Here is a 144,179-nt window from a genome sequence, read left to right as displayed (position 1 = left end):
TTTATTTGCTGTACAATATTTTCTTTATTTTAATTATTTTATTTAATATTTCCCCTGTTACATTTAAAACAATTTTTACATTAAAAAAAACTTTTGAATTCCAGATTGTATAGAACTTATCCCCACCTCCAGCCCCCATTAAGAAACCACATGTGAAGTTCTATAAAGCATTTCCATAAAAGTCATGTTGTGAAAAAAATAGATCTCTCACCTCCAAAAACAATCCCTCAATAAGAGAGAGAGAGAGAGAGAGAGAGAGAGAGAGAGAGAGAGAGAGAGAGAGAGAGAGAGAGAGAGAGAGAGAAAGAGAGAGAGAGATGGGTAGGAATGAGGGAGAAGAAAAGAGAGAAAGGGAGAGGGAAGGAGGGTGGGAGGGAGGAATAAAGGTAAAGGGAGAGAGAGGGAGAAAATGCTTCAATATGTATTCAGGCAAAATCAGTTCCTTCTCTGGACATGGCTGGTATTTTTCATCATACTTCCTTCAGATCAGTCATATATATATATATATATATATATATATATATATATATATATCTCATTGTATTGCTGAGGATAGTAAAGGCATTTATAGTTGATTATCCCAGAATTCATTTTCCTTGAGTTCATGGAGAACTTTTCAGGTCTTTCTAAGAGCATCCTGCTCATCATTTCCCAAGAACAATAATATTCCATCATAATAACTTACCACCATTTATTCAACTATTCCCCAGTTGATGAGCATCCCCTCAATTTCCAATTTTTTTGCCCTGATCTGAGGGCATCTTTTAGCTGGACATTCTACAAATCATTTTCTATGATTAGTGTGTTTTTCAACCTTCACCATAAGGAGATTCATTAGATGATCTGGGTGCTGTATTTTTTTGGTCACAAGTTATATATCTTTTTGATTTTGGGAAAAGTTTTCCCACTAGAGAAAATGTTTGAGCAAATTAGTATGAGATAACTCTTGGGAACAGTACCAACCTTAGGGAAGATGGCTTGGACATGATTGCCTAATTGGCTCAACATATGAGGGATTTGGTCATTTACACATGTTGCTGAGTTGTCTTCAACTCATCATGAGTCTATCTGGGTTTTCTTGGCAAAAATGTTGGAATGATTTTCCATTTCCTTCTCTAGCTCATTTTACATGAAGAAACTGAGACTAACAGAATTAAGTGACTTGTCCAAAGTCATCCAGTTAGTAGCGTCTGAGGCTGGATTTGAACTCAGGAAGATGAACCTAACTCAGACCTGAGCCTCTAACTGTACCACCTAAATGCCCTTCCAAGCAAGTTAGTTATTTCCAATTCAGGAGCAGATTTGTGGTGGATTTGATTGCTTGTTAGATAATGGTTTATAAATGGCCAAGATATTCAAGAGATTTAAGTTTACTGTCCTTTTTTATTCATAGGAAAACAATATGAGGCTAGCTCGTGCAATATCACTTTTCATTGCTCCAAGAAGAGGTAGTTTTCTTTTCTGTGTTATCTGTGGTCAACCTAGTTACAGAGTAATGCTAATGGAGTTAAAGGGGCCCAACCTTCTATGTCCCTATGACTGCAGCCAGAGTTTTTAACTTTATCTCATTTACTTAGAGTTTGAAGCTGCTATTGAGGGCCTAGCCCAAGTGTGGATGGCACCCATGTCCATAGCTGACCCCTTCTTTTTACCTCTTTTAGTATCCAGCTTTTATTTGACACAAATTCACTCACACTCTCCATAATCCAGAGCTGCTCTGATCCCATTGCTCCTACCATTTGTGAGAAAGTAAATCCAATAATCTCACTTCTGCTACCACTTATGAAGCCATAGACTTGAGTAGGAAGGAACCAATGACCCTCAATCTCCCTAAAGGAAAAAAAATCTCTTTTTTTCCCTTTCATTTTAGTCAATCCAATTTTTGACTAGATATTAGTTGACTGGCTAATTAGTTGGATGGTCAGTTAAAAACTATTATCAAGACAGGAAAATATAATGACCAGTGTTGGAGGGGATGTGGGAAAACTGGGACAACAATACATTGTTAGTGGAATTGTGAACAGATCCAATCATTCTGGAGAGCAATTTGGAACTATGCTCAAGGAGTTATCAAACTGTGCATACCCTTTGATCCAGCAGCGTCTATATCTCAAAGAGATCTTAAAGGAGGGAAAGGGACCCACACGCGCAAAAATGTGTTTGTGGCAGCCCTTTTTGTAGTGGTGAGAAACTGGAAACTGAGTGGATGCCCATTAGCTGGAGAATGGCTGAATAAATTGTGGTATATGAATGTTATGGAATATTATTGTTCTGTAAGAAACAATCAGGAGGATGAATTCAGAGAAGCATGGAGACACTTACGTGAATTCATAAGAAGTGGAATGAACAGAACCAGGAGATCCCTTGTACATGGCAACAACAAGATTATGGGATGATCAATTCTGATGGACAATGAGATGATTCAGACCAGTTCCAATGATCTTGTGATGAAGAGAGCCATCTGCACTCAGGGAGAGAGGACCGTGGGAAATGAATGGTTCATAACATAGCATTTTCATTTTTTTTGTTGTTATTTGCTTGAATTTTGTTTTCATTCTCATTTTTTTCTTATTGATTTGAGGATAATGGTATAAATATATATATATGCATATATTGGATTTAACATATATTTCTACCATGTTTAACATATATTGGACTACTTACCATCTAAGGGAGGGAATAGGGGAAGGGGAGGAATTGGAACACAAGGTTTTGCAAGGGTTAATGTTGACAAAATATCCATGCATATGTTTTGAAAATAAAAACCTTAATTAAAAAAACCCCTAGGATTATATATATATATATATATATATATATATATATATTCTGAGTGCATTCATTCCTGATTTGGGGGAGGTAGGGGATGTTGTCTCCTGTTCTTAGTTTCATAGTTAATACTCATCTTGGAAAATTTTTTAACTTGTTTTGACTATAAAGAACAATTTTCCCACCCTTGTTGGGATAGAGAGGATATCCAAATGGAGATAGTAGGAGAAATCATTTCTTAGTAGGGGTAAGAAAGGGGGCATTCCAGTGGATTCAGCTCCAGAGTCTGATAGAACAGGTAAATCTGGGACAGAGAGAGGAAGGGCAAAAGAAGGACTACTGTGGATTCCTTTCTGCTTTAATCTATCCTCTCATAATGGATCCACTCACATCACATAGGATTCCCTCATACCAGATCCCAAGGGAGATAAGAAGACAGAGTTCTTGTTAAGCACTCTGAACCTTTCCTGTTGCTGAAGAAGTAGCTCCAAGACTGTCCTCTGACAGTGATGTAGCATCATCTCATGTAAGTTTCTTGACTTTCATTTTGGAAACACTTAGCACAGTGCCTGATACATATTAGGTGCTTAATAAATGCTTCTTGATAGATCAAAGGACTTCTTCTGCGATCCAGAATGATAAACACAAAGAGAAAGAACTTTCTTTCCCATATCTTCAAAATGCTAAGCATTCCATCCTAATTAGGAACTTTACATTTATAAGAGCTCCTAGGGTTTGTGTCAGAGCTGTAATTAATAGGAGAAGTTGGAGCTCTGCTCCAGGGTACAGATACATTGAGAAGAGAGGGTGGCTCACTTGAATTCCAATAGCAATTTGGACCTTCAAGATCATCAGACTGTCTTTTGCACTACCACCTCTCACTGTCCCTCTCCCCTATTGTTTTGCTTCAGGTAGTTCCAGTTATGGCTCGGGCCTGTGCAAGAGTATAGACAAATCACATCAGATTATGCTCTAAGTGACTTTGTGGATATTTAATTTAGAAATGCAGATCTCCAGAGAGCACTGGTAGATCAGTAATTCTGCATAAAGCCATTAAGTATATATGTACTTATTAAGTGTCTGATATATGTCAGGCATTGTGCTGAGCACTGAGAATACAGAAAAGATAAAAGATAGTATTGGTTCCCATTCTCATTGGGAAGACTGCATTAAAAAATGTGCACAAATAATACACATACAGGATAAATTTGAGATTGTATTAAGGAGGGTTGGGAAAGTGTTTTTGTAGAAGGAGGGATTTTAGATGAGACTTGAAAAAAGTTAGAGAAGTCAGAAGATGGAGGTGAGGAGGCAAATAATTCCAGACATGGTGGATAACAGATGAAAATGCCCAGAATCAGGAGATGGACTGTCTTGCTAGAGAAATAGCAAGGAAGCCAATGTCAGTGGGTCACAGCATATATAGAATAAGGAGTAATAAGACTGGAAAGATTTAAGAATTTCAGATTATATTTGGGTTTTAAAACCAAATAGTGGATTTTGGATTTGGTCCTAGTGGTAATATTAAGAAAAAAATCTGTTTATCTGCACCTAGAAAGAGGATTATAGGGACTGAATGTGGATCAAAACATAGCATTTTCATCTTTTTGTTGTTCTTTGTTTTTTCCTTTTTGATCTGATATTTCTTAAGCGGCATAATTATTATTATTATTATTTTTGCTGAGGAAATTGGGGTTAAGTGACTTGCCCAGGGTCACACAGCTAGGAAGTGTTAAGTGTCCAAGACCAAGTTTGAACTCAGGTCCTCCTGACTTCAGGGCTGTTGCTCTAACCACTGCACCACCTAGCTGTTCCTCTTATGCAGTATTATAAATGTGGAAATATGTATAGAAGAATTGCATATTTTAACATATATTGAATTACTTGATGTCTGGGGGAAGGGAGGGAAAAAATTTGGAACACAAACTTTTTCAAGGGTGAATGTTGAAAAGTATCTTTGAATGTATTTTGAAAATAAAAAGCTACTATTTAAAAAAAATAAAAAGAAATAATTCTTGGGGCAGCTAGTTGGTGTAATGGATAGAGCACCAACTCTGAAGTCAGGAGGACCTGAGTTCAAATTTAGCCTCAGATACTTAACACTTCCTGGCTGTGTGATCCTGGGCAAGTCACAGCACAGCCTCAATTGCCTCAGGAAAAAAAAAATTCTGGAATTTATTGAATAATGATTTGGTTTGACCTATATCTTAGGAATATAAACAGGAATTTCTCTAGAAATCTATATACAATGTTCTTCTTAGAAAATTCTCCTTATTCTATAGATCTCAGCTTTTTAGACTGTGGGTCATGACCCCATATGGGATCTCAAAACTGAATGTGGGGAATCATGAAATTATGATTTTTCATCAATACATGTTTGGTTTGTATATCTATTTTAATCTACCTATGTACTGGGGTCATATAAAAATTTCTCAGGTGAAAAAGTTTAAGAAGCCCTGGTATAGATAATGGAAACTTGGAAACTCAAAGAGTTCCTGAAGTATTGCAAAGTAGACAAAAGAAAGCTAGTAGTCAATTATTTTCAGCTGTATGAGCAATGCCTGACTTTGGTGAGGCAGAAAATGCAAAATCAGCATGGATGATAGGATCATAGAATGACACATTTTAAACTGGAAGGAAGTTGAGCCAGCAAGCCCAGTGGAAGAAATCAGTTGTATTTGAAGAAATCATCATAAATCCTTTATTTCTTGGGGAAAAGAACAGGAAATATTTCAGGGCAAGTAGTTCTGGGCCTGACATTTTGGTGGTTGTGAAAGGAAAAGGAGACATGATAAATGGGCATCAGATACCTTGGGAAAATCTCCACTCTTGTCAACCACAAATCTGATCCTTTCTGCCTTTCACCTGTAAAAGGTAGGGACTAGGCTAAAATAGTTTGCAATAGTTGCAGTTTGGCAAAATTTATGTATCCCTTTTCAGAATTATTATTTTTAAACATGAAAAGTAAATTGAGGACCATTAGGTATATAGCGCCCTAAATCTGGAGTCAGGAAGACCTGAATTCAAATCCAGCCTCAAAAACTTCCCATTTGCCTCAGTTTCCTCATTTGTAAAATAAAGTGGAGGAAATGGCAAACTATTCTAGTATCTTTACCAAGAAAACCCCAAATGAGCTTAGGAAGAATTGAACGTGACTGAAACAACTCAACAAAAAACAATAAAGTACATTGAAGAAAAGGTTATTTTTAACTTAGAAGCTAGTGCAAATAAATATAATTTTTTTTTCAATCAAGTTCAGCTACTCCTTTAATCTTTCCAGAGATCCATTGGAAGTCCTTGGATCCCAGGTTAAAAACCCTTCAACTAGATCATCTTGATTCTACAGGTCTTTTCTGACTCTGTGACAAAGAGAATATCCTGAAAGTGGAGGCTTCCTGTTCTGGTGTCTGAAATTGCAGTTGGAGTTGGGACATTGTAGCCTGAACTACTCATTTCAGCAGACAGCTCTATGTCCAACCTTGGAAGACAATCATATAGTGATAGATGGGATTGTATAAGAATTAAATTCTGATGGAAAATTGGTAGATGCCCATCAATTGGGGAATGACTGTAGTATATGAAAGTAATGGATTATTACTCTTCTGTAAAAATTATGAACAAGCTGATTTTAGAAAGACCTAGAAAGATTTACATGAACTAATGCTGAGCAAAATAAGCATAACCAAGAATACATTGTATATAGTAACAGCAAGATTGTGTAATGATCAACTATGAAAGACTTGGTTCTTTTCAGAGGTTCAGTGATCCAAGGCAATCCCAATAATGCATCCAGAGAGAGAGCTGTGGAGAATGAATGTAAATCAGCACATGTTTTGTTCACTTTTTCTTCTGTTTTTTTCACCCTCCCATGGTTTTTCCATCTTGTTCTGATTTTTCTCTCCCAACATGATTCATAAAGAAATGTATTTTTAAAAAATAATATATATGCAAAACAAGAAAAAACAATAAAAAGGATTAAATTCTGAGCCATGCTGCAAATGATAAATGATTAAAAGATATGATCTGTGCGAAAGGGCTATAAATTCTTGCATATCCTTTGATCTAACAATACCATTATTAGGCATGAATACCAAAAGAGATTTTTAGAAAGGGGAAGAACAAGTATAAAAATATGTATAGCAGCTCTCTTCTCAGGGTAAAGAATTGGAAATTGAGACGATGCCCATCAAATGGGGAATGGCTGAATAAATTGTGATGTGTGACTGTTAACAGAATATTGTTGTTCTATGGGAAGTAGTGAGCAGAATGTTCTTGGAAAAAACCTGGAAAATCTTTCATGAACTCAAATAAAGTGAAATGTACTGCATACAAAGTAATAGCAACATTCTTGGATGACCAACTGTAAATGACTTTGCTATTCTCAGCAGTGCAGTGATACATGACTCCTCTGAAGGACTTATGATGAAAAATCCTATTCATACCCAGAGAAGAAACTGATTGTGTCTGAATACAGATTGAATCATTCTCTCTCTCTCTCTTAGTCTCTCTGTCTCTCTTTTGTTCTCTCTCTCCCTTACTCTCTCTATTGTGCGCTCTCTCTCTCTCTCTCTCTCTCTCTCTCTCTCTCTCTCTCTCTCTCTCTCTCTCTCTCTCTATCTCTCTCACTGTCTCTCTCTGTCTCTGTCTCTCAACTATTTTTTCTGAGGATTTTTTTTATTATGGTGGAGACATGTTTTCTTTCATGACTTGTATGGAAATGTATTGCAAAACTTCATGTGTGATTTTTAAAAAAAATTTATTATTTTTTAAAATTTTATAATTATAATTTTTGGACAGTATATATGCATGAGTAATTTTTTTTTAAATTTTTTATTTTATTTTATAATTATAACATTTTTTGACAGTACATATGCATGGGTAATTTTTTACAACATTATCCCTTGCACTTACTTCTATTCAGATTTTTTCCCTTCCTCCCCCAACCCCCTCCCCCAGATGGCAAGCAGTCTTATATATGTTAAATATATTACAGTATAATTTAGATACAATATATGTGTGTAGAACCGAATTTTTTGTTGCACAGGAAGAATTGGATTCAGAAGGTAAAAATAACAGTTTACATTCATTTCCCAGTGTTCCTTTTCTGGATGTAGCTGGTTCTGTCCATCATTAATCAATTGGAATTGGATTAGTTCTTCTCTATGTTGAAGAAATCCACTTCCATCAGCATACATCTTCATACAGTTTCATTGTTGAAGTGTATAATGATCTTCTGGTTCTGCTCGTTTCACTCAGCATCAGTTGATGTAAGTCTCTCCAAGCCTCTCTGTATTTCTCCTGTTGGTCATTTCTTATAGAACAATAATATTCCATAACATTCATATACCATAGTTTACCCAACCATTCTCCAATTGATGGACATCCATTCATCTTCCAGCTTCTAGCCACTATGAAAAGGGCTGCCACAAACATTTTGGCACATACAAGACCCTTTCCTGTTAGGATTACTAAGTGAGAACTGAGGTTGTCTGGACAGTGACAAGGTGAGAATTCAGGTTTTCTGGACAATTACAAGGTGAGAACTCAGGTTGACTTGATAGAGGGGGCAAGCTCATTGGCTGGGGTGGTTCTTCCCAGAAGCCCTTGCATTATCCCACGCCCATTCTCTGGGAGAATAAAAGAGAGCTCTCAGAGAAAGAAGAAGACTTTCTGCATTACATCAGGCCTGACGGGGCTCTCTGCAGGAAGGGAAGTCACTTCTAAGGACAAGAGTTAACAGCAACTGCCTGGAGACAACGGTTCATTACAGGAAGAAGAATCTGTCTTAAAGATTTGAGTAGACACAGCAGATCTCTTCCCAGAGAGCGATCCGGCAGCTTCTAGAGACGACAGCTCGATACAATTGGCGTCCACACGTGGGGCAAGGACTTTTGCTTATCCTGACAAGAGGAGCTAGACCAGACCTTCGCAATTTGGCGCCCGAACAGGGACAGACACAGTCCTGATTCCAGTAAAAAAGCCTCCCATCCAGATCTCAGTCTCTCTGACCCAGAACCGTGAGTAAAGAGGAAACTTTGTTAAAGATTAAGTGAGTGTGCTACTAGATAAATAAGGAACTTAACTTGTTAAGGGCTAAACCAGGAATCTCTTATAGCTGAAATGGGGCAGATGTTAGCTATATTCAATCCCTGGACCTCAGCCGACTCATCCCCAGCCCCAGAAGCAACCTCAGCTCCACCCCCATTCAGGAGTGGTACTATAGAGAGTATAATCAACATAATTGAGGAGCAGAGTTTACTTGTAACCTGGGTACAGATTGCTAAACTCTTGGCTGCATTAAGACGCACATCCCCTTGGTTCTTAGAGGAAGAAAAGATAGATGTAGATAAATGGAAGCTAGTGGGATATGAAATGAAAGAATTTCAAGCAAAAAATGGGCCTCGTTCAATTTCTGCAGAAGTATTTTATATCTACAACATAGTTCAATTAGCCTTAAACTATCAAGCAAGTTGTAGGAGAAGGAAAAGTTCTAAAAATGAACAGAGGAGGAAGTGTGAGGAAAAAAGGAAAGATCAAGATCTTTCCCTAGAACAAGAGGATTTAAATGAGGAATTATGGTATGATTCTCTTGAAGAAGCTTCAACCCTGCCTAGAGAACAGATTATTGACAGGCCCGCATCAACCCCACCTTCAGAGATGGAGGAAGAAAGAGGGGAAGAGGCAGAAACACAAACAGAATTGCCTGTGAAGAAGCCTAAGCCTATGACAAGATTAGAAAAAGCATTGGTTAAAGCTAAGAGAGAAGGACAGGATATAAGTGATTTTATACATGCATATCCTGTGATTGAAAATACTGACTCTGTAGGTAAAAAAAGGAGAAGATATGCACCTTTAGATTTGAATAAAATTAAGGATTTGAAAAAAGGTTGTACCCTTTATGGGGCTACATCAGCTTATGTCAAAATGTTACTAGATGGTTTGTCTTATGAAGTCCTAACCCCGAATGATTGGAAATCCATAGCAAGGACATGTCTGGAACCTGGAGAAAATTTATTATGGCTTGCGGAATTTCATGAATTATGTAAAATTCAAGTCAGATGCAATTTGGAAATAGGAGTTAACACACAATTCACTTTTGAGCACTTGGCTGGTGAAGGTCGGTATGGAGAGAATTCAGAACAGACTGATTATACCATGACAATATATGAACAAATTGCAAAGGCTGCAATAAAAGCTTGGGGTGTCCTTCCTGGACAGAAAGATCGTGGAGAGGCTTTCACTAAAATACAGCAAGGTCCCAATGAACCTTTTGCAGATTTTGTGGGACGTTTGCAAACTGCTGTCAAAAGAACTATTGGAGAAAATTCAGCTACAGAAATAATGACCAGACATCTGGCTAAGGAAAATGCCAATGAAATTTGCAAAAGAATTATATGGGGATTAGACAAAGATGCTCCTTTAGAGGAGATCATAAGACGCTGTGCTACAGTGGGAACAAATGCTTTTTACACCCGGACAATGATGAATGTGGAAAGACGGGGTCCCTCCTGGCAAGGGCCTTCTAGAGAAACTCGGCGATGTTTTCAATGTGGAAAAATTGGGCATCTAAGAGCTCAGTGTAGATATGGAGATACAGTGAGAAGACAGGGTGAGAGAAGACCTAAAACTCCATGTCCAAAATGTCACAAGGGCCTCCACTGGGCCTCCGAATGTAGATTGACCCAGGGAAATGACAGATGGGGCCCAGCTTCAGCCCCCCAAGTGGGGCATGATGGCAGCCGAGGTTACATCCAGAGAATTTTAAGACATGATCAATCAGCCAAAAGGCAATCAGATGGAAGAAAGGGATTGAAATTAGGAAAAATAGAGTTGTGTGCAGTAGAGACTACCGAGATACTCCCTGGAGAAGTGAAATCTGTTCCTGTTGAGCCTATGGATCCTTTGCCTCCAGGCACAGTAGGCTTGACCATTTCACCTTCTGAGAGTGCCTACAAAACAGTGTCCATCCATACACTGATGTGGGAGACTGGAGAACGTGTATCTAATATCCCAGTCACTAACACAGGCAGACAACGTGTGATTTATCAACCAGGAGAAGTAGTAGCATCAGGCTTATTGTTACGGACCCCTAATAAGCAACCTAGTGATAGTCGCCTAGATTTTGACTCCAATGAACAAAATCCAGGAATATATTGGACAGCAGCTGTGACAGCTGACCGACCTATGCTTACTATTTATATAAATGGAATACCATTTGAAGGATTGGTAGACACGGGTGCAGATCGTACAGTTATTAGAGGTGCCAATTGGCCCGGTCACTGGCCAAAGATTAAAGCAGACACCTATATGTCTGGGGTGGGAGGATCAATAGCAGCAGAAGTTAGTGCTAGGCCTTTGAGATGGGTATTTGAAGGAGAAACAGGAGCTTTTACTCCTTTTGTGGTTGAAAAAATCCCCATCAATCTGTGGGGAAGAGACATTTTACAGCAGATAGGATTACAAATAAGCACTTCGGCTTTTTAGGCAGGGCTGCTGTTGAAGGCCTACCTGCACTTTCACCAGTTCCTATTCAGTGGAAGACTGATTCACCAGTGTGGGTAGAACAGTGGCCCTTAAGAAGTGATAAAATTCAGGCCTTATTAGACATAGTGCAAGAACAACTTGACCAAGGACACTTGCGGCCTTCTCTAAGTCCTTGGAATTCCCCAGTATTTGTGGTGAAAAAGAAATCTGGAAAATGGAGGATGATAACTGATCTAAGAAGAGTAAATGAACAGATGGAAACTATGGGAACTCTTCAGCCTGGACTTCCATCTCCTACTCAGTTGCCAAGAGAATGGCCTCTATGGGTTATAGACATTAAGGATTGTTTCTATTCTATTCCTCTAGATAAGGAGGATATGAAAAGATTTGCTTTTTCAGTGCCTAGTGTTAATTTGGCTGAGCCTTATAAAAGATATGAATGGACAGTTTTGCCACAGGGAATGAAAAACAGCCCTACTATGTGCCAAATGTATGTTGCAGCTGCTCTTGCTCCAGTAAGAAAAGCCTTTCCAAAAGTAATATTGTTACATTATATGGATGATATTTTGGGATGTGCACCTGAGGAACAAATGTTAGAGGCATGTCTACAAAGGACCATGGAAACATTAAAGTACTACAAACTGCATATAGCTACAGAAAAAATTCAAAGACATGCTCCTTTTCAATATTTAGGATATGAAGTATATCCTAAAACACTCACAGTACAAAAGCTTTCTTTAAGAACAGAGAAGTTGAACACCTTAAATGACTTTCAAAAATTAATAGGAGATATCCAATGGATGCGTCCAGTGTTAGGCTTAACTACCAATCAACTACAACCTCTCTATGACATTTTAAGGGGAGACAGTGCTTTAAATTCACCACGCCAGCTTACAAAAGAAGCACAAGAGGCTTTGAGAGAAGTTGAACTGGCTTTATCCAATGTGGTTGAAAGAGTCACTCAAAAACCCTTGGAAATATCAGTTTTTGCTACAAAAGAGGCACCCACAGCAGTCCTTCATCAAGGAGACAGAGTGATTGAGTGGGTGAACCTCCCAGCACAACCAGAACAAAGCCTTACACCTTACCCAGTGCTTGTGGCTAGGATTTTATTAAAGGCTATTAAGAGAGTAACACAATTATCTGGGATAAGTCCTGAAAAAATATACACATTCTATACTAACGCACAGATTAATGTATGCTGTGAGACCATCCCAGAATGGCAAATTTTATTGGCCACCGCTCCAAATTTTGCACATGGATCTCCATTAAAGATTACCCGGCTACTACATAATTGGCGATGGATTTTTGAAGAAAAGGTTTCTAAGGTTCCTCTTAAAGGACCAACAATCTTTACAGATGCCTCCAAAGAAAATATTTGTGCCATATACTCTCATGATTTAACCATAAAGAGAGTAATCAGGACTCCTTTTCAATCCACTCAACAGAATGAATTATTTGCTATCATGCTAGCTCTCACTTATTACCCAGGAGACGTAAATATAATTACTGATTCAGCCTATTCAGTAGGTGTAGTACAAAGAATTGCCACAGCCCAAATAAAATTTGCAGCCTCTAATATTTATCAGCTCTTTAAGGAACTTCAAGAGCAAGTGAGAAAACATCCAGGCAAGATTTATATCTTGCATGTCCACTCACATAGTGGACTTCCAGGTCCCATTTTTGATGGAAATTCAAAGGCAGATAGCCTTCTAACCATGTTAGCCAGTAGTCCTTTATTTCAGGAAGCACAAGAATCTCATTCTAAATATCATCAGGCTGCTCGAGCTTTACGTTTACAATTTGGAATCACAAGAGAGGAAGCTAGGAGCATAGTAAAAAGCTGTACAGCTTGTCTTCCTTTCCACGCTCCTACACTCCCTCCAGGGAAGAATCCTCGTGGTTTGAGACCCAATGAAATCTGGCAAATGGATGTGACCCATTATAAATCTTTTGGTCGTCTATCTTTTATTCATGTCGTGGTAGACACCTTTTCAGGATTCACATTTGCAATGCCAGCAGCAAAAGAGACAGCCCGAGTGGTCACTGAATTCCTTATACAAGCTTTTGCAATTATGGGTGTGCCACAAGCAATAAAAACAGACAATGGACCTGCATATACGTCCAAACATTTTACACACTTTTGTGCACAGTATAAGATTTTACATACCACGGGCATACCCTTTAATCCTCAAGGGCAGGCAATAGTAGAGAGAAGAAACAGAGATATTAAGACACTCCTCCAAAAACAAAAGAAAGGGGGAGCCACAGGTAGCCCTAGGGAACTTCTAAATTTAGTTCTCTATACCATTAATTTTCTAATTTTTGACAAAGATGCACTGGCTCCAGCAGACAGGTTTTATAACCCACCAGAAGGGCAGTGTCCAGTGAGAGCATCTCCACTGTCCTTAGATAATCGCCAGGTGATGTGGAGAGATCCAGAAAGTGGTGAATGGAAGGGACCAGATAGGTTAACTGCCTGGGGGAGAGGGTTTGCTTGTATTTCTTCAGCAGGAGAAGGAATCAGATGGGTGCCAACGAGTCATATTCGCCTTGTCCATCAGAGAGAGACAGAAAAAGAGAAAGACCTCAAAATAAAGGAGAAGATCTAAGAAACATCTGACACTGAAAGAGCATGGATAATAAGAAGACTGTTAAAGAACTTTAAAACCAGCAGGAATCATTGGACTTCCTCACACAAGATGAGACTAATGGACAATGGACTTATGGACATTTATAAATTTTCAATTTATGATTATGTTATATGCTTCTAGCATGTGTTATGTTACTATGTTACTATATGCTTATGTAATTTATGTAATTATCTGTAATACTTCCCATATTGATGGATTTATGTTTCAAGGTCATTTATGTAATTATCTGTAATACTTCCCATATTGATGGATTTATGTTTCAAGGTCATGACTGTCCTATGTTCTAAATCAAAAGAAAGGGGGAGATGTTAGGATTACTAAGTGAGAACTGAGGTTGTCTGGACAGTGACAAGGTGAGAATTCAGGTTTTCTGGACAATTACAAGGTGAGAACTCAGGTTGACTTGATAGAGGGGGCAAGCTCATTGGCTGGGGTGGTTCTTCCCAGAAGCCCTTGCATTATCCCACGCCCATTCTCTGGGAGAATAAAAGAGAGCTCTCAGAGAAAGAAGAAGACTTTCTGCATTACATCAGGCCTGACGGGGCTCTCTGCAGGAAGGGAAGTCACTTCTAAGGACAAGAGTTAACAGCAACTGCCTGGAGACAACGGTTCATTACAGGAAGAAGAATCTGTCTTAAAGATTTGAGTAGACACAGCAGATCTCTTCCCAGAGAGCGATCCGGCAGCTTCTAGAGACGACAGCTCGATACAATTGGCGTCCACACGTGGGGCAAGGACTTTTGCTTATCCTGACAAGAGGAGCTAGACCAGACCTTCGCACTTTCCCTTCTCTAGTAGTTCCTTGGGGTATAAGCATGAGTAATTTTTTTATAACATTATCCCTTGTATTCATTTTTCCAACTTTTCCCCTCCCTCCCTCTACTCCCTCCCCTAGATGACAGGCAATCCCATACATTTTACATGTGTTACAGTATAACCTAGATACAATATATGTGTGTAAATCCAATTTTCTTGTTGCATGTTAAGTATTAGATTCCGAAGGTATAAGTAACCTGGGTAGATAGACAGTAGTTCTAACAATTTACATTCACTTCCCAGTGTTCCTTCTCTGGGTGTAGTTGTTTCTGTCCATCATTGATCAGCTGGAAGTGAGTTGGATCTTCTTTATGCTGAAGATATCCACTTCCATCAGAATACATCCTCATACAGTATTGTTGTTGAAGTATATAGTGATCTTCTGGTTCTGTTAATTTCACTCAGCATCAATTCATGTAAGTCTCTCCAAACCTCTCTATATTTGTCCTGCTGGTCATTTCTTACAGAGCAATAATATTCCATAACCTTCATATACCATAATTTACCCAACCATTCTCCAATTGATGGGCATCCATTCATCTTCCAGTTTCTGGCCACTACAAAAAGGGCTGCTACAAACATTTTGGCAAACACAGGTCCCTTTCCCCTCTTTGGTATTTCTTTGGGATATAATCCCAATAACAGCAATGCTGGGTCAAAGGGTATGCACAGTTTGACAACTTTTTGGGCATAGTTCTAAATTGCTCTCCAGAATGGCTGGATTCTTTCACAACTCCACCAACAATGTATCAGTGTCCCAGTTTTCCCACATCCCTTCCAACATTCATCATTATTTGTTCCTGTCATCTTAGCCAATCTGACAGGTGTGTAGTGGTATCTCAGAGTTGTCTTAATTTGCATTTCTCTCATCAGTAGTGATTTGGACATGTGTGATTTCCTAATGAGAATGGGGTTTAGGGTAAGGGAGAGAATCAGGAACTAAATTTTTTTTTAAAAGGAAAAATTATCTTAAATGTAACTGGGGAAAACATTAAATAAATAAAGGTTTAAAAAAAGAATTAAATTCTGAGTCTTAGACCTTGGGATCTTCTTTTTCAAGGAAAGTTTGGCATCAATGACTAGTGGCCAGGGGAGAGGGAGAGGGGAAGGGAGAAACATTCCTTTGCCTTTCTAGGTGCTCCAAATGTTTCCTCCTTTCCCTTTCTTTCTCTAGTTCTGCATCTTTGCATCTTCCTTCTCCCAGGATGCCCCTCCCTAGCCAGGAACATCTTCTATTTCCCCCCTCCCTCCCCCCGCCTGGAAGTTTCAGTTCTCCTTTCCCTCCTGTGCCCCTGGCATTGGGGCTGTGCCGTTTTGGACTCCTCCTTCTTTCCTTCTGTCTCCATGAAAGAGCCTTTACCTAGCCAGTCATGGGAAGATGGTCCTGGGACTCTGACTCAGCCTTTCACCCGCCCTTCCTTTCCCCTCCCTCTCCTAGCACTCTTCTCCCCAGAGACCAACTGAACAGGGAAGTCCTTAATGGCTCTGGAAGGATGGATGAAATTTCTTTTTAGTGAGACAGACGCTGAGCCCCAAGTGTCCACACCCCTTCCTTTCATGGATTAGAGCTCCCTTTGGGTGTGTCTAAGGCCTTTTCCAGCATCACTTTTAACTCATGTAATTTCAGCATTGTTAGCGGTGGCTTTTGTCATTTGCTCACCATCACCTCTTGTCCCCTGGTTTTTGACTTTCTTTAGACTTCCTCCTCATTTTCTTGACTACTCCAAATATAAACTTGGGGTTTCTAGGCCCCCATATCTTTCAAACTGTCCTGCTTTCCATTATTCTTACCTCCTTTTTCATTTGCCCTCATTTGTACACATAGTAGATAGAGTTCCAACTGTTTGTAAAACTCAAAGACCCCAACTTCTAGCATAAGAACTCACTATTTGACAAAAAATTCTGGAAACAGTGGAAAATAGTATGGCAGAAACTAGAGTCCCTTTCAGCAGAAAAACTATGATCCAATGATCCTTCTGCCCCTTTAATCTTCTCCTCTTTTTAATTCTCTATTTTCTCACATACTCTATCTGTGCTAAATCTTCTTTCCAGACAATCCTTTCCAGAAAGATGACCCAGATCAGTGAGGACATTCCAGCCTGGATCATTTTACCCACCCACTCACCCACAGCCTCTTAAAAATGTAGAACATCATGATCTATCAGGTCATTTGTGAAATATCAGATTCATAAGGGTGGGGCTGAGGACCAAGACTAGTAGATTATCATCATCCAATCACCCTTAAATGGAAATAAAATTACACTTATCAAGGACCCAGCTTTGCAGTGGTCTGTAGGTTCCTAGACTTTTCAAGCATGATTTGATAGGAACAAGATTTCACTCTTATAGGGAACTTACAGGTGGAAGTTGCTTCTCCACCTGTAGGTTAGAATAACATCTTTTCTGTTGCAGCTTTTTTGCAACTAAAATCTTAGAGAGAGGGGTAGAGGGCTGAGAGGGTAAGTCACCTGCTCAGGGTCACATAGCCAGCTGCATCTCATATGAGATTTGAACCATGGTGCTCTTGATTATAGGGGTGACTGTCTAATAACTATACCATGCTGCCTCTTTCAAGCCTGAAGACTTTTTTTTAATGTCAAATGCATTCTATAGATGCCTCTTAACTTTATTGATTATAGTTATGCTATATTAGTGTCTCCTCAATAAAAATATTATTTATGTATCATAAGAATCTATTATGAATTCAGTATCACTTTTAAATTATTTTCTCTTCTATTAATCACAAGATTTGAATTGTGAAGTATCATTTTACTGAGAAAATCCAGAAACAATTTTTTTTCTTATTAGGAAGAAATGAAGCATTGAAACCACAATTACAATAGCTAGAATTTATAGAATTTTAAGATTTTAGATATTTTGTGTTTTTTTATTTGATCCTCACAATAATTTTGGGAAATAGATGCTGTTATTGCCCTCAATAACAGAAATGCGTTAAATGTGTTAAATGACTTGCTCAGGGTCACAAAGTTAATAAATGTCTGAGGCTGAATTCAAATTCAGCTCTTCCTGATTCTAAGTCCAGGGCTCTATGCACTGGAAACAAATTCCATTATCCATGGTGTGTCTTTTGTCGGAGTTAAGTAAAGATTAAAACATCAATATTTGGTGCATATATTGATTGGAGATCCCTTGCAACATCTACTCCAAGGCAACCAGAAGTTGGGAACCATTGGTCATTAGAATAGTTTCTATCTACCTGATGGTTGGACGAAACTCTAGATATGTCAAACTAAGTACCTCATGAATTCAACATGCCCTATGGGACAGCTATCTTCCCCAAGTCATGGGAATGTCATGCTTATTGGGATCATCATTACCCTCAAGTCATGGCCCATCTGGCTTTCACCATATGCCAACAGGATCTTTGCCTTGGATTTAGGAATCTATATGACCAAAGTCAGTTCCTTCCATAGTTATCATAATTTCTTTCTGCTACCACTATCAATTACTAGAGATCTTTTTGTATCTAAGGTTCTTCATTGTCCACTGAGCTCTTTACAATGACAGTATTTAAGCTTAGAGATTCCTGTATATAACTTGTTTTATAGATATAGAAACTGAGGCATGAAAGATGAAGTTCATACCAACAAGTAAGCAATAGAACTTGGATTTGAAAGCCGTTATTCTGATTTTTACCTCCAGAGCCCTTTCCTCAGTACCACAATACCTATTCTGACTCATAAGATTATATTTTTAGGGTGGCAAGGGAACTTAGAGACCAACAAGTTGAATTCCACTCATTTTACAGATGAGAAAACTGAGGCATAAAGAGGTTACATAGCTTGCCCATGTTCACAGAGGCTAATAAGAATCTGAGAAGGGATTTGAAATCAGAAGTTCCTAGTTTAAATCCAGTGCTTAATCCACTGTGATATAATACTGCTTGACTTGTTGCTTTCTTACATTCACTTGCTAAGAAAGGTAAAATGACCCTAAACTTAATAGAAATAAGTTATATTTCCTTCAAAGTGGGTAGTTAGGTGATATAGTGCAAAGAGTACTCATCAGGGATTCAAGAAGATTTGAGTTCAAATCTAACTTCAGACACTTACTATTTGTGCAACCCTGGACAAGTCCCTTAACCTTTTTTGACTCAGTTTCCTTATCTGTAAAATGAGCTGCAGAAGGTAATGGCAAAACCACTCTAGTATCTTTGCCAAGAAAGCACAAATTAGGTCACAAAGAATCAGACATGGCTAAAATGAATGAACAACAACAAAAAAGTGAGGCAGTGAAAATAATAAGCCTAGGACTTTGATGCCCAGACTGATGTGATTCTATAGTAGGGATTTTGGAGGATAAGAACCAGCTCCATCCTGGATACATGGGACAGGTCATATATACCTTGTTGTCTTCTACTGAATGGACCAATTTGGTCTTTTAGCTTCAAGTGTTCATTTGTTTCCTCAAATCTGCCAACTTGGTTCTGGAAGAATCTCCTGAGAGAAGGGTTGGATCTTTCCCATGGAACTGGTAGGTTCCAAGTTCCTCAGAGGAAGGGCAGGACAGATATGGACAGGTAGTAAAACTATTATAAAAGAAGGTGGGATCCCCACAGGAGGCAAAGAGAAAACTTCTATCTATCTGCCTACTATCTTGGTTTATAGGGGGAAATGTTTTTGCCTAGCTCATCCTGGAGTATGAGAGAAGGTGATTAGGAATGTTTTCCAACACAAACCCTGACCAAACCTTTTGCTGACACTCTCGTTAGAGAGATGATAGAACCGGCCGGGTTAGTTCTGACAGCCTGACTCACTCTCTCCCCTCTAGCTAGCTCCCCACCTCTCTCCCTACCCCCACCAGCTAAGTGTGGTTTGGGGAGGCTTAGCAAGGATGGGTGTGAGAATGTGGTACAGGAATGCTGGAATGTGGGCTTCCTGCCACCCTCTGGGGTGTGCGAGGTTCAGGAGACACATGGATGTGGACACATGTGAGATCCACATATGTAAAGCAAGGCAAAGCAACAAACATTTATTGAAGAGCTTTTTATGTGCTAAGAACTACGCTAAGTGCTGTGGATGAAAATATCAGCAAAAGAAAGATAGCCCTGCCCTCAAAAAGCTTCCTTCCTTCCCTCTCTCTCTCCCTTCCTTCCTTCCTTCCTTCCTTCCTTCCTTCCTTCCTTCCTTCCTTCCTTCCTTCCTTCCTTCCTTCCTTCCTTCCTTCCTTCCTTCCTTCCTTCCTTCCTTCCTTCCTTCCTTCCTCCTTTTCTTTCCTCCTTTTCTTTCTTTTGTCCTTTCTTTCCTCCTTCTCTCTTCTTCTTCTTTCTTTCTTTCTTTCTTTCTTTCTTTCTTTCTTTCTTTCTTCTTTCTTTTCTTTCTTTCTTTCTTTCTTTCTTCTTTCTTTAAGAGCTTTTTATGTGCTAAAGAACTACGCTAAGTGCTCTGCGGATGAAAATATCACGCAAAAGAAAGATAGCCCGTGCCCTCAAAAGCTATCCTTCCTTCCCTCTCTTTCTCCTTCCTTCCTCCTCTCTCTCTCTCTCCTTCCTTCCTTCCTTCCTTCCTTCCTTCTTCCTTCCTTCCTTCCTTCCTTCCTTCCTTCCTTCCTTCCTTCTTCCTTCCTCTTCCTTCCTTCCTTCCTTCTTCTTCCTTATCCTTCTCTTTCTTTCTTTTCTTTCTTTCTTTCTTCTTTCTTTTCTTTCTTTCTTTCTTTCTTTCTTCTTTCTTTCTTCTCTTTTTCTTTCTTTCTTTCTTTCTTTCTTTCTTTCTTTTCTTTCTTTCTTTCTTTCTTTCTTTCTTTCTTCTTCTTTCTTCTTTTCTTTCTTCTTTTCTTTCTTTCTTTCTTTCTTTCTTTCTTTCTTTCTTTCTTTCTTTCTTTTCTTTCTTTCTTTCTTTTCTTTCTTTCTTTCTTTCTTTCTTTCTTTCTTTCTTTCTTTCTTTCTTTCTTTCTTTCTTTCTTTCTTTCTTTTCTTCCTTCCTTCCCTCTTTTCTTCTTTTCTTCCATCTCTCTGTCTGTCTGTCTTTCCATCTGTTTGTCTCTCTTATATATCTATTACTAAGAACAAGAAGGAGAAGAGTCATCTCTTCCTAGTCAACCTGTAGATAATGAACCCCCCTAGTTTTAGCTGGGCTGACAGCCCCTCCTGGGCCTGTATTCCAAGTGTTGCTATCTTGGGCAGTACTATTAGGAATCATTTCCATAGCCTTTGTGAACTCAGTTGGCCTTCACATTATGACCGATGATAGAGGAAAAATAATCATGTTAGCCTGCATTTACATAGTGGATCATGGTTCAAAAGAGTTTTACATATGTTATCTCAGAAGGATGAGGTGTTGCCTAGCACCATGATGATGCCAACTGAAGTGTGAACTCCAGTACCCAGAAACATTTTTCTCAAAGCCAAAATAAATACGAGAGCAAACTTGGTTTGGCTCAGACTGGTTTTTAAATTAAGTCTATTTTCTGATGCAGTGAAGGTGAAAGAGAGAAGTCCTGAAAGCAGACAAATTGGGAAATAGGAGAATAGGCTGAGAGATTTCTTCCAGAGATGTCTTCACACGGGTCAGACAGCCCCCATCCCTCATTGTCTGGGTGATGTCACACAAGTCTCTTCCTTTTTCCAGGCATCACTTTACTAAGAGAGAGACCGCAAGTCTGGTGAGAAATGGTACAATCTAACTACAGCCATAGGTTAAAAAAACAAGCTTATGTGTGAGCACAGCTACCTGGAAAGACTGAATCAGACACTTCCAAGATCAGAGCTATCTTCTTTTACCTTTGCTCACAGTCTTCCTTCCTTCTCCAGGGAGCTCTTGTATCTCTTCATCCAGATAAACTCTGTTTCATAATAACTAGACACAAACAGCACCCACAGCTTCTCATTGAGTCAGTGCTACTTGATAGTCTGCCCAATGCTCCCTGCCCACTGGGTATGAGGGCTAAGAATGGTATTTTGTGCAGGGCTTCTGGGTTTCTTTATTCTAGGGAGCTTGAGAACTGGGACCCAGACGTTCTCTCACCACCCTCACTCAAGTGAGGAATGATGGGAAGGGAGTGACCATTTTAGGCTCTATAGAAAAAGAAATGAACACTTCTAAGTACTTCTGGCCATTGTTACCTATTCTTCACTTTATCATCCTGAATATTGGATAGGCAATCATTCTTTTCCAGGGTTCCAGGGAAGGTAGATCACATTGGCCTTTCTAGCCCTTATTCCAATGCCTAGAAACCATCAGAATCAGAAAATTCTCCTTCTAGATGAAGACTTGCTGCATTTCAGTCTGGGGACTGTTAAGTTTTTTGAGGATTAAGGATCCAATAATATGTGTACTACATGATTCACAATTATGTAGTAATAATAATAAAAACTAGCATTGATATAGTGTTTTGGAATTTGTAGTATGATCTTATTTGACCCTCACAATAGTCCTGAGAAATCTGAGGCTGAGAGAAATTAAGTGTCTTGTCCAGAATTACATAACTACTTAGGGTCGGAGGCATGACTAGAACTCAGACCTTCTATCCTACATTCTATCCATTATACCCCCTAGATGTTTCCCAGGACCTGACATGCAGCCCTCCACATATGGGAACACAATAAATGTTTGTTGAATTGTTCTTAGAGGAATTCACTCGTTTATATACAAAGATACCCAAGAGAAAGACCCTGTTATCACAGAGTTTGCAATCTGAAGAGGGTGGGAATAAAATAAGAAAAGTACATAAATGTAACCTATTTATCATTTTGACTTTGAGTTTTGGCATGATGGTTCTGGGCAAAATTTCAAGTCTTTCACCGTAATTCTGAACATCAGTCTCTGAGCCATTTTTTCTTCTCCAAAAAGAGTCCTTAACTCATCAAAAATACTTAGACTAACAAGACATTAACATACAGGGTTTTATTTATGGAAAAAGATTTTAAAAAACCAACTTGTACCTAAGCAAATAAACAGTCAAGAAACTCCCCTTTCTCTCAACATTCTTTCACATCCTTTCCTTTCCCATCATTCTTCTCTATACTTCTATTATACCTCTATACATTTACCTTTCTATATACACCTCCAGTTCAGGTTCTCATATCATCTCACCTAAATGACTTGGTTTCCCTACTTCCACTTAGTCACTTCACCTATCTAGCTTCCAAACTGCTGCCAAAATAATTATCTTAAGCATAGATCTGACCATGCCATTCTCCAGCTCAAAAAGTCTTTAGTGGTTCCCCATTAGTCCTGTGATAAAATATAAACTCTTCAATGTGTTTCATCTCTTCTACAATCTGGATCCTATCTACATTTTATGGTATTCTCCTTTAAGACCTCTACCTTCTATCTATAAGACACTTCTAGCTGCTCTCCTAACCTGGCATTTGAGCTCTCATCTTGGTGCCTTTACACAGAATATACTCAATCTAGGAATGCTCTTTTCTTCTTATTCTACCTTTTAGAATCCTTAGCTTCCTTCAATTCCCAGCTCATAACTTCCCAATAGGAAGCCTTTTCTGAGTCTTCCCAATGTCAGTAATTTTTCTCTCCTTTTATTTATTTATGAATCTTGTATCTCCTGGAAAGAATATAAGCTCTTTGAGAACAAAAGCATAATCATGCATTTAATTTTCAACTTTTCAAAGTTTTTTCTGCATATATTAACTTGATTGATTTTTAGAAAGAATTCTCTGAGGTAAGAAGGGAAGATATGGTTATTCCCATTTTATGGATTAAAAGACATGAGCAGGGATGCTTAATTTTTAGTCTTTGTACTTTCAGTAACTAGTACAATGATTTGTAAGAAGTGTGTAGTAATTATCAATTAAATTTAATTAAAAAGTGGGGTAGAAGAAGCTCAGAGTAATCATTCCAGTCTTAAAGCTCCACCAGGCAGACAGCTTAGAGGAAAAAGCAGGATGTGACGATGGGCACTCAAGAGCCATGTTTAACTTATTACTAATGAATTGAAGAACTGGGAACACAATAAATAGCTAGAGTTATCTCTTAGTTGTGCACTTATTCTTTACCAGTGAGTGCATTCTCTTCATTAAGTTTTTGGTTTGTAGAATACATGTGAGGATCTGGGTTTCCCAGGACATGTAGCTATAAACAAAGGCTGGAAGATAGCCATCCATACTCACCAGCCTAGAGAACAGCACTTTAGTGTTATGTCAACCTCACCTAGAAGTTGGCATTTTATTACCTAGAGAATCAGACATTTGGACACATGCAATAAATAACAAAATGATTTTGTTCAATTAACTTGACCATGAAACTCTTTTTATGATTGACTAAAGATGAATGAATTTTGTAAGCATATGAGTACTGTAAGGAAGCATGTTGTCCTTCCTATACATAAGACGCTACTGACCCACCATCAATTATTAGGGGTTGTGCTTCTCGAGAAGCAGTGATGGGAGGAGTTGAGTCATTCATATTTTCATCTGGACTAATAGCATACATTTCAAAAGTGTCTGGCTATGCTTGGGTTTAGCCCATAGTTGTAGAAGAGTTTTTCTTTGGATATACAGCTATCATATGGGGGTTACTTTGACCTCATTAGCACCATGACCTAAGGTAATCAGATATAGACATGATAAAATGTTTATATCTATCACCTCATCAATCAGAATTCTAAGTGGATTTTCTTCATACCTAATATAAAATAGTAACTGGTGCTCATTATTATGCCCCACCATTTGAATTCTGAAGAGTTCAAAGGTATCAAATGATAAAATTAACATCCCTTTAGTATAAAGACTATTTTATTATAATTCTTTGAAATTAGTGATCCATGTACATGGGAGAGACTTGGGTTCCAGTTCCAACTCTACTATAAACTTTCCTTGTGACCTTCAATGTGTCATTTAATTTCTCTGTCTTAGTTTCCTAATCAATGAACTGGGAATAATATCTTGCCATCTTACCTCAGAAGCAATTAAGTTAACATAAGTTAAATACTTAAAAATGTAATACCTCATGATTCTTTTATCCTCTTCCCTTTAGGACAGGGGTGCCTTTCTTCTGCCAAGAGCCATTTGGATATTTATGACATCATTTGAGGACCATACAAATCATCAACTTACAGAACTCAAGCAGTGGGAGGGTGTTGTACCTAGCTTTCAGCTCATGTCACCTGAGTAAAGGATTTTGTGGCTAAATTAGGCCTGTGGACTAGACATTTCTCACCCATTTTAGGGGATTCAGATTATAATGATCCTGGGACAAGTTATTATCCTGTTATTAATCTTTTATATTTAATATTCTACAGAATATTATATAAGTGAATAAAATTACTGATTGTTCTAATAGTTTAATAAAATCATTAAGATGTAAGGTCATCCTCTGTAGACTTAATGGTAGCATCCTTGGTACAACTACCTGAGCATCTAGGACAAGAGATCTCCCCAGTGAGTCTCTATATTTTAAAACTTTTTTGTCCATGCAGTTTGGAAACTATGACTATCTGGTGTGGAGACATCTATTTGCAATGTTGTTCTTGAGTTTTTATGGGGCCACTATTAAGTCTAGGTGATTGTAGGCAACATTTGAGTCAGCCATCATGATTTGATTCTATTATAGTTTATTGGTGTGTTTTCCAGGATATTTTAAGGTCTATATTTTATAGTATAGGATTTTGTTATCAGGTTTCTGATATATAATTCAAGTTGCCAAGTCATTTATTACTAAGTATTTGATAGGATAGGTGCTAAATTTTTTTTGGCCTACAGTTACATATTGCATAGTTTCTATTGATTTTTAAGGATAATTCTTCTTAATTTCAGATGGCAATGACTTGTCATGAATTATTCTGTTTCCATAAATAACTCCATATAACTCAGCCATTTTTTCAATGCTTCTTTGTTGAAACATTTTTGACTGAGTTCAAAGAGGTGCTGCCCATGGAAAGCCTTTTCTATTCCACTTTTGGATCTTAGCTGTTATAGTAAATTACTTTTGATTATATTCAATGAATATAGTGACAAGTACATGTTATCACCCTTTCCTATTATCTGGTAAAGTAATATTTTGTTATTCCAAAGTAATTTCTTTTAAGGTCTTTATCATGTGCTATAAGAATATCTATCAATTTTCTTCCCTATCTCACCCCACCTTTATCAAAGGCAGTGTTTATCTTTCTATAACTGTTTTTGGGGGTTGGGGCCAGTCTTTCACTAGTATTATATGGATTTTCATTATTATACTTTCCAGATTTATAACAGTTGATTTTGTGGTCCATTTTATCTTCCAGATCTCTTATAATATAATTCAAAAGTTACATTAAGAATAATTTTTTTGTAAAGTGTTAATTTCTTTGTTGAATTAAGAACTCTTAAAGCATTCAGTCAAAGCTCTCTGTTTTTATATATTTGCTCAATATGTTTTTCTTGGAAATAATAATATATATGTCTACATATGTATATATGTGTATATGCATGCATGTATATACATATATAGATATTGCCTTTATCCATTGTTCAATGTGACCTCCAAATTCAAGAGGGAAGTTTTCATTCTCTTTTTAATGTGAATTTTAAAAATCATTATTAACTTGGTATACATAAAGCACTCACAGAAATTTCTTTATACAAAGAACAAAAAAAGTATGTGGCACTTTGAATTTTATTATATTCAGAGTATTTTTTAAAATTATATATAAAATTTAACATGCTAGTTTCAATATTTCCCTACTTGTCTGTGTCCTCTTCTGAATTTTTAAAATTGTTCTCTTATGTACATTTTTAGTGTTTCATTTTCAATCTTTAATTTATTTCTTTTCTTTTTTATTTTGGGAGGGTACCGCTATTATCACCCACAATTGTATCCAAAATTTCTCCCTCCACCACAAATAAGAGCTATATTTTTTTCTTTGTAGAGAGTAAGTACAGTCAAACATAACAAATGTACAGATTGCCCATGTCTTAAAATGTGTGCTTCTCATCCATCACATTTCTTCCTAGAGGTGGAAAACAAACTTTATGACCAATCTTAATGGAATGATTACAGTTCTTACATCTTTTATAGTTGCTTACATTTATGTGGAAGTCATATAAATTGTTCTGATTCTGTTCACTTCCCTCTGCAATCAGTTCACCTAAATTATTAAAGATTTAGATAATTTGTCCCTAATATTCTATTACATTCATATACCATAATTTATTCAACCACTCATTAATGAATAAGCATTTATTTTATTTCCAGTTATTTGCTAAATTTAAAAATATTGCTATGATTACTTTTGTCCACATATGCCCTTTACCTACTTTTTGGACTATCTTCATAATAGGCTTCCTAACAGCCATTTTTATTATATTGGCATAGACCAACCATGAGAAATTAATATTTTTATATTACTAAATCTGTCTTTATTACTGTGAGAGCTTCACCTCTTATGGTTTTGCTATTTCTCCCCTTAAAGTCAATTAATTTTACTTTAAATGCTTAGTTATGACATGCTATGCAAATGAAGTATTGAAATTATTTCATGATTTATAACATAGTTTCCTGCTTATCTTTTTAAACCATGTCCATTTTATTGCTGTTTTGTCTGAGATCATGCTAGCTATGCTTTTTACAATTTACCTGAGGCATAATACAACATGCTTTAACCCATTAGTTTGACTCCATGCAAATCTTTGTTTCATGGGTAATTCTTCTAATCAGTATGTTATTGGCTCTACTTTCTAATCTATTATGCTACTCACCAACCATTTTATAGGTGAGCTCTTCCCATTTATGTTCTCAACTATAGTGGTTAATTGTATATTTCCTACATAATACTTTCATACTTCTTTTTTTTTCTCATGTCACTCTCTTTGTAAAAAGAAAGGAGATGGGGAAAAAAATAGAAGGAATCTGATAAAAACTACCAAAATAGTATTTGAGTGATCTTCACTCTATTCTTCTGCACTTATTTTATTCCCTAAGACGAGACCCTATTTTCTGGATCTTATATTCTGGATCTTTCTTTTTCTTTTTAAAAATTCCCTCTTGGTGATTAGCCCTCCAAAATTATTTATTTTGCTCATGACCATTCCCTCTCTAACTTTGCACTTCTTAAATTCCATGCTTCCTAAATCCTGTTCCTCTCTATTTCCTTGTTGTTTAATGTATTTTTCCATCAAACCTGTGTGTTTATATGTGTTTAAGTGTCATGCATTTGTGTTGGTTTGTGTGTGTGTTTATTCAATTTTTCTTTATCTGATTCAGATTAGTTGTTTTTATTAAATGTTTCTTCTATATTTTATAGTCTTCATCATGTAAACCCCACTTTTACAAAATAATGTCTTCTCTATTATTCTTTTGTCCTTCTTCCCTTTTCTTTCTTCTCTTTAAACCATCAAAATAGAATAAAATCATACCCAGTAGCTCTGTAAGTTAATTATATTTGTTACCTTTGAAAACAATGGGATTCTGAAAGAATACTTAGCTCTTCATCCTCTGTTGAATTATATCACTTCATCAATTTCCTCATCTGCAATATGACAGGGTTGCAACATATGGCTTTCCAGTTCCCAGTAGCTCTAGATTTATAATGATATTAATCTTATTCTTGTCAATTATAACATGATAGACAGCTCCTGGAATGATGGAAGAGGGAAGAATCCCTTCTAGGAGAATCCAAGTCTTAGGGATGACAAAAGGTCATGGGGAAGGAGGAACAGTGGAAGATTTCTTTATATTATTATTATCTTGGTCTTTCTTGCAGATAGGGATTGGAGCTATGATTTCACTGGTATAAGAAAACTCCTGGACAAGAAAATTCTTTTTGTTAGTGGAAATTGTTAATCTTCTTTACAATCTGGAATTGTAGAGATTGGTCCCTTTTAAGATTAAGAAATCTCTTAAAAAAATTTCCCCAGGGAAGTTTTCATTTAATGTGCTTCCTCGGATCACACATTAATCAGCTCAGTTTGGGAAAGGTCCTATGTCATAGTGGTCCATATTAAGCTAGTCTGTTGCCTTTGGGCCTGGATATAAGTTTTTTTTTTTTTTTAAGTAAGATGGAATAAAGTAGGACAGTCTCTTAGAATCTCTGTACTTACTATATCAATTTTCCTGCCTCAGCTTCTACATGTTGGTCTTCTAAAGTACCAAGAGCCTTTGCTTTTCCTTCCCTTTCTTCCCCAGTCAATTACCCAACTTTCCTCCCTCATTACTGACAAGAAAATCCTTCCTTTGCCCCATATAAGCTGAAATGCTCAAAGATTCAGGAGGCTGATCTCACCTCAGAGCTTTAATAAATGAAGGATAAAATCCAGAATCAGATTTCTACTTGGGGGACACCAGGAGACTAGGGTGAAAAACTGTGTGTTCATGTCAGACTCTAATCAGAAGGCATGGAATAAATGAAAGAGAGATAGCTTTATGAACTATCTCTGAATAGAACTCAACACTTCCGCCATTCATGTTCATTCACCTAGTCAAGAGTTATTAAGCCATGTGAATTTTTTTTTTTTTTTTTGCCATTTCATGTTTAATCAGGTCTTCTTGATAATGTTCTTGTGATGATGACTTGATAATGGGGATAGTGATGGTGATGATGATGATGGCCATGGTGATAAAGATGATAATTCTACAGAGCTGATGAAGATGATGGTAAATTATATTTATGTTAGATGGTGATACAGTACACAATAGAGGAACATTTCTCTCATAAACAGAAGAAACATTTTGTATTAAATATAGTTTCTTGTAATCCTTTTCACTTGCATGTTAACTTAACTTGTTTGAAGCATAGCCTCTTGTAGCCTTGTAAATTTGCTTGTCAAAAATTCAGTAGGTTTTTTCTTTACTTCTAACTTTTATAAAATGTTCTTCCACTGTCCTTGACAAAGATCATAATATAACAGGTTCTCTCAAGATCATTCTCAGGTTATTTACTAGTATCTGAACTGAGCAGATTGCCATTCTAAGATAATTGATATTCTTCAATGTCACTGACTGTTTATTATCCTGGAGTTATTTAGGAGAATCTACTTCCTCTGTTCCCCACTGCTCTCATCTCAAGACAACATCTGAGATCACTAAGATCAAAGACAAATCATTATTGTGGAAAAGACTGTCTATAAGCTAGGCATATATAACCTGGGCAATTAGCACTCTTGAATCTTCAAGAATGAGTACTTTAATTATAAATAGAATTTTTCTGGTTTATATAAACAAGAACAAGCCAGAAAATTAAATGCACTGAAGAGTCATCTTCTTAGAATTCTGGGCATTATATATGGAAAATGTTCATGAAGTTACTAAAATTCTTCCTTTCTTGAGAATCATGCCCTTTGATTTGGAGGTACTTGCTGAGAACACTTCAGCAGCTTTCAAGCTCTCTTCTCTTGCTATTCATCTGAACTCTCCTGAAATAGTCCATATCCATTAATAAATTCTACTAACTATATGTGAGCTGTGTGTTAGATTTTGCTTTCAGTTACTAATGATATCACTGGCAAGATTTACCATCTGTTGTTATTTAGTTGTTGCTTACTGCTAAATATTGGGCAATGAGCAGGAGAACCCTGTCCCCTCTACACTCTTGGAAGCAGCTCCATGACCCTAAAACAGATGCTGTAGAATTGATAATTATGACAGGTGATAGGGTTGATAGAGATGCAGAATATGATGATAATAGTGATGGTGATAGTGAAGGAGGTACAGACGGTACTAATGATAAATAATGATGATAATGATAAGAGCGAATGTGTCTTAAGCCATGGATCATTTTGGCAGTGTAATGAAGCATCTCAAAATAATGCTTTTGAATACAGAAAATGAAAAAAAACCACCATAAGATTAGAAAGGAAAGGAAATATATTGAAAATAAAGTCATCAAAATATAACTTCTTTTAAAAATAAAATCAAATTCATGGATCTGACATAAGAAGTCCTACTTTAGAGCATCAGTCTCCAAAACAAGTACCAGGGTCCCTTGTGGGGTCATTAAATAATGCCAAGACATATGTGCTCAATGTACCAAGTATGGAAAGATGGGTCAAATCCCATCCTTCTTCGTAATAGTCAGTTGTGAAGCTCATTTTTAATGCAACTATACTTATCTTTCATCCATTATCCTCCAACACTTCCTTACTCTGCCTTCTTTTATTCATATACAAATGTAAGCAAATGTAGCAACTATAATAAAGCATTCAACAAATAGATTTTAAGCTTTAGTAGCTTAAACATAGGCAGCTAGTGAACACCAGACTTGGACTCATCTTCATGAGTTCAAATCCAGCCTCAGACACTTATTAGAGATGGGCAAGTAATTAACCTTATTTGCATTTGTTTCTCTTCTATTAAATGAACTGGAGAAGTAAATAAATAACAAAGCACTCCAGTTTCTTTATCAAAAAAAGCTCCCTCCAAAACAAAACAATATAGCAAATGGAGTCACAAAGACTTAGATAAAACTGAATATGTTAACAATAACAGTTTAAAACTGGACTCAGAATTTAGGGATACTCTGTATATTACACTGAATGATGGTAATTATTAGTGTATGAACCCAAGAAGGAAAAAAAAAACAAACAAAAAACCTTTCAGAAACCAGAAGGAATCCTTTTGAATTATTGAGTAGGACTTAGTTCCATTTTGAGTCCATGTTTCCCAATTGTTAAAACCATAGCCCCAACCCCTCAGGGAAACTGGGTTTGAGAACTTAAAGTGATCCAGAAATCCCAAAGCTCCTTTTGCATACCTTAAAAGATCCTTGTCTCCTTCCCTCCTGCATAACATTAGATTCAGAAATCTCATGTAAGACTACTATCTCCCTGTCCCTGTTTTTGATATGTCCCCTTAAGAAATAGTTGCAAATATGTCAGATAAGGAAGCAGGCTAACCTGTTTGCAGGTTTCTTTAGACTCTATAAGAGGCCCTATATCCTTTTCTTCAGGGCCACGCTCTTTGGATGTGAATTCCATGTGGCCAAAGTTGACTTTAATAAATTCTCTGATTAAAAATTAATATTTCTCAACTTGTCTCTATATCTTGGCACAACCCCGTGTTAAATATTTCCTGAGGTCAGCAGGAAAAATAGATAGAAGCAGCTAGTAGCATTTGAAGAGGATGTGGAGTGATAGAGAAGTTGGATTTATTCATCCTACTTGGAAATACACTTCCATAGCACAGGCTTTAGATTCTGGCTTCATTTATCCATCAAAATATATTTATTAAGCACTTACTATCTATAAAATACAAATGAGAAATGTGTACAAAGGAGACAATCATATAAATTATGTGAGAAGTCAGGGGAGGAGCTCATTGGCAAAAATGCCTCTCAAGTTCCACCTTTCCGTGGCTATTTATGACCATTTATCATCTAGCCTCTTTTGCTTTTCCCTTCTAAGCTTACCTTCTCTATCTATCGACAAGCAAATCAATATTACTTTTACTATTGTGGAGGGCATGCTAACCTCTTGCTCCATGGCTCCCCCTGATTTAGAGCTCTAAACTGTCTAGGTTTGCTTTCATCACCTCAATTCATTGCTCATACACACCCATATTAGTTACATCCCTGTGGTGGTCCCTATCTCATTTTTCCCTGTCCTTCCATTTTACTAACAATAATTCCTCATTCAACTATAAATAAAGTGTCTTTCGGGTTAGACTTGTATCCTTCTTTCAGAAATTATTTGTACAGATCCTGAATTTATTTATATGTGTACATATTGTCTTCCTCATCAGAATATAAATCCTTGAGGGCATGGATTGTTTCACCTTTGTTTTTGTATTCATGATCCAAACCACAGGGACCATTGCCTATGGTTGTTCAATCACTTGTATCCCATTCTTCATGATTTCATTTGGGATTTTCTCTGCAAAAATAGAGGAATGTTTGCAATTTCCTCCTCCAGTTACTTTACATATGGAGAAACTGAGAGGGTTACACAGTTGGTAAGTATCTAAGACTAGATAGGAACTCAGAAAAGTCCAGGTCCAGCACTCTATCCACTACACATGGTAGATGATTAATAAATAATTGCTTAATTGAATTTTAATCATATTTTATTTGAAAAAAATATGGAGAAGGAAAAGACACACAGTGTAATTTATAGATAAACATACCTTGAAAATGCAATTTTGAGAAGGGTGAAAAGCTGGGAGCAATGCAGTCCCCGTCCCATAATATATTACTATTTGCATCTCAGAACCTCAGTATTGGAAGGAGTCAACATAATCCAACCCAGACCAGAATAAGAATCTTTCTTTTCCCCTATATAGGGGAATGGCAAGCCTAACAAGTGACTTTCTAGCTTTTGTTTGAAAATCTAGTGACTCATGAGGCAACTTGTTTGACTACTGTAGAGCTCTAATTCTTAAGTAGTTTGTCTTTATATCACACCAAACCCTGCCTCTTTTCACCTTCTTTGTTCTCTCTGTGTCCAAGGAGCACTAGTCTGATTCATCTTCTTTTTATAAAAATTTATTTTTTGAAAAAACAGTAAAAGTAAAGAAAAACAGAAAAGTAATACAAAGCAAAATGAAGCTAAACAAAAGAGAACATTATCATGCATCCAACAGAACATTAGGGAGGATTTAAATATATATATAACAACAAGATACCAAATCAAGAAAGTGTATATATTAGTAGAAGAAATTACATTCATGAATGTTCATTTTTTCTTTATTTCCTTGTAAAAGTGTTCTTTTGTTCTCTACTGCACATCTTATTTTATTCTTTCCCCCTTTGTATCTCCCACTCCCAAGCAAGCTACAGTTAAGATACATTTATGTATTCATAGGTAGATATAGATATAGATATATACATGCATATACTCTCACATACACACTCCACATACATACATGTCTTTCCTATCCCTGTTGACTCTTTAATTAAATTCTGCTCCATAACTTGCCTTATAATTACTTAACCTCCCCTCCACCCAACCAAAGATCCCTCCCTTGCCTTACTCCCTCATCCTTCGCTTTGCCTTTGCTTCTCCACTTATTTCTTTATAGATTTGGGAGGATGTTATACCCTTCTTGGTATAAATGTGGTGTTGCCAATTCAACCCATTCTTGATGTGAGTAGGTTTTCAGAACTATGAGCTCTTCTCCTTCTTTTTCTGTACCTCATCTGTATAGCATAATTGCCATTTTTTCCTTAACTCTGCCAATCTTTCCTTTGAGCTCCCTGTTGTTGATGTGAATCTTAAACATAGAGTATACATTTTCCCATGTAAAAAAAAAAACACCTTTGTCCATGTTCTTTCTTAAAATTGAGCTTTTATATTGGTTCTTATATGTTAAATTTTTCTGTTAAGTTCAGGTTTGGTTGATAGAAAGTCCTGAAAATCTACAAATCTGTTGAAGGTCCATTTTTTCCTCATTCAAAATTATAAATAATTTTGCTAGATATTATATTTTTGGCTGCAGACTTAGTTCTTTTGATTGTCTGTAGATATGATTCCAGGACCTGTGGTTCTGCTGCTGACAAGTCTTATACAATTCTAATTGTAGCTCCAGTATATTTTGATGAGGAGTAAACTGAGGTTCTAAACCGAGATGGGTCAGTTCCTTTTCTCTCTCTCCTTCCTTCCCCAAAGTAACTAAGGGTGGGGTCGGCAGCAAATGAATTTGCTACTTAATGCTGTATGGAAACAAAGTCTTTATTGTTAGTAAAGGGATAGACAGGCTTTTGGCCTTCAGGAAGACCAGATCTGCCTGCAAAAGGGGACGTCAGTAGACGGGCATTGGCTGGTATACACCAAATGCAAAGATTTCATTTTTCAGCCTTCCTTATATACATCAAAACAATGTTTGCACAGAGATGTTATCAAGAGGTTCCGGAGATATTTGTCAATAATACAAGAATTCTCTGTTGTTGTAAATAAGACAGGAATTTTCTTATTATTGTAAATAAGACAAAAATTCTCTATTGTTATCTCCTTCAGTCTCTCCCCAGAAAGGAATTTCAGATCATTAGAATGGGGGGGCTGAAAACCGAAACTAGCCCAAAGGAAGTTGGAGATCAAACAAGGAATATCAAAGGGGGCTACCGCCCCCAACAATACTGTATCTATTTCTTCACAATCTCATCAATATTGAATTTTTATTTTTTAAACTATTTTTGCTAATTAATACATATAAATAACTATCTACAGAGTTGTTTTGCTTTTCATTGCACTGATTAACTTTGCAATTTGTAATACAAAATGGAACTCTGAGATCCCTCAAAATTTGGATCCTCCTAGCTGCCCTTTCCCCCCCCAACATAATATTAATTTGTAGTTTTTCCAAGTTAATACACAGCAGACAGAAACATGTTTCTACTGAAGTCTGACACCACAACTCTGCACTGTCAATTCTTTTGATTCATTTATCAATTAACATTAGGGTCTTCAGTTCCCTCCCCAACCTCCCTCTCCCTCCCTCCCTCTCTCTCTCTCTCTCTCTCTCTCTCTCTCTCTCTCTCTCTCTCTCTCTCTCTCTCTCTCTCTCTCTCTCCATACTATGCTCCTATTAATCTTACCAAAGTTTGAATTTGGCTTTTTTGACTGTCACATCTATAATATAAGAGTCTTGGACTACATAGCTTTCTACCTCTAAATTTTTTATTCTGCCAGATTAATTTATCTTATAACTGTCTTACAGAGGTGATGTAGTAGATAGAGTGCTGTACTTGGGAGTCAGAAAGACCTTCACATCTAGCCTTAAGCACTTATTAACTGTGTGATCCTAGTCATATTAGTTAACTTCTTTCTGCCTCAGTTTTCTCAATTATAAAATGAGTTTAATAATAGCACCTATTTCACAGGGTTTTTGTAAGAAGTAAATGACAATATTTGTAAAGTGCTTAGTACAGTACCTGGCACATTATGGGTGCTTAATAAATGCTTATTTTCTTATTCTCCTAATCTTAGACTCACTTATCTTTCCAGGTCCAGTTCCAGTTCTGATTCTCATGTTCTACCTGTAATCTCATTCCCTGTTCCTTTCTCTACACATCCTGTTACTTACTACTTCTCTAGTCATTACAAGGAATTTCATTCTGTTGATTGACCCATGACAAAATAAGATTTTATAAAATGAGGTGATTGGACTAGATAGCTTCTGAGGTCCCTTGTAGTAGCTACCTTTTTTGCTTCACTGGAAATATAGGAACCAGATTATGGAGGTCCTTCAAAGCTAAATTTAAACTAAATTTGTCTCCCTGTTGCTATTTGAAAAAAATCCCACTATATATGTTAGGTATTTTCACTGTTTGTCCCTCATGCCTGGAATAGTGGATCTCCTTCTCTCCATTCATTTTTATTTCCTGGGCTTCCTTCAAGTTCTAAAATCTCATCATCGATAAGAAACTTTTCCTGATACCCCTGTGATTATAATGGCTTCCCTCTGAGATAATTTCCGATTTGTCCTGTATATATCTTGTTTCTGCATAATTATGTACAAATCAAATCCCCATTACATTGTGTGTCCCTTATGAAAGCAATAGTTGTCCTTTGCCTTTCTTTGTAACCCCCACATGGTGCCTGATTAATAAATTAATCATTAATTATATTAAAGTAAAGTTTTAAAAATTACAGATAAATGTTTATTTACTGACTAATTAGAAATTCTTCAGCCAGATGGAGTGGCAAGTGGGAGAGAGAGAAGTTGGTAGTGATGGCACAGAGGACTGTAGATAAATGAGATAAATTGGGAGATAAATTGTTTCCAGAAAGGAAACACCTCTTTCAGAGGTGGAGAGAGATAAGGCTCAGGGAGAGAGGTACTCTAAGGTCAAGATCTTGGAGATAGGGCCTTTAGGTTTTGAGGGTGGAAGTTACATACTATAGATAGGTATCCTGAATATGGACCCAAATGAGGGATAAAGTAGTGCTGAATGATGTTGATAGAGGATTACAAATCATCAGGAACACAGTCTTTTTTAAATGTAGAAAAAAGATCTCTGGCACACTCTGGGGAGGAAGCATCCTATTGTGTGCTCCTCCTCCCTGGTCTCCAGGAAATAGTCCTAATAGGCTCACCTTAGTTAAAGCTCATTTCTCTAGGCAGTGGGGAACTACTGAAAGGTTTGATCCAAGAAATAGTATGATCAGAGCTATGCTTTTGAAATTAATGATACCAATATGAAAAAATGGGGAAGCAGAGGAGTCCAGAGACAGAGAACAATTAGTCATTTAAACAGTTCCTTTGAGGGATAATTAGAACTTAATCTAATGTGATTTTTGTGGGGATGGAAAAGAACCAATCCAATTTATTCATGCATTCAACAATGTACAGACTTTATAATGGAGATGGTGGAGGATGGACGGTGAAGAGCTCTTCACTCCTCAATTTAAGATCCTCAATTTAAGGAGGGTGTCCAAGGCAGTCATTTCTTTACTGTGTATCTTTTTCCCACAGAGTATTGTCCTTCCTCACCTCCTTTTTTTTGTTTCCTTTTAATGTGCTATTTTCTCTCCTTAGATATGAGCTCTGTGAGAGCAAGGACTGGTTTTTGCCTTTCTTTGGACCTGCAGGATTTAGCATAGTGCCTGACATATATAATAGACACTTAAATGCTTAGTGGCTGACTTATGGAATCTTAGAATTCTTTGACCCAGTCCACCAATCATTGTATAAATGAGGAAACCAAGTTTAGAATGGTTAGAAAGATTTGCCCAGATCTACCAGCTAGAGACAGACTGGGTGTAGAACCTAGATCCTGCTTTTTCTACTCCTCAATGATGTCTCTTTGTGTTCCTTATGGGAAGGAATTGTAGTCAGAGTTTGATGACTGAGTGAAGTGGGAGGTCAAAGGAGAGGAAGGAATCAAAGACTGGTTCAGAGTCCTGGAGCTGGAGAGGCTTCTTATCCCTGTGGAGGGTTTTCCTTCCAGGACCTGTCTCCCTCACACCTCACTCTTAGAACATTTCCCCCTTCTCCCCTCTTGGATCCATGAAGTATACCAATGGTGTCCAAACCCTTCCCACACTCTGCCCTAAAGAAACCTGAGTTTCCATCAGTTAAAAGTTTTCTGCCATACAATTGGCCAGCAAGTAACCATATTCCTATGCTAAGCTTCCCTGAAGATATGTGTGCTTGACTTCACAGTATTCATCACTTAGCATACGCAGCCTGCAGCCTGTGTACCTTGTCTCAACTAGAATGAAAACTTCCACAGGTTACAGATAATGCTTTATGCATTTTTGTATCCACCAGTGCCTTCCTTCAAGAAACGTTGGTTGAATTCACAAAATAAATTGATCAGGGGGATCAAACACGTATATTAAATTCAACCATTCCTTGGGAAGCTAGATGGTACAGTGGTTAGAGTACTGGTCCTGGAATCAGGAGAACCTGAATTAAAATCTGACCCTAGACACTTGACACTTGCTCCTTGTATGGCCCTGAGAAAGTCATATTGCCTAGCATTTTCCCCCACCCTCCACTCTGCCATTCGTTCCCATCTGCCTTGGAATTCCTATGGGAATCTCTGACTTAGAACAGGAAGTGAAGATTTAGTATTTTCTGCAAAGAGAAAAGGATCCAAGGGAATGGACTGAAAGTCTAATTGCCTCTACAACTCTTGGAAATAGTCCCATAAATCTAAAATAGATTCTATAGAGTTAGAATGGGTAAAGCCATTGCAGACTTCATGGATTTTTTCAAGCATTTATATGCTTCAAGATATTTCCAATGCCAGATTGGCTGCAGGATCAATAGTGGTAAAACTCTGAGGATGAATTTTGTTTCCAGAACCTATTTGCTGATATCCCACCTTCCACCCAAATTTAAAGCCTTTCATTCCTTTGGGCAGGATTTGCCCTATCTACCAGTACCTGCCTACCTACCTACTGGAAAGCAGTAACCTTGAGCAGAATGATACCATAGTTCCTTTGTTGAAGTCACATAAATTCATTCCCTTTCAAATAATCCACTTCTCCAAAAAAAAGTTCAAAGAAACTCCAGCAGTTTATTGATTTCCTATTTTTTTTAAAAAAGCAAATACACAGAGCGCCATACAGGGAAACCACAAGATCCTAATGCAAGAAATTCACATGGTTTAGTTTGGGAACAGGATATTGCCACAGTCAGCTGTGTTCAGGAGCAGGAGAACAAAAGCTGCCTCAAAATTTTCTATAGAATATATAGAGACACCTCAAGTCACCTATGTCCCTTCTTCATCTCACAACACACAACAAAAGTAGGAAGTATGTTGCTGGCCTATCAAGTCTTTAAGAGGAAAGTGGAAGTGTGTACAATCTCTCTGCTTCCCCAGTGCAAACCCCAAGCTTGGAAACAGTCCTCCAAGCAGGCTACAATTTAAATTTCCAAGGGCTGTCAGGATGAAAGTCAGGCAGAAGATAAGAGATTTGGGGAAGGAAAGTTAGCCAAGGTCTCTATCAAAAATAATATTTTTGCTACAAAATACCAAATAAAGACCCAGAATGGAAGGGCTATGTACCTTCCTTCCCAGAAAGTGATTTTGGGGAATTTCTGGATTCATATAATTTAGAACTGGGCCATTCCTGCCATTTGCTTCCCTATTGTATTCCATTTTAAAGAAGAGGAAAGTCAATTCCATGGAAGGAAAATGACCCAGTCTACTGTGAATCCTTCCCCACGTATGTCCTCAACCAAAGCAGCAGCCATCACACAGACAGACCTCTGGTTGGCACTTTTTCTGCTACCCCCAGCTCCTTAGAGGACAAATAACTCAGGAAAACTATTTTGACCTTGACCCATTGTCCATTGTAAATAATGTACCACAGGAAAAGCTGTCTCTTTTCTGTATTACACCAGGCACTATTAAACAGGACAAAGGGAGAGGGAGCCAGGAACCAGACTATTTCCTCTGTTCAGGAAAAGCTAAAAGAACCTTTGTGGTAACTATCTTTTTCAGGACAATGATAAGAAAATGGAAACTCCAAGAATACAGCCAAGGGATGGATATGTCTGACTTAGGTTTATTCAAAATTGTTCCTATATTTCTAAATATCTGTGTCTATGTTTTTAGGGTGTGTATGTGTGTATATGTATGTATGTATATTTTATCCCATCAGACTGGGAGCTTCCAGAGGGCAGGAACCATGTCTTTGCTTTCCTCTAGATCTTCCTACCACCTGAAATATGTGTGAGTTTAGTGACTTGGCTGTTGAGCAAATGAGATACTAACACAGTGTCTGGCACACAGCAGGTGCTGTGTAAATACTTAGTACTGTTCTCTTGCTCTTTTTTCCTATACCTTTTGGGCACACCTAATCGGAACCATAGTCCTCTAGACCAGAGTGGAATATACTGTGGCTAAAGGGAGCTGCTGAAATTCCACTTGAGTCTTTGGGAGTAATGGATGAGCCTCCCTTTTCCACTTGCATCATATGACAGAATGAGTCATAACTCATTCAACTAAATATGGATTATAAGATCATAGATTTGGAGTTGAAAGAGATATGAGAGGTCATCTAAAATAAACCCTTTCATTTTACAGATAAGGAAACTAAGAGCCAGATAAGGTAGATAATCTGACCAAGATCATAGGTCTAGTGAGTGAAAAAGCTAGGATTTCAGCTTAGCTCCTGATTCTAAATCCAATTCTCTTCTTACTATAGTACTCTGCCTTTAAAGTAGTTTACAATTCAACCAAAACCATTTATCCATCTTGCAAGGCTATGACAGAGAAATATAGAATATGGAATGGACTTCGGAGTTTGAGTTCACCCCTCCCTTTTGAAGTGGGAAGCTTCTGCTTGAAGACCACCAGTGAGGAAGAAGTCACTACTTGCCAAGGCAGTCCTTTTCCACTTTTGGACGGGACACAGAGAAAGTGTTTGGAAAAGGTAATACAGATATCCATCCTTGGCAGGAGAAGAGGGTGAGCTGGCTTTCAGACTGAGATGCCAGTCTGTATGAAAGCTCATTGCTAACTAAAAGAAAGGAGGTCAATGAAATGACCTCTGAATGGAGCTGATTCTTATTACCCTGGATGTGCTGTTCCCTTCTCCTAATGTGGCCAAGATCCTTTTCTCCTTCCTGGAATCCCATCTCAGGGGTTCCTAAATCTGGGAGTGAGTTCATTCATTTGAAACCATCATCCCATCATTCCCACAGCTCGACTTGTCTGGATGGCTGCAGCTTCCGTTGAGAGCCACCCCCACCTGTTTCCACCCATTCCACTTGGAAAGATACATCCCAACAAGACCCTCAAATCCAGGCTGAACTGCTGTCACCTGATTAGCATCTTGTGTGACTTTTGAGCAGTATTTTCCCCATCTACATCTTGCAGCACATAGATTGAAAACTTCCCAAAGGCAGAGACCATATCCATTGGCCTTGCTCTCTGTACGACACTCAACCTAGCCCCAGCCCTACCCATGTGATGATGGTAATAGCTATCTCTTCAGCTCCCATTACCCCCTGCACTGATATCAGACAACATGAACCAAAACAATTTCCCCTAATGCTTGTTAAGAGTCCCACAGCCTGCAGAAACCTGGCCCTTGTAAAACAAAAAAGAATAAAACAGAAGAGAATAATACAGAAGGCATGGAGGTGTCAGTTATAGATAATTTCAGGAAATAGTTCATTGTCTGGTCTTTCCATAATAAAGGCTGAAGTCAAACTCCTTCCATTCAATGCATCCTCTCAAGGTGGTGAGTTGAGCGGCTTCCCTCAGTCATCTGGGACCAAGTCAAGTGATGGACTGTCGGGCCAGACATGGAGCTCTGATCTGGGCCTCCTCCTCCATGGTTCGCTTTAGAGGCCTGTAGAGTTGATTATCATGGAGGCAGGGAAAAGTGGAACCAATTTTCTGCCCAATATTAATGCATTTTAGAAGCTAACACAAAAGTATTATATTTCATATCTGTCTGTAAGTGAGACAGAAAAGTATCTTTTTCGCCATCTTTTACACACAGTTGTAAAAATGGGTACCTATCTTCTCTTTCTGCTCACACTTTCAGGCACACATACATACATATACATAAACATGCATGCACACACACACATACAATCATACATTACATATATATTTATATTTATATATATATACCATCTTTTTGAGAAGGAATTATTGACATCAGATAAAAGTCCCTTTAACTCAGGAAAGCTCCCTCCCACTTCTACCCCATCCCACCCCCCCCAAATCCCTTGACTATAACCCCAAGGTGGGAAAAAAAGGTTGTTTAAAAATATCTCCATTGTCCACGGTTTTCAGATTTTGTTCTCAAAGAGTTTTAACTTTTCCAAATACTGCAAAGGGTGGACAGACCAACCCATCCGGCAAGACTTAAGAGTCTTCTTGGTTGGGTCACTGCATTTCTGGAAGATAAAGAAAAGTCCACAAATAAGCTTTTATAAAGTTATAATTCCCTCCTCCTCCCCTCCAAAACTGACCTTTTTCCTTCCTGATCACCATAGCACATCCTAATAGTGCCATACTTTGGATTCCTTACTTTTTTATTTTAACATACATGTTTACTAGATGATGCACACATGGTTGTTCTCATCTAATACTTTGCTGTTCCCTACATACTCTATGCTCCAGTAACGTTTTCTATTCCTACAGAACATTATACTTGCTAACTCCAGTCATTTTCACCAACTGTCTCCCAATCTGGAGGAACTCCCAACCTGCCTGGAAGTCTCTTCCCACTCATCTCTGCTTCCTGGCTTCTTCAAGATCTAATTTAAGTTTTATCATCTACAGGAAATTTTTCCTGATCCCATTAATGCTAATGCTTTCCCTCTGTGATTAGCTTGTTTTTCATGCTAGGGTGCTTGTTGCCTCCTCATTAAATTGTGAACTCTTAAGAGCAAACTGTTTTTTGACCTTCCTTATATTCTTACCATGCCTGGCACATAGTAGACACTTAAATCCTTTTTTGACTTATTGGCTCACACATGCTCTCTCTCTGTCTCTCTCTCTCTCCTCTCTCTCTCTCTCTCTCTCTCTCTCTCTCTCTCTCTCTCTCTCTCTCTCTCTCTCTCTCTCTCGTCTCTCTCTCTCTCTCTCTCTCTCTCTCTCTTCTCTCTCTCTCATCTCTCTCTCTCTCTCTCTCTCCTCTCTCTCGTCTCTCTCTCTCCTCTCTCTCTCTCTCTCTCTCCTCTCTCTCTCTCTCTCTCTCTCTCTCTCTCTCTCTCTCTCTCGTCTCTCTCCCTCTCTCTCTCTCGTCTCTCTCTCTCTCTCTCTTTCTCTCTCTCTCCTCTCTCTCTCTCTCTCTCTCTCTCTCTCTCTCTCTCTCTCACACACACACACACACACACACACACACACACACCTATCTCTCTCTCCCTCCTTCTCTCCCTTCTCCCTCTCTCTTTCCCTTCCTCCCTTTTTTACTCCCTCTCTGTCTCTGTCTTTGCCTCTCTCTGTCTGTCTCTGTCTCTTTTTCTGTCCCACACACACACACACACACACACACACACTCTCTTTCACTGTCCCTTGTGTGTTTCTTTGCCTCTCCAGCAAGAGAGCAAGTAAGCTTCTTGAGGACAGGGCATGTGTCACATATCTCCTTGGCATCTTCTCTTTTCTGTAGGACAATTCTGGGCATGTTGTGAACACTGGAATATGTCGATCTGAACCTAATTGTATTCTCAATCCCTCTCCTCCTACTTCTGTGTTGAAACTAACTAAGAGCAAGGAGTATCTGAAATCTCACTGAATCCAGAGCAAGATCAATTTGGATATAAGTAGTGCTTGATACAGCAACATCCCCGCTTCTGTCTGTCAGTTCACATCCTTCCCCATCTGTTAGGTTCTTACTAAGTGCTAATGAGATATTAGGTTTTTACTAAGTGCTAAGTCAGTACTTAACAATTTTCTAGTTCCGGCCTTTCCTGGGAGTTTGACTTGTGAATTCGCTGGGGAAGAGCTTGCATGCTTAGGAGGAGCACAATAGCACATTAACACCCATCTTCCAGTCTCAGCTTGACAGTCACCTCATCTGGACAGCCTTTCCTGGTCAGCCCAACTTGTTGTGGGCTTTTTGGTTCCTGAACATTCTCAGCCTCCAGCTCTCAATCTCCAAATACTCAATGCCCTTTATTGAGTAAAGTCTCATTTTCTAATTGTTATTATGCATTTTTCCCTATATGTTTTATGTGCCTTCCTAGACTATATAGTTTTTAAAATGTAGGCTGGGTTTTATTTCTTGTGTCTTTATTCCTTTCTCCACTTTCTATTCACAAGCCACTAACCCCCGTATGGTGCTCAATTCAACCTGTAGATTGACTGTCAGGCCATCTCAGTGCAGGATATCCTTGAAGCCCCACATCTGGCCAGATGTACTGGATGGAATAAGCCCACTAATTTGAGCCTGATCTGAATTTCCCAGCATATACGGTGGACTCTAAAGAAATCTTCTCCAAGTATCCCACAACCTTGGTGCCATTAAAGACATGCCATATACAAGAAAGTAGATAATTATGGATAAGAGAATAAGTTGGCAATGCCAACTTATGGCATTTGGCACTGCCAGGAATTACTGTCTCTTCTTATTCTTTAATCTGAAGACAGATAGTTCAATGTCCCACTGGATGATGCAACTAGGTTCTCCTAGACCTCAGTGCTGTGCTATATGAGAATCAAAGGGGAAATTGTGGGACCTTGACATAGATATAGCATCCTTTTAACACTTCAGTGTCCTAAAGAAACAAGAGTAATGTCTACAATAATCTGGAGGAAGGTCTCTCTTACCCTAATATCAGAGAATTCTCACCTGCAAGTTGAACATATGATGATGTCCTTTCCTTAGAACCGGGAGCTGAAGTTTCTTAGGACATTGGTCCCAGTTAAGGATCCCAGCATGTTCCTATCGAAACCTTGCTGCAGGGAGAGAAATAATCAATAATGTAAAACATGATGAAACAAAGAGTGGATTATCAGTGACTTTCTGCTAGCATAATAAGCTAGAGGTCTCACTTTTCTCAGGGAGCTCAGTCTCAGTGTATATATACATATACATATGTGGATGGATAATATGTATATATGGATATAGTATATATACTATATATATATATATATATATATATACACAGAAAGGAGGATGTGTATACATTCATATGTGTGTGTGTATATATATATGTATATATGTACAGAAAAGGAGAGTAAGGGGGAAGAAGAAGAAGAAAAAGAAGAGAATAAGAAGAAGAGAAAGAGAGAGAGAGAGAGAGAGAGAGAGAGAGAGAGAGAGAGAGAGAGAGAGAATTAATCAGGGTTTTTCATGCATATATGTGCCAGGGATGACAGATATACATAAATGTACTTTTATACATATACATTGATGAAGATAGGTTTACATTCACATGGGCATACTAAAACATAGCACCAAGACAAGGCTAGGGCCTTAGGCTAGCAAATTTATATTCTTTTTTTTTTTTTTTTTTTTTTAACAATAGAAGTAAACAGCCTGTGTGCTCTAAGTGTCCAAATTATCAGAGACGGATATAGAGGCAGAAGTAAACTCACGTTTTTCCTGAATTTGGGCTCTCTTTGAGAAACTTGGAGTCAGATAGGCCTGTATTCCAATCCTACTTCTGACATTTACTGGGTAGGATATCATGGCAAATACATTTAAAACTGAGAGGGACTTTAGAAAGCATTTCATCCAGACTCCCTCATTTTATAGATGAAGTACTGAAGCCCAGATTGGTTAAGTGACTTGTTCAGGTCACACATAATAAGCAACAGAGGCAGGACTGGAATGCAGACCTTGAATCTAGTGCTCTTTCCATTTTTACCGCATTGCCTTTTAAGTCACTTTTAACCTCTCTGAATCTCAACTTCCTCATCGGTATAATGAGAATAATAATGTGTGTGTGTGTGTGTGTGTGTGTGTGTGTGTGTGTGTGTGTGTGTGTGTGCAGGGAAATGTAACAAGGAGTGATTGAGAAAATAAAGGTAAGGTGTCTTGCAAATTTTAATGTTCTGTATAAATTCCACTTGTATTATTTTCCTTTCATGCTTTCAGTTGCCTCTGACCTAGCATGCATCATACATAATATTCACTTTCAATTATCCACATAATGTAAGGGAGGTGACTGCATAAAAACCAATACAATTGTACTTTAAAATCCAATTTTATTTTTTAATGTATTGCATTTTTTCTTTCTTCAATAAATTTGTTCCAATATCTTCTGAAAACACTTAGCCTATTCCTGCCTTTCAGAGATAGACTTATGATGGTAGTTGTGAGAGGGACTGTATACCAAAGCATTCTGGGTGAAAGGGAAAAAGGCAAGATTGGAAATGTACAGATGATTTCTTGATCCCAAGTATTTATTACTTTGCATTTATTTTGGTTAATTTCTTCCCATTATTTTTGCCTATTGTAACCCTTCTGAATTATTTTATCCTATATCAGCTATCTATCCAATGACAGTTGTCTTTATTGGAGTTGTTGGCTCCACATGAACTTAAAGTCTCAAGGACAGATCTATGCAGTATATAACTTAAGCCCTATTAATCCATGGACTCATTAATCCTCACTTTGACTACCCAGGGCATCATGAATAAGTTTGTGTATATCTTTAATCTGTTTATCCTCCATCTTTTTCACCAAAATATCACAAGAGACTTTGTTAAATAGCTTGCTGAGATCTCGATAGGCTATGGCTATAGCCAATACTAGTGGGGTATTCCATGTAAGGTGATTAGCACAGAGGGGATTAATGACCTTGCCCTTACCTGTCTGAGGACACCCTGGAGCTCCTTGTTTGACCACATGTCAGAGAGAAGGAGTCGGGCAGCTTCTGCGGCTTTTGGTGAACTGTTGGGCAGAGGAAAAAAAAGGTAAATCATGAGGAGACAAGCATTGAGTCATGGGATGCAGCAGCATTCATCCTTCCTCCCTTCCTTTGCCTCAAATAGTCCCAAAACGCATAAACAGCCAAGCTCCTGGGTTTGAGAAACCTGGAGAGTTTCTTAGATCTACAGGAAGAATAAGCCTTAGCAACAAGAGTCACTGGGACATTATCTGCTTCTCGAATGAGAGTAAATTTAATTGAATCCCTATATGCCGAAATCTAGTCCTTTGGCTCCCATACACATCTACCCTCAGGTGGTGGAAGCATTTTCCTCACTCCTGACATTAGTGTTCCATGTTGCCTCAGCAGGCCCCTTTCCATTTCCTAAGCTTGAGAGCCCCAAAGAACCAAACATTTCCCCCACTCTCTTTCTCTGGGTCAGACAGTGGGTTATAGGAAAAAAAAAATCCCTGGAATTGACATCAGGAGAGACCCAGGTTTGTATGATGACGCATTAAGACTTATAGACTGTGTCCGTGGGCAAGGCATTTAACTGTCCTGAGCTTCAAAGTTCTGATCCTTACAATAGTCATACAAAGTAATGCCTTTAGTTTCTACCTCCTGGGCTGCTGGGAGGATCAGATAAGAATATATAAAAGGCTTTGCAAACCTTATAGTGTTGTGTAAATGTCAGACATCATTCTGGGAGTTTCTTACCAACTGCTCTTACAGCGGTTAATGGTCTTATTTCTCTGAATACCCAAACTCCAAACTGGATCTAGCCCTTAGGGGGTAATCCATGACTTTCATGGAATTTTTTCTTCCTGTTTTTTATCCTACCTGTATGATTGATCCTTCCCAGTCTCTTTTCCTGGATTTTTATCTAAGTCACGCCAATTAACTGTGGGAATCTCTCAAGGGTCTGTTCTTGTCCCTCTTCTTTGTTTTTTTTTCTTCTCTATATTAATTTTCTTAGTGATCTCATCATTTGCCATAGATTCAATAATCTCTTCAACATGGATGATTTTCATTTCTATCTATCCAGTCCTAACTTCTCTGCTGACCTCCAGTGGCCTACTGGATATCCTGACCTGCATTCCCCATTGATATTTTAGCTCAACATATCCCAAACTAAACTCATTATCTTCCATTTCACTCTAAACTCTCTCCTCTTTCTAACTTCCCTGTTACTATAGTGAACACCATCTTCTTCTCAGTCATTCAGGTTGATAATTGAGTTGTTATTCTAGACTTTTCTGTTTCTCTTTCTGCCTCTCCTTCTCTCTCTCTCTGTCTCTGTTTGTCCCAGTGTGTGTGTCTCCTTCTGACTTTGTTTCTGTTTGTGTGTCTCTTTCCCTTTTCTCTATCTGTCTGTCTGTCTCTCTGTTTTTCTCTGTATATGTTCCTATCTGTGTATTTCTCTCTCTTTCTCTTTCTCAAGTTTCTTTGTCTCTGTCTCTCTGTCTCAGTCTCTTTCTCTCTCTGTCTCTCTGTCTCTCTCTCTCTCTCTCTCTCTCTCTCTCTCTCTCTCTCTCTCTCTCTCACACACACACACACACACACACACACACACACACACACACACTATATGTCCAGTCTGCTGCCAATCTATCTTCACAACATCCCATATATGTCCCCATCCTTCTTCAGACACAGATGCCACCTGAGTGGAGCCCCTTGTCACCTCACTCCTGAGCTGCTGCCATTGTTTTCTGGTGGGTCTCCCTGCCTCAAGTCTCTCCCCACTCCAACCACCAAAGCCATTCTCCTAAAGCAAAATTCTTACATAATCGCTCCTCTCCTCCACAAACCCTATGATCTCCAGGATCAAATCTAGAATCCTCTGCTTGGTTTTCAAGGTCCTTCACAACCTGGCTCCTTTTTACCTTTCTGATCTTCCCCTTTACTTCCCTCTGAGTATGTGGAGATCCAGTGACAGTAGCCTGTTGACTCTTCCTCAAACAAGAAGTGCTATCCCCTTATCCTGGGCATTTTCACAGGCTACCTCTCATGCCTGAGATGCTCTCCTCTTAATCTCTCCCTTCTGGCTTCCCTGAGGTCACAATTCAAATCTTTCCTTCTGCAAGAGGCCCTTCCCCATCCCGTTTAATGCTAGTAATAGAATGAGAGAATATTTATTAAAACACTTAGTACAGTGCCTGGCACATAGCCAGCACTGCATAAATGCTGAAATAAAGTTCTATCCTTATACATCTGCCTAAGTCATTATAGACTCCTGAGATTTTGGGCCCCAGAAACTGATGGAATCTATGATTATTAGCAGGATTTTGGGAAAGCCCTATGTCTTCCCTCTGGGATTACCTTTATTTGTTTCTATAGAGTTATTTGCTTGTTGTGTTGTGTTCCCCTATTAGCCTTCAAGCTTCTAAAGGGCAGGGACCATATAACTTTTCTTTATATCCTCAGTGTTTAGCACAGCATCTGATACATAGTAGGAGCTTGCTGACTTCACTTTTTTGAACCTTGATTTGGGCTTTAGTTCTATATGTCCTCCTCTCCTGTAGGGATGGCCTCTAGAATGTAGAAGCAGAACAGCCAAACACGGGCTATCCTTTATCCATGAAAAAAAAGAGCAGTCTTTACTTTTCTCTCATCCCAACCTCCTTATGAAAAAAATGTTTTCTAAAACTAGCTAACATTTATATAGAATTCCAAGGTTTGCAAAATGTTTTACAAATATTATCTTATTTGATCCTCACAACCACTCTGGGAGATAGATGCTGCTATTATCCTCATTTTGCAGATGAGGATCCTGAGTTAGACTTGCCCAGGGTCTGAGGTCAGATTTCAACTCAGTTCTTCCAGGCCCCCTCAACCATAGAGCTGTCTTCTATTAGTCTATGTTCATTCTTGAATTGCTTTATGAAATCTAAACCAGATTTATTTCTCTTTAGTGGTAAGATCCCATGGGGAGAGAGAAGTGGAACCCCAGTGTCTTCTCTGCTACCCCTGTTTGATGAGTCTACTACTCTCCTTTAGTGAAAGGCATAAGATCTCCACATGTAGTGTGCTCTGCTCCTCACTCCTTGAGACCGACTCACCCCTCTTTCTGCCCATACCCTTCTTACCCACTCCGGCACATGTTGACCACATTATTCAGCATACTGCTGGTGAAGTGCTGCTTTGCCATATGGGGCAATGAGGTCATCAGGTTCCTCATGGTATAGCAAGCAGATGACATGATGTCCCCTGAATTGCTGGTGTTGCCCGTCTGGCTAGAGAGTAGACGAGTCATCTCTGGGAATATTTGGTTCCCTTTAAGAGAAAGAGGTGCAAAGACAGGTTCAGGATACCATAAAATCAGTAAGTGGTACAATGAGGTCTTTAACTTTAACATCATGGTTTTCCATCATTTGGCTATCAGGAAGCATGGAGCTTCCAATGCAAGATGTTAATTTGGTGCTGAAAGACCTGTCATTGAATTCCAGCTGTGTCACTTAAAACTTGTGTGACTTTGGGTAAGTTATTCAACCTGTATGAGCTTAGTATTCTCATTTATGGAATGAGAAGATTGGACTAGAAAGCCTTTGTGATTCCTTCCAACTCCCACTGGACTCCATTGGAACCCATCAAACCCTATATCTGTCATTAAAGCCCTGTATCACCCCAGCCAGACTTCTCAGCTCTTCTATACTAACTTCCAGCTTGGACTCACTCACTGCTCTGGCTGATTTTTTCCTCATCACCACATTCTGAGGACTTTTCTCTTAGTCTCATATTCCTTTTATCATTTCATTTCACAATCTACACACACATAGGTAGTATTTAATAAATGATTGCTAACATGAATTTCTATCCCCAAACATTTGCCTAAGCCAATGTAGATTCCTGAGATTCCTGTCCCTGGATATCTTTACTTATTAGCAGAATTTTGGGAGAATCCTATGCTAAAAAGAGATTAGGGAGATTCTGTAGGAGGGAAGTAAATTGTAAACAACCTCTTACCCATCACTCTGTGCAGCACAGGATGTCGAGACATGTTACTCAGGAGGGAGGCTCCAGACCTGACCACATCGGAGTTGCTTGATTGAAGAAGGCGGGCAATTTGAGGCAATCCTTTTTCCTTCAGCCCAATCAACTGGCTCATGCCACTGGACATCTAGGAAAGAAATGTAAACCAATCACTGGTCTTGTGGTTTACAGGAAAGATAACACTGCTCTTAATTATCTGTGTTACCAAGTACTAAATCACTTTAAAGAATCATGACTTCATGAGAATGGGTCTTTTCTCCAACCACAAATATATTTTTAAATTTTATTATTATAGCTTTTTATTTACAAGATATATACATGGGTAATTTTTCAACTTTGACCCATGCAAACCTTCTGTTCCAACTTTTTCCCTCTTTACCCCATCCCCTCCCCTAGATGGCAGGTACTCCAATACATGTTAAATAAGTTAAAGTATATGTTAAATCTAATATATGTATACAAATTTATGCTGTTATCTTCCTGCACAAGAAAAATTAGATTTAGAAAGACAGAAAAAAATCTGAGAAGGAAAACAAAAATGCAAGCAAACAGAACAGAAAGAGTGGAAATGCTACGTTGTGGTCCACACTCATTTCCCATAGTTCTCTCTCTGGGTGTAGCTGATTCTCTTCTTTACTGAACAATTGGAACTGGTTTGAACCATCTCATTGTCCAACCACAAATAGATCATAATCCCTCAATGTCTCAAATTATCTTCATGATTTCCTATGACTGAAAGCTTTCAGCACCTGGTGGTCAACTTTTTGGATTCTTAGACCTTAGCTAGGTTGGTTCTCCAACAACAGACACATCTATCACTAGACTCAAATTCACAACTTTTCCAGCTTGATCTTTTGCTTTAATGGTATAGCTTTTAAGAACCTAAGACCAAACTGTGATGGACTTGGCTCTTTTTAACAATGTGGTGATTCAAGGCAATTCTAATAGATGTGGGATGGAAAATGCCATCTGCATCCAGAGAGAGAACTGTGGAGACTGAATGTGGATAGAGACAGAGACAGAGAAGAGAAAAAGAGCTGAGATAAAGAAGAGTGAGAGAGGAAACTGAAAGAGTAATAGGAGAGAGACAGCAATAAAGAGCAGAGGGAGGTAGTGGAAAGAGAAACACACACACAGACAGAGAAACAGAGACAGAGAGGGGGGAAGGAGGAGAGGGAGATGGGGATAAAAAGGAGAGGAGAGAGGGAGAAAGAAGTGAGGAATAGAGTGAGAGAGACAGAGGTAGAGAATGATAGAGGGGGAAGGTAGAAGGAGAGGGAGAGAGAAAAAGAAACAAAAAGAAAGGGGGTAAGGAGAAAGAGGGTGAGAGGAGGAAAAGGAGACAGAGAAAGAGATAAGTAGAAGAGATGGTGGTGGAAACAGGGAAGTTGGAAATAGATATTCTCACCAGTCCTTTGCTAGCAGTGAGGTTCTGCAGGGCACCAGCACAAGCTTCCAGGGTGGCATCTTTCTTACTCTTGCCCATGAGGTTCAGATAAGTACGAATGGCATCAGAGTGATAGAGCCAGTTACTTCCCTTTGGTTTGGTTTCCTCCTCAGGCAAAGGTAGGTCACAGTTGTTATTCTAAAAGACAAATGACAGATCATTAAGAAGACTCAATTAATGAGCCTTGAGCTGGATCTTTCCAAGTGGTCTGAATATATTTTCCACCCACTTATCCCTGCCCCCTATAATAGGTTACCATGGTAAGAGAGAGAGAGAGAGAAAGAGAGAGAATGAAAGTTGACCTTGCAGACAGAAATAGCCCCACTGGGCTACCTCCTCAAAGTTTGGGGGATTCTGATATGTCCCTGGGATTTTAAAAATTCTGCTCAAGTGGAGCAAATCCAACTTTCAAACCCTCATAAAATTAAACACATCCATGTATACTCTGATAAAAGGCACTGAGATCAATTAATGTGTTTTGAAAGCATAATTTGTCACTAGCCATTTGGTGCAAGTCTTCAATCCAGGGAATGAAGGCATAGGCTGCTCTCTGGCCCCTACTTCTGAGGATTATTCTACTTCCCAAGTAGATCATATTAAACTCAGGTCTCCCTTGAGTGGCAGGGCATACGAGCTGACTTAGGGTCCAGAGCTATAAATAGGTGATTGCTATACTTGATCCTCACAAGTTTTCTCTATAATTCTATGTATTTTATTTTATGTATTAAAAAGACTCTGAGAAAGGTTCTATAGGTTTCACCAGATTGTTCATGATGATTAAGGGGAAAACTGGGAATCAGTAGTAGGGTAGTGAAATAACAACCCCAAAGTATTCATTGTAAGATTCTCAAAGCAATGCAGGAAAACAAAAACAAAAAACATCTGAAGCAAGTGATCTGTCAGATGGGCATTATCCCCCGGAACTCTCATTGAGTGCCATTTCAGCTCCATGGAAGTGTCCCAGACAAGTACTGGCACTTGATCTCCCACTTTTCCTATTATCTAAGTACATCCCTTAGAGTTTATTCCACCTGGCTCTCCTGGGCTGCCAGGGGCAGGTGGAGAAGTTCCTTACCATCATCTTGTCATTCCTGTTGCTGAAACAGCCTGTGGAGGACTTGTCAGTAAAGGTATTGCGGGCGTTATACTCCAGCTGGCTATAACGGGTAGGCACCTCAGCATCCAGACGGTAAGACAGATTATGCAGGATACACATGCAGTTCTCCACAGACTAAAAGTAAAAAAGAGCACAGAAGCCTGATTTCCCTGCCCAGGCTGGGAAGACTTCATGCTTCCACCCAAAGGAGTAGTCATCCAGTTCAGGAGAGGATCAGAATAAAAGAATGGGTGCTCCAGGCAGGATTGGTGAGCCATCACAACCATTCTCTATCCCTGCACCAGCTCTGGGTAATACCAATAATCTCCAAGCTCCAAAAAAAACAAAGGCTGGGTCTTCTGGTTTTGGAATGCATAACAGCTTACATTTGTATAATACTTTATAGTTTTTATAATACCTCCTCAAAAACCTTGAGAGGCAAATAGCACATGTGAACACCATTTTCTCTATTTACAGATGAGCAAACCAGAATTCAGAAAAGTGAAGAAATTTGTTCTTTGTCACATGGTTGGAAAATTGAAAATTATATGTTTATAATAACACAGGTTTATAACTTTAGAGTTGTAAGGGATCATGGAGGTCACTTAATCCAATGCTCTTGTTTTGCAGATAAGGAAACTGAGGCTCAGAAAGGCTGTCACTTGCTTAAAACCACAAAGGGAGCAGGTATCAAAGTTAAGATTTGAAACTATGTCCTCAAGAACCCAATGCTCTTTCCACAGTCAATTATATTTACTTGATTGAGGGTAGGAGGAAAGTGGAGGGATAATGGCAGGAAATTTACCTAAATCATGCCTGGACCAGGCTAATGTTAGAACTGGGCTATACTATTGAGTTTGGGATTTTATATTTTAAGAGAATATGTCTCAAAGAAAAGAAACAATGTGGAAAATTGAAATGTGGTTGTAAATAACTACAAGAATGTCTTTCCTCATAAAGCTGGGTCTTCATTGTCTACTTTGATAGCCTACTTTGGGCAGAACTTGCTCTCTGTGTAGTCACTGCTGTTCAGAAATCCCAAAAGTTCATTTCTTCACGTTACCAGTGTACAATATTTTTCATATAATCTAAGTGACTCCCAAAGGTAAAGTGCTCTAGGTTTTATTTCTGTGTGCCAAAATGCCATTGAGATGGAAAGAACCATCAGAATCTATTGGCCCAGACTTGGCCGTCACTTTCTACAGGTTTACATATTCTCTGGGCCATCACTCTTTACTAGTCTTCAGAACCACACAGTCTTATCTAAGTATCTTTATTAGCCTAGTTCACAATCCTAAAAGGTCCTGAACTAGCTTTATGATTGACTTGGATTTAGAGATGGGAACTGTTCAAACAGAGGCAACAGAACTGACTCTCCCATTCTTGGATTAACTGGCTTGATTCTGATGAGGAGAAGGAAAAGGACAACCTCTGGGAAGGAGAGGGGTTAAAGACTGGAGTCTAAAGGAACTCTTACCTTGTCATCACAGCGACTGGCTGCCACACAGTTCTGGACATAGGATATAAGGGAATCAATCAGCCCTGGGTAATTACGCATAGTCTGGCGTCCAGCATCAGCTGAGCTCAGGTTCCTGAAAGAAAGGAGGAGCATTAAGGAGAGGAATAAAAGGGGAGAGAATGCAGACCAAAATTGAGAAAAGAAAGAATTCATTCAGAAGTATATTTATAAGTAATATTAAGTTCCAACTCTATGTAAGGTCATGGAGGTCACTTAATCCAAAGGTACTTACATTCTATGGAGGGTATACAATGTACATATTGTCAAGTATATTTACAATACAGTCAAAATAAATAAGAAATTATTTTAATTGAGAAAGTGTCACAACTGTAGGGATTAGGAAAGGCCCTTTAGGAAAGGACACCTTAACTAAGCCTTGAAGCCAAGAAATAGAGAAACAAGGACAAAACCAGGCAGGGACATCCTCATGTTTTAATCTTAGATGCAGGAGATGGAATATTTATGTATAGGCAGAGGGAAGAACTGGCTTGTGCCAATTTTCTTTTTCTTTTCTTTTTTTCCTCTGAGGCAATAGGAGTTAAGTGACTTGCCCAGGGTCACACAGCTAGGAAGTATTAAGGGTCTGAGACCACATTTGAGCTCAGGTCCTCCTGACATCAGGGTGGGTGTTCTATCCACTGCGCCACCTAGATGTCTCTTTGTGCCAACTTTTAAGAGCCAATTATGAAATTTTCAACATAAGCATTTATGTCTTGGAAGCAGCAAATGCCTCAAATCAGGGCTTGATTTATTATTTTGTTGATCATTGAGGATTAAGAAGTGATGGATAAAATGTTAATAATGCAGATTAAACTTAAAAGTTGTTATATATACTTTGTTTTTGGAGAATTAATTGTTAAACATTTCTAGCATGTCCCTGTGTACAAGGAACAGAAAATAGCCTGCGTGGCTGGAGCACAGAAAGAATAAAGTGGAGTAATATGAAACAGCAGGAAAGCGACTGGAACCAGGCTGTTAAAAGTTTTAAATACATAACAGAGGAGTTTGTATTTATTTATCCTAGAGGCAATAGAGAGTTATTGATTTATTATTTCATTTATTCATTTAAAAAGCAATTATTAAGTGTCTACTGTGTGCCAAGTGCTTGGAATATGAAGACACCAAAAGTCCCTGCCCTCACAGAGCTTAGATTCTCCTGAATCTCCTGAGAAAACAATAACAGGTACACACAAATATAAATACAATGTCATAAATGTTTGTTGAGCAGGAGACTGACATGGTCAGACCTGCTTTAGGATTCTTAGTTTGGCAGCTGTATGGAGAACGGATTGGAGAAGGAAGGACTGGAAGCAGGAATACCAATTAGGGGATCGTTGCTGTAGTCCAGGGAAAACTTAGGGTAGTGATTGTGTGAATGGAAAATGGGAGAGGGTGAATAGGTAGAAAATCAGTGGAGACCAATGGAGAGGGAATAAACAGAGGGAATAAGAGAATGAAAGCAGGATGAAGAATGAGGGGAAGGAGTGGACTAGAGGAAAGAGAATAGGGAAATATAGAAGGAGAAGAAAAAAAAGGGTAAAGAAAAAGAAAGAAAAGAATAAACAAGATGGCTAAATGCCATTCTATCTTGAAAGAGGCTGAGATGTGGCCCCATTTGAACCCTGTTTCAATGCCATCTTCTCTGACCCACTTTCTGCCCACTCACTCTTCATGCCCATGATTTTACAACCTTACCACCACGCTTACTATGGTTGGAACTCCACACAAACCCCTGGCAATACATTTGCCCCCCAAGTAGGTACCACAGAGGTTTAGAAGTCCCTTGCCTCTCAATGTTTCTCATGTTGGGGGTACGTCCCTCTGCTGCAGAAGGATACAGATTAAGTGGCTGTTGGCCAGGGACCTGATCCATCTCCCCACCCAATCAAGCTGGCAAATATGTTTTCCCAGCTGCCATATCAGGCAGGTTCCCAAGCAATCTGGGCCCATCTGCCTAAGGTGGGTGGAGCTGCTCTTCTCCCCCTCCAGCAGCTCCATAAAAGCCTTAATTACATGGCTTTTTCATCTCCAAACCTCACTGTGCCTCAGCAGGCTATGGGGCAGGTGGTCTATTGGAAAGATTATAAGAAGCAGCAACAAGTTTAGACAAAGAATCACATCCCAAGAAACTCTCTCTCTCTGGACTTCCCAAGAAACCTGCAAGTTTCCTCAGTGGAAATTATTTACAATTATGTGATGCTAGTAGAACTAGGTGGCTCAATGTATAAAGTGCTGGACCTGGAGGCAGAAGACCTAAGTTCAAGTCCAGTCTTAGACACTTACTAGTTGTGTGATGCTGGACAAATCGCTTAACACCATTTACCTCTGTTTCCTCATCTGCAAAATGAGGTGGAGAAATAAATAGCAAACTACTTTGTATCTTTGTCAAGAAAACCCCAAATGGAGTCATAAAGAGTCAAATATGACCGAAATGCCTGAACAAACAGCAACTAAAAATATTCATTTCCTTTGACTTTATTGATCTTTATTATTCAGCAAATATAGAAGGAGAGATAAAAAGCAGAAAAGCCCTGAATATATAAAAATATTCATAGCAATACTTTTTGTAGTAGCAAAAAACCCAAAGCCAAATAACATACTAGAAGTAGAGTGGGTGTCTGTGGATTGGAAAAATGGGTGAAAAAATGTAGTATATCCATGTGAAGGAATCTTATTGTTTCATAAGAAGTAATAAATATGAAGAATTCAGAAAGACACGGAAAGACTTGTACAAATTGATACTGAATCAAAGTAGTGAAATCAATGGATTGATGTACATAATGAATATAATGATATTTTTTAAAATCTCTAAAAGGAATCAGAATGCTTATGAAATGCAATGATCAGTATTGGTTCCAGAGGACAGATGATGAAATGTATTTCCCTCCTTTCAATAGAGAAATCTCAATAGAGAGAAGAGGTACTATGGGTGCAGAATGTTGCATACAGTATTTGGTGAAGTCTCTGCATTTGGTTAATTTTGCAAAACAGGTACGTTTTATTTTAGAGGGAAGATTCTGTGGAAGAACAGACTTCTGCAGAGTGACTATGGAAGAAACAAAGGGTAACCACAAATCTTTTTTTTTCTTTAATAAGAAAGCTTCCTAGTAGAAAAGATTTAAACCATTGAAGCAAGGTATAAGTGTTAAAGGGGGTCTGGCCTTTTCTGAATACCATTGAATGGCACAGGATTTGCTGTTATATAATGATCACACCCAGATTCCAGTACCCAACAGCTCTTGCTGAAACTGCATTCTACCATAGCCACACCCTGTTTTGGAACTTAGAACACTTTGGGCATAGATGAAGTCTTAGTGCCAATCTATATGACACAGTGGCCTAAGGCTGAACATGACTCATTACCAGAAGTCTTTGTGTGGGGAGATTCTCTTCAAACAGCACAAGGAGAGAATTTGGGTGAATAAAAGAGGAAAAACAAAAGAAAAACAAAAATTAAATTAGATTACTACAGATATATCCATTTGGTTCCTAAGTATTGGTGTTGTACATGGAAACATACATGTGCATACACATGCTGCACATGCAATATAGATACTAAATGACGAATATAAGTGAAGATGTAAGAACGAATAAATTTAAATGGATATGCTACATAAGTAAGAAACAGTATAAATGAACATATAAGAAAGGATGAATGTGGAATGTGATGAATACATAATAAATGTACAAAATGTTAAAAAATAAATGAATATGCAATATGTGTAAGAAATCATGAAAATAAATGAATATGTAATGCATGTAAGAAACAATGAATATAAATGAATATGTATGTAATACATAAAAAATGACTATAAATGAACATGTTATATATGTTAGAATGATGAGAATAAAGAATTTGGTATTAAAAAAGAGTGTCAGAAGATTCCCATGAATTGATGCCGAGGGAAATTATCAGAATATACACATACACACACACAAACTCTCTTTCTCCTCTCTCTCTCTCTCTCTCTTCTCTCTCTCTCTCTGTAACTGTGTATGTATGAATATATATGAATATATATTCCATATTCATGGAGGATTATATACACAATGATTACAACATTGTAAATGGAAGGAAATGAAATCAGCCACTACCTGTAGAGTCTTATAGTGGTTACTTGTAGTGACCAAAGTTTGGTCCCAAAGAAGAGATGAGACATTGCAGCCCCTATCTTCCTCTGCAGATGTGTGTATTCTATATATTGCCAGACAAATATCATATATAGGTTGGTTTAAAATCTGTTTTTCTTTTTTTCTTAAATTTGGTTATATTTAGATGATGTAAAAATAGATAGTATCAATAAAAATAAATTTATAAAGATTTCTCTGACTCAGAAGGATATGGGACTAGAAGGACCCCATCAACTGAGGAGTTAAAACCTGAGTTGTTCTATTTTGTGCCAAGTACAGGTAGACAGGAAGAACCAATTCACCTCAAACAGCCGGTGGCATTGAAGAAAACTTCTGGGGTCCACTGTTTCTCTGGACATGTTGCTATTGCCATCACACCATCCAGAGAAGGGGATTATAACCCGATCGGTCAGAACAGGGAGGGCTTCGGTAATAAGTTCTTGCTTCAGCTCATCAGTGGAAGACAGGTTCCAGAGCAGCCCTAAAGAAAAAGGGTCTCCTTTTAGCCACAGCCCCTTGCTGCCAAGCTTTAAGAAGTCTTCCTGCCTATCCCTAATCTGTTCTGATGCCTGTTCTATAATACACTCTCTATAAATACTGAAAAGTAGTCATCTAATCTTTGATACTTGTAGTGATGAGGAACTCACTACTTCACAAAATATCCCCATTTCACTTACAGATCATTTTAATTATAAGCAAAGTTCTCATTTAAACACATTAACTCAGCAATTCCCAACCAAATGAGCAGCGATCTTGCCAAAGAACTTATTATCTCATTGGTTGTTGGGTATATAGCTTTCCATCTTAATTTGACTACAATTTCTTGGAGGATATTGTCTTATGTTTTAAGCTTCCTTATCTTGAACAGCATGGAAAGCAGTGTTGCACGGTGGATAAAGTCTGGGACTTTGAGTCAGGAAACCTGAATTCAAACTCAGCCCTGTATTAGCTATGTGACCATGACTAAGTCACAACCTCTCAGAACTTCCTTTTCCTCATCTGTAAAATGGTCATTAAAATTTCCTTTCAGAACTGGTATGAGGAAAGCACTCTGAAAGCTTTAATATAAATGTAAGTTAGTGTTAGCTCAAGTCTGAACACATAGTAGGAGCTCAAAAGATAGGCTGAGTGATTATTTTGTCCACATATTTTGGCACTTTATTATATCCAATCTGATATTGTTCTTTAATTAAGGCTGGTCTCCAGGTGGATTCTAAGTGCCTCAGAGGCAAAGACACTTCTTTTACTACTGTTGTCATTAAGTAATATTAATAGAGAAATAAAATAATATGATTAATAACATAATAATGGCTCTTATTGTTTGTTTACACTTTTAATGTTTGGGAAGTGCTATTCTTACAGCAAGCCTGAGAGGTCAATTTTTACCTGCCTCCCTAATAAAGCAAATTTTATTATCCTAATTTTACAAATGAGAAAACCAAGACTTATGGGTTCCACAAGTTCTGTGAATGTAATAAGATTCTACCAATAATTATTGAATTGAATTGCTCCCATCAGACATACTTTTTCACATCTGCCTGTCTAATCTTTTGCTCAGGTGTCTTCTATACACCTAAAAAAACCTCCTGCTTCTACAACCTATCTACAGCCTTACATCTTGGAGACACAAATCAAACTTTTCCTTAGGACCTAAGCTGAGTGTAGTCCATCAACCACTAATCCAAACACAAGTAAAGCTCATATTGAGATAAAATCTGGTTTTTTTAAAAAAAATTTCTATTCATTGCTCCTCAGTATGCCTCTTGGGCCAACCCTAATCTCTTTTCCACATCACAATCTCTTAATTCATGTCTCCCTTAAGTCTTTTTTCCTTTAAAAGCATCCTTAGTGCCCTCAATACATCTTTACACTGCATAGTTTCGAGGTCCTTCACATCAAGCATGCCCTTCCCCAAATGGATGTTCTTCACCATATTAAAGCCTTTTGAACACCATTTGTTGATGGAAGGGGGTCCATTCCTCTTCGTCATGCTTAACAGTAAGCTCATCTCTACTTTTGAGAGAATTCAAAGAATAATTCCTAAATGTTTATACCACTTCTATAAAAGGGAAGTCCACTTTGCTAAGATGACTGTCAGATATGGCACCCAATAAATCTATTTCCCTTTCTTCTGAAATACCTATAAGTTCCTGATATCTTTGATATATTTGATTCCCAGGCTTGGATCATGTGTAGAAGAAAAGGAATAGCAGCTAATTCCTGGGCAACTTTGTAAATTAGTTGTCCTTTCTTGGTTTCAGATCCTTTCTTTAAGAACATTAGACCCCTTTAGTTTTGGAATTCTATGATTCTCATATTTCTGAGCCCCAAAATCCATTACTTTGTTCTCTTGCTATATCACAGTAGCCAAACTAATAACACAGGGTCCCCCAAGATACAGAAACTGTGGACTCCACCCAAACTAGTTTGCATGACCCTACAAACTAATCCCTGGTTGCCCAAGAAGTTTACTGTCCCTAAATTTCTATTCCCTTAGCTTTCCCCCTGGAGGTAGGGAGGAGGAAGAGAGAGAGGTTGGGAAAGGGAAAAGAACTCACCAGTGAGCTGCTTCTGTATCTCAGTGCTCCCAGTCCTCCTCAGAAGGTTCACAGCCTCAGGGATCCCATTCTGTCTCCTGGTCTCAAGCTTGTTAGTGGAGCTTCTGAAGACCAGGTTGCGGAGGGCTCCAGCTGCAGCTTGCTGGACATTTTGATTGGGGCTCCGGAGAAGAGACACCAGTTTGCAAATTCCTCCCAACTGGTACACCTAGAGTAGCAGGGAAACCACCAATACAGAGAGTCACAGATTCATCTCAAGGTTAGATTTGACACACCTGGGAATTAGGTAGAGTGCTGAACCAGACTATTAACTACTATTAGAACACCCTGTCCTTTTTACAGTTGGGGAAACTAAGATACTGGGGAACTGAACCTATGAATTCCCCGGTGAACCACACAATGTTTCCTTCTTGGTGTTTTAAATCAAGGCTACCACACTTAGAACTCCCCTTCCTCTCCCAACCCCAACTTAGATTCCTCTTACCTTTCATACCTTTCACTTCACCTAGTAGACAAGATTCAAAGTAGATTTTTTTTCAGACCAAAGTATCCTCTTGGTACTAAATTCTTTAAATTAATTATATGCACAATTCTCAAAACTAACTATGCATGGCTTTATAGAGCAATGCTAGACATGGTCTCCCTAGGACCATCCTAATTCAATGATTCCAAGGTCAGAGGTGAGGAGCTCTTGCTTCTCATTACTACCAGGAGAAATGGAATCTATCCTGATTTTTTTTAGGTGACTTGTATAGTCCAGAGAATAGAGATTAGAAAGGGCATGGAGTGGGGTGGAGGGGAGGAGCACAGATTCAGGGGAAAATATAGACTTGCCTAAGAGATTTCCTAGATTCATAACCAGTACCAAAAGGCCTCTTCCATGACTGCATCTACACTGCGTTCTAGAGCATAATTTAGATCCATATCAAAAAGTCAACTTTCCTACAACAATAAGAATTTTTGTTTTAGCTGTGGACACCAACAAAATCATCTAAATTGGAAAAGTCCTAGAATCGATTTCGTTCATTTAACAAGCACAATACCAAGCATTGTGTAAAGTATTGGGGATACAAGAATAATTATGAAACAGTACCTCTCTGCCCTCCTTTTTCAAAGACAATCAAATATAGAATTTGGATTCAGGTTTCTTGGAAGAGAATTCTCCTGATTTTCTGAATCAACAAGGATTGCTTTTAATGTAATAGGAACCATCTGGGTTACCTGTGAACTTGACTGAAACACCATGATGAAGTGGGAAGAGTGTTGAATGGAGCTGGCGGGTGCACAGTTCTGTCACTACCTATGTGTGTCACCTTGGACAAATCACTAATGGAATTACAAAACATTTGGTCTCAAAAGGACAAAAAGAGATCATCTACTCTAACTCCCTCATTTTCCTATAAAAAATAAATCCTAGAGGCAAGTTAAAGGCTTGCCTAAAAAACACAATTAGTAAATAGCAGAGTTGAGGTTTGAACCTGTCTTTAAAAGCTCCATTTCCTGCCTGCCATACTTCCAATCACTAGATGTCACTAAGCTTCATAGTATTAAGTTATAATAATAGATAATAATAATAACTATCATTTATATAGAGTTTGAAGGTTTACAAAGGCTTTATATATGGTATCTCATTTGATTGGGGTTACTAGGGACAACCAGTAAAACAAAAGCAGGAAAGTTAAGTAAGAATATTTGGAATTATAGGGAGTTGGTGAGTGATAGGGATGGAGGGGGGGGGGGGGAAAGGCAGAAAAAAAGGAATGAAAAAAGGAGAAGTTTAAATGTGGATGATCATGCAGCCTAGACCATTTATAGATCATACCAAGTACTCCAGCCTACTCCAAAGGGCTGGGCAGGATGAGCAAGAGCCAGCGGAAAGAAAACCTCCACTCAACTTCAAACATAGAACCTGATCCGCATCTAGGTCTTGTTCTTGCAGATTCAAGGAGAAAGTATGCAGTTGGTTACCTGTTGTTTGGCAGATTCATCCTGGAAGCAGGTATGCTGGATATAATAGGCTCCAATAGCCTGATACTTCTCATCCTGAGAGCTCAGGAACTGCACAGCCTTGGGAATAGTCAAGCCACTGCACTCTATGTCTTCACTGCAGATCCTGAGCAAGAGAAGGAGTAGGACATGGGTTACACTGGGCTGGCACAGGACATCCTGCCTCAGGTGTTGCAGGCCTGGAGGACAGCTCTGATATTGCTTCCAGATTCCCATCAGTACCACAGAGAGTCAAGATGGAAGCAGCCAGAGCTGTGGAAATACACCCTTTGTTGATCGGTCATGTCTGATTCTTCATGAATTCATTTGGGGTTTTCTTGGCAAAGATACTGGAGGGGTTTGTCATTTCCTTTTCCAGCTATAGATGAAGCAACTGAGGCATACAGGGTTAAGTGACTTGTCCCTAGGATCACACCGCTTCTAAGTGTCTAAAGCAAGATTTGCACTTAAAAAGATGAAACTTCCTGATCCCAGGCCCTGTATTTTATTTCACTTCACCATATAAGTGTCCCTCCCTCATGGAAACAGTTCCTCTAATATGAATCTGCCTTTGATGGGAATGCACCCATTGACTGGAATGTCCCCACCCAAGAAGACATAGCTGATCCACCCTCTTCTAGGAAAAGATGACATTAATTTAGAGCTATTTAAGATAATGATTATAATGAAACTCAGGTCTTGGCTTTGTTCTCTATATGCAAAAGTTAGATTCCATTTAATTTAATAAACATTTATTAAGCACCTTCTACATTCAATTGGCTGAGGACACAAAGATGAGAGCATGACTTCACGGAGCTTCATTGCTTTCCACACTCACAGCCCTCCCACAATCTGACTCTAATGTAGCTCTCTTTCCTTGTCCCCAACTATTCCACTACACCAACCTTCCTCCCTCTATCTTAAAGAGCTGCATAATGCTGCTTATTCCATTGTATCCAATTAGCATATCTATCTAATGCTAGATATTATTATCATTGGAACTAGTAAGTGCATAATAAATATTTGCTGATTGAGTGATTGACTTATTGAATGTTGAGAGTGCCAACTTAACTATATAGTGATATTCTGATTGTGAGAACAGTAGTTAAGCTTAGAGGAATCTGGACCAAATAAAAAAATAATCAGCAAGTATTTATTAAGCCCCACGCTTTGTGCTAAGCACTGGGGATACATATACTAAGAATGAAACAATTCCTATTCAAAAAGACTTCAGAGAGATCCTATCTCAGGGCCAGAGAGGTGCATTCCTCCACTGTTGGGTCATTCTAGAAAAATTCTGCCTGGTTCCAGTTTCTGCATCACTCTCTGCCTCCTCAGGACTTGTGCACATTTGCCTGCCTCACTGCCCTTTGTATTGTCTTCATCCATTTGTGTGGATCCCAAGGAAACACATTCCTCCAATATGAATCATTTTGTGCAACAACCTCCACAAAAACATATTCTCTTCAGAACTTCAGCGGATCTGCGATCTTATTCATCTAAGCATTCTCTCTATCCACCAGTCCAAAACATTAAAAACCCAGGGAAATCTATCACTCATCATTCTCTAATTAATAGCAATTAACAGTTTTACTTTTCACTTGTTGGCTCCTGTTCTTCTTTTTTTTTTCCTATGCCTATATCCTATGTCCGAGTCCTAGGTGAATGTTCTCGCTCTTGCTCTCTGTTCCTGAGTCTCTGTCTCCTTCTCTGTGAGTCTCTCTGTGTCTGTCTGTCTATCTGTCTGTCTGTCTCTTTGTCTCCCTTTCTCTCTATCTCTCTCTCTTCCCCTCCCTCCCTCTCATCCTCTCTCCCTTCCTTCTTCCCCCTCTCCCTCTCTCTGTTTCTGACTCTGTCTCTGTGTGTCTCTCTCTGTCTCTGTGTGTGTGTGTCTATCTGTGTCTGCCTGTCTGTCTGTCTCTGTCTCCTCTCTGTGTGCATCTTTATTTTTCTGTATCTGTCCCTCCCTCTCTTTTCCTCCCTTTTTGTCCCTCTCCCTCTCTTTTTCCCTCCCTCCTCCCTCTCACCTTCCCTTTCTCCCTCCCTCCATCCTTCCCTGCCTCTCTCCCTCCATCCCTGTCTCTCTGTGTCTCTATCTCTCTATGTCTCTGTCCTGTCTCTGTCTCTGTCTCTCTCTCTCCCCTTCATTCAGATTTTCAGACTGAGAGTTCCTAAGATCTGAGACTATATTGTTCACATCAAATTAAGAATTCATAAGGTGCTTAGAATATGTACCTCCAAGGACTGGGATCTTTCTGAAGACCGATATCTGTCCCATTGGACTAAAAGTTTCCTAAGGACAAGAACTGTATCCCTCTATCAGTCTGGGAGCTTCCAAGAACATCATGTCTTCTGCTCCTTTAACCATCCCTATCAGTGCCCAGTATAAAATGTTGCATGTTGAAAAAGCACAGGATACCTCAGAGTCTAACTCACTAGGACTTACTTGGAACTAGCCCTTGAGTGGCCAAAGGAGAGGTCCTTATTGCAGGAGATAGGTGGAATGTAGACAGGATCTTGTTTGGATGTGCAGGAAGGAGGGCGCACTGGACACTTCTTGACAGGCTTCTGACCGCTGCAGGTACTGTAAAAGCTGTAGCGATTCTGGGTGGTCTTGTGGCTCTTGTTGGTGGTGTAGCCCTTGCGCAGAGTACCCCGGGGGTCACAGTACAGGTCCGGCTCACTCCGACTGGCCTTGATGTTCTGCATGAAGCATATGTCACTGCCAGGACCAATGGTGTTACAGTTGCCTCGGTTGTACTGACGGTTCCAGTTCTCCATCTGGCTGTAGGAGCTGAAACGTCTATTATCTGTGTCTCTCTTGAGGGTCCCATTGTAGATCTGATCAGAGAAAGAGAGAAAAACCAGCAGGTTCAATTTCCATTGCCCAAAAACACCCAGAATGAAATTATAAAGTATAATCAGCTAGCTCTTCATCATACCCCATGATCTGATTGATTATTTACCAGAATGAGTCCATCAGTCAATAAACATTTATTAAGAACTGACTCTGTGCCAGGAACTGTATTAAATGGTGGGATAATAAGAATAGGTCACAGGGACAAAGAAATCAGTCATGTAGGAACATACATTGAGAGCTGGAAGAAATTTGAGAGGTCATTGCATTTCACAGATGAGGAAACTGAAGTCCAGAGGGTCACAAAAATAATTAATGGCAAAACCAGGATGAACTCAAGATCTCCAATTTGAAATCCAGTGCCTCTTCCTTGTACCATTTAGCCCGCTTGGACCACAATTTCTTTACATGTCAAAAAGAGAGCTAGATGATCTCTAAGGGATTTCCAAATCTTAGAATTCTCATGGTTAATCCCAATCTGTCTTCCCTTAATATATGCCAAGTATTAGACCACCTCTCCTTAAAATAATCCATTTCTATTTCAGGAGCACTTTAACGTTTACAAAGCCCTTTTAGTATAGCAAACCTATAATTCAGTATTATCATTCATTTATAATATCATATCATGTTATCATTATCAACTTGACCAGTAAGGTATCTAGAGCCTGGGGAAGTAATCTGGGATTTGCCCAGAATCACAGAGCTATTGCTGGGTTGGAGATGAGATTCAAACCTGGGTCTCCTATTATTCCTGGTTTTAGGAATGGAAGCTTACTTTATGCCATCCTTTATGTCAAATAGAATTAAGAAAATAAAATTGTTACAAATTGATTCTATGATATATGACAAGGAAGAATAAAAAGGATTTAGGGATTATCTATTTATCTGCATCCCCATCATTAGAACTGACAATTGAAGGTTGTCATAGGTGATAATGCTATAGAGTTTAAAAGTTGGCAAAGTGCTTTACTTCTCATTTGATTGTCTTATCAACTGTGAGGTAAGTAGTACAAATTATTGCTATCCCCATTTCTGAGGGAAGACAGGGAAAGTGACTTTCCTATAGCAAACAGCTAGGGGAAAAGAAAGAATTGGTCCTTTTTCTGGGTCAAAAGGAGATCTATCCAACTTCCTGTTGCCAAAGAGGCATTTATCTTGCTTCCTGATTGTAGAGATTAGATTGTAGAGATTAGATGGATGGGGACAAGAGCATTTGGTGCCACTAATCACCCAACAACTTAAAAGAATATCTCTGATTCCAAGATAAGGCATCAGAAGGGATTTCCCAGTCTACTAGCTAAAATTTAACCCCATCCTATACCTAGGGGATCTCACCCATAATAATGATAATACATCAATACCTCGAGGAAAAATGTGAATACTTCCTCCTCAGTATAGGTACCTCATCATTAATATGAGTATTTCTTGTTAATACGGATCTTCTTTCTATTGATATTAATGGAAAATTCTCAGTGTTTTAGGGCATGGCCTTCATGAGTTATGATACTCCCCATCCCCAATTTTTCCACCTGTCTCCCTGCCAAACATCTCTTCTTTCATGACCAACTTTCTACTGCTGGGCCTTTCTGAGCTTTGCTAGGCTGATCATTGTCAAGTCCAGAATAGAAACCTTTCTATTCTCTTTTGGGTAGGACCTGATAGAATTTGTGCTCCAGTGTCATAAACACAGGGTTCCCACCTTGTAGTAATGGTATATAATAACAATAGCAACTATAACCTTAGCAATTCATAACAGTGGTGGCTAGATTTATACATTGATAGCTCACCACTCACCATAAACTAATCCTACTACAAATAGAAACCTCAAAATATTCTTGAGAATTTAACAAAGAAACTGCATAAGACCCAAAGCATTATCATTGACAAAGCTGTTATCCACAATTACCAAATTTAACATTGTCCCATAAACATTTTAAAGCAGAATTATAACAGATGCTGCCATAGTGAGTGTTTCTATTTCAAAAATACAGAGATCTGCTGGGGCATTGTGGTATAATGGAGGGAGCTATCTGTCCTTGAAGCCAGGAGGAAAGGAGTCTTGCATACTGAATGATGCTGAACCACTCCCTCGAACTCTCAGTGAAATCATGCTCAAGTTGCATTAGCTCTCTCTCTCCCCATCCATCTATTCTTCTATCCATCTATCTATCTATTTGAATTAATACATCAACCATGAAATTAGGAAGAGATGACATTTTAATCTGATTCAGGTTATAATTGGGGGTGCTATGGGCCACAAACAATTCTCTGGTCTTATCTTTGACACCTGGTTGGGATAACTCTTTAATGTTAGAGATTACAGAGAGAGTTCTGCCATGCCTTGTGAATGAAGTTTCCTCACCAGAAGTTCCCTCTACTAAATTGGTTTTGCCTCTACAAAATAAATCACAAGTTCAGTCTGTGATTCCTGTCCCTAGTGGATGTTGAAATATTATGGAAATAAAATGAGGTACATGGTAAATCCCAGTCGAGCAACCCTTGTTCATAAATGAGGTTAGCTTTCAGTATTGGTTTCTATGTGGTAAGAGTTGAAAGGTGAAAATGGGAGGGATGACATTAATGTTCTTTTTTTTTCATTAATCTTCTAACATTACCTATACATGTAAGCTGGGAACAAATTAAACAACTTTTTGCAAATTATTTTAATCCTTTTAAGCCACTCGCAACACTGATGAGTTTACATTCCTATTGTCCTGTCCACTACTAGAATTACACCGAGGCTGCTTGTAGAGCCTCTGGAGAAAGCTCACTGATATTTTACTTTATAAAGTTTACCACATGGTTTATACAGCATTCCCCTCACAACAATCCTATGAAATAGGAAGCAGAGGAATTTTTCTATTCATTGGGGGAGGCAGAGACCAATTAGATAATGGAAAATGATATCCCCCAGGATTTAGGAGGAACCAGTAATCAAGATCCAGGAACGGAAAGGAACTAGTCACAGCTCTACCAGTCTTCTTGAGGAGGGTCCCTAAGGACCTGTATTCTCCTTACTTTAGCTCTTCTATAAGGAAAATAAGAACCTCAATACTACTATGACCAAACTGCCCCAGAGAAGACCAGGCATTTAGGCTTCCAGTTGATCATTGCCAGGAGAGGTAGTGATTTGCCCAGGGCCACATAGCTAATAAGAGTTTGAAGATGGACTTGAACTCAGGTCCTCCTGACTCTAGCAACAGTCCTTTACTCATTGGGCTACTTAGTTGCTCCATGTTTTGAATATTTAAAAATAAACATTTAATTTTTTTCCCTGTTCCTCTTATCAAAAGTTGTTCTTCAGTGTTTCTTTGGTGGGGAGAGGTAAAGTTGTTGAAGGGAAGGATTCCTCTTATACAATGGATTCTGATCCCCAGTACTGGCCTCAGCTCATTGTTCAATTCCACCAATATTAATTGTCATATTATATTATATTATATTATATTATATTATATTATATTATATTATATTATATTATATTATATTATATTATATTATATTATATTATATTATATTATATATATTATATTATAATTATATTATGTGACTAGACAATGGACATGCTCAAGGTTTCTTCTTCATGGTGGTGAAATTCCAGGTTACATCAGCATCCTTCCATCTTGACTTTAGTAGACAGACTAATTCTGGTCAAGCCAAGTCAAAACATAGTAATTAATATTAATTAATGGAGCTGTACATAAATGACATTTGGTTCTGCTCTTCCCTTCATCTTCTCTTCTCTTTCCTAAACCCAAAGATTTAATTCCTGATTGGTCAATCCAGGATTTGTTCTTCTATGGGCTCCCATTTAGAGACAAGGTTCTCCTCAGTTCTCTCTACCAAATTCTTTTCCTTCTGAGATATTAAAATGCCTGGTATACAGTAGGCATTTAATAAATGTGTCTTGATTGATTTCAAAATGAGAATAAAGAGGAAAGCTAATGCATGGAATCTCAAATTTATGGATGTGTTAGGATAAACCAAACAGAATAAACAATCTGGAAAGTGGGTCCTGAGGTCAAGAATTTCTCAATGAAGCAAAAAACCAGTACCCAATAAACCATTCCCATCACTATCCGTACATTTAGCTGCCAAGATTAATTGATCCTATCTCCCCAATAACTCCTCTCTTCTTCATTTATACACCTGCCCTGCTCAGTTCATGTCTTTAAGACCTTCTCTGGCCAATAAAAATTTGAAGTGTTTCTTAATCACTCTACCTGATTCCAGTATCCCCTCATCTCCAAACTAGGGCTTATAGAATCATTTTTATGGGTTTGACCTCTGCTCAAAAATTTTCAATGGCTCCCTATTGATTCTAATATTTAATACAAAAAATATTTTTAAAAAGATGGTCTGGTACCAGGCCATCTTTCTAGATTTATTTCATATTTTCCTTTCTTCCTATACTCTATGTTCTGATCAAACTGATCTACTTCTATTCTTCAAATCAAGGATCCCATCTGCCATCTCTGTCTTTGCTTCCTCCCATTCCTGAAATACACTCACACTCCCAACCCCTCAGCATCCTTCAAGGTTAGTTCAGATGTCACTTTGGTGGGAAATCTTTCCTGATTGCTAGTCATCAGTGCTCTCTCTCCCTTAGAATTATATTACCTTGATTTCTCTATTAACATGTTGCATTCCCTAGTAAATATTAGCTTTATGAGGACAAGGACTATTTGTCATTGTATCCCTAATACCTACTATGGCACTTAATTAGTGTTTGTTGATGGATTGATTTGCACAAAAGTGAGCCTACATTTGGTTCATCATGGCAGAATCAATCCATCCAAAATAATTTAAGTGGATCCTACTTATACTGATTCTCAAAGTCTAACAAAGATTTAGCAGAGAATAATTCTCTCAAGCCTCCTTCTCTTGGTGAAGCCCCTAGAAATCAGACCCATTGAATTGATGTTATTCCCATCACTATAACCCACCCCAACCCTGGCATCTGGAAGGAACAAAGGGGCTTTGTTTTCAGAGTCCTGGTAAGATTTATAATAATTCTGCTAAGAAAGTTAAGGTGAATAGTTGAGAAAAAGAGGTAATAGTGAAATGGGTCTTCCTTCAGAAAGAGGAGGAGCTTCTCATACCACTGAAAAGGATTAAAAAAATGGGAGTAGTATAGTGTGGTTATGGCTGTGATATTCTACTCCTTCCTATTTAAATGACATATAGCTTTATTTAAAGGGCATGAAAAAATGCAAGGCAGAGGAAGACAGATAATCTACAGCTTAGTCATTGGACTCCCACTGTGAAGGACACTCACCGACAGAAGGCAACCACAGCTTTTCCTTGTTTGGGCATCCTGGTTGCAATGAGGTGGGCTTGTAGGGGGTGTGAATGAGGCAATTCAAGCATTCCTTACTCTCAATGACACAGATGACAGTTGTGGGAAGCTTGCTATGAGAAATAATCCACTTATCTCAGAGAACAAAGGACAATGAGACACAGAACATATTCCATTTTAACACCCAGGAGCCAAGTTCCACGAGGAGGAGCCCTACAAAGCTGGAGGCTTTGGGAACGGAACTGTCCACCACTTTTTTTCCCATGAGCTTTTAAGACTTCTCTGGATCGGATCTGCTCTGACTTGCTCTCAGACTGAAGGAACAACATCCTGCCTGAGAAAACTTCTCCACGCAGGTGGTGACTTAGGATTCACCTTTCTGAAGATGAGCTGGGGCCAAGTCCAGCAGCCCAGAACTCGCCCTTCCATCCAGCATATGTGCTGGAGTTAGGCAATCACCAGGTAATTCCCCCTTCCAGACCAAGTCATCTGTGGCTCCCTCATACATTCTCTTCTCCTTTGATCTCCTATGGGAGAGTCTTATCTCTGACTATCTGCTTAGAGAAACAGAAGACCAAAGCTGTGGCTTCAATTCACAGGTATCAGCAGCCTGGAGGATTGGAGGATGGATTCCAAAACCAGATACTGAGTCCAAAATTCAGAAGCCACAAACTATTAACCTTGTGATTTATGTACAGTCTTTCCTCTCTCTCTCTCTCTCTCTGTCTCTCTGTCTGTCTGTCTGTCTCTCTCTCTCTGTCTCTCTCTTTCTCTCTTTCTGTCTCTCTCTGTCTCTGTCTCTCTCTGTCTCTCTGTCTCTCTGTCTCTCTGTCTCTCTCTCTCTCTCTCTCTCTCTCTCTCTCTCTCTCTCTCATAATACAATTCATGCTGACTCTGGAATCATAGGGTCTGCATTCAAATTCTTGCCTCTGTTTTAACTTAGGCAAGCACTTAGCTTCCCTAGCCCTCAGTTTCCTCATCTGGAAAATGAGATGGTTGCACTAGTGGATGGCCAATGTCCTTTCCAGCTCTAAATCTCTCAGACACAGGGCTGGTGCCCAGGTTGAATATATTCAAGCAATCCCCAACCTCTCACCATTATGTCACTGGAGATAATAAAGGAGAAAAAAACCGGCCAGAGAAGTAAAGATAGATCTTGGGAATTTCCTGAATTTTGAAAGGTGAGTGGAAGTGTAATCAAATCTGGAAAGGACCCAGGGTGATAGCAAATAGAAACTATGGCTTCTAGTCCTAGCTCTACCACTAACTGTAACTCTGTAGATCAATTCACTTCTCGGCTTCAGTTCCCTCATTTATAAAATGAGACAGTTGGACTAGCATTCTAGGACTCTAAGTGACTCCTCTGCAAATGTTAAAAAAAATATGCAATTAATCTTCCTCCTCCAGGTCTGTGAGAGTCATACCAGCCAGCAGTCACACCCAACCTTCTCCATTCCTTTCCTGGGAGCAGGTGGCTGGAAGGAAAGCCAACAGCTCCTGAACTGCATGTTAAAAGTCTTTAATAGAACTGCAACAGGGAATCCCATTGTTTTCAGTCAATGGCACCTGGGGAGTATCATTGCTGACAACTCACTGAGAACTCCATGTGCTCATTATCTCTGAGCAAGCCTCTCATTACAATTATGCTCTTCTGAATGGTAAGAGAAATAGCTAAATGTCCTTCTAGGTCACAGCATGTGTGGATTACATACAAGGAATTTGGGCAATTAGAATATAAACTCTTTGAGATTAGGGATCGTCTCCTTACCAAATACTTGCCAATTGATTGGGTACCATTCTGGTGGCCTGCAGGACAGAGGACATGGGTGATTAGGAATGGAAAGGTAGAAAACCAGCTGTGGGATTTTACTTCCACCTAATGCAGCATGATTCCTAGTAACATTACCAAAGATGTCACCAATCCCCAAGAAGGTAAGCTGAGCTATTTAAAACATCATGGACACTGGTCATCCAGTAGAATGTAAGCTTTTTGAGAGTAGGGACCACTTTGTTTTTTTGCCTCCCTAGCATATTATATAGTGACTTACACATTAATTGAATTATGTTGACTTATAGGAACTGATCATCCATCCTTGAGAGCAGGAGTTCACCCAAGCTATAAATTGGGATTAAAAATCATAAATTTAAAAAGAAAAATTCTCCTTTTCTTTAACCTCAAATCTCTTAACATTTAAGCGTAGAGGGATCCAGGATATCTGTTCAGACAGGCCCAGTGCTCATACAGAGACATGATGAATATTAGGTTCCAACAAGGCTGAGAGGTTTCTAACCAGGCCTTTCCTACCCCAGACAACTATCTAATCCATCTGAAATCTGTGATAATTGCCACATTCAACTTTCCCAGCTTTCTTCTTGAAGGCTATAATGACGATGGCGTCTTGGAAATCTAAGGATTTCCATTTCCTCAGAGCTTAATATTTGGAGAAAAAGCCCCTATATGTAGGGGTGAAGACAGCATCTTCTCATGCTGTCTTAATCTCAAATTAATGGGACTCTCTAGATGGCATGTCAGCTTCTCTGTTTATTAGATTGAAAGCTCCTTAAGGATAGAAATTAGCTTTATTCCCTTATTTTTATCCCCAGTAGGTACTTAATAAATATTTATTGACTATAAGTTTGAGATCAGATCAGCAGTATTCAAAGAGACAGGTAATGGTATGACATAGTATGATATCTTTTGATAGAGGCAGATAGAAGGTATAGTGCATAAAAAGTACTAGCCCTGAAATCAGATCTGAATTTAAATCTCATTTCAGATACATAACTAGCTGTGTAATCCTAATCAAGTCACTCAAGTCTTGTCTGTCTCAATTTCCTCGGCTGTAAAATGAGGATGATAACAGCATCTATTTCTCAGGATTGTTGTGAGGATCAAATTAGATAATATTTATAAATCCTGATGCATAGGCACTTCATAAAAGGTTGTTTCCCTTCTTCCCTCCTTTGTGGCAGGCAAGACGTGATGTCATGTCATGTTGGGGGCTCTAGCAAGCATGTAAATGTATAACAGTCCCAGCTATCTCCACTTCCCTGAAAGAGGTAGGGTATATCAGATATAGTAGTAAAGACATAGCAGTGTCAGCTTTTACAAGTGCAGCCCCAATCTATGAACTGAGCTGACTAGTTTGACCGAAAGATGATAATTGGAATGGTCTTCAGAATAACTCCATCTAAACATCCAGAGATGGGAGTCATGGGAAGAGGAAAATTGCTTTCAGCTTACAGTTGAATGGCCTGGGCTTAACTGTTCTGGGTTCAGCTTTCTCTTTCTCTTCACGCACATATATTCCATTCTTTATGGGGTTTTTTTAAATGGTATTTTGTTTTGACATCTAATGTCTCCTCAGAGAGCTTCATCAATAGTGCTGCTAATAATCCTGATTAACTGGATGAGATCCCCAACCCTGAGGTCCTTCTGGCCCTTATCTAATCAGGTTTTCTGCCCATTGTCACAGAATTTCCTTCAAGAATATCTACAGAGAATAACAAAGAAGAGCAGGATTCTCAGGCAGATACCCCACTGGAGTAGAAATGAGATGGATTGTTTAGAGGAGTGAAGAAAAGACAGAAGGTAAATCATTAACCAAGGTAGCACCACCAAAATGATGTTCAAGGGGTTCAACAAATACAAAAGACAATAGAAGCATATCAATTTGTCCCTGGGTCATTTCCACCTAGATTCTATCAAATATAAAGATGAGAAAAATGAAATAACAGTAGCCATTTATGCAATGCTTTAGGATCTGCATTTTACAAACACTGTCTTATAAATTATTCTTTTGGGGAGAGGGATGTATCCGGAGCAGTGATTTTATCAGCCTAAGAAACTATTAGGACAGTGAGAGTTCTCATTGGTTAGAATACCAGTATTGGAATTGGGGAGACCTAAGTTCAAATGTAGTCTCAAACACTAGCTGAGTGAACCTGGACAAATCAATTAATTAATTAAAGTTTGCCTTAATTTAATGAAGAAGAAAATGGCAAACTTCGGCATTATCTTTGCCAAGAAAATTCTATGGACAGTATAGTCCATGGGTTCATGAAGAGTTGGATGTGACAGAATGACCTAAAAACAAAAGGATCTTAGTCTTTTGCTTTGCCAAGATCACACAACTAGAATATGTCAGAGGCAGAAAACAGATTTCTTGACTCCAAACTCAGATGAACTTATATCCTCACTACCATGCTGTTTCTGAGGCATATCCTACTGTTTTTGTTGTTCCCATTTAACTGAAGAGCAAAATGAGGTTCAAAGAAAATGTTGACTTGTTCAAAATCACTTAACTAGCAAGATTTAAATACAGGCCTTTCTGTGTCCAAAGTCCAATACTCCACTCCCTATTGTTCTTTTCCATTGTGGATTATTCTGCATAGCCATGAAAGCTAAGAGCTCTGAACAGCCTTTGTCATCCAGTGATAGAAGGACTCTTGTGAGTGAAGATCTCTGGCCATCCCTGAGCCCTGGACAGAAGGAGGCTCATCAAACACGGCTCAAGCTGGAAATCAAAAGGCAGTCTGTGCCAGTGTTCAATATTCATCTAGGTGAAAGACCTGTTGGCTGAGCCTTGGTTTTCCAGTCCCACTCCTACACACAGATATCGATCATTCTCTGTAGCGTCACTTTTGAATACAAAGGACAACGAAACATACACACCCGTCTGGTTCTCATATATGCTAATGGGAAACAGCAGCCTCCAGAAATGCCCAGGATCTGGATGACCTATAGTGTGACATGGCTGGATGGCTCATGAGCTTAGCCTGAGAATTCCAGCTTGTTGGAAATAAAGCTGGTACATTCAGATAGGTACAATTCTAGCTGGAGGGTGATTGGGTTGGAGGACCCATAAGGGAGCTCAGCGCTATGTTCATATACATGTATTTCTTCGGCTTACAAGTGTCAGGACAGTCTTCAAGGAGGCATGGAGGCTGGTACAGTGAATGCTGGTGCCTCTCCGAGTTACTCTTCAACACAGAGCTCTCCCTCAGCTATCCCCTCTGACCTTCTCTTAATTCTAGCCTTCTACTTATCTATTTACCTAGTTTCTCGTGGGCAACTCATTCTATTCCTGTAAATATCCCTGCTTTCTTTTTTTCCCCATCCTTCTGTTTCTCTTAGGAGTGGAAAGATGAACCAGAATGGCCCATTTTGCATTTTGCTTTATAAAGCACTCTCCTCAAAATAGTATTATTTCAGTCCAATTTTTACCAATAAGGAAAATGAACTGAGAATGGGAGTCCAGAGACAGAATCTGAACCTTCCTGATTCCCATTCCACAATGGGATTCCCAGTCTTTTTCCTCACGATTCATTAGCCATTTCTGTTCCTAACTCTGTCGCTGTTCATACTGTTCATCAATCTGGATGAATATCTTCTCACTTCTCTCTGCTCATTCAACCCCAAGGTCCATCCTTTCCCCCAAAAAGCTTCTTCTGGCTAACTCTAAGAACCCTAATGATCATTGCCTTCTCAGACTCCCTATAAAGAGAGTCCATATTGCATGAATAAGCACTCAGTGATAGATAGCCTTGTATTGTTGTCTCTTTTGTGCAGGTATACCTCATTTCCCCAACTAGATTCTGAACTCCCCATGGGCAAAGACATTTTCCCCACATCTCTCATAGTGCCTAATACAGTGCTGATGTTCCATATTGTTGACTCATCTTGAGAATTTGTGTGCCATGGGTAGAGGTTTTGTATGGACTGCAGGCAGGACTTGGGGACTCCCAGCTTCAGTGGCACAATGATAGAAATAGGGATAATCCTGTTGACTTGACAAGTTTATAAGGATATTATCAACTGGCTCTTAAAATAGATCAGATTCTTCCTCCCCTCTGCAATGAATTAAAGACTCCCCTCTCCTTTGCTTTTTGACCTATCCAATTGGAATAGTTTGGGTAAAACATGGCCAACATTTCAGGGACTTTGGGCCACATCCACCCCAGGTCTCTGGTTACCCAACCAGCAGCTCAAATGCCTATTGTGGCAAACCCAGGTGAAAAGACTCTGTGTGTGTGTAGCCCAGTGATTAGCCCATTTGAAAAGAAGCTTTTGCCAACAAGGTGTGGCCTGCTAAACAGGCTAGCAGCAAGACACACCCAGCTCTTCCTTAGAGTCACACACCCCAGCAAAGCACTTAACATGGACATTTTCAGGAACATAAGTCTTCTAAAACGCAGGCTTACACATATCTTGTCTGTTCCACATAGGTTAAGTGTGCGATTCAAAAGCCTCTCTCATGAGATTCTCTCATCACTCTCCTTTTTCCCACAGATGAAAAAAAAAAAAGACATAATTAATCATGTCTTGAAGATTAAGGCATGTTTTCTACCTCATTTGGATGACTCTACCTCCTAAACCTTCCCTGCAAGGTTTCTAGCACAGGAATATATGAGGTTCAGTTCTATTAAGTTCAGTCATTTCTGACCTCTTGGGATTTTTTTTTAAGCAAAGATTGGAGTGGTTTGACATTTCTTTCCCCAGCCCATATTATAGATGAGGAAACTGAGGCAAAAGGGAATAATTGACTTACCCAGGGCCACACAATTAGTGTCTGAGACTGCATTTGAACTCATGAAATCTTGAACTCATGGTCTTCCTGATTCCAAGTCTAATGCTCTATCTACTGCACCACCTAGTTGATTTAATTGTCTGGATTGGATGGTCTCTAAGATTGCTTCTCAGTCTAAGGTTCATAAAATCATATTTAGGAGCAATCTCAGAACTATCCAATCTAACCCATGCCTTGAGTTTACTTGACTTAAAGTTTGTTTTTTGTTTTTTTTTAAGTTCAACTCATTTCTACCTATAATCAATCAATAAGTGTTTATTAAACATTTAATGTGTACTGAACACTGTGCTAAATTTTGAGGAAATAACCGGAGGAAAATAAAGTGCCTGCCCTCAAAGTGCTGATGCTCTGATATAAGCTTCTTCAGGGAAGGCACTGTTTTATTTCTGTCTCTATACCCAGTACCCGATACATCGGAGGTACCTTAATCAATGGCTTATTGCACTCAACAACACATAAGTAAATGATTATCCTAACTCTCTATTGCCTCAACTGCCAGATAGGCAATCCTGATTCTCTCCATTATGGCCAAATAAATCAAATCCAACAATCATACTTGACATTTATTTTACACATATTCTTTCATTTAATCCTCATATAACAACCCTGGGAGATGCAAATTTCTCATTTTGCAAATGAGGAAACTGAAGCATGTAGAAATGATGTGATAGCCAGGGTCACACAACTCAGGTATTTTTGACTGCAGGTCTCATGCTCCATCCTCTGTACCACTTAGGACAAAGTTTCTTCTCTATGCTTAACATCCCCAGTTATTTCAACTGATCTTTGTACAGTATTATTACAAGGTCTTTCATCATGATTGCCCTCCTCTGACACTCTCTAGCTTATTTATGCCATTTCTAAAAAGTGGCATTTAAAAACTGAATACATAATTTTTGGTGAGGTCTCATTAAGGCAGAGTGTGAGTTTTTTGCCATTTTTGTCCAACCAAAGATCCCTCAAAGTCCACTATAACTCTCATAACTTTTCCAGATTAAAAAAAAAAAGAGGTAAAGAGAACCAACTGTGTTTCCCAATAACATTATTAACAACTCATTTTAAAGTTGTGAAATCTTACCATAATCCTGTTCACCAAACGTCTATCAGTGGTGATTACTACCTCTTGCAGTGATTTGGCTAACATTTTCTCAGTACAGTTAATGGCACGAGGTAGGGTATAACTTTACAAGGCTCAGCGCACAGTAGATACTCAATAAAGTGTTTACTGATTGCTCCCTAAGCCCAACATTTCCTCCTACTCCTCCTTATTAGGACTTCAGACAGAGGAGGTGGGGGGAGGAGGGCCAAGTAGATAAGTGTCTAGCCAGCTTTCCCTGTACTGATTCAGCCCAAGTTGACTTAGAAGGAGAATGGCTAAGTAAAAAGGAAGAAGCAACACTGGGGTAAAAGAATACCCATATATTTTGTACCCATATATTTTGTCATTAATTAAAAGTACATAGAAGACTATGGAAGGGCAATAGTGGGCAGGGCATTAAATTAAAATTAAGTATATCTGGCTCAATTACTTACTATGAAAATAAATTGGAATAAATCACTTAACCTTTCTGAAATTTTCTTTTTTTTTTTTTTTTTTAATAAATTGGGGATAATATTTGCAACACAAATACTAGGACAATTGTGAGGAAGGAACTTTGTGAAATATAAAAAGCTATGTATATATGAGCTTCTATGAAAATAATATGCAAATAAACTTGGGTATTTGGGGAGTCTTGGAGAGGCTCCATAGTATAATAGAAAAATCTCTGAATGTACGGTCAGAAGAGACCTGAGTTCAAATCCTGACCTTGACATATACTATCTGTGTGATATGAGCAAGTCACGTATTTTCTCTGCACCTTATGTAAAATGGGGCTAATCATTTCTGGGCAACCTACCTCAGAGGGTGGTTTTGAAGATTAAAGAAAATTAATGCATGAAAAATTGCAAACCTTAAAGCCCTTTATCAACTGTCGCAGCTTAAGTATTACTATCATTAATAATAATAACCAACATTTGTGTCATGTGTCAAACTAACTCTACAAATGATGCCTAAACCCTTGCTGAAAGAGTATAGAGAAAGGAGAGGTCCAAGAAAGGGCAGCAGCTGCCAGGAAAGAAAGTCAGTATCACAAGGGAGCCATCCGTCCCTGACTCAGCACCCTGATAGAGTTGGGGTTAATTTAATGCCCTGAGTCACAGCCCAAGCAACACCATACCTGAGGGGCAGATAGCCTCCAGAGGGAGATGCTCATCTCCTTAAAGACACAACCACGAGCCCCCAAAGAGGTAATTATACCCCTGATTCCCACTCTAAATGCCACCTCCTAGAATCAAAGATCTAGACATAGAAGGAATCTCAGAGGACATCTAGTCCAACCCCCTTATTTTTCAGATGAGGAAACTGAGACCCAGAGAGATAGTACCTCATCTAAAGTAACATAGGCAGTAAGCAACAAAGTTGGGATTTGAACTCAAGTCCTGTGCTTCCAAGATCAGTGCGCTGGGATAGGACTTCTATGATAGTTTCTGCCAAATGGAGGTGTGTTATTGGTTTGGGTCTGTTTACAGGTTATGAGCAAAATATCAGACTTCAAAGGAAGCTTACATGTGTCCACATGAATGTGTGCATGTGCCTATGTGTGCATGGGTATGTGCTCCTACTTTAACACTTGGCTGCGTCTCTTGGGACAATATTTTCTATATCCTTTGCATCTCCTACCAGCATCACCAGAGTACTCAGTACTGCAATCATTTCCCCTCAAAAAACACCCATAAGTGCTTATGTTCTACCTTTTTAGAAGTGAGGAAACAGAGACACAAAGACTTGCACTACAACTAATGATGTCTTGGGTAGGATTTGAACCCAGCTTCTTCTGATCTCAATAATTTTGTTCCGAAAGTTCAGTTATGAAAACTTCCTCCTTTCAGAACATTTGCCAACATGTGAAGAGGGGCCTCTGGGCCCCAGCTGAGGGGTACACAGTGATTAATCAGAGCAGAAAGTCAGAGTCTCATTCAGCCCAAAGGGCTCTCCCAGGGGAGACCCCTGAGGAAAGAAATTGCTCTCATGACTAGACAATCGAGTGTTTCAACATGAATGGAGGAGCTGTTGGACGGGTCCTCCAAAGCTTATGTAATGGAGCACATCTATACACACATACATATCCCAACACATACCTGTGGACATACACATACACACATATACATGTACATATATACAGTAGTATTATAAGTATTTAGCCCGAAGCAGGCCAAGTAAATATAGACCTTTAAAAGCTTTCCCAGTCACCTAACAAATTCACCATCAAACTACCTTTATAGAGGAGACATTTTGGATCTGGACTACCCTGGAGGGCTCTCCATTGATGTCTTTGCAACAAAACTACATGTTTCTACAGTGAAAATGTCAGGGTCTAAAAAAACACCAAAATTCCTTCTGGCTCCTAGAAAAACCCTGAGGATATCAGGTATGATTTCACTTCAAACCTGTAAAGAGACAGTGACCTCTGAAGAAGCTCCTCTGACCCAGGGAGCACTTGAGTTAGATGGGGTCAGACCATAGAGAAAAGGGCAGAGAAAAGCCTAAGACTGGCTGCTGGTCTTTCCCAACCCCTCACCTCTACCCCACCCATCCACATCTGAGCAGACCAGACCAGACAGAGAAAACTAAGGAGTCACACCTTAGAATGGTAATTGAGGCTGAGAGGTATGACTCACTTGGCATCAGTCAAGTCTTGCTGAGCTCCGCACTGGGCGCACACCCATCGACCCCACACCAAGCCTTTCCAGCAGTGAGAGGAGAAGGAAAACACCCTGGCGGAACTCTCTGTGGAGGAATTCAATTACCTTTAACCAGCAATGATTAATCCCTTCTTGGAGGCAGAATACTGTGCTGGGCAATAGGAGGGATTCAATTTTTTTTTAATTTTTTTTTTAAAGATATGATCCCTGTCCCTATGGAACTTATCTAATAAAGAAAGAGTTTCTTAGTTCTAGGTCTCAATTTAGAGTGGGAAGAATGTTGGGATCTGAGAACTCCCTCAGAATGCAGAAAATTTTTAAGATTGAGGCCAGAAAGGAAGGGAAGAAATATTGAAGGAAACTTTCCTGTGTTTTTGGTCATGTTAATAGTGATTCCCTGGAAAAAACTAACAATAATCTTTGACTCTAACATATTAAATATGAAATTTGTATTATCCAAAATGTTTTGTATATGTGATTACCTTTCAGTACGATGACTGATCTAATTGCCTCCATTTTGTTCCAAAATTCCTCTGATCCTGCATTATCTAAAGAGCACTCTGTTCTTTCAGACTAGTGTCAATATAAGTCAAATCCCCAAGTGTTCCATGGTCAGATTATTCTGGTAAATGCTACCCTGTAACATCTACATGGATTAGCTCCAAAACCTCGAGTGAGGGAGGGAAGAGAAAGCACAATGATATTCAGCCAATAATAAATAATTATTTGTTAAACTGACCAAATAGGTACTTGACAGTCCAGGGTTTGAAGGCTGGAAATCTGAACTTGTAGTTAAGGAGGAAAGTTTCAGGGGGGAGGTCATAACATCTAAACCAATTCTTCATATTTCCAAATACCATAGCCTTCACTGGGGATGTCAAGTAGAAATTAACTTTGGCTTTGGAACTGGCAGGGCTGGATTTGAATTCTGGGTTGCCTATCTATTAACTATGTGTCTTGAAGCAAATCATTTTACATTCCTGAGTCCTAATTTCCACATCTGTAAAAGGAGAGGTTTGGACTGGACCTCTGGGGTCCCTTTCAATTCAAGATTCTAAGATCTTCTGACTCCTTGGATCCTAAGCCATCTACAGTGTTTCTTTAGGGGAGCTGGAAGCCCCACTCTCTTCCTGACCCCTCCTAGGTATCCATGAATAGTATAGGGGATGGAGATGGGGAGCACATAAGCCTCCTAGCACATATGCTCTTTCTACCTGATCTCATCACTTTGTCTCAAATTTGACCGACTCTGGGCAGGGAGACTATACAGACAAGCCAGAGCACGGCCTCTCCCAGGCCCCTAGGGAAGGTGCCCCAGTTCCCGCCCTGGCTGAGGGGTGGGGAGCACCCTACAATAGGCTTACGAAATGGCACTACTTTTCTCTCCACCAAGCCCAGTGACAAAAAGAAAACTTGCAAACCAGCAGAAAAAATACAGGAAAACCAAGTAAGGAATCTCTCCCCCCCCCCCCAACTCCTTTCTCTCCTTCATTTTTTCTTCTCTCCCTTCTACTCTTGATACATTTTCCTGATAGCCTTGACTTTGCCACTTTTGGGGACTACAAATACCTGACTGAGTTCCCCAAATATTCCCAGGAACTTGTCTTCTCCTCAGCTTTCTTACACAAAAGTTTTTTGGAGGGACAAAGTTGGGGAGATAGCAAAAAAAAAAAGATAGTGAGAGGAATTTACTGGGCAAAAAAAAACTACAAGGCTAGGTATCAGGAAAATTGAGATCTAGTCATGGTTCTGCCATTGATTTTCTGTGTGACTTTGGACAAGTGGCCTATTCCCTCATCTGTAAAATGGCGATGTATAAGTTTCATAACTGGAAAGGACTTTATAAACTAGTCTGACAAGCTGTTGCTGTTCAGTCATTTTAGGTACATCTGTCTCTTTGTGATTCCATTTGGGATTTTTTTGGGCAAATTCTGGAGTGATTTGCCATTTCTATCACTAGCTCATTTTACAGTTGAGGAAACTGAGGCAGACAGGGTTAAGTGACTTTCCCAGGATCACAGCTAGTGTCAAAGGGAGACAATGAAAAGGTGAAAAATGGTATTTTGCCATTATTAAGGAAATATTACAACACAGAGCTAGATTCAAGTCTTCCCATCTTAAAGCTATTTGTAGATGAAGGAAGTAAGACTAAAACAAAATGTCAAATTTCTTTTAGCCTGGTTGAGAAAAGTAAGGAATGGGAATTTCTACTTTGTCATCTCAATGTATGAACCAAATCCAATTAGCTCCCTCTTAGGAGAAAGTTGACTTGAAAACTTAGAAGGAAACTAGGAAGGCCTCAAAATTTAACTCAATTCTTTGATGCTGAAGGGTAAGGTAGAAAAGGGCATTAGAATTGGACTCAAAGGATTTGGGGGTAAAATTCTAGGGAAGAAAGAACAGAAAGAAGAGGAGAAGGGAGAGGAGGAGATGAAAGAGGAGGAGGAGGAAGTAGAGGAGAACTAGCATTTCTAGAGTGCTTTAAGGTTTGCAAAGGACTTTACAAATATTATCTCATTTGATTCTCACAACAACCTTTGAAGGTGGATGCTATCATCATCCCCATTTTCCAGATAAAGAAACTAAAGCAGAGAGATCAGCTACTTGCCCAAAGTCATACATATAGTAGGTGTTTGAGTCTAGAGTTGAACTGGTCTTCCTTTACCATTTATTATCTGTGTAACCTCAGGCAAATCACAACCTCTCTAGAGCTCAGTTTCTTCATCTGTAAAATGAATTTGGTGACTTCTAGGGTCCTTTCTAACTCTAAATCAATGTCCCCAAAATTATACAGATGTCAGGATCATGAGGTGGAACTCATTAGGCATATGACACATACATATTAACTATGATACCTATTTCATGCACAAAACAGCTGCACTTTTGATAGAATGTAAGCTTGAGAATGATGAGATCATTACAAACTGACAGGAATAAGGCAGTATGGGAGTTCAGGCAGATCCCAGTTTTACAGTGATATGATTATAGTGCTCTTGGAGTCAATTTCAAGTTCAAATATTGTCTCAGACATCTCTCAGCAACCTCTAGGTCTTAGTTTTTTCATCTGTACAATGGGTAAAATACCAGTACCTCCCTTCCAAGATTATTATGAGAATAAAGAGGGATGATGAAAATGAGAAAGCACTTTGAAAAATCTTAAAAGCACTATGTAAATGTTAGTTATTATGATTTTTATCATTAATAGTATGATGATGATAGTTTTATATAATGGTAAAGTTATTTTAACTTTCTCAAACTGTTTTCCCATTTTCATTATTTCCTTTGCCCCCCTGTCCCTATAACAAATCACTTCCTTTTTCTAGGGTCCAATTTCCATATCATAGGCTGATCAATGTTAGCTGGTCTTCACTTTTTGCCAGGGGACTTAGTCTAGGGTCTCTCGGGTTTCTCCAGCTCTGAAACTTCTGCATCTCCATTTTACAGAGAAAGTAACTATGCTCCTCACAGAGGAGGTGGCATTTTGGTGGGACTTTAAAAGTTGCATAAGAGAGGGTGATAGTGGTAGGGATTTTCAAGCTTGGGAAATAAACACTATGAAGAAAGATAGAAAGGAAATATGGAACATGTGTAGAGGATAAAGATTAGACTGAAGTATGTACAAGTGTAAGAGGAAACAGTGAGGGATAAAGCTTTGAGCCTTGAATGATGGGCAAACAGCTTGAATTTACTCATTAGGGTCACAGGATCATCATTTTAGATCTGGAAGAGAATTTAGAGATCACCTAATCCAAGTTATATTCATTTTTCAGATGAGGAAACTGAGGTTGAATAGGTGAAGTAATTCACCCAAGATCATACAGCTAGTAAGTGGAAGAAAAAGCAAGAGAGAAATACTTCAGTTCTGCAGCTTTGAGTTAAAAGGTTTAATCTGGCAGCCTTTGAAGGATGTGCTATTTAGGAGATAAAGTTGAATCAGGAATACTATTTGGAAGCTATTATAAGAAGCTAGGCAGGTGATAATGAGGACCTTACAAAGGCAAAGGAAATGGGGATGGAGAGGAATAGGTGGATGCAGGCATATGTGTAGAAAGATATTATCTCAGGAAACACATCACATACTCTTGACACCTTTGACACCCCCCACCCTACACTCCCAAAATAACAGTTGCTCCCAGTCAGCTCCCACTGTTGATATTTCAAACAGACAATTCCCTCTTTTGGGGACATCTCTTTCCTTTGCTGAGCCCTGGCTTTCCCCTCCCCTCCTTTCAAAGCGAGCCCCAAACTCACCTTCACTTTAACTCCACCTAGCTTCAGATACTCCAGGTCCCATGTCCTTCATTAACCTGGGAAGACTGAGAACCATGCTGTGTGTCTGTACCTATCAGGTCTTTAATAAATGTTTGTTAATGTTGAAATTGACAATTCCCTGGGATCCAGGAGAGTGTATCTCCCATCACAATGGGACAGGGTTTAGTCTTCTTCCTCTCACCTGTCTTTTCATGATCTGTGCAACCCTAAGATGTAAGTTTCTTCTAAGCAATAATTGTTTCAGTCTTTATCTTTGTATCCACAATCCCTAGCATATAGTTGTTGTTGCTGTCCAAAAAGGTGATCCCATTTGGGGTTTCCTTGGCAAAGATACTGGAGTGACTTCCCCTTTCCTTTTCCAGTTCATTTTACAGATGAGGAAACTGAAGCAAATAAGGTTAAGTGACTTGCCCAGGGTCACACAGGTAGTAAGTGTCTAAGTCTGCATTTGAACTCAGGTTTTCCTGATTCCAGGCCCCAGTGCTCTATTTAGTGGGCCACTTGGCTCCCACCCTGGCATATAGTAGATACTTAATAAATATCTGTCAACTGATTGCTTGATTAAGTTACAGTGATATATTTCTGAGAGATTTCTCTGAGGAGCCCCTTCCTCATCTTATTGGATAGGATGCAGAGCTAAGTAATTCTATGAGGCTTCAATTAAATTTGCAAGAAAAAGGAAAGGGGAAAAATGACATAGGAACATAGCTTCTCAAATCTTGCCCCGACTTGAACAACTATCAAAATTTCTCCTTGAGAAGACAAAGTAGAAAGCAATTACAAATAGAATCCTTCCCCCTTTACCCCACCCCTCGGAAATGAAAAAAAAAAAAAATTGGTGTGGTTTGCCACATTCTTTTATTCAATGCCTTAAAGCTGAGAAGTGTCCTGTAGGCAAATGGGGCCTTTGACATGAGAAAACATGGCCCACTAATTTAGACAGCCCCAGAAAAAAGGGAATGTCTCAAGTCTAGAGCATGTCCCCAGACCATTCATTCTTCCCCCATTCCTTCTCGTACCTCACTCACTGATCCTAAACAAACCTTCCCCTTGCCTTTTCTTGTTGGGTAAAAGCCTCAGGACCTGGCTCCCCCTAAAGAGTTCGTCACAGAAAGCTCCTATCTCGAAGGGTTGGGTGGGGAATGAGTCATTGGCTGGCAGCAGGGACACCATTTTGGCAAGCACATCAATCACTCCTCCCAGCTAGAGCCAAACTCTTGCTTTAGAGCAGTAGCCACTCCTTCTGTCTTCTCCACACCTGGGTTTTTTTTAAGAAAATACTGAGTTTTCTGAGGCTGCACAAATTCAGGGAAGAGGTATTGACTTTCAGAATTTCAGGAAAAAGCTTTAAATGGAGGCTATCCATCACTCAGGTCCTTGTGCTGTGCCTCTGTCTCCCCATATGTAAAATGGGGAAGGGTAATGAGGCTAAGCCACTTCCCCATGGTGTTGCAAGAGCTAATTATCTCTTATTTGCCAAGTGCCTGGAGATCCTCAGATGAAAGTAGTGAGGACAGTGTGGAAGGTTATTATCTGATTTGAGGGACTGGAGCAGAGGCCTCAGTCCAGGCCAACTTAATCCCATGATGCTCCAGGACTGGCGCCAGAACCAGTTCCAGGACATCAACATTACACTCCTTACTGTGGAAATGTTTAAAAACAATTCTTAAACCAAATAGAGTCCCACAATATTAGAGCTGTAAGGTTTCTTTGAGATCAAATTCACTGCTTCCCATATTTTCAAGATGCCTTATCTAAAATCATTCAAATGCCTTGTCTAAAATAACATTGTTAGGATCACTACAGCCCAGCTCAATTCTATTCTACTATTTTTTCAATGATCTATTAATGTAATTGAAAACTCCACTGACATAACAACTCCAAGGAGAACACATATGGATGACTTAGAATGCCCAAGTAGCTGCTTGCTCGGTTAGAATCAGTTCATCCATCTCCCTGCTAGATTACACCAAAACCAGTCTTAGTCTGGCAGAGGGGATGACATCATTCCTCTCTTAAAAAAAATCTCAGTTGACCATTCCAGTTGACCATTCCAGTCTTTGTTTTTTTTGTTTTTTGTTTTGTTTTTGGTTTTGGTTTTTTTTTTTTGTTGTTGTTGTTGTTGTTCAGTTATATCTGACTCTTTGTGACCTCTATTTGGGGTTTTCTTAGCAGCGATACTGGAGTGGTTTGCTATGTCCTTCTCCAAATCATTTTATAGATATTTCCTTATAGATAAGGAAACTGAGGCAAACAAGACTTGCCCACAGGTTCACACAGCTGGTGTCTGAGATTGGATTTGAATTCAGTTCTTCCTGACTCCAGGTTCTTCTTTCTATCCAATGTATTACCTATCTATTCATACCAGTGTTTACTATACTTCCAAAACACTTAATTCTTCCCTAGCATTCCAATTTCCTAAAGTGAAATTTTAGTAATTTTTAGTAATTAAAAATAACAGCCATGCTATTTTTACATCCATAATAACATGAGACTGGTCCTATATTTTCAGGCACTAGGACATCCTGCCTGGGTTTTTCACCTCATCTGATTAACTTCACTTCCATCTTTATCACGGAGTTAGCATGGTATAGCAGAAAGAATGCATGTTGAAGATCTGCATTTGAATCCTGCCTTCCACACTTACTAGGGTAGTTTTCTGTGACCTCAATTTCTTCAACTATAAAAGGAGGGGGGGTTGGATTTGATGTTCTACAAGTTCCTTTTGACTCTAAACTATGGTCTATCCTCTTTATTTCTCTAGATCCCATATAACAATATATGAGTTCATGAAGTCGATGCTATGTTGATTTGTTTTTTGTACATCATTCTCTCAACTTCTCATTCCAGATTATTGATAGCATTGGACACCCTTTGCCTGGGTCTTCTTCTTACCAGATCACAAGCCCTTTGAGGGCAGACACTATCTCTTTTATTCTCCATGGAAAATTAGCACAAAAATCTTTGTACAGCAAGCCTTCAATATGTAATTGTTGAATTGAGCTCTAAACTGTTTCTTTCTTACCTGCATGCTCTGTCTCCCAACTAGACCATAAGGTCTATGGCAGGGAACATGGATGTCCCTTGTTTCTTTTATGTCCCTTAGATAGAATCTATTACAGGAATCTGTATACAGTTGATAGTATCTGCTATTGAATGTTAAATGGTGGGGAGAGGGAGGGAAACAGGAGTAGACTGTTGTGACTAGCTCTAGCAATCATTGGTTTCATGACCCCTATGACTATTGGGAAAATTCCCAATTATATGTTCACTTTTTCCATCCCTGAGTGCCCTGTAATGCAGCCTCACCTTTTTCATCTGTAAAAGAAGAAGTCTTCAGATAGAGATAGATAGGGGAAGATGGACTGGGAAGAAAACATTAGCTATCCCCAGAGGAAAGGACTACCTATTGAACAATGTCATGGACTTTCTATAATACCAAGTTAGAGGAATAAGACAAGAGTGAATTGGAGAGAAATGTGCCAGTCCTGGGTCAAAATGGAAGAACTATGAGGTTGGATGATAGAATTAACCCAGAGAAAAGGTAGAATTCTCACTGGCTACTCTTGGATTCTTTCACTTGTTAATCCTTGGTTGCTGCATGCACTCAGGAAACAAAGTTACCACCTATAGATTCAGTATGGCAGCAACTGTAGCATGAAACTCTTTCAGATTTCTCCATGGCTTATCTACTGTACAAGGCAGTATATTATAATAGATAGAAAGGGGACCTCAAAGCTAAGAAGAGTTGGGTTCAAATCCAGTCTGTGACATCCTGACCATGTGACCCTTGGCAAATCATTTAACAGCTCCATGCTGTAAATTTCAGTGAAAGTACTGACCTACAATGTTAGAGGGAATTTCCTCACATATCAATGGACCACAGATCTGGTCCCAACCTCCTATTCCCTATACCTCCATTGCAGATCTGACTCTCTAAATCCATCAGGTGTGAATGTGTCCCTTGAAAATGCTCCATCTTTCTCAGCCTCCACCAAAGATCTGAAGGTTCATAAGTATCTAATTTGCCTCTTGATTTTGCAAGCAAATCCAAACTCCATGGTTGGTTAGGCAACAAAATGGATTGATATTTGTGTCTAGTCCACCTTCTTCTAAAGATTTAATACTACTAAGTTCCATCTGGGGAAAGGGAATATTTGACTTTGGAAAAAATCTAGTTATTTAAGTGATTTAAGATTCCAACCTTTTAAGTTCTCTCATCTTTTTTTTTTTCCAATTACATGTAAAGATAGCTTCCAACATTCATTTTTGCAAGACTTTGAGTTCCTAGTTTTGTTTTCTCTCTCTTTCCCTGATCTCCCCCTTCTCCAAGACAGCAAGTAATCTGGTATGTGTTATATTTGTATAATCATTTTAAATACATTAAATTCTCACTCCCGTTTTCCTAAGCCTTGCCCTGGAAGCCCTGAGGAAAGATAGGATATTAAAACTGTCTGCCTTCATTCCCAGAAGTGGTATCAGTCAGAAACAGCAGTGGGTGTCCTTTGACCAACAGGCTTGAATGAGAAATAAACTCCACTTTGACCCACTCTGGTGACTGGAATGTTTCTTTCTGGTCACTGGAAGGGAAAAGAATGGTCATAACAAGAGCTGCTCTGGGTCTGACCTGCTCCCTAAATAGAGGTGAATAATTTTTGAATCAGTAAGCCAGTTAGTCCAAGCACATTTATTAAGTACCAACTATATGCCAGGCATCATGCTAATCGCTGATGCTACAAAAACAAAAACAAAAACAAAAAAAAAAAAACTAAAACTGAAAAAAGATAGTGCCTAACTTCAAGGAGCTCATAATCTAATGTGGATTTTAGCTGGAACCTGAAGGAAGTCAAGGAAACCAGCAGAGATGAGTGACAGCATTTCAGCATTGGGGAACAAGCCTGTGAAAATGCCCAGAATAGGATTATGAGTGTATTATTTGAAGAACAGCAAAGAGACCAAAGTTACTGGATTACAAAGTACATTATGGACGAAAGGGGTAAGAAGAAAGGAAAGGTGGGGCTTGGATGTAAGTAATGAAATGCAGATTCTATTTGAAGTCAATATAGTAAGAAAGCAAATTTTTATTATTAGAGTAATCCATAGAAAACATCAACAAGCCTAATATCAGAAAACTGAGATTTAAAAAAGTTCAGAGACTAATGTTAAGTCACATAGCTAGGAAGCATGGGAGTTGAGACTTAAATTCAGGTCAGGTATCTTCCTGCTGTCTTATACTACCCTAATATATGAGTCTATGAAGCTCACTCTACTCAGAACTCTGGTGTCCCTAGGCACAGAATAAGATCCTAGCCCATATGGGTCATAGTGAAGCTGCTAGGAACAAGCTTCTCATATTGGCCGCCTGACAAGCAAGTTAATCACACACCCTTCCTCCTGTGCTCTGCTCAGCACCGCCATTTTGTTGCAGTCAGTGACTGGGAGACTGGAAGGAAAATTCTTCTTCTCTGCCAGGTAATCCAACCATGGGAAAATCCCACAAGAACATAATTAGCTCACTGCTACAAATCTATTACCTCTTTTCCAGTTCACCTTCTCTTGAAACCTGGATTTTGTTTTGTTTTGTTTCTCCCAGCCCCTGCAGATTATACATCTGTCTCCACTATCAATTATTCCATTTCCTCTTCTCTAGTTCTCTCCCCCCTCCCCCCCCAGTATTCCTTATTCCCATAGCCTTTCCTGAGCAGAGCAGAAATGGGACATGCCCCAGCAGCAGTCCTGGGTGAGTAATGTCTGAAGTCCCGCCAGCTAAGAAGGAAAAAAGACAGGATGGGGCTTTGGGATGTCAGTGGGTGGGGCAGAGATTTTGACTGGTTGTCACAAAGGGAGGGAAAGACTGGTAGGGGATACATTTGAAGATAAGGTATAAAGATAAGACAGTGTTCCCAGTGTTTCTTCCTACAAAAATCCTAGTATAGTCATCTCCTGCCTATTCCAAGTGACACAATCCTGAGGGCCTATTTGAAGAATCATCAATAGATGTTCTCATAGAAATCTGTGTCTACAAGGCTCTCTGAGTAAAATAAGTTCTGGAACCTAACCTAATCAGAGTGAGTGACCCAGAGATAGTCAAAATCAATTTTAAAGAGCTTTTGCCACAACCCTCAATAACTCTGCAATTCACTAAACATCCACTCTCATGAGGGATAGCTTTGTTGGGACTACAGCTGGTCTAAGGTTTGGTAAATGGAAAATCCTAAGCCCCCAGAAAGACTTGGAACCCCGGGTAGCATGAAAGACCTGGATAAGGACCAATATTTAGGATCAGTGGAGTCTAAGAGATCTACTATATAGCAAACCTTTATCAATAATAGTTATTCCTCCTTTTTCATCCTGAATCCTTATAATACTCTGAAAAATAAAAGCTTCAAACCACAGAATCCTTCCCAAATTAAAAAATATATATTTAGCTTGTTTCCTTGCCTCCAGAATTAGAAATAGCCCATCATAATGGAGTTGTTTCTTTTTTTAAAACTTCTTAAGGAGAATTTTACAGCCTCCCTCTGTCACCTATTCCTCAACAATCTACATAATAAAATGTGCTTCTTTATGTGAGCTTATATCCTTCATGGTGCACCATCAACTCATTCTATCCTGTTCTATACTCACAAAGATGAATGACAATTGGACACTCTTGTCAAGTTTAACCTGGGCCAGATCTCAGCCATGAAGAATGATTCATCCAGCAGTATTCATGAAGAAATGAAAGATGGGGAACAGGTTGAGTATTCAGTGGGACAAAGAAACGAATCTGCCACTAAACATTGTCATTCCTCAGCCCCTGTTATCCTGTCACCAAAAATAAGACATTCTCTGCAATCATCCCCAGCAGGAATTGGGAAGGAAGGAATCAAACCAAATACATTCAGACTTGGATATAACCACACCCCTCCTCTCCATCTTTATTTAGAAACATCACATATGGGCAAGACTTCAGTTCTATACAAGTCAAAGGTGAAACAAATTCTGTTGGATGAGCAATAGGAAAAAAATGTAGTGGGATGACTGACATGCTCTAGAACTATCAGTATGTAAGCACTTAAGAGCTCTGGAAAGGGTCATTTCTGAGCAGGGTAAGATCCCCAGGGTAAATGGAAAAAATACTACTGGATTTGAGGTTACAGGGCCTCCTGAATTTGAATGATGGCTCAGCTACTTTTTATTTCAGTGTGGTTTGGAACAAATCACTTTAGTTCTCTGGAACAAGTCTAAGTCACTCAGCTCCCTCATCTAGAAAATAAGGATGTACAATATCCAATTTCTAAGGCTCCTTTTTGCTCTAAATCCTATGTAATTGCTGAGACTAAAGCAGAATAATATTGAAGCAAGATCAGATCCAGGAGTTTCTACATTATTGATTCTTCTAGGCTTTTTTCCAGAGTGACTATGGGCTGTCACTCCCCTCTTTATATCTCATTTTCTTTTTCTGTAAAATGAAATTTTGGACTAGATATTTGTGAGGTCCCCTGCATCACCAGTGATCTCTGATTATGTCTCTATCTAGAATTGTTCCATTAATTGACTAGAATAGAATAGTTTCCAAATTCCACTAAACTAGGAGAATGGACATATAGGTAAGAGATTAATGGAAGATTTTTCTTAATCATCATCTAAGACATTCAGATATATCAAACTAGCACAGAAAGGGGAGGCCCCAATAAGAAGAGTTATGAAATTATTAGCAGATCTCTAGTGGATGGATATTACCATCTGTGAGTACTACTGGCCTTGATGTGATCATTGAGCCTCACCTGAACAATTGTGATAACCACAACCCTTCCAATGTCAACTCTCCACCTATGCATGCTGAGCACTTTGAAAACTAGATTTTTCAAAAGCAAAGTGAGCGCCTTACCGGATATCCCCAGGATCCATTGCCTGCCTGGAATTTGGAGTAATAGGAACTCCGGCTGGTGGTCCCATAGTTGTAATTATCAGTTAAACCATCATACATGGAACCTGGAAAACAGAGGTACAAAATTAGGAAGAACAATTCCCTCATTTGTTGTTGAAGATCACTAAAATCAGTTATCCCCTTATAGACACAGAAATTATCTTCTCCAAGTTATCTTAACTTTACATGTCACAAAATTCTAAAGAAAGAAACAATAGAAAAAGTGATATGTTTAGCATCCTCAAGGAGGGGACTGAGAAATAAATTATCAGTTAGTAGCTCTGTTATTCTTTTGCTTTTTAGACTAAACAAGCATTTATCAACTATTTACTATGTGCCAGGACTAAGCCAAGAGTTTTATAAATTTCTCATTTTATCCTCCTGACAATCCTGAGAGGTTAAATGTTATTCTTATCTCTATTTTATAGATAAGTAAACTGAAGCAAACAATGGCTAAATATCTTGTACAGAATTACATAGCTAGAATGAGAGGGGCCATATTTAATCTTAAGTTTTCCCACATCCAAGTCCAGTGATCTATCCATTGTTCTTCTAGCATCATCTTCAGTAAGTTTCCCAAGCACTCACTATGTACATGGCACTTAAAGAGAGAACTCTGGTAGAGAACGGCAGATAATGGTAGAGAAACGCAAGTGAGACAAGAAGAAGAAAATTTTTCACCAGAAAGATCATTTCAATGCTCCAAAGAAGTAGTAGAAACTTAAAAAAAACTCCCATAAAGGAATTGGTTTGGACGGAATATATGACACTAGAAAGTCCTTCTAGCCTGAGGAATCACTTTGCAAGACTGAGTCTTCCATATGGAGCTGGCAGGATCTCTTCTCCTCCTTACTAAATACTCCCTGAGCACCATGGAATATTCACTCATAAACTGAGTGAACACTCCCACTGGTCCCAGTAAGTCTAAGAAAAATATTTCACAGGGCTAGGACTCCCATTGTTGTGCTATTAGACAAGAATTTCATATCTGAGCTGTTTCTCAGAAGGTCTTTCCTCTGACATTCCATGAGTTTGCTTGAATCAGAACCCAACCTGGTGATACTGAAAGTAGGGTGTGGCGGGGGAGTTGGAATGGGTAGCCATTAGCTGGAGCCAGGACTCCTGAGTCTGATTCCCCATGTTATTCTTGACTCTCCTGGTGACATAGATAATATCTTTTTCAGTTCTTCTGTTGGCCGGAAATATTGCTCATAGGCTCTGAAAGAGAGACTGAACCCAAATCTGGAGACCAAGAAGTGGAGATCATATAAAGCAATGGCATAAATACAGAAGATAAAAAATAAAATTGTCCTGCTGCCTTTGAAGGTGGTTCCCCAATATCAGATCTACACAAGCATTTTTGTTTCTTTAGAATCAAGGACTAGAAGGCTGGACTCCTGGTTTCTAATCTCAGAGCCACTCCCCTTTAAGTCATTGGGTGAGCTGCTGGATGCTTTCATCTCTCAAGTCCTCTACCTGGTGAATTAAGTACAATGTCTACCTCAAAGGGCTCTACTGAAGATTAATTATTGTTTTCAGGGTGCTTGGAGATCTACAAATGAATGACTCTTTAAAGGGCTAGAGTCTCATTAGGGTTATTTCTGGGGCAGCTTTGAATCATAGAAAGCAGAACTAAAACCGGACAACTTGACATCAGCTCACTCATCTCCTCCCTACCTGGGACCATTCCTACCCAAAGCATCTCTTCTTCTTCTACATTGTCTGTAGTGGGTGAATATTATGTACTATCTTGTATGATTAAGTTGGGATTCATATACCTTATAGACTTAGATTCCCCATAGAGAGCACCTAGTCCAAAGCCCTCATTTTTCTAGAAGTGAAATGATTTGACCACAGCCACACTGATAGTATCAATGGCAGGATCTGAAACCAAATTCTTTGTTTCCACATCCACTGTGTGGAAATTCCACTGGACGATATTATTTCCCTTATGGCCCTTCTTTCCATTAAATTGTAACTTCATTGAAGATCAGGATCATAGCTTATAATTCCTTATAGTGCATAGTAGATGGTCAATAAATATCTGATTTGTTTATTGAAATTTGTACTGAGGAAAGAGATAGCTACCTACTGTGCCAGACATTGTGCTCTAGTGTTGGGGTGACAATGACAAAAAAGTAATTGCTCCCTACCTTCAATGAGCCAACATGTACCTATAAGGAGATGCATGTGCCCTTTCTCTGTAAAGAAATCTCTGGGATCTGAAACTCCTCCCTCTCCCATCTAGCAGTGAGGGAAGATCCTATTTCCAGTCAGTAAAATCAGCTTATCTATATCCCTGGCCTTCCTCGCTTCTTTCAGGAGAGCCAAAAAAGGTCTCAAACACAGAGAAAAATTTCAACATTCCAAAGAAATAACAAAACTTAGATGAGTCATCTAAGTTCATAGAGATGTTCATAGAGATGGTCTGGAGGAACCATGTGACCCCAGATCATTCTTCTGGCTCAAGGATCAAACATTTCCTGACTTTTCCTAATCCTTCAACTATTAGTGTCTAACCACTCCAAAATTACCTAGGATTTATTTTGCACATATTTATAAATGTACATGTTAGGACAGATATAAAATAGCATATCAGTTTGCTTGCTTCTTTGGGCAGTTGAAAGAGAGGGAGGGGGAAATGTTTGGAACTCAAAATCTTACAAAAAATGAATATTGAAAACTATTTTTCCATGTAATTGGAAAAATAAAATACTATTGAAAAAAATGTACCGTTAGCTCCCCGTCTTAAATGGTCTTTGTAGTACAATGTCCAAGCAAACATAAGAATAAAAGAGTTAGTTTGGGAAAAGAGAGATTCAGATCTGGAAAGTCAGGCCAGGAATTCATACCCCTCACCTATTCAATTTAAAGGAGATGGTCAAGTCACTTAGAAGAGAAAGAGTAAGCCTTTAGCTCAGTCAGTTTTACAGGCATTAGGGAAGTATTCTCATCTTAATGACTTAACCTTCTCTCATTCTATGGTCCAACCATTGGACCTTGCTATTCTTCAAACATAATATACTAGCTCCTCTTTCCATGCTTTTGTATAGATTGACCACTCCCCTTCCCGTCCCATACTTGGAATGGATGCCCTCCTCACCTCTCTCCCTTTTAGGATCTCTAATGGTCTTCCATGTTCAGCTTAAGCCTGAACTTTTACTTGACACCTGTCCCAATCCCCTAGCAGTTAGTGCCTTCTCACTCCAAAATTACCTAGTATTTAGTTTGCAAATATTTAAAGATACATAAATTAGCTCCCATTACTGAATATGGTTACTTATTGTGGGTAGGGAATGATCACATTTTTGTCTTTGTATGCCCTACACCTAGAGCACAGTGCCTGGAACAGTAGGTGCTCAATGAATGATCAGTGATTGATCATTGGATGATAGTTTTTAGTGCCACTTATGGAATTTAGAAAGCATGCTGGACAACTAGATGGTGCAGTGGATAGAGGGCAACACATGGAACCAGAAAGTTCTGAGTTCAAAGCTGATCTCAGACACTAGCAGGGTATCCTGAGGATAATCATTTAACTTCTGTTTCCTTCAGTTTCCTTATCTGTAAAATAGTACTTAGCTCCCAGGGTTATTGTGAAAATCAAATGAGATAATTGTAAAATTCTTAGATAGTGACATATATATATAGTGTTTGTGTGTGTGTGTACATGTGTATATACATGTATAAGTATGTATATATAATATATATGTATACACACATATAATAGGCACTCTATAAATGTTAGTTGTTATTATTATTATTATTAATAGACTTAATGAGCTAGAAGGGATCTTGAAGGTCATTTAGCCCAGCCCTCTCATTTTACCACTGTATAAATTCTTTTCTTTTTCCTGAGGCAATTTTGGTTAAGTGACTTGCCCAGGGTCACACAGCTAGGAAGTGTTAAGTGTCTGAGGCCAGATTTAAACTCAGGTCCTCCTGACTTCAGGGCTGGTCCACTGTACCACCTAGCTGCCCCCCACTGTATAAATTCTTATCTCTTCTCTTCCAGTTCTCTGCTCTTTCTATTGTCACATTAGTCACATGACCTTGGGTAAGTAACATCCCCAAGTGAGCATCAGCTTCCTCTGCAAAATGAAGGGGCTTGATTAGATGGCCTTTGAAGTCCCTCTTAGATCCCCACTGTAGGCCGATATGTGGTACTTGGGGTGGCAAGGGAATAAGAAAAAGATGGAAACCTGTAGAATCTGTGTTTCTGACTTCTTTCACCTATTCTTCAGTAATGTCACAAAACTTCTCATCAACTCCTGGAAATTCCCATTCTTGTAAACTCCCTTAATCTAATAAACGCTGCTGCTATGGAGAGGTGTGCCCAACTGGAGGATACCATGAGATTTGCTTGATTTATTGAGAGCTGGACTTGAACCCAGGCCCTATGGTTCTTAGGTTTCCCTATCTCCCATTGGGAAAAAATCCCCTGGAAAAAAATAAGAGAAAATGAAGCCCAGGGATGGTTCCTATTAGATTCTGAGCAAATCTCCTGAAGTATAACAGTGGCAGATCTTCTTTTAGCCGCTTCCTCTTTGTCCTTCTGGCAGCTTCCATGATACCCACCAACTCTTGGCAGGCTAAGCATTTGGCTTGGCTCATACACGGTGTAGTCAGTTCTCTGCCAAGGGGCAGGTGTGGGTCAGCCAGCCACTCTTTGGATGGAAAAATTTGAGTGTCACTAGATATACATCTCCATTGCATCCCACAGGTACTCTCTTCGAACCAAGAGAAGCCAACAGTCCGAGACTTGTGGGGAGGGATGATTTCCCATTGAAGTTCTCCCTCTTGGAAGGGAATCTGTCATTAGAAGTTGGTGTTGACATTTCCTTCCCTAGAAGTCCTTCACAAAAGACCACTTCCCTCCCAACCATTAACACCTGCAATTTAATACCTGCCCTCCCTTAACAACACACACATATAATTGAGGAAGGAAAACTAACAGATATTATTCCTGCTTCCATCTTTTCCCCAGACTTTGTGACTATTATGTCACTATTTCTCACCCTTGCCTTCCACTCTTCTTTCAAAAATCACCTCCTTCTGATTTCTCCAATTGTTAGCACTGCTCATATATACTTTGTACTTGCTTTTCTGTATACATGTTGTTCCCCTAAAGTAGGATGTAAGCTCCATAAGGGCTTTACTTTTGACTTGATAAGCCAAGTGCCCAGTGCCCAATAGACATTTGGCAAATGTTCGGTGAATAGAACTGATGACTTGGCAATATTAGTATCCCATTTTAAAAATGAGGAAATTGAGTCCTCAAGAGATAAAGCTATTTGCTTAGTATCACAAGGTTAACTGGTGGTAGAGAAGGGATGAAGAACCACATCTGCTGGCTCCCAGCTTGGTGCCCTCTCCATTATACCACCCTGATTGTCATTTAACATACAGTGGCACCAGAGCCAGTGCAACCTCCATACCAGTGTGTCATAATAGAACGTGTGCCAGAACTAAATCAGAAAATGAGGGTCCAACCAAACCCTTTTTCTAACAATACACTGTGACCCTGAATAAGATGTTGCATCTTCCTGAGCCTCAGTTTCCTTATCTTAAAATTAGGAGATTAGATTAAGACCCCTCACAACTTTAAATCAGTGTTTATGATCTGACTAGGTTTTAAAGTCAGGAAGAACTCCTAATATTGGCCTTTCTCTTTAAACACAACCCTCCACAACTTCTCTAGGATAATCAAGGAAGTGACTGAACACAGTTTTCCAAGGTCTAAGTACAATTGAGGTAATCTTGGTGCACCAGTGACACTTGAAGCAGGTCAATCATTCAATAAACAATTATTGTGCACCTACTGTATGCATGCAGGTTGTATAGCAAGGTTGTATGGGGAAATCTCTTTTAGTTTTGGGCTTGAGTCATTCTATGAGGAACCAAAGACAAGTCATTGGCAGGATAGCCAGACTGATCTCTTCCTCCCATTTAAGAGCCCAGAGCTTCTTTTAAAACCCATGACAGGTCTTTGGCAGCTGAGGGAAGGAGAAGGAAGGAGGCTGCCTGAGTCTGAGCTTTGAGGGACTCTGCTGGTTATGTCTCTATACCCCCAGCTTTCCCCTTCAGCCTCACAACATTTGGCTCTACTTTCACTTGGCAGCATCATGGCCTGCTGGCTGGCAGTCTCCCAGATGTGGGGTGGCCCTTACTTAGGATGTTTCCTGATCAACCACTAGATGGTTGGCTAAGAAACAAGTTGGTCTTATTGGCACAGAACAAAGACTCTCCCCCAATCCAACCTTCCTCTCAGCCACTTGTCCTTAAGAAGTCTCAGCCACATTATTTATGCATCTTCTTCCTCAAGAGAAAACTCCAGATGGAGCACAGACATGCTGATGTTGTATGTAGTAAGTAGACTCAGGTTCAGGCTTATTGTGCAATTCTCTATTAGATATATGATTTTGGGGAAATCCTTACCTTTAGTTCAAATAGGAACTAAAAAGGAGATAGATTGGAATATGGCTATTATGTGAATTTACTTTGCTTGACTATTTTTCTTGTTTTCTTTTTTACTTGAGAGGGGAAAAGGGAGGCAGAGAAAATAAATGCTTATTAATTAAAAATTATATTTCAAAAATGAAGGTCATAATGGTGTATTAAACTGCATTCTAATCTAATCCTTCAATATCTCTAAAGTAAAGCAGCAGGAACTATAATGAATTTTGTTGACTTTGACAAACAAACAACAGAAACCGGATGAAATAATGGGCAAAATATGAGCCCATAGTTTACTAAACTGCATTCTAATCTAATCCTTCAAGGTCTCTAAAGCAAACAGTAAGAACTAGAATGAATTTTGTTGACTTTGACAAACAAACAAAAGAAACAAGATAAAATAATGGGCAAAATATGAGCTCTATTTGGAGAGTAAATGAATTCATTTTTAGTAAGTGATCTGCAGTATTGACTAAATAAATGTAAAGAAAACAGAAGACAAATATATAATTTTAAAAAAGAAACAATTCATTACAGAACTTTGAAAGAATGTTCAGAGCCTTACTAATAAAATAGCAAATATTGACAAGAGAATATACTGCATCTTCAAATTAATTTCGGACATTTAGATTTTCCCCCTCTTTCCAACTCCCTGGTTACCACTGTGCTCCTCATTTAACATCATTTATCTTAGAAGGTTGCCTTAATTCATATGGAGTCATGGAATGGGTCATGGACATTGAATAGAAAAGATCTTAATTTGTAAAGACCAAAGCTAGTCACTGTATCCTGGGCCATCATCAGTCTTGCTACTGGATTTTGAATGACTACAGGAAAGAGTGAGGCTGATGATTTTTCACAGCTCTGTCCCACTTACATCCAATTCATTTGCAAATCAAGTCATCTCCTTTGTGATGTCATTGGACTGCCTAGAGAAAAGGATGAACAACAATAACATGGATTCTAACCTATTCTATCAGTCTTTGGACATTCTAATGTCCAGAGGGAAAATTTGGATAACTCAGTCTTATTTTCAAACCAGAAAGATTATTTGTTCTAAAATAGTCTTCCAGAGAACATCTAGCTATGATATTAGAGTGGGAAATAAAACTCAATGGATTTAGAGTCAGGGAATATGGATTTGAATCCTCTTTCAGCTGTTTATTAGCTGTGTGACCTTCAACAGCTCACTTCATTTCTTCTATTCTCAAGTTCTTCATCTGGAAAATTAGGAGGTGAAATTCCTTCTAGTTTTCCATTTATCCTACTCTGTATTGTCTATAAGAAGGCTCCTATATTGTCAAAGAAACCCAGGCTTACCTTCAATACTCCTAAGCTAACAACATACTTAGTTCATGCCCTAGTAACCTGGGAAAATAAACCTTGGAGACACTACCTTTTGAGTCAGAAGAGCAGTAGTTTACTGTTTGACCTTAGAAAGTCTTTTGAACTTCAGATTTCTCTTTTATAAAATGACATTTGGGCTTACAACATCCTTTTCATCCAAAAATCTATTAGTGTTGGATCCTCATCTGTATCTCCCTTGGGATAAAGCCAGTGGATTGTGAAAAACCAGTTATTACTATGTAACACAGGCTTCTCTGGGAATACCCAATTTGGGAGATGCTCTTTGGAAACCTTTTAAATTAGCCCAGTTTACCTAACATGGAGTTCTTACCATGTCCCCTAACACATGAGTTATGCTTTTTCTGTCATTCTTATCTGTTGCATCCAGAAGATGAAAATCCCTGTTCATCCACAGTGAGAATGCCATGAGCTGACCTAGTGATCTTAGTGACCTTCCCTTGTTCCCTCTCTTTTACCCTGACTCAGAAAATGTAGTTGGGAGTGTTTCTTTCTTTGGTGTCATTTATCCTCAACTTCTGGTGCTGGAAGTGATTCCCCATGAGACTGGAGTTTGAGCCATAGAATTGCAGGCAGCTTGGTGTAACTGGACAATCCAGCATGGAAATTGAGAAGCCAGGAAGCTGGATACTAAACCCCTGGAGAGTTTCTGAATTGGGAACCTAACTGAACTATGAAACTAACACATTTCTCCTCCCCAAAGACAAAGGAATAAAATGGTAAAATCTAATATAATTGGCTTTTAGGTGTTGAGAGCCATAATGGATGTGAACTACAACTATAATTCACTTAGAATCTCAGCTTTCATGGAGATGAAAAGGAAGGAAAGTATAATATTGGTTGTGACTTGAACATCAGTCCCATCTATGAGTACAAGAGATAACCTGGGGGAGGAGGGCTTGGTGTGGAATGCAGAACCAAATCTCTCTAATGATCTAGTCTATTTCTGAAACAAAAGTTGCTACATCCCCTTAAAATGATCAGAAAATAAATGCATAAGTATGCATCATTGGCTTCAATTATTCTGTTTTGCTTCAATGTTTTCAGAGAAGAACTTTTTTCTCAGGGAGAAGGAGAACTGTTTAAATATTGGCTGAGAACTTTCTGTTGGTTAAAACCAAAATTATCAAAATAAAAAAGTAATAATTTTAAAAATATTAAGTCCTTGGGTGTCATGTCTGAGAATAATATCTAATTGAAATTGATATGGTGGAATGAAGACTGGAGTTGAAGTCAGAAGACATAGATTCAAATCTCAGATCTGACAATGGGCAAGTCATTTAACTTCTCTGGGACTCAGTTTACTTATTTGTAAAATGAGGGAGTCTGCATTCTAAAATCTCTTCTAGTCCTAAATCTACTTTTCTGTGAACTGCTTAAGCAGTTACCTTTTTCTTTTAAAACATATTTCCTCCACAAAGCAACCTCTGATTAATTTCACTGTAAATCATAGTGTGATTCCACCTTTCTCTAGCACTCACATTCCTAGTTCGTACTAGACTAATTCTAATTTAGCCTTAGACAATCACTAGCTGTGTGATCTTGGGCAAATCACCTAACCATGTTTGCCTCAGTTTCCTCATCTGTAAAATGAGCTGAAGAAGGAAATGGCAGAGAGCTCCTCCCAAGATCTCCATTTTATGAAACTACCCAAGACAACATTTTCCTAATTTTCCACTCTGCTGCTCTTCTATGGACTTTTCCATAAAGCCCTAGGGACATTTTTATTCTTCAAGATAGTTTCATTTAATTTACTAATTTTTCAGAACTTTAAAATACACAAATAGTGAAACTGACTCAGAGACCCACAAACTAGTTGGATTATTATATAATCACACTACAAAACATTGTTACCTATAAACTACATCCCCTTGGCTCATTCAACAAAGAGAGATTATCCTGTATTCTGGGTATAGGCTGAACTTTTTCATCTGAAGATAGATGTAATTTTCTATGGGAATGATGGAGAAACTGGGCCATATGTGCATTAATTATCTTATGACTCATCTTTTCCTGCCTCCAATCTTAAAAAAAGTCATTTCTCATGCATTCAAGCATTCAAGCATTTTTCTCTCAACTAAAAAGCTTATCACTTTCATCTTTAAATACCTCCTCAGAAAATCATCTATACAAATCTTATCCATCTCAAATCATAATCATCCTTCCAGTAAACACTAGAGCTTGTCCAGATGCTGCATCATATATTTGTTTATTCATTTCTTGCCTTGTTGTAAGTATATTTTTTGTGTGTAAGCATATAGCTACAAGCATAGACTTGCTTTTTCTTATTGGAGGAGAAGCTCCCTGAGGACAGAGACCTACTGTTTCCTATTGAGTGAAAGCTCCCTAAAGACAGAGTTTCTGTCTCTGTCTTTCTCCTCAATAGAAAGAGACATAGATAGATATGTAAGTATATGTATATACACATATGTGTGTATACATACATACACTATATTATACATATACATGCACACACACATGCACGTGTGTATAATATGTTTTCTCCCTCAATAGAACATTTGTTCTTAAAAGATAGGAACTCTTTAATTTTTGTCTTTAGATTGCCAGTACATAGCACAATGCTGGACATGCAGAAAGCATTTTTTTAAAAAAAGCTTATTGGTTATTGATTGATTATCAGAAATAAAATTTTTCAATGTGGTGTAGTAAAAAAAAAATTAGCCTTGAAGTCAAGAAATTCTTGGTTCTGCCACTAACTAGCTGTGTGGGCTTTGTCTCTGAGTTTCAGTTTAGGATTACATTGAACATCCTAGCCAACTTTGTAACCTTTCAATTCCCCAGATTAGTAGTCCCTTGTAGGTAAAGATGACAGAATCACAGCACCACATATGTCAAAGCTGAAAGGAGCCTCAAAACTAACTGGCCCAAACAGGAACTGTCCAAATATTCTCAATAAACATTCACTCACACTTTGTCCAAAGTCCCCAAGTGAGAATTACCTACTGACTTCAAGTATTACCTGCTCCATTTGACTCTTAAGCCATTCTAATTGTTAGAAACTTTTTCTTAATCTCTATTATTAGGCTGGAAATTCTACAAAGGCAAATATTAGAGCTCTCTGGATCCAGCAGGGCTACACTATACATACTGAAAGAACCTAGGACAGAGATATAACTGACAAAGAAAAGCCTAGTGTCCAGGAACCCTGTGTAATTCTTCAAAGAAACAGCTTAAGTTTGAAAAAGATTTCACAAATGTATATCTTAATTCCTAAGAAGGCCTGACTTGTCCAGATTTTTTTAAACTATAGCTAAAACCAGCTCTTCTATTTTATGGACTTAGGATTTGTCTGTTCCCTCTAAGACAAGAGTTCTTAATCTTTTGTGTTCTATGGACCCCTTTGGCAATCTGGTGAAGTCTTTGCACAATTTCTCATAATGATATTTCTAAGTGGAATAAAATGAAATGCAGGATTACAAAGGAAATTGATTCTCAAAATAGTTTTAAATTCCTAGATTTAATATTAAGATGTTAGGACTTCTCTCATTCAGAGGAGCAATTTCTCAGCTCTGAAAATGTCAGCTCCTTTCCCTGATGATATCAATGATGATGTCATTCAGAGGGAATGGTGAACAGCATGCCCTGAAGATGAATGTTGCAGAGAGGATTCAGGTCGGATATCACAAAGAATTTAAGAAACCTGATAATAATACAACTCTAAAGGCAAATGAAAACTCTCCATCTGGAGTTTTGGAACTGGGCAAGCAGTTACCTCTGGGGGATAATTTAAACACTTAGGCAGAGGGCAATGAATCAGACAACCTCACATGTTCCCTTCAAGCCTGGAGTCTAGAGAATGTCAATTTAAATGGCCTCCCCCATTTAGTAAGCTTCTGGGAGCTCTAGATAGGGTCAAGGAATTGAGCACTTAGATTTTTCCTCTCTTTTTTTCCCTCTCTCCTTTTTGGGGGCATATGTATGAAATGGAAAGATGAAAACAAATTGGCCCATTGCAGCCAGCATTTTTTCATTTATGTCATGTGATTCTAATGAGCTCTGCTACAACTTGTGCTTTCCATAGCTGCTGTTGCCTTGTTTCTCTTTCTGTTCATCCATTCTTCGATGGTGGGCCTGAGGGGCTGAGGATAGTGGAGAGGTCTTGTAAGATCAGCATCCAGTTTTCCATGCCTAAGAAGTCTGGTTGGGAGACAGAACTCACCTCTCATCTAGGATCACTGAGTCAAAAAAAAAGTGCTGATTAACTTCTCTTGACCTTAGTTTCATCTGTAAAAAGAAGCCAATATCTACAATACTTATTTCTTAGGGTAGTTGTGAGAGTCAGATGTGATAATGTCTACAAAGCACTTTGCAAGCATTAGAATATTCCACAAATGCCAGTTATTTTTATGAACAGTGTGTAAAGGGCTCTATATTTTTGAATTTAAAATGTCTTCCACTTTCTCCTATCAATTTACGGAGCCCATACAGTCACACTTTATCCCAGAATGGCATCATAAAATTATTTTAAGTCCAGAACAATTGCCCCATTGATTTTCATAATTGGTGGGGCAAACTGGTACGTTAGTCACTGCCAAGCTGACTTAGCAGGAGGCAGGATACACAGAAAAACCATCTACTGTGAAACACCCTTGAATGCGTTGCATTTTTTCATGCGTTGTAACAGGTCAGGGAAATTTTTGGCTGAAATCATAATTTAAGACAAGTTTCTTTCTAAAGAAAACTGAGTTCACTTGAAGTAATATCAACAAGTTCCTTTACTAAAATTAAAATTCTAGAGGAATAGACCCAAGGACTATCCCTTTTGCTATTTCTTGTCTCAGATATAATCTCTCTAAAATACCTTCCCCAAAGGTAAGAAGCAAAGGGATGGTTTTAAATTTGCTATCAGATGGATTGTATTTGAGTTTCAAAAAAAGGCAACTTTTGAAAATACCCAAGGTGTTGATGAGTCTACACTCAGGAGAGTATGGACTAAGACATGACATAGGTATTTGTAAGCAGGCACACTGATTGGGTAAAAAGCATTCAAAGAAGTAGAAAGTCCAACCCTTATCCATAGAGAGAAGTAAATTGAGACACTTATGTTTGGAGATTCAGACTCTGGAGTCAAGTCAATGAAATGAAGCAGTTTATAACCTTGAGAAATAGTGTTTCTAAAAAGGAAGGTCTAAGAAAGGCCCAGTGCATCAGCCCAAAAGGCTTACTTTAAACAACTCATTTAATAAAACCAGGATAATGAAATACAAAATGAAAGTTCATCCAATTAAGCTTCCTAGCAGTTCATGTGGGATATCTTCATTTATAGCAAATGTTATTTAAGTTGGACTATAAAATAGTCTACTGATAAAAAGCACCAGACTTGAGATCAGGCTACCAAAGTTTGGATCCCAACTTTAGCTATGGGATTTCGAACAAATCACCTAACCTCTGTGAGTCTGTTTACTCATCTAAAAAATGAAGAAAGATAGATTAGATGGTTTCTAGTTCTAATTCTAAAACCTTACAAATTCTACTATATCTGAAAATTGGCAGTGGATGGTATTGGTACAGTAAAGAGAAATATAAAGATGTTTGAATTAAACCTCCAAAGAAAACAATGTCCAATACTTTTTGATGATCACATACACTGAGTATGTGATCCTGAGCAAATTACTTACCTCTTACTGGGAAATTTCCTAATATGTAAATGTAGAGTCCCTACTGATCTATACTGTAGAGAATTGCATCCTCAGGAGTTCTAGTCCAAATAGACTGATGAGCAAGACAGACAGACAAATAGAGAAATTTAGATACATAAGATAGATCATAGATATATAGACATATCAATCTATAGATGGATAGGTAGACAGAGCCAAGGAAAGGAAGTGAAATGTAGATTCAAGGAATAGGAGTGGGGGGATTCGCCTGGATCTCCTGGCTACAGAATCCATTCCCCATTGACCATTAGTAAATGTTCTTATTGGCTAATATAATTCCAGCTGCCATTTATGGCTCATTCACCCAAATGATCAGCTCCCCATAGCCACTCCCCACTCAGGACCCTAAGCAACTAGAGGGAAAAAGCAAACAAGTTCTTTGAAGTGAGTTTGACTCAGACCTCTAAGCCTCCAGGGAGGCAGTCTCAGCCTAAACAGACCTGAATCATAAACCCCTTGTCTGCATCAATGAGAGTGAAACAGGGTCAGGGCCAAAGGACAGAGAGGGAGGGAGAATTAAGGTGCCTGGTATTAGCCAGTACCTACCAGAAGCATTTAGTGCTGAGACCCTTTCACAGAGCCCTCTTTTCCCTGCTTTTTCTCTAGCTTCCCAAATTTAACTTCAATAACATAAAGATACCCTGGTATAGAGTTTAAAGAGTCAGGAAATAAGAAGTTAGAGAACTCTTTGATAAAAGCATATCAAGGCAGCCAATGGACTATTTTTACAGAGCCTTTTGCTGTTTGCCTTTTTTCCTGGTGTATAGGGAGAAAGGTTCACTGGTTTGGCAGCCTGGGAGTGCCCAGTTTCCCTGGCAGATGGACCCACCCTATTGCCTTTCAAAAAGGAAAAAAAATCCTGCTGTTTTGGGGTCTACAAAAGAATTATATCAACTAATTAGTTCATCCTATCCAATGGGGAAAAATAAAACAACTAATGACTAATGACATGAGTAAAATGAGTAAAGCTTGAAATACATTCTCTGCATACCAACTATGTTCTCTCCAAATAGGACCCAGATTCATCTAATTCCTGGAAGCAAATGACTCAGATACTTCTTGGAGGTAGTTGATGTCTCTCTAAAGAAGAAATGGAATCCTTTTACTCTCTGAAGAGTCAAGGGAGTAGAACCAAGGCATGCTTCCTCCCTTCCTTTCTAGGAACAAAAGGATGGTTCCAAAGACAGATATTGGATACTACAAGGCTCTAGGAAAATCCAGAGGAACAAGGTATTCTAAAGAATAGCATATGGGACCAGCCCTGAAGTCAGGAGGAACTGAGTTCAAATCTGGCCTCAGACACTTAACACTTCCTAGCTATGTAACCCTGGGCAAGTCACTTCCCCAACTGCCTCAGCCATTAAAAAAAATAGTATATGGAATCAAGAGAGTTGATTCCATAGGAAAAGCATTTCACTTGGTGTCATGAGACCTGAATTCAAATCCTAACTGCTACTTGCTACCAGTGTGAGTTTGGGCAAGTCATTAAATTTCTCTGGTCTCAGCCTAATTTTTAAAATGAGATGGTTGGACAAGATGAATTCTTGAGTTCCTTTCAATTCTAGATCTCTGATACTTACAAGGTTGGGACCCTTTGGAGTTGCATTTTGACAAAAGTAATTCAAAAAATCAGTTAAGAGGAGCCAGATAAACCGGAAACACCGGCTCCAATTAACCCAACCACCTTTTCCAACCCAGATACCACTGGGGAAACTGGTCTTTCATTTGGGAAATTTTTCTCAGGAGTAGAAAGCCATAGGTCTTGGGAAGCAGACTTTCAAGAGAGGAAATCAGTACTAGGTGTCTTTGTTAACATTATGCATTGAACTCACCAGAGCCTCCCCCGGTTAGGCAGCTGGTAGAACCAGAGAAAGGAAGAGATCTAGTCTCTCTGTTTAGGAATCTTCCAGCCTGACGTAAGTGGCAAAATACACATTAACATATATTCACCTTTAAATACAAGCACCAGCAATACAGCCTGTACAGAAGCAAGCAACAAGTAGTTTCAGGAATATGGCAACCAACATATGTAATTGGAATCTATTTGGAGTGGTGGGGTTCAGATAAGTCTCAATGGAGTAAGCCAAGTTAGTATGGGGAAAGTCCCCTACAAGAAAGCCCTCTACAAGCACAAGGGTTCGGCAGAGTGAGCAAAACTTCCCAGGAAGTGGGGTTTATATATAGACTTGTCTACTCTTTAAAAAGGAAAAGGGAAGAGAAGCACCACATCCAATAAGAATAGTATGGATTGACTGTGGGAAAAAAAAATTCAAACCAACCAACCAAACAAACAAATAAAACCTGAACTGAGGAGAGAATAAGGTAAAAGTAAGATAAGTGAATGTTGCAAAATCTCCATGCTATAGAGGACAGTTTCAGTTTGAGGTTAAGAAGGTTAACACCAGCCTTTGAAGTTTCTGGGAGAATTATAAAGAGGTAGAGTAATCATTGAGGCTGTAACCTCAGGAAGATCCCATTCTGTTTTCAAATGGTTTGGCACTATTTTAGGGGCAAGCTTCACTAAGGGAGAGAAAGGGAAATCCTAAAGAGCAACCAGAGACCTGCAAGTTCTAGCAACAGAGGCCCCAAAACCTACTTTTCTTTTCTTTTTTTCCCTTCTCACCCTGAATGCTTGGATGTCCCTTTAAAGGAATCTGAGAAGAAGCATGAAGCATAATCTCTCTCTTGTTTTTTATTCTAACACAGATTGGATAGAAGTTTAACTCATGGTATATTGATCCCTGGGTTTCATTGTTGGTTGACTGATGTGAATTTCTGGGCGAGTCTATCAAACACCCTAATTAAACCTTCACTGGATTTAAATTCAATAATACAATTTTATTTTTTTTGTATTAATTTGCTTGCATTTTAAATACAAGATAGTCTTGCTACTTCTGTATATTTAATATCAAAACCCAATAGAAAATCCAGTCAAATTCCTGAAAATTGACAATCTAGTCCCTTCTTTTACCTCTCCCTTAGTATTGGAGACACTGTAGTGGTTATACCCCATCTAGATAGAGGCCTAGCCTAGGAAAATGAGTTGTTCCAATGGCTTCCAGCTAGTGCTAGACCTGAAGTTCCTGCCCCTCCCAAGCTCTGAGCAGTAGAGCTTCTTTAAAGCTTAAACTCTAGGCTAGATAGTGCTGAGTGAAGGTCAGCTGGGAACCCAAGAACCAAGGAAGGGAGCAGAGGGGCTGGCAAGAGGAAGAAAGATCATCGATCCCCCTCACTATCCTTCCCTTCTTCAGGAAAGCAGAGGCTCCAAGAAGCACATTCAAATCCCACAACTTTCCTTCCTGATCTCTTCACGAAAGAAGTGCTTCTATGATTATAGGTCCATCTCGGACATAACTCAACAACCATTACTAACCTTCTAAACCCCAACCTTACAGTCTTTAAGAAAGCCCAATGGCTAACATCCCTGTTCCTGCTAAAGACAAACCCAAATCCTCGAGGAACTTGCTAAGTCAGAAAGGGGAACTGTCTTTTAGTGTGATGGATGACAAGTTCCTTAATCTCAAAGTCTATTTCCTTATCTGTAAAATGAAAATAATATTTCCACCATCCACCTGACAGGGTTGTTTGTGAGGAAAATGCTATCAGGGAGCTGCATTAAACTGGTTTTTCTTTCCCCTTTTCAAAGACAAATCGAGTCGAGGAACAGAGTGCACCGGGGTTCCTTCCCTATTTGTCCCCAGACCGGAGAAGTTAGCGGGTAAAAGGCGGAATTAAAAAGGTACCCTTCAGTGCTCCACTCTAAGGACGGGAGATGGGGAAGAACTTCCCTTGGGATTGCACTATAGAGTGCCCCTCACTAACTAACATTGGAAAGGCTACCTCCCTAAGTCCCGGAAGCGACGCTGCTTCTCTCCGCTTTCACACAAAGTCGAGTTCCAGACCCACAGCGGCTATATTTTCCAGAATTCAAAGGGTTTAGGACTGAGAAGAACTTTGCTTAGTCTTTCAGACCTCTTAGTTCAACGCCCTCATTTAGCACAAGCTCACCGGGCTCAGAGTCAAGATTCGAACTCGAATATGACTCCGTTGTCCGGCTCTTTGTTAGGATATCGGGCCATAGCTGCCGGCTTCCGTGCAGCCCTGCCCGCCCTCTTCCGGACTATCCTGTCCAACTCCAACTCAAAACTGGAGCCCCTGACCTCCACTGCCCCTGCCCCGCAAAAGCCCCGGGTCGTTGCCTCCTTTTCGGATCCCAGCGGGTCACTTCCCAAGCCGAGGGCAGGGACTCCATCGAGTCCCAGCGTGATCAGACGCACCCACGCTACGACGCAGCCCCGGGCTGTCCAGCTGTACACCTGCAGCTCGCGGACTGGGGCCCGAAAGGTACACCTTTAGCCTCCACGACAGAGGTGCTGGCTCCTTACCTCGGTTGGAATGGGTCAAGGTGGAGGACTGAGAGGACTTGGGCTTCTGCCTCTTGACAGTCATCATCACCTGCTCCTGCACCCGCTGGTTTCCCGACGTGCCCGTCTTCATCTTTTGATCCGACGGCAAAGCCAAGGTGGAGTTGTCCTGGTCCTGGAAGCACTCGTAGGCCAGGGCGGTCTTGAGCGGAGAGTGGTTCAGGGTCATGGTGGCTGAAGGAGCGGGGTCTGGGCGCGGGAAGAGACCGGCAAGAAGCTTCTGAGCTGGAGGTGAAGTGGCTTGTGCTTGGTCTCGCTGTCAGCGGCTCCCTATGCCCATAGAGGATCCCGACGACGTACCTGCTTCGGGCAGCTGCTGCTAGCTGCCTCCTCACTCGCCTGCCTCTGAAGAGACCCGCCCTCCGTCAGACAGGATATACCGCCGTCTGCCTGCACCACCCACTCTCCTCCACAGTCTCTAGGCTCTCTAAGCACAGGTGCTGCTGGGCAGCGCCGGCTTGGGGAACCCTCCCGGGGGCAGGGCTGGCTGTCCTGCTTCTGATTTAGTTTTAACCCTTTCTCTTCCGCGCCTTCTTCCTTCTCCCAACTTGCAGGGAATTTAACGCAGGCAAAGAAGGTGGAGAAAATGACTGGGCGACTATGCGTGTCCACCCGAAAAGGTAAAAGGGATCAAGGGGAACCGCCCCCGAGGCCATGCCCCCGCCGGCTCACCAGGAAAATATGCGCTTAAATATGTGCTCAAGACAATCGCAAGCCTTCGGTTTCCTCTCGCCTGGCTTTGCTCTCTAAGGATTTACAGGCAATAACCCCCTCACCATTACCACCAAAACAACATAAAAACAAAAAACTGAGCGATCACTTTGAGCAAAATCCAGTTTCTCCAAGATGGTCTGAGAAATTACACAAGGAGAAAATAAAGTCCCTTCCCTTGGGGAAAATAGATTGAGGGGCTCCTAACCCCAGTGTGTTGTGGGACACATCATTCAGCCACCACTGAAGTGCCTTTTTTGGGCAAAACACTAGTAGATCTGGAAACTGAAAAATGAAAAAGACACAATTCCTGCCCTCCGGGAAGTTATCATCTATGTGGAGTGATAGGAAAAGTACTAGATAGTGTGTAGAGAGGACTAAGAGCGCCAAGTTACTTTCCTCAGTGGTGATAAAGGCAAGGTTTACAAGATAAGTGGCTGTTGCGCTGAGTCGCGAGAAAGAGAATGCTTCTTAACAGTAGAGCTAGGAAGAGATTGCAACTCTTTCTTTGACCCATAGCAAATAATTAATAAATGCTAATTGACAGAGTATAAAAAGCCTGCTTTCAGAACGCTCAATTTGGGGAAGAAGACTCAATCCCTATTTTTTGAGAGCCAGCTATCAATCAGCCTATCTGATAGGAAGAAGGAGAGGGGCATATTTAAACTCAAGGAAATAAACATTTATTCAATATTTACCAACTCTGTGATAGGTTGGAACAGAGACTCAAAATTAGGATAAATACAATTCTTCTGCTTGACTTTTTAAATCTGACTCTCACCTATTTTTCCACACTCATTATGTATTACTTCTCCTGACAGCCTTCTTGCTTGTCTTCATACCTAGGACTTCATTTCTTGGTTTGATTTTGTTTTGTTTTTTAAAGCTTTTTATTTTCAAAACATATGCATGGATGATTTTCAACATTCACCCTTGGAAAACCTTGGTTCCAAATCTGTTCCCTCTCTTCTCTCCATGCTCTCCCCTAGACATCAAGTAACCCAATATATGTTACATATGTGCTCTCTATATATTCCACAAATATTATCCTGCACAAGAAAAATCAGATCAAAAAGGGAAAAAATGAGAAAGAAAACAAAATTCAAGGAAACAACAACAAAAAGAGTTAAAATACTATGTTGCAGCACTTCATTTCTTGTCTTTGCATAGGCTAGCCCTCCTCCTAGAATGAGTTTCCTTTTACTCTGCCTCAAAGAATCCCTAACTTTGAAGCTCTGATCAATAATCACTTTTTATAGAAAACCTATTAATCACATACCCCTTTGCTTCCTTCCCTTAAAAATTTTCTTTATCATACATCCCATATTTAATTTTCTATCTTTCTCTCACAGTAAAATGTAAGGTTCCCGGGGGGGCAGAAATTGCTTTATTTTGGGGGGGGTTGGGGGCAGTCTTAATAAATGTTTACTGAATTAATGAAGACAAGATTCTGGACCTATGGAGTTTACAATGCAGTGAAGGGATAAAACAAAAATATAGATAATTCATACACAGTATTACATGATCAGTGCATTAGAGAGGCACAAAACAAAGTACCTGGGTTAGGACTGTGAAGGTCTAGGTTGAATACCTCTTTACTAATCTTCAGTGAATTGCAGTTGTAAAAGGAAGCTTCCAGGCTGATGAGAGATACTTTATGGGGTATGCAGATTGCAACCTATTTATAGTCTTAGAGAGTTGCTTGACGCTCTCAGGAAAGTCATTAGACCAATAGACATCTGTAGTCTATTATGTGCCAGGCAGAATTCTGGGAACTGAAGATATAAATATCAGCAAGATAGACCCCTGCCCTGGAAGAGCTCACATTCTACCAAGGAAAGACAGGAAGTCCCCAGATAAAGAAGAGGAGAGGCAAAAGATGATGGCTTGAGGGGATGATAAGTTTACTTGAAGATATTCTTTTTTAAAGGATCTTTTAAAGGATGTGTGAAGTCAACATGAAAGAAAGCAGGAGAAAAGAAAACTTACCTAGTATTAGAGGCAGTCTGAAACCAAATCCAGGCTATTATTCATTCCACAAGACTATCTTCTTCTACATTTGAACATAAACTATTACAAATGGTATATACATGACTCCATAGAAGTTGGGGTGAAAAATGCTTACATGAACAGGGGAACATCTAACAGAAAATCTGGTATAGGCAGGTCTGAATTACATCCAAAGTCTAGCATAATACAGTTATTAATATTATCATTGTACTGAAATCACCTCATTTTTAGGACTGGACAAATAGCATTTAACAAGATTCATACTATATATAGAAATAACAGTATATGTCACCTTCTCTTCTATGATGGCATCTCCTCAGTGGGACCCACAGATTTGCATCTGAAGAGACTAGCTGCTGCTTAAGTCTACTCTCTCTTACCCTGTATACTCTCCCTCCAGTTAGCAAAAGAGGGACAGAGAGCAGGGATGTCATGATGGAGGTCACATCCGGTTCTTCTAAGACCAAATCATTTTTTAACATCACCAATGAAAATTGGTAAGAGATGAGTATAAGTGTAGTAAGAATAGCAGAGTGGACAGGAACCCTCTTCTTTAGGCCTAAACAGAAAGAGTTCTTTTAGCCCAAAGCATATATAGCATGTGATGGCACTTTGAATGGGCTGAATTTTTATTCTAAAACAAATCTTTTAAAATTATGGGTCATGTGGAGGTTGTAAAACTATGACTTATTATCAGTAGATGTTTGATTTGCATACTTATTTTATATACTTATATACCTGGGGTTATGTAAAAATTTCTCAGGTGAAAAGGGGTCTCGAGTAGAAATGGTTTAAGAACTTCTGCTATAAAGACACAGGACAAGGATGATTAGTAGATCAGAGATTATTTCCTATTTCTAGGATTTCATTACATATTCATAGAAATTTCCCTGCTAATTGGGCACAAAGAGGACATAGTGAAATACTAGAAATTAGTCCAGCTTCTAGTTGATGATTAGTGCTTGCAAGTTCAAAGAAGACACAGCATAAGCCATTAAGGAATAACTACCATCACTCTAACCTTGGTGAAGACAGAGTTCCCCAAGAAACCCAAATAACCATGAAAGTACTTCATTGGAATCTTGAGCTTTGAACTGATAGATGGAATCTAAGGAACCATTTTGCACAATGGGACATATTCATCAATTGTATAAAAATGAAAAATCCAAACATCAAGATTCTGGGGGCTTTGGTTCTGTTATCTCTTGATAGACACATGTAGAAAACTTCACAATGTGGATAACAGAGTTGTTGAACCAAACAAAGAGCACTACTTCCAGAAAGAATTCTCAAAGATCAAGTGTTCATTTAACTGGGAAAAGATCTTTGTGGGTAGCATTATGAGGAATGTCATTTAAAAAAAATGATTTTGAACAATATGGAAAGATTGAAGTGATGGAAATCACAAGTGACCAAATCAGAGGCAAGAAAGAGGGATTTTGCTTTTGTGACTTTCAATGATCATGTTCGTCATCCAAAGACACTCTACTACAAATGGCTACAACTGAAATAAAGACTTTCCTAAGCAGGTAATGGTTAACATTTCATCTAGTCAGAGAGGTCAAAGTGGTCATGGGAACTTTGGTGGCAGCCACGATAGCGGCTTTGGTAGCAATAATTCCAATCTTGGAATAAAGTTCAGTGGTCATGATGGTTTTGTCAAAATATTTAACAATGATGGTAGTTCTGGAGGAGGTGCTCCTCATTCCTATGGAGGAAGCAGAGAAATAGTGAACAGTGGCTAGCATGGAAATGTCAGCTAAAACATTGGAGGAGACAGAGGCAATTTTCATAGTGCAGGCGATTTTGTAGGTGGCAGAAGCTTAAAGACTTTGAAACTACAGAACTGAGTCTTTCTAATTTGGTTCCACAAAAGTAAGAAGGTTGGGCATCAGGAGCTGTGGTCTTTATGGTAAAAGTAAATATTTTGCGAAATCGTAAAGCTCAGGTGGCAATGGTGGTTCCAGTGCAGTAGTTCTGGCAGTGGCAGAAAACTTTAATTACTATTAGGAAACAAGGTTTAGCAGGAAAGAAGAGTCAGAGAAGTGACAGGGAAGTAACAGGTTACAACAGATTTGTGAACTCAGCCAAACACATTAGTGGCAGAGCCTACTTGCCATAAGAAGACACATTTTAAACAATACTTTTTGTATATGGGCAAAAAACAAAAACCAAACCCAAAACTATATTTGTGACTAATTGTATAACAGGTTATTTTAGTTTCTATGAAGTATAAGCATTCCAAGAAAAGGTTTTTAATGTAGTTGGGTTTTGTTTTGTTCTAATTTTTTGGCACCCATGGATTACTAAATATAATTGCCAAATGTTTTAAAGACATGGGAAAAGCATGTCTTTTTTGTTTATTTTTTGTATGAAGTTGAGGTTAAGGGACTTACCTAGGATCACATGACTAGTAAATGTCTGAGGCTGCTTTTTGACTTATCCCTTCCAACACTTAACATATCAACTTTCCACCTAAAAATTTTACCTTGCATTTTTTCTGGTTTTTTTTCCTTAAAGTTTACTTTTATTTTTTAAAATGAACATACATTTTTATTAATTCTCCTTCCTACTACTCAAAAAAAACAACTTGAAAAAAAGAAAGTCTGAAGGTATAGCTGTTTAGGCCATCAATTCAAACTCCCAAGTTAGTCACGTTTGAAAACATAGGTCTCTTCCTGCATTTTATGTTCATCATTTCTTTGACAGGAGGCCAGAAAATTGTTTCATCTTTATTTTCTTTCTGACTCTTGGTTGAACATTGCATTGATAAGAATTCTAAAAGCTTTCAAAGTTGTTTTTCTCTCTGACACTTATCATTCTATATAAACTGTTCTTCTGGTTCTGCTCACTTGTCCTTCCTCAGTTCATATGAGTCTTCTCAGTTTCCTTTAAAATTGTTCTTTCCATAATTTCTTGTGAAGCAATAATACATCATTACATCCATATGTTACAGTTTGGTCATTCCTCAATGGGAAGACACCTCAGTTTCCAATTTTAGGTTGCCATGAAAAGAGCTGTAAATATTTTCGTATGTGGACCATGCCCCAAAAGTTTTAGTGCATTTTAAAACCCTAAGTTGAGTAAATTCCTTCAAAGTTCAACTCAAACACTAACTCCTACATGAGGCATTTTTAATACTCCTATTATTAATGTCTCCCCCCTCCTTCCAGATTACCTTGTATATGTAAGGGTCAGATTGAACTACCCTACCATTTTAGTCTGATATGTTAACTAGATAAGAACATACCTCAATTAATCAACCAAAAGATTCTAGATTAAATTTTTAAAAAATCCTTGAAACTTATTTAATAAAGTTAAAAGAGAAGAAGTTTGTTCTAATTGGTTAAAGGACTTTATTATACCATTTAGGTCCCATATAAATGTATCAAGTTAATTAGAATGGGAAGTTTTATGGTTTTTAAATTATTTTTCTTAATTTATTTTTGACATTTAATTTTGTCATAATTTTGAATTTTAAATTTTCTCCCCCTTTCCTGCCCCCTCCCACAGTTCATTGAGAAGGTAAATAGTATGATATCAAATTTATATATGTGTATATATATATATATATATATATATATATATAATATACTATATGTGAAAATATAAAACATGTAAATAGAATAAATATATTTATATTATATATTAATTAATAATATATTAATAGAATTAATAGTGTATTTAACACTATTTGATATATTAATTAAGGATATAGTTTATATTTGTATTCTAGAAATTGGAGCATATGGTTTTCCAGCCCCAGAAGGAATGTTCTGAAGGGAAAGAGATACTTGGCCTTGGCCTTAACCTTGACAATTCTCTGCCCCATCCTTCTTTTACCAGAAAAAGACTTTGACAGCTTTGAAGAGTCCAAAGGATATTGGACTTTCCCATCATGTCATTAGTGTCTAATATGGCTTCCCTGAACCAGTTGGCAACAAAGTCTTCTTCATTAAGAGTTGAGGAAAAACTTGACTCATGGATTTCTAAGGAACCAAACAAAGTATTATAGTATGCCTAAGGTAATGTCCTGAATACCTCACAAATAGGAAAAAAAGGGCTTCTAAGCAACAGGTCCCGACCTGTTAGTTACCCCTTGTTTCATATGTTCTCTACATGAGGCCATTTTCTTTCTCTCTTTTTTTGATAACATTTTAGTAATTTTATTAATACCTTTTTTTCTGTTATTTGTTTTTTGGAAATGTAGAATTTTTAAAAAATTTTCAATAGTCTTTTCCCAAATACATGTAAAGATAGTTTTCAAAATTCATTTTTGTAAGACTTTGTACTTCATATTTTTCTCCCTTCTTCCCTTACCCCCCCAAGACAGAATTTAACCTGATATAGGTTAAATATGTACATTTCTTTTAAATATTTCCATATTTGACACCTTGTACAAGAAAAATCAGGCCCAAAGGAGAAAAAAAAAGAAAAAACATTCACATTTAATATTCATAGTTCTTTCTCTTCCCAAGTCTATTGGAATTGCCTCAAATCACTACATTGTTGAAAAGAGACAAGTCCATCTCAGTTGAGTTTGATCTCATTTTCTCCTGGACTATGAATGTTTAAGAAGAGGTTATAAACTTCGAGGGAAAAAGGAGAAAAGAGTGTTATATAGCAACTATTATTGCTGCATGAGCTGGAGGGAGTGGAAGGAACCAACTCTTTTCTAAAAGTTTCTTAAGGTTAAGCTAACTAAAGGATTCTTGACTGATCAGCTTAGGCTAGAAGCACACTGGTTGGGGCTTGAAACAATGGCATTAGAGAATCACTGCTAAAAAGGTACTTCATGAGTACCTCTAGAACTCTGAGAAGGAAATGTAGCAAGTAGCTCTCAGAACCCAATTCATCTAGGAGTGGAAAATGGTATAAGGATCCTCAGAGTTTACAGAGCTATATATTTCTTTTGCATGCTTATATGTGTGTATATGTTATCTCACCCAAAAGAATGTAAGTTCTTGGAGGAGAAATATTTTTGCTTCTGTCTTTCTTTCCCTACATCTGGTAGAGTACCTGGCATATAATAGACACTCACTCAGTAAATGTTTGTGGGTTAGTTGATTGAGACAAGTTAGACTCTTTTACATTTTACATCCTCTAGAAATTAGCTTTTCTATATGAGTAGTCAATTTTCTTGACAGATTTAGCTTGTCCCTTAAGGCATCAAAAGTTTTTTTTTTAATTTAAGTAATTTTGCTAAAATTGTGCTTTATAATTGTATAGCACTTTAGAATTTACAAAATGATTCAATTTTAAAAACATTTAATAGTAATCAATGGAATTTAAATAAATTACTTTCACAAGTATATTTCATTTGGCTTTATAAGGACCATATAAGGAAAGAATGACAAATGTTAATGTTCCTTTTTTAAGATGAGAAAATAGAGGCTCATAGAGGTTCATGGAATTGATCATAGGCCTTGGAGCTAGAAGGGACCTTAGAGATCCTCCTCATCAGGTGAGGAAATCAAGAATTTAGGAGACCTACTCAAGGTCATATAATTACCAAAAGGAAGAACCTAGGTCTCCTTGTTCTTAGTATAGCATTTTCTCTACTACAACTTGTCTTTATTCAACAGACATTACTTACTAAGCTTTAAAAGCTTTTCTTGATGACTCAGGTTAATCATTATAAATATATATCACTGTTGTTTAGTAGTATGTTTCTCTGCTATTATTTCTCTCATCAAGCTGTCACTGGCACTCTTGCAGTCATGCTACCTGTTATATTCATGCATCAGTAATTTCATTGTAGATATTCCCTTCAGTGATATTGTCTACCCATTCCTTCTCATATTGTGATGCTGTACATTATGTACCTCCATGTACTCCATATTACAATTAAACTGCCAGATTTCTCTTCCCCACATGCAAAATTAAATCTGCCCTCTCTATAGTCTTGGACATCTCTTGTAAGGGACCTTAGAGACTGTCTAGTCCAATTATCTCCTTTTTCATACTTAAAGAGTTGAAAGATCTGTTCAAGATAGTGGGAGTGGGAGAATCAAGATTTGAAACCTGGTGCTCTAATTTTATGTCTAGCATACTCATGATTTCACCCTTCATCATCAAGGGGATTCATGAGCAAAACCTAGAAGAAATAAAGATATGACAAGATAATGAGGCAAGGTTGCATTAATAACTTGATGTAAATATGCAGAGGACAATGGAATGGTAAATTCAGGGAATATCAAGGTTTGCAGGAAATATAATATCAACTAATTATTCAGCTTAGTTAGAATGGAGAATTCAAAAAAGGGAGCAATATAAAATAAAGGTGGGAGAATAGTTTTTAGAGAGCTTTGAATGCCAAGATAAGAAATTTATATATTTTTCCAGAGACAATAAGGAATCTTTGAAGGTTTTAAAATAGGTGAGCGACATGGTCAATTCAATGTCTCAGGAAGATGGCCTTGTACCTGAGATGTGAGGAAGAAAAAGGAGACAACTTTAACTCCACTATTTCAAGGTATGTTTATTGGGACAATAATAGCATCTTTGAAGGAATCAATCTTTCGATCAACAAGTATTTATTAAGCTCTTACTACTTACTTAGCACTAAGGCAACAAGGAAAGAAATATAATGAATGAAACAACATATTATTTTCATATATGTGTGTATGTGTATATATACACATATTGTGCATTTAATTTTTTCTCTCAATTGCATGTTAAAATAATTTTTAAATGTTTTTTTAAACCTTAAGTCCAAATTCTATCCCTCTCTCAGTCTCCCTTCCCTGAGGTGGTAAACAATTAGATATAGAGTATATATGTACAAGAATGTTAAATATTTCCATATTAGTAATTTTGTATTAAAAAACTCAAATGAAAGAAAAAAAGAATGCAAAAAATTACAAGCTTCAGTCTTTATTTAAACCATCAATTCTTCCTTTGGAGGCAGATAGAATGCTTCATCAAAATCCTCCGAGGTTCAGGATTTTAGTTGGTGAACATTTCTTCAATCAGTGTTTTGGTTCATCCCTTCATTATGCCTATCCCAACTCCTACACATGGGAAACAGTCAAGGAAGCCTAGAAGAGGAAAATAAGTCATAAAAGTAGTGCCCAAGGGTGAGCGAGATTGGGCTTGGAAAAGGGTTGGGGGAAGGGTAGGGGAGAGAATCACATTCCAAAGCAAATGTAAGCCTGAGGGCCTTTCTACATCACTTAACCATCTCTTTGCCCATCTTCCCTCCTGCCCTCCTAAGTTGCTACCTACTGGGGTCCTTCTGTGAAAATGCAGATGCTAGAAAAGATTAGAAAGAAAGCAATAAACTGGGAAAACATTTTTACATTCAAGGGTTCTGATAAAGGCCTCATTTCTAAAATATATAGAGAATTGACTCAAATTTATAAGAATTCAAACCATTCTCCAGTTAATAAAGGGTCAAAGGATATGAACAATTTTCAGATGAAGAAATTGAAATCATTTCCAGTCATATAAAAAGGTGCTCTAAATCACTATGCATCAGAGAAAAGCAAATTAAAACAACTCTGAGGTACCACTACATACCTCTCAGATTGGCTAAAATAATAGGAAAGGATAATGACAAATGTTGGAGGGGATGCGGGAAAACTGGGACACTGATGCATTGTTGGTGGAGTACTGAACTGGTCAGGTCATTCTGGAGAGCAGTTTGGAACTATGCCCAAAGAGCTATCATACTGTGCTTACTCTTTGATATGGCAGTGTTTCTACTGGGCTTATATCCCAAAGAGATCTTAAAGAAGGGAAAGGGACCCACATGTGCAAAAATTTTTTGTGGCAGCCCTTTTTGTAGTGGCAAGAAACTAGAAATTGAATGGATGCCCATCAATTGGAGAATGGCTGAACAAGTTATGGTATATGAATGCTATGGAATATTATTGTTCTATAAGAAACGATCAGCAGGATGATTTCAGAAAGTACTGGAGAGACTTCCATGAACTGATGCTGAGTGAAATGAGCAGAACCAGGAGATCATTGTACATGGGAACACAAGATTATACGATGATCAATTCTGATGAAAGTGGCTCTTTTGAACAATGAGATGATTTGGTCCATTTCCAATGAACTTGTGATGAAAAGAGCCATCTACAACCAGAGAGAGAACTGTGAGAACTGAGGGTGAATCACAACATAGCATTTTCACTTTTTTTGTTGTTGTTTGCTTACATTTTTCTTTCTTTCTCATTTTTTTCCTTTTTGATCTGATTTTTCTTGTGCAGCAAGACAATTGTATAAAATAAAAAATATAAACATATAATTGTGTGGAATAGAGAGATAGGGTGAAGAACTTACAGGAATGTATGAATTCTTTTTCTGTATTTTATTTACATTATTTTTGTGTTTCCCCTATGACCTGTATAATATGTGCAAGCCCATATTTACTTGAGCCTTGGCCAGCTATAAACATATTTACTTAACCCAAGTTGATGACATTTATCGATATATAGTCTATTAGTTTGACCACTATCTGCTTGATTATGCCTGAAAACCTCATTTTCTGATTCCTAGAAATCATGTGATTTTGGGGAAACAGAAACCTTCTATTCCAGTCTCTCCAAATAGCAACAACCAATTAGATGCCTCCCTCTTCCCTTCTCAATGCTCTCTTACTTATGATGTAATCTCTTATATAAAAGCTGTGTATCTTTACTACTTCTTTAGCCCTCTTACCATGAAATTTCTCTTTCTTAGATGGAACGACTCATCTTCTGGAGATTTTAATAAACAACCTTTCTGCTTTCTATTTTGAGTGATCTCTGAGTAGTCATTTTGGGTAAGGGTCTTCTACATCCCTCACATATTGAATTTAACATATATTTTTATATGTTTAACACATATTGGATTGTTTGCCATCTAGGGGAGAGGGAGAATGGGGAGGAAATTTGGAACACAAGGTTTTACAGGGATCAATATTGAAAAATTGTCTATGCATACATTTTGAAAATAAAAAGTTTTAATAAAAAATGTTAAAAGTAAAAAATAAAAATTAAAAAGAAATAAAAAGCAGATGCTAAATGGACAGACCTGAGATGAGAATCTCTGCAGACTTTTCAGTTTAGGATCTAAGTATGATAAAGTAAATAGAATTATTAGAGTTCATTGGGGGAGGGTAGAAGTGAGTTAAAAATATAGTCTACACAAGAATCCTGAAGGGAGTGACCATTGAACAGAAATCTTTTTTTTAAAGTTTTATTCATATTTTTATATCACCTTGATTTCTCAATTTAACCCTTCCTCTCCCCTACACCAAAAGCCACACCTTACAACAAAGAAGTAAAAAAGAGAAAAGAAAGTAGGCAGAGAAAAAGAAACAATATCAGACAAGTAAATCTGTCATTATATGCAGAGATCTGTATCCCTAGCCTCCCATCTCTGCAAAGAAAGGAAAGATATATATATGTAAATATATACATATGTATATTTACATATATATGTATATATACATATATATGTAAATATACATATGTATATATTTACATATATCTATGATATATAACTACATATATAGATATACATAGGTATATGTAGATTATACATCATAGATATGGATATATAGATTATATATTTTAAAATAGCTTCTCTGAAAACTTGGTTGGTTATTATGATTACTCAGCATTTGATTTCTTTCCATTTTTTCCCCACAGTTTTTCTCTCTACATTGTTGTAGTCATTGTGTACACTATTTTGCTGGTTCTATTTACTTCACCTTATATCAGATCATATAAGTCTTCTCATGTTCACCTGTATTTTCCATATTCATCATTTCTTATAAAATTGTAAGATTCCATTACATTCATGTACCACAATTTATTAAACAGTAGACATCTGTTTCCAGTAAATATTTGTTTCCAAATATTTACTATTTTTGAGGTCAGGGTAGCAATTTCTGGTTTGAAATAAACATGTGACAAATTCACAATGGTCATTCTCTTTGACAAAATGTAGGTTTATTTAGGAGAAGAGGATACAAGTAAAATAAGAAGCAAAATAGGTATCATGAGTGACAAACATGAAATAGACTTGGGAGAGGACATAGTTAGCAAAGAAAAGATATGTTCCCCAAGAGAACTCAATTAACCAGGAAAAAAAGAAATACTCCATGAAGTGGGAGAAAGCCATTGACTGGCAGATCCATAGAGAAATTTAGCAGACTAACCAGAGTTGGCTATAGTAAGAAGAAAAACACTCTTAAAGGAAAGGCACTATGAAAAAGGAGAGAGAGAAAATAGTGGGTTAGTTCTGGAAAGATCTTAGCAAAGATCTTCATCATGAACATCTCCTTTATAGGGAAAATAGAGGCTTGGGGGTTTCTCAGGGAATGGGAGAAGGAAAGGCAGGAACTCAAAGGGAGAAATCAAGAAGCCAGATGGAATGCACCTGGAAGAATAGGTCTCAGATCTGTTTAAAGATATGCTAATCAATAATCTAAGAGGTTGGAGAATAGACAATGCAGGTTGATAAAGAGTTCCATTCTCACAATCACTCTATGCAAACAGGAGAGTGTAGGAATTATATGTGATAATAGCCAGAGGGGTTTCTTCTTCCAGATAGGGGAAAAGAATCAGTCCACTACACTATGGCAATAATTAAATAAAAAGTACTTCTATAAATATTTTAGTGTTTATGGGATCTTTCTTTGATTTACTTGAATTATATGCCAGATATAATTATATGCCAGAGAGATCTCTGGATCAAGGGACATTTTAGACAGTTTCTGAAAATAATTCCAAATTGTTTTTCAGAATGGTTGAACCAATTTATAGCTCCACCAAGGGAATATGTCTTTTCTGTAACTATTCCAATATTGACTATTTCTGGATTTTTAAAAATCATCTTTGAAAATTTGCCAAGCCTAAGGTAAAACCTTGGAATAATTTTAGTTTACATTTATTATTTGTACTTTGAAAAAATTTTTCATATGATTGTCAATAGTTTGCAATTTGTTTGAGAACTATCTGTTGCCATGCTTTGACAATCTATCCATTGGAACTTGTCTATATATTTATTTTATTTCCTAGGACCATGCAAAGAAATAGACTTTAATGAATTTGTGATCTCTTGCAGGTGGGTATTTCCTCTCCTGGCACAGGTAAAATTCCATCCACAATTTCTTATCCTCTCTAATCTTTGCCTTTGTTTTTAAAGGCAAGGATTTACCTAAGTCATTGGAGACTTTCCTCTGATTTTTTTTAATGTATTGTGGGTATACTAATGCAATACTTGTATTCTCTATACTTTTCCTTTACCCTTTCAATATAGATGTGCCATCTGTGTACTTGGTCAGATGCAGCTACTCTTTGTAACTTCATCTCTTAAATATCATCATTACTTCCTCTCTTGATGTATTAGTCATGAGATGATAGGATCCAAATATACTGGTTTCACTCCGATCTAAAGAACCTGTCAACATATGATGCTTGTCTATAAGGTCACTAACTTCTTGTCAGCAAATATCCATATTGTTATTTCTTGCTTACTAAGATGCAGTCGATTTCCTTTTTTTGTGATGATTGGTATTCACCAGTTAATACCTTCTGACTCTTCTGAAAGAAAACATCAATCATATACTGGTCTATGACTTCAGAGTAGTTCAGAAACCTTTGGCTTATATCATATTTTCTTCCTAATTTCTCTCTCAAACTTCAGTCCTAAATCAATTGCTTATCAGACATCTCTAATTAGTCATTTCATAGGTATCTCAAACTCATCATGTCCAAACTTGAACATATTTTATTTCTTCTTAAATTCATCTTCTTTTAAATTTCTGTTGAAGGCATCATCCTTCCAGGCACTAAGTTTTGCAATCTTGGAATCATTCTGCATCCTTACTACTCCTTCACCAATCACATCCAAATGCTACCTTAACAGTTTAACTAATATTTATTACCTTTTCTCCAATCATACAACCTCCACTCTAGTTCAGGTCCACATCATTTTTCCCCTGGACTAGTACAATATGCTCATAATTGGCCTCCCTATTTCAAGGCTCTCCCCACTCTTAGCCATCCTTCAGGAAGCTGACAAATCTCTCCATTTGTATTTTAACATTACCCAGCTCCAGCCTGTCTTTCAGACTTATTGTTATATTATCTTTCCTCCACATTCTAATCAAACTGATGTTCTCTGTACCTCAAATTTCATGTACTATCTCCACTTTCTTTCACCGTCTGATTCCTCACACCCAGAGTACCCTCATTCCTCACCCCCACTTCACTGAATATTTAATTTTCTTCAAAATTCAGCTCAAGTGCCACCTTCTACAGGAAGCCTATGCTGACTCCCTACACCTTCCTTGTTAGTGCTTTCCCTTTGAAAATTACTTTGTCTATATTTTGTTTTTATTTTTTTATGAGCATGCTCTTTCCCCTAATAGAACTTAAGCTTTTTGAGGATAGGGTCTTGTTCACATTTGAATCCCTAGTGTTTAGTACAGTGTCTAGCATAATGTCTGGCACATGGTTAGTGCATAATAAATAAATGCTGATTTAATGCATTAAGCTAAGATGATTTTAATTAAAGAATTAGGAGGATATAGTCAGTTCCTCATATTATTTCTACAGTTTGTAGCAGAAATTGTTGGCACATAAGTTTCCATTATCTTCATGGTTGTTTGTTTGCTTATATTCATCATGAACAATACAAAATGAAATGACTCGTACTCCCATGAAATGATGTTACTTTTTGCCATAGGATACATGATAGAACCAAATCCTTCAACTCCTTTACTCACTTCTGCAAAGAAAGCCTGTGAGCAATCTTTCCATTCGACCATAACTTTCTTATGCCTTCTTATTTCACTTATAATGAAAATTCCAATATAGAAGTGGTTCAATTTAGTCAGTAGGTGTCTATTTAGTAATTGGGGGGGAGGGCAATCACTTATTTGAAATTTGTTGTTGTTATTTAATAATATCTAACTCCTTGTGATTCCAGTTTTCTTAGCAAAGATACTGGAGTGGTTTGCCATTTTTTTCTCCAACTCACTTTACAAATAAGGAAACTAAGGCAAACTGGGTTATGTAATTTGCCCAGGTTACACAGCTAGTAAGTGTTTAAGATCACATTTGAACTCAGGTCTCCATGATTCCAAGCCCAGCACTCTAGCCACTGTTTCTCCTATACCAATAATTCAATTGATGTTTGTATATAGGCTAAATAGTGATATAATTATTAGAAATCTCTGTTCTCTTTTCCATTATTGTACAATTATTGCTGAAGAAGCAGAAAGGGGCCATCCATGATGGAAGGTCTTTTATATTTTTATCTGTTTAATGGGTCAAGATCAAAAACTGATCACATAGTTGTCATTCTTCTGATGATGATATTTTCTATACATAGAAAGACTAATCCTGGCACAGCCAATTGCCTGTTAGTAGGACCTTAAAACCAGAGATAAAGCTTTGCTAGAATAGCTTTCCCAAACCCAGGGTCATATCCACACATTAACACCTAGCAGACTTTTGCCCAAATAATGACTAGGACTACAGAGAAAGTATTCTTGGATAGGAGAGCAGTTGTGTTTCAAGTCAGAGAAATGGCCCATATGAATGACTTAAGCCATTGAAAGCTATCATTGAACAATATTCCCCTCCTGAGAATGAGTAGCTCTTCTATTCAATTCAACTAACAATTTTTATTAAGCACCTATTATATGTAAGTTATTATTAATAAATGGAGATACAAAAACAAAAATGAAAAAAAATCATAGTCAGCTGGAAGGGACGTCAAAGACCAAATTCTCCATTTTATAGGTGAGGAAATTGAGACCCTGGAAAATCTTCCAATACTTGTAGTGATTTACTTAGTTATTTCCTGCCTTCAAGAAGCTTACAGTCTACTGTGAGGATTCAGCATGTAAACAGATAAGTAAATAGAAGATACCTTGAGGAGGAAGAGAATGTGCTTTGAACACAGATTTTCTGTTCATAATCTCTACTTCAATTAAGGTACCAGAAAGTTTTCTATTAACACCTAATCCCTGATTCCAAGGCTATCTCACCCACTTTAGAAATCAGTTGGAAGGAATAAGATGTTTCTTCTAAAGTTTCTCCCCTGGCAGCAGCAGAAACAAGATGACAGACTAAAGGCAGATTCTTTCCTTGAGACCAAAGATTGTTCTTATTTCTTTTCAGAAATGATTCTTCCCTTTCAAATGTCTGTTATAACACATGTTCAGTCAATTATTTGAAGAACAAAAGTACTTCAATACTTAAGACAGAGATCTCAAATTGCATAATACACAATACAGTGTAAATCATTAATCAGACTAGTAATCTTCTTTTCACTCCCAGATTTTCATGTTAGCTATGTTGGGTGATGGGGAGAAAGCAAGAAAAATAATGAAAGTAAAAATACCATACATCAATCCACACTCAGAATTCATCTATTATGTCTCTGAATATGAATACCATTTTTCATCATGAGTCTTTCAAAATTGTCTTGGATCACTATTTTGATTAAAATAGCTAAGTCACAAATTTCTCATCATAGTGTAGAGATCAACCTGGGTTTCCAAAGTCTCCATTCTTGACTCACCAGACTTTTTTTTTTTTTTTAAATCAGGATGCTCCATCCTAGAAGTTCATCCTTCTCATACTGGGAGTACTCTGTCCCTTTGGCTTTTTAGTCTGATTGATTAGCTTCTCCCAGAACCTGCATTTTGAAGGAATTATCCAAGTCCTCCCCAGACTTTTCTCTACCTTATTCCCACTCATGTCTCCCTATCTCCACACATATGTTGTCTTGTCTCTTTGGAAAGTAAGGTTCTTGAGGGAAAAGATAGTCTTTCTGCATTTTTTGTATATCTAGAGTTTAGCAGTGCCTGGTACATAATATATATTTAATAAATGTTTCTTAATTTATCTGCCAAAAATATTTGGTAGTTTTGACCATTCTAAAAAGGCTTTGAGTATGTTACCAGCAAATACAATATTTAAATTTCTAAAAGCTAGTAAAGCTAAGTACAAAAAATGTATCACTACTAATACTTGGTGATGAATTCCTTGGCTATGGCCATTCATGAAACAAATATGCACATATACATACTTACATATGTGTATGTATATCCAATATATACAATATGCATGTGTATATAATATATGCAATATGTATATACACACATATATTACCTACATACATGCACACACACACACACACACACGCAAATAGCCCTCATTTCCCTGGGCTTCTCTCCACAGTAATGCTGGCCCCCCCAAAAAAAGTGGACAAAGAATAATAAGCCTCATGTAATTTTAAGACCATTTATAAGCATTAATTTTAACTATTGATACTTTAAATATAATTTTACAAGTCCTATTTAGTTTTCTATATGAGGTGGCATTCAGTAAGACTGCAGCCAGAGCTGGACAAGGATATTGAAATGTAAGAGAGAAGAATACAGTAGACTTTCATCCCCTCAACAAAATTAGTTCTGATTCTACCTGATATTCACACAACTACTCTCCACAATGTTACTTCTAGTCTAGGTCTTAGATTTCTTCACATGGAAACATCTTATTAATACACAATACAATTCTGTCCCTATCACTTTTCCCTTCTCCTTCTACCTATCCAGTTTTTTTTTTTAAAACAAGGTCTACTTATTCAAACGCTATTCTTAATGTCAAAGTTGCCTCTTTGCATCAAAATCAGACTGCTAGTACCTTTTGCTCATTGTCTATAATTTGTGCATGTGTCTGAGGGCCACAGTTTTTACTCCTTGCTCCTTTCCTAGATTTTGTTTCCCCAGATCCTGTCTTCTACAATAGCCTTTCCCAGTATCCCTAGTTACTAGGGCTTTTCCTTCTTAGATTACCTTCCTTCTCCTCTGTATATATTTTATTAAGTACTTAGTTATTTTCATTATGGTTCCTCCCATTAGCAGTGGGCTAAGTTCCAAAAGGGAGTTTAGCAATCAACAAGAAGAAAGAAGAAATATAAAGTTCCTTAGCAGGACTTACAATTAACAAGGGGAAGATGCCACAAGGAGGAAGATGCCATAAGGCAGGCTAAATTCCTAATGAACTAGCCATTGTGATGATTAGTAAATGGTCTAATTTCCTAAAAGAAGTTAGCAGGGAATTATTCCATTAACTGGCAGGCTAAGTTCCCAAAAAGGAGTTAGTGAAGAAGTAGGGTACTAATAGATGTTTTTATAGGAGAAACTATTTCAAATGCCAGCGCTGTCACTTGTGTGATCAAGTGAGAGTCATTTTCATTCCTTTAAGCCTCAGTTTCTTCATTGGCAAAATTAATAATAGACTAAGAATAAGAGGCTAATAATAGAATAATAATCAGAGATTCTCAACTTTTTTGTGATAGGGACACCTTTGGCACTCTGCTGAAACTCTTCTCAGAATGATGTTTTTAAATTCTCTAACTCCTAACTCTGGACCTTTCTCTACAGGGTCATAGCAGCCTTCTCAGCCTACGAACTCATTCTGACTCTGAAGCTTCTTCAGTCTTAGATCATACTCTATCACTTAGCCTTCTCACATTGGGGGAACATTCCATCCCTGAGTCCCCTTCCCTCCCAGAAGGGAATTATCTATAACTTGGCCTTTTGACTGATTGCAATAATTGTTGTATAGTTAAATATTGTTATTGTATATTATTATTTTATATATATATATATATATATATATATATATAATATAGTTATTGTAGTGTATTTTATAGTTATAATTTTGTCAATGGAAGAAATTTGAAATACATTCAAAAAGGGCCTGTGGCAACAAAGGCCTATGTAAATTCCACTAAAATTCAACAAAAACTCTCTCCTGTTAATGCCCCTCCCTATGACCCATCTGGCTACAAAGGACTTGATCTTTGTTGGAGTCTTATTCATTCCATCACTTATAATAATTGCACCTCTCAAGTTTGTTATGAGGATAAGATGACATATTATATATAATGCACTTTGCTAACCTTAAAGTACTATATCAAAGTTAGCTATTATTCTTTTTTTCAATAGATAACAGAATTTTTTGTACAAACACCTAAGGAATTCTTAAGTCACCAAATGGGAACTACTTATTTAGACCCAGAGAACCAGCCCAGGAGTTCATAGGGGGTTCACATTTTAATCCTCTGATATTTGATTTAGTGACTCTAAGCAAGTCACTTAATCCTATCATGGACCCAAACAATAGATACCACTTGCAGGATTGATCTTGTTTTCTATTTGCAAAAGGAGATTCTTCTTCTCTAGGAGTTTCCTAAATCAATATAATCTCAAGCCTCCATTTGATGCCATTGATTTAATTATCTGTGACTGCCTGCTGTGGGAATAAATGGAGTTCCCTCTAAATTTTGATGACTCGGACATCTTGCCCTTACTTTGTTCTGCTTCTGCCTAGTACTAAGCCTTGAATACTGAGAAAAGGTGGAGTCCTCTGTCTTAAGTTCAGATTCCAGCTCTGTCACCTGTGAGATCATGGGGGAGTCATTTTATTCCTTTCAGCTTCATTTTCTTCATTGATAAAATGAAAGATAGACTAAGAAAAACAGACTAATAACAGAATAATAATCAGAGATTTTTAACTTTTTTGTACTATGGATATCTTTGAAACTCTGCTGAAACTCTTCTCAAAATAATGTTTTTAAATACCCTAACTTGTGACTATGGACCTTTTTGTCCTGGGACACAATAGCTTTCTCACTCTTCAAACTCATTCTGACTCCAAAGCCTCTTCAGCCTTGAAATTTACTGTAACCTTTGGCCTTCTCACACTAGAAGTACATTCCATCCTGAGTCCCCTTCCCTCCCAGAAGAGCTATCTTAATGATGATGTCCAGGTCAGACAAGTTATCATTCCTTCTTTCAATACCACCCCAAACCTACTCCAGCTTCCTTATTTGTGTTGTCTCATGACATTAAAATGTAAGCTCTTCAAGGTCAGGAATTGTCTTTCTGCTTATATTTATATTCCCAATGCTTAGCACAGGCGATGATACAAAGTAAATAAAGTTATCCCTTCTATATTGGGGGAGATGGTTTAGGGGTAGTATTCCCACAATCTGAAAAATCCATGTGAAAATTTTTGGCTCTACATATCAGAGAAGAAATCTGAACTATTATAATAGTAAAGGATAAAAGTATATTGATATTATACAATATTATACATGTATTCTACATTTCTAAACTGTGTTATTTATTGCTCTTCACATGTCACCTGCAAAACTCCCTCCAAATTCCCATTTAATTTTTTATGCCCACCCAAATATATCAAAATAACAATGGAGAAAATCACAATGTAGAAGGGACAATTGTACTTAATAAATGCTTGTTAATTTGTCTTTAAAATAAAATATATGATTGGATTACTTGCCATATAGGGGAGGAGGTGGAGGGGAAATCGGGACACAAAGTCTTGCAAGAGTCAATGGTGAAAAATTATCCTTGCATATGTTTTGAAAATAAAAGATTCAATAAAAAACAAATTAAATTAAATTAAATATATAAAATAAAATATAAATAAATATATAAATAAATAAATAAAAAAATAAATAAATATAAAATGAAAAATAAAATATTGAAAAGAAACCAATTATAATGAAAAACAGTTATCAAAATATTATTTTAAATAAGTTCATAGACCCTAGGTTAAGAACCCCTATATTAGATGATCTTATAAGGCCCCGCAACTTTAAATCTGATCATCCTATGATCTCAAGACTTGGACAAGGGTACCCAAGACATATGTGGGCTTTGGGAGTCTGGGTGCTTCAAACAGACTTCTGGATTAGGCTGCAACCACTATCAAGTAGAGGGTATGAGTTCATGAAAAAGTAGCAACAATAGCAAGTACGATTATTCTTCAAACCTTTCAATTTGAGATGTTTCATAAGATTTGAGCTCATGGGTTCCTTCCTTCAATGATCTGTCTACACCTGCATAGAACCATTCATCCTATAAAAAATAGGAGAGAAAGAGAGATGACTGGGAGAGAGAGAGATGAGAGACTAGGAAGAAAGTGTAAGTGGGACTGAGCTGTGAGAGCAACAAGATTCCAAGAAAATTAAGGATACCACCTGAGAAGTCATTTTAGAAATGAGAAAACTGCTAGCAGAAAACAGATACCCCAAAATCATACAGTGGCAGAGCTGGGATCCAAACTCAGATCTTCTAAATACAAATCCTAATACCAAATTTATTTTTGAAGACCAAGGTGTATCAAGAAAAAATGGCAGATCTTTACGAAGAGCATAATTTGATGGGGAGGTGAGGGGATAAAAGGACAGAGGGCATCATGTGATTGATTGGAAGGGTGTGTGTGGAGAGAGTGAAAAGGTAAAGCAAGGGAAGGTGGAAGATGCCAAGGACATTTGTGCGAATCCCTGACCAAGCAGAGAGGTGAGCACTGGAAATGGCAGGCTGGCTGGTTCCAGAATTGCCCCTCCCTCATCCTGGCTCAGTAGCATAGACAGCTAGTGATTCTGGTCTAACTAGGGAGGGGAGGAGAAATGATGAAGAATGTAGGCAGCTGATCCTGCCCTGTGCTAACAGGCAGCTGTCAGCAGAAGATCCGCTGTGCTCCCTTCTAGCCTGTTTGCTCTGCCAAAATACTAGTTCCGTCCTCCTGATATTGGTGTAATCCATCTCTCACCTTTTCAATTATTTTCCCCATCAACCCAGACTTCCCAGAGGTGTACTCCTCTTTGGAGGAGAATTAAATACAAATTACACACATACACAAAATGGGCTTCAATTCCTCCACAAATGCTCTTTTCCTTTCCTAATCTCCACCTTCCATAACTCCCCAGGTCAGAGTCTCTACTTCAGACACATAAAAATGTGCATCAACCTCCATTCCCTCCAAAGAACTGTTCAGCTTTCAGTTCCAAAGCTTTGAACATTTTCCTGTTCTTTCTTCCCTTTCCTCCTTCTCACCCATTCTCAAAGCCTTCATCATTGTCTTCATTATCATCATCATCTCCAGCATTTACATACTGCTTACTATGTGTCAGGCGCTGTACTAGGTGTTTTCCAGCTATTATCTCATTTGACTCTCACAAAAACCCAGCAAGGTAGTACTATTAATACCCCCATTTTACTGACAAGGAAACTGAGGGAAACAGAAGTTAAATGGCTTGACTAGAGTCACACAATTACTAAGTGTCTGAGACTGGATTTAAAGAAGCATTCTTCATCCCATTCAATAATTCCTACAATTACTTCTTCTCTTCCAATCCCTGATATTAATGTCTATAACTCTCTGTGCCTCTGCAATTAGTATTGTACTCATCAATATTTATTTTTGCCATGTCTGTGTCTCGTGCATAACCATCTGTCTGTCCTGTCTCTTCCATTTAACTAACAGCTGCCCTAGGGCCTTGGCTGCGTCTCTTTTCTCTGGGTCCCAGGATGGGATTTTTATGGAGGAAGGGTGGTAGATGGATGGGGTCGACAAGAGACATTTATTGACAGAGGCTCAGTCTGGATGATGGATGTACCTCTTTTCAAAAAAGCTGGCTGGCCCAATTAGTTAATGGGGCTCAGGAGGGATGCAAAGGAGTAGACCCACAGAGCAGCAGCCCAAGATACTGAACGGGCCCTGCTGGAGTTCTCACACACCCTTACTCTCTAGCTTTAGCTGCCTTGATGGTTATTTAATGACTCACCCACCCGCACCCTGTAGACAGGGCAGCCACGCCCAGGGCAGCTGGCAGCCTTGACAGGATTTCTGTTCTGAGGTGCTGGGCTGTCGGCCAGGCCACAGATGGGTATTGATGGTTAGCCAAGTTGTTCTGGGGCCCCAGGGCTGGGCTAAGAACCTGCTGAGTAGCAAAGGCTGCATGCATTTCCCTGTCACCAAACTCAACCTCTTCACAGAGTCCCAACTAAGGGGTCTATTTATTAATAATAGCAATAATAAGCTAGTAGAGTCAGACTGTGGAAGGACCTTTTAGCTGACCTCTTTCCCATTCCAGCAGCTTACATGCAGTAGTCATCCTCATTCATGCCCTTTCTCCTCCATAGTCTAGCTTTCTCTAAGATAGCCCCTCTGGAAAAGAACTGCTTAAACTCTAGTGATAAGGGGCACCTCTCCTCTTCAGAGACAGAATATTATAGTGGACATGACTCTGGACTAGGATCCAAGACTTCAATTTAAGACCCAGATGCTATTTACTATTTTATGACTTTAGACCAGTCACTTCCTGTCTCAGAGCCTCAGTTTCCTCTTTTGTAAAATGAAAATGTTACATATTGAATTACTTGGTGAATAGGGGAAGAGAGAGAAAAAAATGTGGAACATAAAAGTTTGCAAGGGTGAATGTTGAAAATTATCTATACATATGTTTTGAAGATAAAAAGCTTTAATAAAAAAGGGAAAAATGAGAATGTTAGATCACATGATCAGTGAAGTTAGTATTGACTCTTACTGTTTATGATTCTATAAGCTCCGCTTGGAAGGTCACAGAAGGAGTCTATGCTATCTCAGAGTGGGTGGAAAGTGATATATATATGGAGGCCAGGGCTGGATTTTCCTCTCCCTCCACTTCTAGATAGCTAAAGGAGACTGAAGTATGTGCCCACCAGCTTTGCATAAAAACTTACCCTGACTATATTCTTCAGGAAGGATGTCTGTAAACATTACTTATATTAAATCCCTGGAAATTTGCCCAGATGATTTTGGGGAAGCTATTCTACTTATTGGAAATATGACATAGGAAAGACTCATAATCACAGAATCTCAGGGACACAACCAAAAGACCTACTAAATTTGGCTCATATCTGAACAAGGATTCTCTCTATATACAATCTTGACTTGAAAACTCACAATGAGGGATTTATAAAGATAATAATTTAGAGACAAAGGGCACTAAATCTCAGTGGCCATCTAATCTACTGAGTAGGAACACAGGCTACAGTGTCAGAGAACATGGGTTCAAAACCCAGCTCTTAGACTTACAACCTCTGTGTTTCTGGCCAAATTATTTCTGTCTTAAGACCTTATTGTCTTCCCTATAAAATTAGGAGATTGGACTAAATGCCTTCCAGTGTCTCTTTTAGGGGCTGTTCATTCTTATAGAAATTTGTTGTCTGACTTCAGCTCTCAATTTATAATCCTGTGATCCTTAGTTCCCATTTTCCAAATGAGAAAAACTGAGGTTCAAAGTCATTAAATGCTTCTTCCAATGTTATAGAAGTCATGTCAGAATTTGAACCCAGACCCTCTGACACCAATTTGAACACTCTTTTCTTTGTTTGCTTTTTTTCCCCTTTGTTTTCTTTTTTCTCTAGAACTCTATCTGCTTCAATAGTATAGCAAAGTAACCTATTCTAATTTGGGGTGACTCTTATTATTAAGATTTTTTTTCATTGTACCATGGCTAAATTTACCTCTTTGCAATTTTCACTCATTGGTTGAAGTTCTGTCCCCCTAGGATCACTTCCTTCTATCTCATACCCACTATCATTGCCTTTTTGGATTGAATGGAAACCACATATATCTTGTGTCTTGAACATTCCATCCTGGATCAAATTGATGGTGTGAAGGATAGAAGATAGGAGATGGGGGTGACAACCTAAGGATTTATCCAAATGGCTTATCCAATTTTTTTTTTTACCATTTTCAAAATATCTTGATACTCTCAAGTTGGGTAAGTTGCTATGTTGATTCATATTCTCTCACTCCATAATGCAACACCTTTGATAAAAGAGGGAATATGGTGTGATAAGAAGAACGTTGAGGTGAATGGAAAAATGCTTGGGTTCTACCCATATGACCTATAGCTAATAACACAACTTCTTTGGGCCTCAGTTTCCCAATATGCAAAATGATGATGTTGGAATGGATATCTTTAGGCTCCCTTCTAGCTGGAAAATCATTACATTTGAACTCCTAGATTAGTGGTTCCCAGGGATTACTTCCAACAGAGACTAGATATTTGTGCCCAAATAAAGGGCACAGGAAACAGATCAGAAAATAGACATGGGGAGATTAGATATTTCAAAATAAATAAACTAGTCCAAATACATCAGTTCCTCCTGCTATATGACTAGGTTGTCTTCACTTGCCTAATTCCAAATTTTGTTATTAAATGGGGAGAATGATCCCCATTTCTAAAACAGTAGAACAAAAATCTATTTCTGTGCCATGGGAAGTCTCCTTGATGTTGAGTGGGAATGGAACATAACATTGAGAGGGCCTGGTATTGTCCAGAGATTCATTGCTATGTTCAAAGTCATTATTTTTTTTTAGAATGTCACAAACAAGAGGCTCTGCTATTCCTCCTAAGTCTGAAAATAAGGCACCTCTGCTCAAGGCAATGGCTTGGGGTGATGTCATTTTCCACTCTGATTTTTAGGAATGATTGAATCACATGACCTCCTTTATATTTTCAAGGCTGAGATTATTCAAGAGAAAAGGGAAGTCATAAGGATTCAGCTTAGTCTACTGTTCTAGAGCTTTCAATTCAAAGATATTAGTATATTTCACCTCTTTCCATTCTCCACCACCAGGGGTTATCACAGAGAGTCAACACTTCATTGTCTACACAGGATTCACCATTTCCCATTGTCATTAATAAAATTTGAAATTCTGGACCAGTTTTTCCCTTCTGCTTAGTTTTTTTATTGCTCTCATGCCAACAGACCCAAGTAGCCCAAACTAAAGAAACAGAGATTGAGCCAAGAAACCACAATAAGGATCAGAGACCCATAAATGTAGAGATGGTTAGTTGTCAGAGGTAGACCAGGAAACTAAAGCCCCAAAAGATGGGGTCATTTGTCCAAGATTACCATGAGTCATGTCAGAGGTAGGATTGAGACCCAAGTCTTCTGGCTCCAAATTCAGCATTGTTTAAAAAATCACAAATAAAATCATTTGATGTATCCCCAAAGTCAAACAGATATGACTTTAAGATTATTAAGATGATAAGAATGAAAGCTGAAATATATTTTAGGATTCCCTGGATTGACCCTTGCCTTTGTTCCTTTGTATCAGCCCAGGTAATCAGGAGGTATTACCAGAACATTTTGAGAATGAGAAGTCAACAAATCCCATATTCCTAGAGAGAAAGTCTCCAAAAACTCTATCAGGAGCCATCAGCTCTTCATACCAAACTCAGATTGAGTATTTGACTTAGTGGAAGTGTGGGATGAATGGCACTTTCCCATGTCCACTTCTTCTCTTTGGATCAGAGAGGTCATGAGACATCTCTCCTTTCTCATACAGACTATTAGCAGAAAGTAGTTTGGCAGAAAGGACTGAATATCCAGATATCTTAAAGGCCATTCAGACCTTGGAAGCTCCCTAACCTTTTGTTGCCATTAACTGACAAATAAAGGACTCAACCTAAGCATCCCCTTTGCCTTGCCCCCAGGGTTTCCTACTGTGACCTATTCCTCTCAGTAAAGAATGAAGTCCAGACTGACTCTGGGGAAAATGAGGCAGGCTCTAGATTGTGTGTCTTCTTCAAGAGGAGGAATTTACAGTACAAGTTACGCCCCTGTAAGGAAGTCAGAGAGGCCTAGCCTCTAATAACACCCCAGCCTCCCATCCCTTGGTAGGCAGGTCATCATTTTCATACTTACCCGCTTAATGTGATGTCTTTAGGCAGTCAAAGGAAATGTAGCCGCAATTAGATGTAACAACAAGCAAACATAATGGGACTTTGTCTTTCTATGAGGCCTTTCATTCTAAAGCTTGGGTAGATTTATGAGTCTCTGGAGGCCGCCAGCCATTTTATAGGTGGGTAAACTGAGGCATTGAAAGGGATGGAGAAGTGTATTACAGCTCATATCAAGACAAGGACTAAGAATTCCATTTGGAAGTCTAAACCCCTATCTGTCCCTAGCATATGGTAAGTCCCTTAGATTCCAAAAGGAGTCCCTATTTCCTCTAGACAAGACCTAGTTCATCCCCTTCCCAGAAAATCTTTCATCCTTCAAAGAAATCCAGAATGGGATTCTCTTTACCAAGTTGGGTAGATAATAGACGAAGCATCCAAATGGAGGCAAAAGGCAACAAACATACTGGCATGGTAGAAAGAGCCTTGAATCTGAAGTGAGGAAACTTGGGTCCTATTGGCAAGCTGTTTTCCCTCAGTTTCCTCTTCTATAAAAATCAGTCCCATTTCTAACAGAAAGATGTCTAGTCTGGTCAAGAAAAGACCAATTATTCTGAAATTCATGACATGATCTCTCAAGTCCTCCAGTTACCACAATCTGGATATGATTCTCTGAGAACCAAGTTTTCAATTAACTTAACCAGATCAGTGGCCCTTCACTTCCACTGGCTAGGGAAATCTAAAATAATCTCTAGTGTCAGTTTTCCTCACTAGGCTAGGATCTACTTGGACCTGCCAGGATATAACCACTGCTGCACAGTCATAAGTAAAATTTAGAGTTGATAGGGGTCTTCGTGGTTATCTAGTTCAACCTCCTCAACTTATGAAAGAGAAAACTAACACTCAGAGAAAGTGACATGTACTATCCAATGTTACAAAGGAAATTTAAGTGAAAGAACCAAGATTTTAGCCCTTAGACTATAAGTCCTGTGCTCTTTTCACATGATGTTGCCTCAATCAGAATATAAAAATCCATTGTATGCAAGTGCTATGAATGGCCTTGCACATTCAGTGAACAGAATGCTGAATTCTGAGGCAAGAAAACCTGAGTTCAATTTACTAGCTGCATGACCCTAGGCAAGTCTATTATCCTGCCTCAATCTCCTCATCTGTAAAATGAGGATAATAATAGACCTATTTCCCAAAGGTATTGTAAAGATCAAATGAGATGATATTTGTAAAGTGCTTTGCAAACCTTAAAGAAACATATACATATATATATATATATGTGTGTGTGTGTGTGTGTGTGTGTGTGTGTGTATAAATATATATATATGGGGGGTATGTATGTATATGCTAACTATTATTATGTGCCCTACCTCACTCCTACAACTTTTTTTTCAGAGATGCTATCATTTCCCCCTCCACTATCCATGAAATCTGTGTAGATGGTGCTCAGTTTTTGTCAATCAGTTTAAAGTCAATTATATCCTACAAGCATTTATTAAATGCTTATTGTGTATGGAATACAGTGCTAAGTGATGGAAATGTTGGAAGTTGGAAAAGTTGGAAAAATGTTCCAACCTTCAAGGAGTTAATATTTTCCTGAGAGAGATATCCCATTATAAGAGGATCAATAGTTCAATAACTTATTTCACCCCATTTAAAGTAATTGATAAAATGATAAACCCTGACCTCCTAATTAAATAAGAATACAGTCTCAAAGACTGTAGACTAAGTGTAAAAAGTTTTTGATCAATGTATTGGATGAATTAGTGTGGAAAAACCTTTGATCAACATATTGGATGACTTAGAACAAAGTTATTTTGGGGAAATTTGATCATGACCACATATTTTCTATAAGATACCAGTTTAATTCAGAACTCAGGAGATCCAAGGGTTTGAAAGCTGAGTGGAAGTCTTCCAGCTAAGAAGGAATCACTTGGGAAAAAAAGAAGAAAGCCCCACCTCTATAGACAAAAATAAATGTAAGCTAATTTGAGGAAGGAAGAATGCTTACAATGAAGTGAGATCAGGAGTTGGGCCTCAAAGAAAGAAAAGGAGTCTAAGGAACAGAGGTGAGGTTAGAATGACATTTGCTGATGGGGGTAGTGATTGTAAAAGAATGGAGTCAGGAGATGGAATCCCAAGATTGGGAAACAGTAAGTAAGTCAGTTTGTCTGGAATGCAAACTATGTAGAGAGAATAATGTGAAGTAAATCTGGAAAAGAAAGCTGGAGCCAGATTGTGAAAGTTTCCACAAGGCCAGATGAGGTGTTGGTCAGTTACACTATGGGCAATAGAGTTAGGAGCTTTTCAAACTAGGAAGACCCGATCAGGGAGACCAATCAGGAGATTTTTCCAATAATGCAGGAGGAAAGTCATGAGGAGTTAGCCTTAAGACTAGGGTTGTGTGAGTAGAAAGAAGATAATAGATCCAATTCGATGAATACTTATTATACGCCAAGAACTGTGCTAAGTACCAGATGCAGGAGATGTTGTAGATGTAGAATTGACAAGTTTGTGGCAAGTGACTGGGTAAGGTAAATAGAGATTGAGGAATGAGGGATAACAGTGGGGTTATGAATCTGGATGATTGGAAGAATGGCTATGGCCTCAGCAGAAATAGAGAAGTTAGGAGTAGAGGGAGACATCTAAAGGAAGATCATCAATTCTATTATGGACATGTTGAGTTTGAGAGGCTTACAAGCCATTCCAAAGGAGAGGCCCAGCTGGCAGTTGGTGAATATTGGCTTACTACAAACACTAGCAATTAGGCTACGTCCATTGTACTGAAGGGGAGATAAATGAACTCATTGTTAAGAGGTCTGAACTCAAAATTTCGTGCTTTCTCTTTGGAAAACGAGTGATGTTCCAGAATAAGAGAGGGATACTCATTCTCCTTGGACATTGAGTTTTGGGTTTGTAAGAACTTAAGAGAGGGCTGCCACTTCAGCTCCCCACAGGATAGAAGGGTTGTGCTACCTTCCAACCCAAACCATTAACAAATGAAATAATCTGAGCCCTACTTATCTCCCTTCATGCTTCACCTAGGTGCCATAATGTGAATTTGAGAGTGGTCAGGTGACAAGAGAGACAGGGTGTGTCCAACTGGACCTCTTGAGTTGGGTTCTGGCTTTTCTCTCTCTCTCTCTCTCTCTCTCTCTCTCTCTCTCTCTCTCTCTCTCTCTCTCTCTCTCTCTCTCTCTCTCTCTCTCTCTCTCTCTCTCTCTCTTCCAAACCCGTAGCAGTGAGGTCTGGCTATGGTCTAAGCACTACAATACCTAATTGCTGTTTGTGCTCATTATACCATCATCACTAGTCCAACAGCAGTGAATGACGAGCATTACTCATCAGAGCTGGCTACATTACAACTAAAAAAGGCAGGAACTTCTTGGCAAGGATGGAGAGGGAAGAAGGCAAGAAGGGTGATGAGGCTGCAGTAAAGTTAGGGTCAGAGCATTCCCCAAACCCAGCTCCATTGGATCCCACCTCTCTGGCTAAGGGAAAGATTAGCTACATGAGAATGGAAAGCCCTGGGGTTTTCCGGCCACACCGAGAACCTTCTCATGTTATACTTAGAGGGCAAAAACAGTAGAAGGAGCAGTGTTTCTCACACTGGGGAAAAGATCATAGGAATTTTCCATGGAGGTCTCAGAGACCAGCTGCTTTTATGGGAACAATTCAGGTACTGGATTATTTTTCCCCTTGGGATTAGAGATGGGAGTAGGACAGGAAGTAATTATAGAAAAAGATTTGGTTGTAGCCTGGACATGATTAAAAGTCACTGTTCTTGGGTATCTGGCTGTCAAAGGGCACTTTTTGCTGGACATATCTCTTCTAGGCAGACTCACTTATAGAATCAGAGAATGTTTGAAATTGGAAAGCACCTAATCTTGTAACCCTGATTATTTTCCAAAGTAAGGAGTATGAAATAATGCCCAAAATTATTGGATATTTGTGATATATGAATATGTATATATGGACATACAACATATAATTAGTTATTTGCATATTGTCTCCTCTTGTTAAAATGTGAGTTCACTGAGATTAGAGACCATATTTTCAACTTTCTTTGTATCCTCTATACTTAGTACAATGCCTGGCACATGGTAGGAACTTAATAAATGCTTGTTATATGATTCTCATATAAATATATCTACAATTTATAGTGGGAATGGAAAGGAAAGGAGTAAAAACACAAAATCCTCATTCTATTTCTTTACCCTTCTCAAGCTATAAGCTTCTTTTTCCTTATATTGACCATTTTATTTATTGACTTTTATTCCAAAATGGAGGCTACATAATGGAATGTACACCCAATGCCTTCATCTTCTCACCATCATCATTCCCTAATTTCTTGGATTCTGTTTCCCATTCCCATTATTCTATTAAATCAGTTCTCTCCAAAGTCAACAATGACCTCTTAATTGCCAAGCCCATGGCCTTTTATCATACCTCATCCTCTTTGACTCTGGTAACCACTTTCTTCTTCCATAGTTCTTATGACACTACTCCCTTTTTGATTTCCTACCTAGTTACTATTCTTTGATCTTTTTTTCTGATTTCTTTTCTTAGTCTCACATCTACTATGTAGGCATTCTTAAGACACTATCCCTAGAGCTCTTCTTTCTCTACACCGCCTTGAGGGCCCTCATCTACTTCCATAATTCCAATTCTCCTTTACAGATGACTTCCAAATATGTATCTCTAGCTTTCATCCCTCTCCCATATTAATACTGATCATTAGATACCTCTATCTGAATGTTCTATCTGCACCTCAAGTTCAACATGTCTATAGCTTGCTTGAAGGGTTTCTGTCTCTAAAATTCCTGGATTGTATGACTTAAAATGGGAGTTGGAAAAACTTTGATAACAGAGCAGGAAGGGTGAAAACAACCAACCAAACAAAAAATAACTAGCTGTCTCCTCTACCACCTCTATAATTGGTTATTGAATTGTCAATGTGAGAATCTCCTTAGCATCTCCAGATTGAATTTATCATCCTTCCTCCAAATCTATTTCTTTTCTCTTCTAACTTTCTTATTTCTGTTAACACACTTCCATTTATTCAGTCACTCTAGCTCAAAACTGCAAATTTATTTTTGTCTACTCCCCTTCCTTTGTTCTCAATATATGATCAGATACCAAATATTTTCAATTTTATCTGTGCAATAGCTCTGAGATCTATGTCTCTCCACTGCTGTTCTATTATCCTCATTCAAGCTCTCACATCAATATGGGGGATCCACAGGTTTTTTTGCATATTTTATCCTCCCCCT

General features: G+C 38.4%; 1 protein-coding gene across 1 annotated transcript; it reads right to left on the bottom strand.

Moving 5' to 3' along the window:
- Positions 1-38,547: 38,547 nt before the first annotated feature.
- On the bottom strand, positions 38,548-112,226 carry PKP1 (plakophilin 1). The gene is given in 15 exon segments (XM_074308750.1): positions 38,548-41,911; positions 44,314-44,420; positions 46,281-46,362; positions 49,429-49,615; positions 50,306-50,459; positions 51,741-51,917; positions 52,855-53,010; positions 54,353-54,467; positions 58,828-58,862; positions 58,864-59,006; positions 61,084-61,291; positions 63,052-63,196; positions 65,516-65,910; positions 93,702-93,805; positions 111,625-112,226. Coding segments are annotated over 14 exon segments (2,184 nt in total). The 5' UTR covers positions 111,833-112,226; the 3' UTR covers positions 38,548-41,911; positions 44,314-44,345.
- Between the last annotated feature and the right edge of the window lie 31,953 nt (positions 112,227-144,179).

The sequence above is a fragment of the Sminthopsis crassicaudata genome, chromosome 4 (assembly GCF_048593235.1).
Source record: "Sminthopsis crassicaudata isolate SCR6 chromosome 4, ASM4859323v1, whole genome shotgun sequence".
NCBI lineage: Eukaryota > Metazoa > Chordata > Mammalia > Dasyuromorphia > Dasyuridae > Sminthopsis > Sminthopsis crassicaudata.
The sequence above is the reverse complement of the archived record's forward strand: the minus strand, read 5'-3'. Positions and strand labels throughout refer to the sequence as shown.